The following is a 117,161-nucleotide window of genomic DNA, read 5'->3' on the forward strand; positions in this document are numbered from 1 at the left end:
TTAATAATTGAATATTGGCAAAAATTACATTTTCATAGTTTGTCAGAGTTAATTTTTAGTTCCAATAGTAGCAATTAACTTCTGCAGAAGAAATGTTAACTTGTGAAAAATAAAAGTCAGTGTTCATAATGGTCATGTGGCTATTAATTAACTTAAAAAATTTGATGATTCTCTTTGAATAACCTGGTTTCATTAGACTTTCTCTTCCTTAACAGAGGGCATAAGGGATGAAAGAAGAGTTAAAAATTTTCCAGTGCTAAAATCTTTTGTTTACCATGGAGAATGATAGTTATTTTTTCTTAAATTACAAAACACTGAGGATTCAACTTTACTTTTCATGAAATAAGAACACTCAGCTAAGGGAAGGTTATATTTTAGCTATTTTTTTCATGGGATATACTATAAATGACATAACAATGAATTCAGGAAATGTAAATTAAAACATCAAATAAATACATATATTTATTAAATCAGCTATGCTAAAATATTAGCATAAAAATAGTCTGGTATATGCTAAGCAAAAGATGTCACATTTGACCAAAAAGGAGGGAATTTACATCACAACCATTTAAACATGTGACTTGTGTTTTACAAGATTTTAAAGTTAGAAATGATTGTACCAAGTCACAAATATTGATTGAGTTATACATTTTAACATATGAATTAGGCTAAAATAATAACATTAAAAACTGAAAAAAATCAAATTTATATGAAGAAATATGCAAAAGGAACCACAACATTTTAATTTTACTTCTGGTCTATGCTCTACAAACTTTTCTTGATTCTTGGCCATGAAGTGTATCAGTATAAATTAAACCTGTTTTCAGGTGGGCCAATAGTATGAATTAAGTTCTAGCTATCTCAGAGAATGTTATAGGTTCAACAACTAAGCAGTTGTTGAAGATGATTAGATCAGTTTGGAGAACTGTGGGTCTGGATGAATCAGAGGAAGTGATAACTAGAAGCTGTTATTTAACACTGGAATTGTAGGAGATTTTTCAATGACCAAAGTCCTATGGCCTAGATCTCTTTTGGTGTGGAAAGCCCATTTACTTACTACCAAAAGGAATAAGTACATTTTTTCTTGAACAAAAATTCACAATAGAGTGATAGTATCCCATTTCATCCTCCAGGTTAGCCAGATTTGCAATAATTCAGCAGATTACTGACAATAAGAATAAAAAGTAGGGGAGAAAATTCAGTGAACTCAAGTGGGGAAATGGAGAAATTACTAAAAGACATATAGGTTGAAATAAGGCAAGGAGAAGATATGATGTTTTGGGGAAGAGGGAAATATTCATAGAAAGAGAAGCTTTCAAAGTGTTTGGTATACTCATCAAGAAATTATTAAGTGTCTACTATGTTCCAGACATACTGTAGACACATAGAAGGGTAAAAAATAGTCCTAACTTTCAAGGGGTTCATAATCTGATGGAGGAGAACACATGAAACAACTATATGGAAACAAAATAGAGGGAGGATAAATTAGTGATGACCACAAAAGGAAGACACTACCAGTAAGGGGTATGGGAGAGTTTTTGTAGAATTCAGGATTTTATATGTTTAGAAGAATTGCATATTTTGATTCATAGTAGATTGCTTGTTGTTTAGGGGAGGAAGGAAGGAAGAGGGAAGGGAGAAAAATTTGGAACACAAAATTTTGCAAAGGTGAATGTTGAAAACTATCTTTGCATGTATTTGGAAAAATAAAAAGCTATTATTAAAAAAAAAAGTTGGGATTTTAGCTGGCATGTAAAGGAAGCCAAGAGATGGAGATGATGAGGAAGAGGATTCTAGGCAGAAAGGATAAAAATCTCTTCTGATCTGACATTGGTGAAAATTGTAGGAATGAATGAAAGTATATCCTGTGTTTGGCCATGAAAAAGACACCCAGACCACTTGAGTAAATTAAGTTTCTCAAGGAACTCCAGTGCTCTATAACCCAGACTAGACAGAAAATGGGTCTGCCTCCATAGGATTCACTGTTCCAAAAATTTTTGAAAAAGTTGGGCTCTAGGTGGCACAGTGGATAGAGAACCAGTCCTGAACTCAAGAGGACCTGAGTTCAAATCTGACCTCAGACACTTAACACTTCCTAGCTGTGTGACCCTGAGCAAGTCACTTAACCCCAATTGCCTCAGCAAAAAAAAAAAAAAAAAAAAAAAGTTGGGGGCTGGAAAGGGAAGAAATTGAGGTAGAATTTGTTTCAATATTGTAGTTATGGAGAAAAAGGACTAAGGAAAATAGAGTTTTGGCACTTGTGATCCCTCATGTAATTTTAAGATGGAAAATGGGGAAGCTTCCACAGTGATACTTCAGGAAAAGAAGATCATAGGATTTTTGCAGCTGAGGGCCTCCAGATGCTAAGAGGGCCTTAAAAGACCATGACCACAGACAGCGCTGTCCTTTATCTTCAGAAGCCTTTCTTACTCCTGTCTAATTTCAAGCACATAATTTATGTATGAAAGGAGGATAGGAAAGGCAGATAAAAACAGAATTGTGAAAATACAAAGGAAAAAAAAGGGTGGGGATGAGGAATAAGAAAAAGCCTCAATTAGGAATTATGTCTATACATCAGGCCTATCCTCTTCCTTCATTTTAAAGATAAAACTGTATAATTTCTCTTTTATTACATTTCTTGTATGGAAGCTATTTTTTCAGTCGTGACCTCAATATCATGTAGACAAATGAAGGTGACTATAATGCTAAAATAATATTAAAATGCCTTAAAATAAGTGTTACTAACGTAGTTCTTAATCTTTATTTGTGGGTCTGGATCTCTTTGACACCCTGGTGAAGCTTTCTGAGAATTATGTTTTTTAATTCCCAAAATAAAAATAAATAGGATGGAATAATTGAAACCAATTAGTGAAATACAGTTCCCAAAATATTATTATCACCTCCAAACCAATCAGGTTCAAGGACCTCAAGTTAAGAATTTCTGTGCTAAAGAAATGATTGGCAAATTATTCATATTAAAGTCATGAAGATTAGAGGAATGATCTCTATATTATTTAAAATAGCTGATAAATCAAGATAGATTTTAAAATGTTTTGCATTTAGCCTCAAGTAAATCATTAATTATTTTGTAAGCTTACTCAGAAATAAGGTCTTAGTGAAAACATGCTTTAAGGGAAATGAACTCAAGTCTAACAAAGTCCTATAGTCAATTACTCTTGTTTTTCAGCGAGTCCCAGATTTCTAAGGTTAGAAGGTTCATTATTTCTAAGGAAATAGACATTATAGCTCATCATCATCAAAAATGGCAACGTATTGAAGATTTGCTTTGTTCAAGGTTGTGTTAGGCCCTGAGGATGTAAATAAACAGTAGAGATGCTAATGCTTTTAGCTTGTGGAGAGCAGAGTGTCCTTAGAGTACTAAATGTAATGCTGGAGAAACTGAGGCAAGGTAGAGTTTAGAGAATATTTAATAATTTATTAAATGGGAGAGATTTACTGGGACCAAATGAATCCATGGTTTGGTCCCAGGGCTGAATGAGACTATCATCTCCAAGAATCCAGCAAATGAGCATTCTCAATGATCTATATACACATAGCTCAGACTCTGGGGGTAAACTGAGGAGGGATTGGAGTCAAGGTGCTGAGAGCAGGAATGGAACTCTGACAATATGGTTCTGACAGGGTGAGGGGAAGTATGGGGGGTGGGGGTGGGGAGGAATCCTGGAGATGGGGAGAGGCATCTTGATAAAATTGTATCTGACATTCCGGTAGCTTGGGATGGGGAGAGACATTCTGATATTCTAAAACGTAAGATCTTTTATCCTTATCAAATATTCTGATAAAGAGGGAGGGGAGGTTTTGCAGGACTGAGCTTTGAGCTGAAGCAGAGAAACTGAGTCAGGACTGGGTCAGGATAATTATGGAAACTGAGAACTGTTCCAAAACATTAAACTTTCCTTTCTTTTCTACCAACTGCTCCAGCTAGTTGGTAGAAACTGGATTCTCCATTCCCCATCTTTACTGTTCTACGATCCCACTAAAGCTAGAGTTGGGGGCAGAGGTAGAACAGGGACTTTTTTCACTAAGGAAGGGGATAGGGAAAGTTACAGTATAGCTAGGGAGTACAGTAGAAAGAGAGAGTTTCCTTATCTGTAAAATGAGCTGGAGAAGGAAGTGGCAAACCATACTAATATCTTTGCCAAGAAAACCCCAAATGAAGTCATGATGAATCAGCCAAAACTAAAAACAACTGAGCCACGAAGCGAAAATAATATAGGAGACTTTCTGTCAAAAAAGAGACCTTAAGTAGTCACATTTAGGGAAAAAAAAATGATTCATCACTCATAAAATCAGCCTTCATTCCCAAGAGTTTTAGGGGTCATGATGGGCCTCCAGAGAGAGTTATAAAGTCCCTTGGGATTGATGGGGTTCTAGTGGTAGAGAATTGATGTGAGAATCCCCTCTGGTCTTGGTGCAGGTCCAATGTGAAAGAATTCATGAACCCAAAATCTGAATAGCAAAAGGAAATTTTATTTTTCACTAAAAAGCTCTCTCTTAGCTGGCAAATCTCTTAATGAGGAAATTTGCAAAGAGTGTGTGAATAGCAACCTATTTTATGACCAAATCTTGGCTGGGGGGCTGGGGTTTGAGCTGATTATCAGACCAAGATCTCTTCAGAATCTGGATTTTCTGAAGAGGATCAGCACCCCCAAAAGATCAATGGAGGGTGATCTTCTTCTTCTTTTTTTTTTTTTTTTTTTAATAACTTTTTATTGATAGAATGCATGCCAGGATAATTTTTTACAGCATTATCCCTTGCATTCATTTCTGTTCCGATTTTTCCCCTCCCTCCCTCCACCCCTTCCCCCAGATGGCAAGCAGTCCTTTACATGTTGAATGGGTTACAGTATATCCTAGATACAATATATGTGTGCTGAACCGAACAGTTTTCTTGTTGCATAGGGAGAATTGAATTCAGAAGGTATAACTAACCCGGGAAGAAAAACAAAAATGCAAGCAGTTTATATTCATTTCCCAGTGTTCTTTCTCTGGGTGGAGCTGCTTCTGTCCATCTTTGATCAATTAAGGCTCTCTTTATCAAAGAGGTCCACTTCCATCAGAATACATCCTCAAACAGTATCACTGTTGAGGTATATAATGATCTCCTGGTTCTGCTCATTTCACTCAGCATCAGTTCATGTAAGTCTTACCAGTCCTCTCTGTATTCATCCTGCTGGTCATTCTTTACAGAACAATAATATTCCATAACATTCATATACCACAATTTACTCAACCATTCTCCAATTGATGGACATCCTTTCATTTTCCAGTTTCTAGCCACTACAAACAGGACTGCCACAAACATTTTGGCACATACGGGTCCCTTTCCTTTCTTTAGTATCTCTTTGGGGTATAAGCCCAGTAGAAACACGGCTGGATCAAAGGGTATGCACAGTTTGATAACTTTTTGAGCATAGTTCCAAATTGCTCTCCAGAATGGCTAGATGTGTTCACAATTCCACCAACAATGTATCAGTGTCCCTGTATTCCCATAGCCCCTCCAACATTCCCCATTATCTTTCCCTGTCATTCTAGCCAATCTGACAGGTGTGTAGTGGTATCTCAGAGTTGTCTTAATTTGCATTTCTCTGATCAATAGTGATTTGGAACACTCTTTCATATGAGTGGTAATAGTTTCAATTTCATCATCTGAAAATTGTCTGTTCATATCCTTTGACCATTTATCAATTGGAGAATGGTTTGATTTCTTATAGATTAGAGTCAATTCTCTATATATTTTGGAAATGAGGCCTTTATCAGAACCTTTGATTGTAAAAATGTTTTCCCAGTTTATTGTTTCCCTTCTGATATTGTTTGCATTTGTTTTGTTTGTACAAAAACTTTTCAATTTGATATAATCAAAATTTTCTATGTTGTGGTCAATAGTGATCTTTAGTTCTTCTTTGGTCATAAATTCCTCCCTCTTCCACAGGTCTTCGAGGTAAACTATCCTATGCTCTTCCAATTTATTTATAATCTCATTCTTTATGCCTAGGTCATGAACCCATTTTGAATAGAGGGTGATCTTCAATTGAATGAAGCTACTTATCTTAGAAAAGATTTATCTGGAAAGTATACTTCTTTCCAAACTTTTTGGAATCTGAGACCCCAATCTCCCTTCTTTTATAGATCAAAGGGGACACAGTTTCAGAGTTCATCCTCATCAGGGTGATGTCCTAAGTGTGGCCATGTTCCCTAGGAAACAAGTAAAAAACTTTGAGGTAAGAAATGGGCATGGTAGTTGCCATTGATAAGAAATCAGACTCCTATAAATATTAACATGCTGAGACAAAATCTGTTAGGCCCTGGTTAATTATAACTGTAGACCAGGACACCAAAACCTTCCTCTCTCCATAGGAATTGCCTTCTCCTTCCAAGTAGGAAAATGCTTTCTAATGGACTGTCTTAGAGTGTATAAGAACCTGACCTAAGGGAGTGACCATATGAGTGGAAAGAAGGGGGGAAATGCAAGATATGCATTAGAGGTAAACTTTATAAGATTTGGTAACTAATCTGAAGTGATGATAATAGACATAAGAAGAAATTGAGTGACTAGAAGAAGGATCCAGTCCTCAATAATGTAATGGCAGAGAAACTAAGGCGAGAGTTTTTAATGTTTTATTTGGATTTCTAAGCGGGAGAGATTGTGCTGGGGGCATGTTGCCCCCAGAGCTGATGTCCAAAGCATCCAGCATCACATTCGATGTGATCACATTCAATGACATATATATGATAGTAGACAAAGGCGAGTGGAGTCCAAATTCTGGTGAGCGGGACTCTCCAGGCAGGACTATCAATCCGGGTCTGAGAGGTTGGGGTTAGGACCATAAATTCTAATAACTTGGGAATTAAGGAGGTGTCCAAATAGAGCCAGGAAGTCTGGACTTAGAGGATACCAATTAGGTATCTGAGATAGGACATCTGGAGTTTTATCTTTTGGAATGCCAGATCTCCATAGCCCTAATTATCTCAGTTCTAATGAGCAGAACAGGGGGTTTGCAACCAGGGAAACTGAGGAAGAACAATTCAGGGAAACTAAGGCAGAACAATTTAGGGAAACTGATGCAGAACAATTTAGGCAAACTGAGGCAGGACTATTAGGGAAACTGAATCAGGACAATAAAAGGGAACTGTGGCAGAACAGTAAAAATAAGGAAAATTATAGTAGGAATCAGCTTAAGGAGAGGATAACTTGCTTTAAAAAGCACACAAAATTTGGCTTGCATATCAAAAAGCTAGTTGGATATGTTCGACAGACATTTGGTAAGATGGGACTGGAGTTCAGGAGAGATAAGAGTTAAATATATAGATTTACTAGTTATAGAGATGAAAGCTGAATCCATTGGAGCTGATATGATCTCTAAGAGATAAAGTGTAAAGAGATGAGCTCCCAGAGTATAACTATAAAAAGAAGGTGGATAAGGATGATGATCCACAAACCACAATTGAGAAGATAGGACAAGACTAGAAATGAGAGAATGTATACAAAGCAACATCATTAAGGAGAAAATATCTGGGAGGATGAAATGGTCAAGAGTAGCAATGCTGCAGAGCAGTCAAGAAGTATTCAACTAAGTTATTGATTCAGAGATCACGGGTAACTTTTTAGAAAGCAGATTTATTTGAGTTGTGATTTATTTGAAATTCCAAGGGGAATCTCAAACTGGGAATCAGCCAAAGGGTTGAGACATAATTGGCATGAGAAATGGAGGCAATAAGTACAGTTGTGTTTTTTTTAATTTATTCTAGCAACTTGGCAATGAAAGAAGAGATATGAATTAAGTATATGGCAAAGTTGAGTAAAACTTTTTAAGAATGGGGAAGATTTAGGCATTTACATAGGTAACAGGAAAAAAGCTAGTGGATCTTTACCTGGAGTTTAAATCTAGAGATTGAAGAATCTAGAGAATGGGCAAGCTTCAAGAAGAGATGGAAAAAGAAAAGATCAAAAACATTAATAGAAAGAATGGCTTTGGCAAGTAAAAGAGCCACTTTTCCATAGACTGGAGAGGATGAAGGATGATGATAAAGGGATTTGAGATGTAAAATTGAAATGTAAAATGGATGGCATGGTCTTCTGCTGAAAGGGAGATGCAAGAAAAATGTAGGTTACTGATCTAAAATTATATTATAAAGCAGCAGTCACCAAAACCATTTGATATTGGCTAAGAAATAGATTAGTTGATCAGTGGAAAAGGTTAGGTTCACAAGACAGAATAGTCCTATAGCAATCTAGTGTTTGACAAACCCAAAGATCCTAACTTTTGGGATAAGAATTCATTATTTGATAAAAACTGCTGGGATAACTGGAAATTAGTATGGCAGAAACTAGGCATGGACCCACACTTAACATCATATACCAAGATAAGATCAAAATGGCTCCATGACCTAGGCATAAAAAACGAGATTATAAAAAAATTAGAGGAACATAGGATAGTTTATCTCTCAGACCTGTGGAGGAGAAAGAAATTTGTGACCAAAGATGAACTAGAGACCATTACTGATCACAAAATTGAAAATTTTGATTACATCACATTAAAAAGCCTTTGTACAAACAAAACTAATGCAAACAAGATTAGAAGGGAAGCAACAAACTGGGAAAACATCTTCACAGTTAAAGTTTCTGAAAAAGGCCTCATTTACAAAATATATAGAGAACTGACTCAAATTTATAAGAAATCAAGCCATTCTCCAATTGATAAATGGTCAAAGGATATGAACAGACAATTTTCAGATGATGAAATTGAAACTATTACCACTCATATGAAAGAGTGTTCCAAATCATTATTGATCAGAGAAATTCAAATTAAGACAACTCTGAGATACCACTACACACCTGTCAGGGCTAAGATGACAGGAAAAAATAATGATGAATGTTGGAGGGGATGCGGGAAAACTGGGACACTGATGCATTGTTAGTGGAGTTGTGAACGAATCCAACCATTCTGGAGAGCAATCTGGAATTATGCCCAAAAAGTTATCAAATTGTGCATACCCTTTGATCCAGCAGTGTTACTTCTGGGCTTATATCCCAAAGAAATACTAAAGAAGGGAAAGGGACCTGTATGTGCCAAAATGTTTGTAGCAGCCCTGTTTGTAGTGGCTAGAAACTGGAAATTGAATGGATGCCCATCAACTGGAGAATGGCTGGGTAAATTGTGGTATATGAATGTTATGGAATATTATTGTTCTGTAAGAAATGACCAGCAGGATGAATACAGAGAGGACTGGCGAGACTTACATGAACTGATGCTAAGTGAAATGAGCAGAACCAGGAGATCATTATACACTTCAACAACGATATTGTATGAGGATGTATTCTGATGGAAGTGGATTTCTTTGACACCTAACTGAGTTTCAATTGATAAATGATGGACAGAAGCAGCTACACCCAAAGAAAGAACACTGGGAAACGAATGTGAACTATCTGCATTTTTGTTTTTCTTCCCGGGTTATTTATACCTTCTGAATCCAATTCTCCATGTGCAACAAGAGAACTGTTCAGTTCTGCAAACATATATTGTATTTAGGATATACTGTAACATATCTAACATATATAGGATTGCTTGCCATGTAGGGGAGGGGGTGGAGGGAGGGAGGGGAAAAATCGGAAAAGAAATGAGTGCAAGGGATAATGTTGTAAAAAAATTACCCTGGCATGGATTCTGTCAAAGTTATTATAAAATAAAATAAAATATTAAAAAAAAAGAAATAATGTAGGTTACTTGAGAGAAGAGAAGGTTTGAAGTGGAATAGAGTCAAAAAGGAGGTTTGGGGTGCCTATAACCTAGGTGAGGGAGGCTCAGGTTTTATGGTCAACACTAAATTAATTACTGATTCTAATAAATATGTCCCTAAACCCTATTATTTCTAATCTTGAGAAAATAAAAAGATAGCGAGAATCTGATATACAAAAGTCTTTGGACCATTCAGAGGATCATGTTTTAAGAAATTTTCTGGATTTGCCCAGTATACATAATAAAGGGACCACCCTCCACTAACAGAATTACAGGAAATTAAAACTAAGATTAAAACTATTACTTAGATCATTAGCTGTGAATGACTTTGCTAATCTCAACAATACAATGATTCAAGACTAGGAAAAATGTTATCCATACTTAGAAAAAGAACTGATTATGTCTGAATACAGATTGAAGCCTACTTTTAAAAGAAAAACTTTATTTTTCTAAGCACTTTTTTGGGGAGGGAAATCTATGTTTTCTTTCCCAACATGACTTTTAGAGAAATATTCCGCATTACTTCACATGTAATACAGGGGAAGGGGAAGGAGGAAGGACAGAATATATAGAACTCAAAGTTTTAAACAAAATGTTAAAAAATTGTTTTTCCTGTAACTGGGAAAAATAAAGTATTATAAAATTATTATTTAATACACTGAGAGTACTATAGTTTTGATTATATACTTTGTGAATAATTTTCATTATTCAATTACACAGGAACCTAGAAGCATAGATATAGAAGTATGCTGGCAAATATTTAACACCCAGCTCACCAGGGTCAAAAAATGCACACATTATATAGTTTTGAGTTTAATCTACATTATTTTTATTATTTATGTTTTATTATCATTTATCTATATTATCATTTTTCTATTACTTTTTTTGGTCTACACAACTCACAAAAGAGTAAAAACAAACCATAAATTATAATATTTGTTGATTTTCAAGGTGTAAATGTTCACACTGAAATGTGATAATCTTGCAGCCTGTCAAAGCTGGCTCCAACACTCTCCTATCTAGATTTGGAAGAGACAGTGGAGAGACTGTATAAATTGTATAAAGTCAGTCCAACACCTTTTATCTTTTCAAATGAGGAAAGTAAGCTAGAAAAGTTAAATGACTTGCTCAAGATGAGAGAGACAGTCATAGACAGATCTAGGATTCAAACTATTAGCCCTCTTTCTACTATATAGCACACTGCATCCCCCAAAACAACATTTAAAACTCAATCCTACAGGACTAAATTTATGGCTTTTGCATGCATAATTAGAATTCTAGTTACATGTATAGCCCTTAAATAAGGACTATATTTTTTTAGGATAATAGTTTCTAACAATATAAGATCTATATGTAATGTAGGCCTTTCCTACCTTTACATAGTAAGGTTTTTATGTTATGGGGCATAACAAAACCCAGATATTTCCTTTCCAAATATAACAAAATTTCAGATTATTGCTTAAACTTTGAAATATTAGCACAAACACGTAATTGTGGAAATATGTATAGAAGAATTGCACATGTTTAGCATAGATTATTTGATGTCTAGGGAAAGGGGTGAGGGCAAAGGAGGGAGAAAAAATTTGGAACATAAGGTTTTGCAAGAGTGAATGTTGATGCAACCCATTCAACATGTAAAGGACTGCTTGCCATCTGGGGGAAGGGTTGGAGGGAGGGAGGGGAAAAATCGGAACAGAAGTGAATGCAAGGGATAATGCTGTAAAAAATTACCCTGGCATGCGTTCTATCAATAAAAAGTTATTTTAAAAAATTAAAAAAATAAATAAACAAATTTTTTAAAAAAAGAGTGAATGTTGAAAACTATCATTGCATATTTTGAAAACCAAAGTTATTTTTTAAAAGAAATATTAGCACAATTTTGTAAATTTATATACTCTAATCTTGTCAAATATCTGCATGTGTGATTTGGGTCAAGATAAAAATCTTTATCCAGTGATCTAATCCTTGTGTTTATTTTGTCTGTTTTAAAAGAAATCTATGGTTTTTATCAGTATGGAAAATTCTATACAGGTCAATAATAAGTTCTGTCATTTATAGTTTCAGAGAATTACCCTGGAGAACTGAAATGTTAAATGACTTTGCATGTATCACACAGTGAGGTCGTGTAAGAGGCACTATTTTCAGCCCTCATATCACTAAATCCAAAGACGGCACATTGTCTGCTATGGCTTGCTGCTTCATTCACTTAATTGCAGAAAAATGTCACTTGTCTCCCCTAGGGTTTTTATTATACCTGTTAAAGGACTATTGTATGAGTCAAAAGAAAAATGCACATGTTATTCTGCTCATAGAAAAATCTGATTTTGTTTACCTAAGCAGGCAGCAAATCAATAGCTGTATACTAAGAAAATGCTTTTCAGATTGGTGTAGAGTAGACAACAAACAGAAATGGGAGGATCAATAAGCTTTTCACTGCTTCAGGGCCCAGTATTTTGTTACTCAATTCAAATAACAATATATCATTATCTTAGTCATCTAAAATAAGATCATTAAAAGCATATGTGTCCTCAAGCAACTCTTTGGTCTGTGAAAGGACCAAGTTAATGACCTCTGAAGTCTCTTCTAGTCTGAATTCTATGATTTTATAATGATGCTGATTATTATCATTATCAGGACTTATAAAGACTCATTGAAACTGCTTCTTCAACCTAATTACTATAATTATCTACTATTACCTAAGCTCCTAATAGTGGAGTAGAAAGAATACTCATTGGCTCTGGATTCAAAAAACCTGGATTCAAATCTTGTTGGTCATGGTATTTCTAGGACTTCAAACAAGTCCCTTAACCTTCCTGAACCTCTTCTATCTATAAAATCTATAAAAATTTAATATATAAAATGACAGTTGAAATTCTCTCTTGGTCTTTATTAGTGAGTCTAGTATTCCACATTGCTAGAAATCATTTCATCAAATATCTATAAAGCCTATCCCTAGGACCTAGTCATTGAAACTGGAGTACAAGGATGTCTCAGTATCAATTAAATAATAAGCTTCCCATCCCCCAACACTTCTAAAGAAATGTTTACTGTGAAAATATAGCAAGAAATAGAAATATTTCCCCATCATTACCACCTTCTTTGGGGACACAAGTCCTTAGGGAGGAGAGTTCAAATTTAAAACAATTTTTACAAAATGTTTACTCCACCAAATTCTCTTTCAAGGGTGACATAACATCAGATGAGTCTACATCTCAGGAACCATGGAGCCAAGTCAAGCATATAGCTTTGTATTTCAATTCTCATCATCTGATTTCCAATAAAACGTTTTTGTGGATGACAGATCCTAAACTTCTAGTGGCTAGGTCTCTTGAACTTTAAAATATCACAAGGTCATATTGATGAGGTTCAGGGTTGTGTCCCCAAATGATGAGTTTCGGCGCAGGGCAGGGAGTTGTGGGAACCCCTTTGGTCAGTGCAGAGGTTCTTTGAAAGGAATTTACTAACCCAAAAATCTAGACTGACAAAAAGAAGTTTATTATTGGCATTGGGAAGTCAGCCTTTGCTATGCATGAATAGAAAAACTGAATTCCTTGGTGGCAAGGTCCTGATAGAGGGATATAAAGTTTCTAGCAGAGAAATCCCAACAGAGAGGTAAATAAGGTCTTGTAAGGGAAATAGGTGAGAAAGATAAAGAGGGAGTAACACTGAAAGAGAATATCATTTCAGCGGGCAGAGGGTTGCAGCTATGCCAAGAGGGAGAGAGAGGTTCCTTGGCATGGCATGTTAGGTCCTCTGCAAGGAGATGGGTTGAAGGAAACTTGTTTTATGAGCAGCTCTTGGTAGGGGCTGGGAACAGTTTGAGCTGGAATCAGCACAGAAATATTGGAACTGAATGAGTGTCTCTGGGCTAATCTCCAACTCAATAGAGTTAGACAGAAATCTCCAGCTCAGGCTAAGTAGGAGTAATCCTGGACTCAACCAGTCCCACCCAGATAACAGAATGAAACCACTTTATCTTGATTCTCTGGGGTGGGTCTCTCAGGGGAAAGCTTAGCATTCCCCCCAAAGTCAGAGAGAAAGAAAGTTTTGGGGCTCCCCTCATCAATATCCATCTCCAACCCACTTTACCTAAAACAGGAAAGCAGAGATATAAAAGCAATAACCAACCATGCATTAGTAAAACCTGGTAGGAATATAAAAGTTTTTTCCATGAGGACACAACCAGATATAACTGATGACCTCTTAACAAGAGTGTTAAACTCATATTCCATACACTGTGCTGATCATGCTTACTATTTCTAGGACCCCAGACAAGTCCCTTAACCTTCCTGGACCTCTTCTATCTATAAAATCTATAAAAATTTAATATATAAAATGACAGAGTTGAACTCATATTCCATACATGCAAAATATGGAAAAATCCTTTCCCTCAAAGAATTCACATCCTATTGAGAGAAACAATAAGTATATAGACAGATAAATAGAATAAAGATAAATGAACATATTTTTGTAATAGTTTAATGTCTGTGAAAGAGGGTACTATTTGTTAGTTAGGAAAATTAGGGAAGGCTTTAAGTAGAAGGTAATTCTAAGGGAGTCATTAAATATGTTTTAAGAGGAAAATATTGAGTTCTGTTTGGGACATGTTGAATTTGAGAAGCCTATGGAACATTGAGTTGAATATGTCCTATAGGAAGCTGGTGAAGTGGGACTGAAGTTCAGTAAGAACAATTTTGGCTTAGCATCTTGTGATGACCGCGTATTTAAAATCAGCTGGAGTCCGGAATTCAGGTTAAGGGAAAAATCTTCAATCTTTATTGAAGTGAAGAGGTGAAGAAGGATTGCAATAGCAATATGGGCAGACAGGAAGCCAGCTAGCAGTCTCTCTTTCCGCTTCCTTTTCCACTCCCCTGCCTCCACCCACCAAAATCGTCATTTCCTATACAACACATCAGGACTTGCACAAAGAGTGGGCGGGGGCCATTCTTTCTCCAAGCTTATATATTAATAGAGGATGGTCCAATTACTATTTAGCCTCACATGCTTGGGACCTCAGTGCATCAACTCGAGCCTCAGCCCATTATAGCATCTGATAGAGGTAAAAATTAAACCTACCAAAAGAGAGAGTAAAGCAAGTGAAGGGAGTCCAGTACAGTCTTGTGATATATTCAAGTAATAGATGTGATGATGATTTTGTTTTTTTTTAAAATTTTATTTTATTTAATAATAACTTTGTATTATTACAAATACCCCTCCCTCCACCCCCTCCCCCCAAGATGGCAAGCAGTCCTATATATGTTAAATATGTTGCAGTATATCCTAGATATAATACATATTTGCAGAACCAAACAGTTCTCCTGTTGCACAGGGAGAATTGGATTCAGAAGGTAAAAATAACTCAGGAAGAAAATCAAAAATGCAAATAGTTCACATTCGTTTCCCAGTGTTCTTTCTTTGGGTGTAGCTGTTTCTGTCGATGTGATGATGATTTTGAAGAATTTTTGTTATTATTATTATATTATATAATATATATATTATGTTATTATTATAAAGATTATGTTAAGGGCTTTTGAGATGAAAAGGAGAAAAGAGAGGACCCATGGCAAATGGCCTTTATTTTCAAATTAAAATAAGGGACATTTTCCTCAGTTGAGGTAAGTAGAAAATTGGAAATGTGGGAGGCTTGAGAAGAGATGGTTTGGAATAACTTCTGTGAGAAATAGGATAGCAATCAATTAGGGAAATAATGTATTGCCTTGCTTTAATGAGAACACAATTGAGATAATATAAATTTTTAATGTATCTAGTCAACCTGATTATGACTTCCCCTAATTCTGTTCTCTAGCACATGAGACAGACTGTAAGAGACAGACAGTGGGAATAATTTAGAATTTGAATTTGGTTTAGAGAGAGGACTAGGAATTAAAAGAATAGAAGCCAAAGAGTAAAAGATTCATTAAATTGGTTAACTATAAGATAAATATTGGGAAAGGAGTTAAAATGAAATTAGAATAAAGGTAATAGATTGAGAAAGTATTTGGTATAAGGGAATCCGAGATCATGATGAGAACAAAGAATAAGCTTAACAGGAATGAACTATAGGGAGAGAGAATGATATCCCCACCATCAACACCCAAAGCCGGTATTCTTTTTAAACTACTTTCCTGCACATCAAAAATTTTTTCTTTTTAATTTACAAAATTCAATTTATATACTATCTCAGTATTAAATTTTTTTGTAAAAAATAAAACTTATTACATAATATTTATGTTACTAGATGGTTAATAGCTGTACTTATGATAAATAATGAAACCTAATATGTGACTATCCCTAAATGTGGCTGAGGCAGACTAGAGATGACTCAATGCAGATGACTTTTTCTAGGACTTTGCCTCTGAAAGGGAGGGAATAATAAAGGATGATAGCTTGAGGATGTGATAGAATCAAGTAAGAGATTTTTAAGGATGAAGATAAATCTGCTCATGCTTATAAACAGAAGTGAAGAAGCCAATGGATAAAAAGAAGTTGAAAATTAAGGAGAAAAAAAGGACATGATCCTTGAAGAGATAAGCTCCCGGAGGAGATAGAAGAGATAGGATAAAGAATACAATAGAAAGCCTGAAACCTAAGGAAAGGGACCACCTTTTCTAAATAAATGTGATATTGAGGTGATTTAAAATTTACAATCTTATTTTTTATTTTTTAATTTTTTTTAATTTTTATTTAATAATTACTTTATATTGACACTCGTTTCTGTTCCGATTTTTTTTCCCCTCCCTCCCTCCACCCCCTCCCCTAGATGGCAAGCAGTCCTTTATATGTTGGATATGTTGCAGTATATCCTAGATACAATATATGTTTGCAGAACCGAACAGTTCTCTTGTTGCATAGGGAGAATTGGATTCAGAAGGTATAAATAACCCGGGAAGAAAAACAAAAATGCAGATAGTTCACATTCGTTTCCCAGTGTTCTTTCTTTGGGTGTAGCTGCTTTTGTCCGTCATTTATCAATTGAAACTCAGGTCTCTTTGTCAAAGAAATCCACTTCCATCAAAATATGTCCTCATACAATATCGTTGTCGAAGTGTATAATGATCTCCTGGTTCTGCTCATTTCACTTAGCATCAGTTCATGTAAGTCTCGCCAGTCCTCTCTATATTCATCCTGCTGGTCATTTCTTACAGAACAATAATATTCCATAACATTCATATACCACAATTTACCCAGCCATTCTCCAATTGATGGGCATCCATTCATTTTCCAATTTCTGGCCACTACAAACAGGGCTGCTACAAACATTTTGGCACATACAGGTCCCTTTCCCTTCTTTAGTATTTCTTCGGGATATAAGCCCAATAGAAACACTGCTGGATCAAAGGGTATGCACAGTTTGATATTTTTTGGGGCATAATTACAGATACAATCTTATTTTTTAAAGGATTTTCACATTAGAAATAAGGCCCCAAAGAAAAAAACATTCAAAGAAGCATGGTCAAGATAAAAGTATTAAAACAGGATAGGGCTGGACCTATGATTTCACTGGCATAGGGAATTTCTTGGATAAGTAAATTTTTCCTCTACAAATTCAGGTCAGCATCTTCTCTGCACTTATAAGTGCAGTCTTATAATATTGCCTAGAATATGGAGAGTTTAAGTGATTTACTGAGGGTTGTTTTTCAGTAGTTTCAGTCATGTCTGTCTCTTCATGACCCCATTTGAGGTTTTCTTAGCACTGGACTGATTTTCCATTTCCTTTTCATTTCCTTCTTACAGATGAGGAAACTGAAGCAAACAGAGTTAGGTAATGTGCCCACAGTCACACAGCTAGTAAGTGTCTGAGACCAGATTTGATCTCTGGAAGATGAATCTTCCTGACTTTAGGCTTGCCACTCTATCCACTGTATTATCTTGCTGCCCCTATTTGGGGTTACTCATTCAGTATTTGTCAGAGGCAAGAATTGAACCTGCAATCTTCATAGCTGGGCCTTTTCTATAGTCTCTCTATTTTTTAAAAATCTCTAGCCAGTTCTATCCAGACCTGCAATAAGGCCATTGTTTTTAATCATACTTAGCCAAATTTTCTATCTTTCTGTGTACAATAGGTCATTCAAAATCTCATGCCCTTTTCAAGGTACAAATACAGCCACTCAGCATCTAGAAGGGATACATACTTACATCTCATTGTTTTTGAAACCTGCCCTTTTACATTGTGCCAATTGGACCATTCAAAGTCTAGAACTTCACCAGGCTTTTTGAGGGACTCAGCTGATCAGCTGTCCCCTAAACACCAATTCCCATCCTTACCTGACACCCTCATTAGCAATAATGAATATTTAAAATAAGAAGTTATCATACTATGTCACCCCTCACCTTTACAGCTAAATATCTTAGAAAAAGCTTCTTGAGTCCTTGGTTTCCACTTCATTGCCACTCACTAGAATGACTTTTGGAGTTGGATAATTCTCAACCTCTTTTAATATGGTTTCCAACCTTTAACACTCCATTGGCATGGCTCTCTCCCAAGTTACCAAGAATCTTGATTGCTAACTTTCTCAGTTTTAATCATTTACCTTTCTTTAACTTTTCCACAATTTCTAACAACCCTTCCTCCTGAACACTGCCTTTCTCTCCTCTTTCCTGAAGCTATTTCTGACTCTCCTCCTATCTCTCTAATCATGTCTTCTTTGCTGGAGACATCATCATCCGTATCTAACTTTCTATTTATGCGTGTCTCATGAGACTCTGTCCTGTGTTCTCTCTTCACATTTTCTCTGTTGGTATTATCATTAGTACCCATGAATTCAGTTATTACTTCTTTGTGAATATCAGATCTGTGTATGCATATACAGGCACATATATGTATAAATATGTATGTGTGTGTGTGTGTGTGTGTGTGTATATGTTTGTGTATGTATATACAGAGACATACTCACCCACAATATCTTTCTTGAGGCTCAGTTATGTATCCCTACCTGAATGCCCTGTAGGCATCTCAAACTATAATCAAGACAGAACTTGTAATTTTCCTCTAAAAATGGGTTCCTCTAAACCCATTTATTTTCTCCTCCAGATTTCTCTATTTTAGATCTATTGAATTGTTGCTTTACAAAGCACAAGAAGATAGTCAGAAGGAATTCAAAAGAAAATAACTCACAAGACTGTTATATTTCAGATGGCCATCGTTGATGGTGCTTCTCTGGAAAATATATTAATCAAGTGGTTTCAGAATACCAAAATTCAAAAGGCTGAATGTAAGAGCCATCAGGGGTACCAAAGAAGTAAAAATGGTTAAATCAATCAACACAAAGGACAGCTCACTCCACAGCTAACGCTCCTGCAAAGGCAGCATTTAAACAAAAATTTGTGAAGCTTCTGATAATGCCTATATGCATTGGTGGAAAACTCAAAATTACCTACAAGTTAGATGATCAAATTAGATTTCAAGTAATCCTAAAAAAGGAAGAGAGAATTACTATCCTTCTGGTCATCTATGTAAACAATTGACATCATCCTATTATTATTCATCAGTTTTCAAATCTTGCAGATTCTTGCTTCAAATTTCTATCTACACATTGTGCTTGGAATAATGCCTAGGACCTAGTTGGTGCTTAATAAATGCTTATTGGACTGACCAGTATCTCTCAGAACCACCAACTTGTTTAAGTTCCTTAGCACACACTCCTCTAATAGTTACAAGCTCTTACTAGAACACCTAGTTGCTTGTTTCTCCTTTCTCCATCCTTCCTATAGTGACCTAAGTAAATTTCCCTATCTAGGTCTTTATTGCATTTCATATCTCAGGCCTTTACTTTGTTTCTAATAATAGTAGTTCATTTCTAGATATTTTGTTTATCCAGAACTTTAAGATCTACAAAGCACTTTACCTGATCTCATTTGAGTCTTACAGCAACCTTATGGAGTGGATGTTATCTCCATTTGAAAATAAGACAAATTAAGTTGATAGAAATTGAGTGACATGTCTAATATCACAAAGTTGGTAATATCTGAAGTGTGAGTAAAACCAAAGCTTTTCTTTTCTATTCAGCTTCTTCCAAAGTAATTTTTCTATGTTTTCATCAATTTGCTAGATCAGGATTTTTTTTCCGTCCTAAATTTATACGTGTATGATGTATTTAGTGCAATGCTATGTACTATAGCTCCAAATAAAGCATATTCTATTCATCTTCTAGTTTTCATTTTGACTAATTTGATAGACATGGGTTTATTTGTTTTTTCATTCTAAATTTAAATGTGTACTGTGTATTACAAGTTTTCATAGTTTATTCTACCAACTTAAGTTTTCTGTTTTGAGAGAGATGGGTTCACTTTGACTGAATTGATATTTATGACCAGTAGGTCAAAAATATTTATTTGATGCCCGCTGTATATATTCTACTTGCTTACCAATCTTGGTTACGAATCTAGATGATTTTATGTTAACCACAACTCTATATCCAGATCTTTTCAATTTTAGACATATGGAAGGCTGAAGGAGGGACTGAGAAGGAAGAAAGAACATTTGAATTCCTCACTTTAAGAAGTATTTGGCTTAGCTAGATGCTCCAATGGGGTAAAAAACTGGGAGCATGTGAAGAAACTCCTATCATCAATGCAAATTAGGTTTGCAACTGTAGTATTAGCTGTCTGGGTCACTGAAAAGTTAATTTGTTCTACGTCATATAATCACTACATTTCTTTTTAAAAATTTAAAAAGAAAAGAAGTATTTGGCTTAATCCTAGTGATTGTGTGTAGAGGAACATCCAGATTTCAGTCTCTTGTTTGACCTACAAGGTCTCCAAAATAACAATATTGTTGCTACTAATCCACTATGCAAATTACAGCCTAAATCTGTGTAATTTGTGTGTAAAAACCCAAGTTTATCTGTCCTAATAGTTCTTTTTTCAGGTTAGAGAATAACTTCATCCTTTTAGCAAATCTCCACCTCATCTAAGAGCTTGTGTCAAGGTTATAGAAAATGTCATTTTTTGAGATGAAAAACTAGAATAACTCTTATTGCTTCTATTCTAACTACACCTTTCCCTGTGAATATTGATGCCATCTCCTTACAACTGAAGGCAAGCAGATGAGAGGTGTTTACTAAACTGGAATTTTCCACAAAGGTTAGTAGGTCAAAATATAATTGCCAAGTTGGAAGGGGTGAAAGAGGAGAACTTACAAATACTGATTGTATAACTGTTAAGTTGGCTTTTAATTAAGATCTTGAAAAAAAATCCATCAAAATATTATCTCTGTCTTTCAAAACTTTTCCATTATGTGTTCCACTAATTTTTTAGTTAAAATCAAATGCCTTAGTAACAACAAGATTATGTGATGATCAGCTGTGGTGGACTTGGCTTTTTTCAACAAGGAGGAGATTCAAGGCAATTCCAATAGATTTATGATAGAAAGAGCCATCTACATCCAGAGAGAGGATATGGAGACTGAATGTAGATCACAGCATAGTGTTTTTATCTTTTGTTGTTGTTGTTTGTTTGCTTGGTTTTTTTCTCATTTTCCTCCCTTTTGGTCTAATTTTTCTTACACAGCATGATAAATGTAGAAATATGTTTAGGAGAATTGCACATATTTAACCTTTATTGGATTACTTGCTGTCTAGGAAAGGAGGGAGAGAGAAGGAGGGAGAAAAATTTGGAAGACAAGGTGCAAGAGTGAATGCTGAAAACTACCTTTGCATGTATTTTGAAAAATAAAAAGCTATTATTATTTTTTAAATACCTGTTTTAATTTTTCTGATTGTGGGTTTGTTTATAACTAGGCAAATTTTGGGGAATTCATTACTAAGAACTTCATTTATTAAAAAAAAATAGATATCACAACTGCTAAACCTTGGGATTAAGTGAAAATGTCTGACTGAAATGAGCATTTTCCTGAATTTGTGGTTGGGGGATGAGGACTGAGATAAGCACATCCATGGAAGTATTATTCCTCATACAGCAAAGAAGAAGTGAGAGGGAATTTGGTAAATTCATATGCCTTACCTAATAGCAAACTATCTTAACCCTCAAATAGCAAGCTGAACCCAAGGAAATATTTCAGTAGAGTTTTTTTGTTTGCTATGTATATCAACTGGGACCATGAGTTGAAAATGATAAGGATGAAGAATTCTGGTCAACAAAATGAAACATTTTTTTTTAGAATAGTGTTTGGGAAGAAAAACTCATCTCTTTTTCCCAAACAGATTTTTAGTAAATAACTGATAGGGTCTGCATTTGTAACTGTATTAGCTATCGTGATGTGGGTTAATTATTAAACCTTTTAGTTGATGGCTCATTTGTTGAGCTGATGTCCTAATCCTGGGTCATAGAAAGTTTAAGACTGCTTTACTGTGGTAGGTTATTTTCCCTTTGCCTTGAGGTTTCCACTCTGACATCCATCTGACAGGATGTTAGTGGCTTTGTTTTCTACCTTGTCCTTGGTCACTATTATTCATGCTCAGCTCTGTCAACCAGGTAAGCTTCCCTGAATCTTGAAAATAAGATAACAGCTTTCTCGATGATAAAAATATTTATCTTGATGATCTATCGCAAGAGATTTTCACATATATTATAGCATAAGCTATACATATAGTATAAGAATCCTAAGCAAAATTTTAAACTGGTAGCTTAAAAATAATATAAAAAATTTTCCATTGAAAATCTGTAGCGTAGTGTTGCATTCCAGAAATGTTGCTGTTTTCTTTTTGATTCGGGTGTATTTGATTCAAATCTGTGATTTTCACTGTTTGAAAATTTTGTTATAATCTCTTGTTTTTCTTTTTGGCAGATGCAAAAAATGCTTTTAAAGTGAGACTTAGTCTCAAAACTGCTCTGGGAGATAAAGCAGTAAGTTGAACATTTTATTATATTCTATCTTTCAGTTATGTCATAACATAGTATCTTCAGTAATAATCCTTACATGGAGATATTTTATGTGATCATTACAAATTCTAATAAATTATTCATGAGAAATTATTTTACAACAATTTTAAATTAGGATAATAGTAGTAAATAGTAAATAGTTTGACATAGTGGAAAGAATATGTGGAATCCAAAGATTTACCTTCAAATTCTGACTTTGTAAGCTACTGTTTCAATAACTTTGAAAAAGTCATTTCAACTTTCTGGACCTCAGTTTCCATAGCTGTAAAACAAGCAGGGGAAGGGTTGAACAAGAAACATCTCTAAAGTCCTTCTAGCATTAAATTTGTAAAACTGTATTCTATGTTATTTATTCAGCACACAATGATTTAATACAAATTCTTTGATGTAAGTAATACATTTCAGAATTCATGTATGTATATTTATAAGCTCTAGCTAGTTGAAATATTTTCTACCTTAAGAAAAATTTACTATAAAGTATTGTAGAAAATCCGAACTTTGTTCAAAGATTATTAATTGTGTATATTGTATGTGCCTAATAATGTGTTGGCCACATTTTGTATGTTCTCAGATAGGAGATAAGCAAATATTTTAAAGTTTTTTACTATGCACCAGTCACTATGCTAATTGTCAATGTTACAAAAACAAATAGAAAACAGTTCTTGCCTTCTTCATTCCTGTCCTCAAAGAATTTATAGTGTAATTGAAAAAAACAAAAATAATATTCAATAAAATAGCATTCAATTCTGGATTAAATTTTTTGGTACTTAATTGTAAGGGTATAGTTGTTCAGATAATAGGGAGACCAGTTTTAAAAGTAAATAGAAAAGACTTCTTGTAAGACATATCATTTGATCCTAGCCATTTTTAATGGCTAGGATTCTAGAGGCAGAATAGATGAAGTATAGTTTTCAAGGCAGGATGAGTAGTACAAGCAAATACAAAGAGGCACACAGAAATTTGCCCATACAGGGTATCTCAGAGTCTTAGTGCAGTTTTAAGCTTTAATAACGTAAAGTTTTAATAGACTTTGAAATATGTGGAGAGATCCCTGATTTACTGTAATAAAAAGTGATATATAGTAGTAGAAAGTGAAAGTGGATAGATAAAGTGGGGCCTTGAAAACATGCATCAAAGGGGTTTGGGTTTGATATGTTATGTAACAGAAAAACAATGTGTTTTCAAATAAATGTTTTAGGAAAATTAGTATGACAGTCATATGTTGAATAGATTAGAAATAGAAGTTGTAAGCAATGACACTACATAGCATGTCAGTCTAACTATCCAGGAATAAGATGATATGGATCCAGAATAGGTATTTTGAACCTGGATAGATCCAGGATAGATCCATGAATAGATTTCAGGGGATTTTTGAACTTGCATGGGGAAAAATCAGTTTTTTTTTTCATCACCTTGAAACTGAAATTTAGCATTTCCTTGAATTATTGAAAAATGTTATTCCGGGATAGGATCCATGAACTTCACTAGAGTGCCAAATAAGTCTCCAACAAACACAAAAAGTTAAAACCCTTAGTCTACAATGAGTGGTAACATTATTAATTAAATATAGAGGGACAAATCTGCAAATTTTAAAAACAAAAATTAGCAAAATTTGTGAAATTGAGATATACAGAATGAGTACAGAAAATAATCAAAGATGTCAATGGTTTATGACAGCCAATAGGCAGTTTTTGGAAGAAATCAAAGCTATACAGTCATGAGAAAATGCTCTAAATTACTATTGATTAGAGAAATGCAAATTAAAACAGCTCTGGAAAGGCTGATTTTTAAAATGAAAAATTTACTTTAAAATATATGGGAAAGGGAATCAGAGGTTTAGGAAATTCAGATGGACAACAAAAGTTTTTAGTTGCACACGAGAAAAGTAAAACGCTATTTCATTTCATTGGTATCTGAATCAAATATTTTTAAAAGATTTTCTTAACTTAAATCATTTGTGATTATTTTCTTTGCTTCCATTTTATTAAAAAAAAAAGTATAGGATTTATTTTCATTGATTCCTAGAATCATTTTCAGTTCAAAATTAGAAGGGGCTTCAGAAGTCGTTCAATCCAACTCATCCCTACATTTTTTTTTTTAATCATTGTTCAATTAATCATTGAGTATACTTAAATCACCTAAACAGAAAGAAGAAATAGATACACTCAGAGAATACAAACCTGGCCCAGAGGCAGGTAAAAATAATGATAAAGGAATTCCTTTATTTAGACATTTACTGGAACTCTCTTTGCCCAAAGCAGTGTAGATAGTATCATTTTGACTTACCTTAATAATAATTTCATCTTTCAAAAAGTGGTGGAGCCAAGAAAGAGAAATTCTACTTTGAGTCTAATTTTCCCTAGCAACTAATTGGAGAGGAAATGGTAATAAAGGTGAAATGGATAGTCCCTCCTAGAATTTGTGATAAAAGAAAAGCTAGTTGGGAATAAACTATCATCCATAGATTCAAAGGCTTCAAAGGAAAAAATAAGATTCCTGTGGACTAGAATTCTGTAGGGGAAGTCAATCCGGTTGAAAAAAAGCTCTCAATAATATAATTCTGAAGAAACAAAATGAACCAGTTTTGAAAGGAAGGAAAACTGGTATGTCTGAAGAGACTGATGTGAAGTTTTGGTTGAGGAAATGTTTCCTCCTCTTTCATATCCTCCTGCCATGTCATTGAAGTTACTGGACTAGTAGGATATATTGTATTCATTAGGGAGAAGACACTGATATAGATACAAAAAGTCATTCACCTGAGAGAATAAACAGCATAAGAGTATAACCCCTTACAACAGAAAAAGAAATCTAAAAGTGGACTCAGAAAGGAGTATGACCTAGGAGTCTAGAGGAGCCACCTTATCAGCATCTGTTTCTACCAACTATCTCAAAATAGTTTAATGGGATTTGGTCATTGCTCATGCTATAGCTTCTTGGAGCCATGTGGGTGAGAGTTAGGTGGATCAGGTGGACATCAAAAATGGAAAGCAGTTTGTAAAAGGCTTGGCAGCTTTCAATGATGAAGTTAGTGACAGGTTTGGGGTTCAGGGAACCAAATGAAGAGATTTGGCTCCCCTAAGTCCCCTTGGGATTCAGTGCATGGGTAGGGAGTTTTGGGAACCCCCCTTCTAGCGGCACAGAGGTCCTTCATAAAGGAATTTAAGAACCCAAAAAGCTAGACTGATAAAAAGAAGTTTATTATTGGCATTGGGAAGTCAGCCTTTGCTATGAATGAATAGAAAGGCTGAATTCCTGAGCGGAGGAGTCCTGGCAGAGAAGTAAAGTTTCTAGAAGAGAAATTCTGACAGAGAGATATAAAGTCTCGTTAAGGAAATAGGTGAGGATAAAGATAGGGTAACACTGAAAAAGAATATTCCAACGAGCAGAGTTTGCTATGCCAGACACAGCATATTAGCTCCTCTGCAAGGAGAGGGTTTAAGATTGGCTCTTATATAATAGAAGCTTTTGGCTACAAGCTGAGGGCAGTTCTTGATAAGGCTAGGTACAGCCTGAGCTGAATTTGAATAGAATTGAATGAGTCTCTTTAATTCGGTAGGAAGCTTAATCAGTGGTGAGTGTTATCAATGAGGGTGGTGCCCGTCTCTCAGGATCTTTTACAGAGACCAGGATTCAAGGAAAATCTGTCCTTCAAGGAGTTTTAGAGAGTTTTGGGACTCTTTTCATAATGACATTGAGAAGAAAATTCAGATGGTAAAATGATGAGGAGAGGAAGAAGGTTTGTGAAAATAAGAAAAAAACAACAGAAGAAAATAATTTTCTGTATACAACTTCCTTTGGCCTTAGGAGTTACTTTATAATCAATGATAATTGCCTTAGGATTGTCTTGATATAATGCTAATGTTGAATTATTTATTAAAATTAAAAAGCATTAAATCAGTTGCAATGTTAGGAGAAGGGAAGAAAGACAGACAAATTATTTTTATTTATTTATTTGTATTTAACTCCAGAATTCCTTTCTCTTGCATAGTCTTATCTTTCTCCCTTCTTCCACCTCCAAGAAAATCAAAACAAAGAAAAACAAAGACTGAGAAATGTTTTCAGATTATACTTTCCTAACTTCTCTGGAAGTTTTGGTTATTGCCAACTCTTTGTCATAATTCTCTTACTCTATTCTCAAAAAAGTTGTTCCCTGACATTGTGCAATCAATGAAAAATAATTGTTCAATTTTTTCCTTCTAACACGAATAACCAATATTCCTTCCCAATTTTCAGTTGTATTAAAACAGAAAATCTGATATTCATGGTAGCACATGCATAAAAGCAATGTCTGTAGTTATATATGTGAAGTACATAGTAAACCTAACCATAACTTTAAAAGATTCTGAGTTATCTTAGGCTTTCAGTTTACAAAACAAACCTCAAAAATTTGTTTTGAGGGAAGAAGCAATCAGCAATAGGAAGCAACATCCTATGGACCAGTGTTTTAAGAGTGTGAGGGAAGGCACAACCAAATACAAGAAAGAATATCCTTATGTGCAGTGCCTTCTGGATAAAAATCCTCATAAATATTTAACAATTAGCTGGGGGAGGGGAGGCAACACATGTTTTACAAAACACTTTTAAGTTTAATGGTTATTGACATTTACTCCATCACTTTTTAAAATCTTGCCAATCAACAAAACAAAATAACACAACAAAGCCTGATTTGTATTATTTGCTGATTTCTGAAGAGTAAAGCTTCTGAAAATTTAACAATCTCCATTTCCAATAGATCCTGGCCTAGCTCTCAATGAGTGTTATTGTTTAGTTGAAAGGAAAAGGAAGGGGGGGGGGGGGAGGGAGGGAGAGGAATCTAGGATTGTCAAAGCTAGATTAACAAATATTGTATCCTTGAGAATACAATGGGAGTGTTATGCACATAAATTGGGTGGTTTTGGGGGGGAGTACAAATTATAAAGACAGGTATGAGAAGTGATGATTCTTACATAAACTTAGGGAAGTTAATCTCTTAGTTTCAGTGTTGTCTTCTTTAAAAGGAAAGGGCTGAATTAGATTGATCTTCAAAGTCCCTTCAAGCTCTAAAGCCTAAATCTTAGTGTTGTTTTTTTTTTCATTGTTATTGTTTTTGTTTTGCTGAGGCAATTGGGGTTAAGTGACTTGCCCAGGGTCACACAGCAAGAGAATGTTAAGTGTCTGAGACCAGATTTGTACACAGATCCTCCTGACTTCCGGGCTGGTGCTTATCTTTCCTCTTTTTAACCAAAAAATACTGTCTAGACTCATTGCTTTCAATTTATCTCCCTTTATCACTCATTCACCGAATTCACTCCCCAACTCTATGCAATCTGGTTTTTCAACTTCATCATCCAATTAAAGCTGTTCTCACCAAAGTAAACAATGATCCCTTTGTCAAAATTATGGCTTTTTTCTCAATCCACATCCTTCTTGACCTGTTGCCATCATTTGACACTGTTGACTAACCTGTCTCCTCCTCCTCCTCTCTCATCGCTTTGGGTTTTCATAGTACTACTCTGCCTTGGTTCTCCTCTGACTTATCAGAATATTTCTCAAGCATCTTATCAGGACCATTATGTTTATTCTGCCCCCTACTTTAGAATGGAGCAGTTAGGTGGGACAATGAATAGAAGACTTCAGGAAGACCTGAGTTCAAATCCAGACTCAGATACAAGTTATGTCACCCTAGACCAGTCATTTAACCATGTTTGTCTCGGTTTCCTCATTTGTAAAATGAACTGGAGAAGAAAATCATAAATTACCCCAATGTCTTTGCCAAGAAAATTCCAAAGGAGGTCATGAAGAATCAGACACAACTGAACAAAAAAATTTTAGGGTATGTGTGGTGTTCTCTTCTTTTTTATAATATATGATGGTTCTCTGTGAGAGCAGATTTCTTGGGGAGGTTTCTGGAGGCAGCCTTAGTATCAGTTCCCAGTAATAATCACTTCAAACACAGCTAGGTGTTAAAGTAGTTCTTTATTGTTTCTTCCAAAATAGCCCAGTTAGCTTTCTTTGGTTCTGAGAGCTCTTGTTGCTAGCTGCAGCCTCTCTCTGAATCTTGGTTCTGCCGAATTGCAGATTAGCTTTTCAGTCTCCCGAACTGAACTCTCAGTATCAATCTTCAGAAGTGACTTCTGGCTCTAGCTCAACTCTGACTCGTGGCTTCTTCTGAACTAACTCTGACTAATGAGTAATCTGTGTAAAAGGTTGACTCCGCCTCTGAGAGTAGGATTATGGGAGGTGTGAATTCACAAAGTTACAAAACTAACTTTGTGTATCTCCCATACTTGTGAACACTTGTGAATCTTCCAAACTTGTGAACTACTGTGTGTGAGCTAATGTGTGAACTCTCAAAGGTGCAAACCCAACCACACAAGCATTGCTTCTATCAGTTCCATTGAGTTATCACCTTGTTTCAAGTTCTGGCTCATAACATCTCCCTGTAGGATCAGAGCAATCATACTGAACCATGCTAAATTAGGCAACAGACTTACCACTTTGTAAGAATTCTAACAGTATGTATCAAGGGTATGTACTAAAATTTTTTTTCTTTTTTGGTGATCTCTTCAATTTCCATCAATTCAGTTATTATTTCTGTGAAGATGACTCAAATCTCTATTTTGTCTCTCTCCTGAGTTTCATATCTGCATTGATACTTGCCCAATTGATGTTTTAGCTTGATATCCTTTAAGCACCTCAGATTCAACATACACAAAACAGAGGTCATTATCTTTCCCCTGACAATATGTACAGACTTCCTCAGCATTCATGTCACAAAAACCAAGAACTAATTCTCTTTCTTCCTATCACAAACACCTAGGGCCCAGCTTCCACTCACAGATTACCTGCATCAAGAGCTCTCTTATTACCCTGAAGTTAATGTATCACTGCGGTGGCCAGCTGGGAACCTCTACTTTAGGCCACAGTAACCTGTTCATCTCCCCAGAGTCCAACAAGAGGTCAAATTCTGGGAGAACATATGAAATAGGCAGATTTTATAGATCTTGAAAAGTAATAGTCTATATCCAGGCAAACTAGTTCAGACAGGAAGTAGAACAAACCAGTAGTTCAAATTTAGGCAGACAGAGAAGTAGACATAGCCCAGTAAATGCTGATCCCAGGGCAAAAGTAGCTTACTTCATGCAATATTTTATATTGTTAGCTAAGTGTGACTGACTTCCAGCTCACAATTATTGATTAAATACAAAAGAAACATAGAGGCCTACAGGTGAATTCTGTTCTTGACTGAGGCAGAGACAGAACTGATAAATCATGATGCTAGAAGGCAGATTGATCAGGTTGTCACAGTGAGAGGAATTAAAAGATAAAAGTGTAGATTACTAATTTGAGGAGTGTTTCAGTACAAGGAAGCAAAGATTATGATAGTAGCTAGAGGATGGTAAAGTTTCAAGATCAAGCCTTTCCCCCAAACCCAATATAGGGGAGCCCAGTGCATATTTAGAGAGTAAGGAGCTAGGGGAAGAGATATTGAAGATGAAAGACAGTAGTACAGACTTAAGAACAAATTACTTCATGAAAAAAGCTCGGGCTCACTGTATTGGGGAAAAAACAAAACAAAAAACTCTACATTTGGAGTCAGAGATATTATGAGTTGAATTTTTGTTTTGCTCTTTATTGTTTGTATGACTTAGTCAAGTCACTTTTATTTTCTAGTCCTCCATTTCTTCAATTATCAAATGAATAAGTTGATTAAATGAGGTCCCTATCAGCTCTAAATCTATGGTTTCAGGATGTTTGCCATCACTTTGCCGGCTTTATTTTTCAGTATGACCCATGTGGAGCACATTTATTTTTCTTCTCTGATGATATGCTTGTCATTTAGAATGTCAATAGCTGCCATTAAGTGAATGGTACTTCATTGAGGGTTGTATGAAGAAGGCAGCTTTACATAGAAACCATTCAGAGAACAGTTATAGAATTCACTTATTCAATAAAATGATAGTTCTAGACAAAGGATATTAAACAACATTTCTCAAAAAAAATTACAAAGTTAATAGCCAAAAGAACACTCAAAATCATTGAAAATTTAAAAAAAAACTACTATCAAAACAACTGAGGTTTTACAGCATAGCCTCAAAATTGGCCAAGATTATAAAAGATAGGAATATCTTTTGAATAGGAAGGTTTGGGGGAAGATAGACAAACTTATGGGACTTTGGTAGAATGTGAATCAATATAACCATTTTGGAATGCAATTTGGGATTATGCAGGTAAAGGGACTAAAATGTCCATATATCCAACTATTTATGATAGCATTTTTTTTTTTTTTTTTTTTGTGGAAGCAGTTTGGAAACAAAGATGCCTATTGATTGTAGAAGTCTAAACTCTTATTAAAGCCAGAGATTATGGTTTGGGAATACAAATGTAAGCAGAAAGATAATTCTTACCCTCAAGGAATTTACATTTTAATGGCAGAAAACAGCACATAAAAGGAATGTGGGTAATGGGAATTTGGTGAAAGATGTCTAGACCAACAGGAATGCAACCTTGAGAGAAATGAAGGGAAATGACTAAACTAATGGTACATTAATACAGTGGAATATTATTGTGCTATATGAAAAAAAGAATATAATATACAGAGAAGCGTGAATATATTTAGAGTGAAGTAAGCAGAGCCAAGAAAACAATATATCCGTGACTATAGCAATGTAGTTGGAAAGACCAACAATTACTAAATAATCCAAAGTTAATTTTGTAAAATTACAAAAAACAAGCATAGTCCTAGAGAAGAGATATGAGCAAACATCTCTCCTTGATTCCTTTTCAGGGACCTCCCATCTCTGGAGCATCACACATTTTCAGACTTTTTTCAATGAAATGATCAATTTTGCTGAATGCTTCCTTTTTCTTTAAACAATTATTCTTTATTATATGAGATGGTTTTTCTGGGAAAGATACAGAGGGAAATTTAGATGAAGTAAAAACAAAAGATATCAAGTGAATTTATTTTTAAAATAGTTCAGTTATGTTTTTGCTACCAAAAAAATAACTATTAAGATAACAAACCATAATTTTTCATTCTTAGATATTTTTAAAAGAAAGATAAAATGTAAAGGAATACTTCAAAAGCTGAAGTTCAATTTTAGGTTATTAATACTTAAGGAAAAGTTATTTCAGCCTTAATAATTTCATATTGCACTTTTGGTATACATTATCTACAGTTTAGATACAGTGGTTGGCACCTTGCTTTCTCAGTTTCAAGGATCATTGATAATAGTTCTCATTTATCTAGTTATTTTCCTCCCAAGAACTCTTTGAAGTTGTATAAATATTATCCCAATTTTACAATTAAAGGAACAGGTTCAAGGAGCATAAATGTGTTGGTCAAAGTTATACATAAAGTAGCTGAGCAAGAACTTATAGAACATAGTAAAGATTTAGCACTGTGCAAGACTTTAGAAAGTCTTCTGGTTCAATCCTTTCATTTTACAGATCAGAAAACCAAGATAGATGAAATGGTTTAGTCAAGATTACACAAAAAATAAGAGATCTTGCTGAGAAGGGAAACCAGGCCTCCTGAAACTAAATCCCATGTGTTGTTCATTTTTTCCATGTCACTTGAGCTTTCCCTTTTCTGATTTCAAGGTTTTTACCAAGTATTTATTTTATTTTATTTTTTGCCCTTATTTCTTCTATCAAGTGCAAGATAAAGACAACTTTCATTTACCCTGAATCTTTGCCTAATGTCTAAAGCCCGTCAGAGTTTATGCACAGTTTATTGCCTGTTCCTTATGGCTTCAGAGGAGCTTTGGTGTTAAAAAGCGTTACAGGCGGCTTTTATTCAGTCTTTTATTTGCCTACTGGCAATATAGATCTTTCAATGTGGTTCATGGTTCCCCTAAGGAAAGGTCTTATCTGCCTTCCTAATTTCTAAGATTTCACTTTGAGCATTTATAGTCTTTTTCTCATGGCAAAAAGAGAATAGAGAAAAACAAGGAAAATTATAACCATGCTGTGTGCGGGCTATAAGCGCATTACTATTTTTTTTTCCCAATCAGGAGATGGTTTCCTTAGCAACCATCCTTTCTAACTCACTCTACTCCATCCTCCCACCCGCTTTTATGTAAAAATAAATTTGTAGAGACTTACTTAATACTATTTTTTTTATTATCCTGCAATGTTTTAATGGGATCATATTTAAAATCAGTTTTCAAAGGGACTAATTTTTTTTAATTTTCCCAGAATCTACATTTAAAATTATATTTCAATGAGATGTTCATAGGTTAAAAATAGAACTATTCTGTGATTTCTTCATAAATGGTATCTTGTGTCCAGTTGGAGGAGTGAATTTTAGTACAGAGTCAGAGAATTTTTCTTTATCTTCAGGGATATTCAAGAATAGCTTGTGTGGAGGAGGGGATTGCAAATAGGTGTGGGAGTTTATGCCAGATGGCCCCATCTTCTGCAAACAAGAGAAAATAAAAAAGCATTTATTAACTGTCTTTTGTGCACATGAAATAGGTAATATTGGGAATACAAAGAGATATAATATTATTCTTGATTAAGTCCTCACAAAAATAGTTGAGTAAAAGTAAAGTTCAGCTCCTCCTTATCATCTCAAAACTGTAGAAATGCACTAAATAGAATTTTAAAAAGCAATAAGAACTAAAAGAAGGGAAAATAAAAATCATGACAAGGAAATCTCTACAGAAAAACAAAGAGGCTGCACTAATGAGCCAGCAAAGACAATCCTATAATACAAACAAAAAAATGTTATATGGGGGAAAAAAAAAAGCCAAGTGAACTCTTTAGAATAAGGGAATAATTCTTCAGTGACTACCACTAAGATTCCAGGAAAGATCATTTTAAAAAATATATTGCAAACTTAAACTGACCTAATAAAAAAGGTCCAAAGTGTCAAGATTTTTATTACAAACTTTTTTTTTCTCTACTGATGACATGAAGCTAAAGTGTCTGAAGTTCACATCTAGCTTAAGATGCTTACTGGCTATTTATTACTATACTAGCTATACTATTACTAGCAACTTACTTAAGTTCTGCCTCACTTTCCTCACCTCCTTCCCAGAGTTGTTGTGAGGATCAAATGAGATAATATTTCTAAAAAGTGTTTAGAGCAGTGTATTGCACATAGTAGGTGGATACTATATAAATGCTAGCTATCATTATTAATATCACTATTATATTTGGAGTCAACATAATAGTATCCAATGAAAAAGTAGAAATGGCACTGAAAAAAAAAAAAACAAGATGAGAATTGTAGCCTAATTAGGTTAAGCTTACATAGAGAAGATTCTGAACTGGAGTATTGGAGATGGATTGATTTCTCAATATTCCAAAGAAGAAGAAAATATTATAGTCTTAGAAGAAATTTCTGAGCTTATGATTACTCCCTAAAAAAACCCAATAAAATATCAATAATTATATACCCACATATCTGCTTTCCCATATCTATAAAATCTTTCTTATAGATTAATTTTAAAAAACCTTAATTTTTAAAAATTGTCAAATATTTTTTCCCTCTCTACTTCCTCTATTCACATACACATTGGGGAAAACAAAGCAAAACAAAACAATAGAAGCCTTGTATTGAATAAGCACAGTGAAGCAAAACAAATTCTCACATTGGCCACATCCCAAAAAGTGTGTCTCTCATTCTGCCTATTTGTCTACCACCTTTCTGTCATAAGTGGGCATCAGCATTTGTCAATAATCTCCTGCAATTATAGTTGATCATTTTATTGATTTAGGGTTCTGAAACTTTTCTGAATTGTACATTTATTACAGTATTGATGTGTGATACAAATTTCTTTCCATAAACTTCTATAAGGATCTGCACACTGAGAGTTTTCTTGAAAGTTTGGAATGGAATTGGCAGGCTTTTGTAAATGCTATTCTATAGCAGAGTTTATCTTTATAAAGACACAATTGATTGAAAGGTATAGCGAATCCAAGTTCCCTCTGTGCTTATTGTATGTTGACTATTAAAAGAACAACATATTTGATTCAGTAGAGTAAAATGCCTCCTAAAATGTCTCCAATAGTTTTTTCAAGACAGAATTATGCAAAATTGCTTGAAAAATGTAAAAATAATGATAACTTTGTTCAATTACTCTCTGATTATTACAGTAAGTATTCACAAAGTAGAGAGACACATATATTCTTGCAAAACATGGTGTCACTGTCCCTAAGGATACCCAGAACAGAGTACAAATGGAAGATGGATTATTTATAGACAGTGGATGAAGTCCTCTGGATTCTTCTATTTACATATGATCTGCTACTAATTGCATCAAGTCTCAAAACACTTCAGTCTCCTAAATAAGAATAATAATCACTAAAAAATATTTCCGTCTAACTCTATAAAGCAAAGGCCAAATGTATAAAGAGCACCTATCACACAGACTTATGCTATACTATTGAATGGACAAACTGTAGGAATAATCTGTCAGAATTTTTATTTTGGAAAGACTGCACATGGAAATGAGCTGACTATTTTGGGAAGCCTTTCTGGACATCTAACTTGTGACTATTTTAATTTATTTCATATTACCTGGTTTGTGGCAGTTATGGACAGGGTGTGCTAGCAAATGTTTAACAATCAACTCTCCCCCCCAAAAAGAAAGGACATACACTTATGTTTAATTTCAATCATCCTTCTCTTTATCACTTTCTTAAATCTAGAAAATCAACAAAGCGATAAATTAAGCCTTGATTAATAGTGGATGTCATTTTTCTTTTTTTTTTTTTTTTTTAAGATTTTAGATACTTTTATTTTGTTCATTTTGTTGAGAGTAAATAGCATTTTTATTAAATAAGTTTCAATTTGGAAGAACGTTGACAGTACATAAAAAATCAAACATAAATAAACTTAATTGCAATTAAGTTTATAATTAAGCTTTAAAAATTTTTAAACAAAAATTTGCAATGTTTGGCTCAAATCTAAATAAATATATTCTTAAATATGACATTATATAGTTCTTTCTGCATTTTGAATTAAAACAAGAACAAAGTGAAAATGTTCACTCACAAAGATGTGGTAGAAAAATTCAGGAGCTCTTTGCCGAAACAATGGACTTTTTTTTTTTTTTTTTTTTTTGTATTTAGCAAAAAAAAAAAAAAAAAAAAAAAAGCATAAGCCTATTATTTAAAAAATTATTATTATAGCTTTTTATTGACAAAACATATACATGGGTAATTTTTCAACATTGACCCTTGCAAGCACTTCTTTTCCAACTTTTTCCTTCTTTCTCTCCACCCTCTTCCCTAGATGGCAGGCAGTTCCATACATGTTAAACATGTTAAAGTATATCTTAAATACAATATATGTATATATATTTATACAGTTGTCTTGTTGCACAAGAAAAATTGAATTTAGAAAGAAGGTAAAAATAATCTGGGAAGAAAAATAAAAATGCAAGCAAACAACAACAAAAAGAGTGCAAATGCTATACACTCATTTCCTGTAAATGTTCTTTAGTTTGGTTTTCTGGAGGTCTTAGATCAGGCTTCGTTTCAGTTCGGTAAATACCACAAGAACAGTCAGGTGTTAAAGTCCAAATCCTTTATTATCTCTTTCAAAGTCTTGTCTCCTTTCCAGGGGTCTGGTTACCTTTCTTAACAGCCTTCTGGAGTCTTGGTTTCAGTGGAGAAAATAAAGGAGGAGAGCCTGCCACCAGGATGGTGTGAGATGGGATGAATGAATATTCAAGGGCTTGAGCTCCTGCCTCCAGTTTGCTTGTCTTCTCGAGCTCTCTGAATCTAGCTGAGGCTCCCAGCTTATATGCTCCACATACATTGGTATAAACCAATCATTATATCACTAGGAAACCATTATTTGTTGTAAGATTAAATCAATCATACTGAATTTAGAGAACTATTAAGCACCATGCTAAACTAGATAACCATTGTCTCATCAATTCCACTGAGTTACTACCTTGTAAGAATCCTTGTTTAAATTCAGAATTCTAGCCCATAACAATTTCCCAGTGTTCTTATGCTGGGTGTAGCTGGTTCTGTTCATCACTGATCTATTGGAAATGATTTGGGTCCTTTCATTGCCGAAGATAGCCACTTCCATCAGAATTGATCCTCATATAGTATTGTTGTTGAAATGTATACTGATCTCCTGGTTCTGCTCATTTCACTTAGCATCAGTTCATGTAAGTCTCTCCAAGTCTCTCTGATTTCAATGGATATTATTTTCCAAGATATAAATGATTTGAGAATGGCTGAATAAATTGTGGTATATGAATATTATGGAATATTATTGTTCTATAAGAAATGACCAGCAGAATGATCTCAGAAAGGCTTACATGAACTGATGCTGAGTAAAAAGAGCAGGACCAGGAGATCATTATATACTTCAACAATAATACTATATGATGATCAATTCTGATGGACGTGGCCATCTCCAGCAATGAGATGAACCAAATCAGTTCCAATAGAGCAGTAATAAATTGAACCAGCTACACCCAGCAAAAGAACTTTGGGAGATGATTATGAATCACTACATAGAATTCCCAATCCCTCTATTTTTGTCCACCTTCATTTTTGATTTCCTTCACAGGCTAATTGTACACTATTTCAAAGTCCAATTCTTTTTGTACAGCAAAATAACTGTTAGGACATGTATACATATATTGGATTTAACTTATACTTTAACATATTTAACATGGATTGGTCAACCTGCTATCTGGGGGAAGGGGTGGGGGGAAGGAGAGGAAAAGTTGGAACAAAAGGTTTTGCAATTGTCAATACTGAAAAATTACCCAGGCATATATCTTGTAAATAAAAAGCTATAATAAAAGAAAAGATATAAATGATTCCTTTGAAAATTTAGCAATTAGCTTTCCCAAGATGGTTTAAACTGGCTCATATATACACCTGACCATGACTGAGACTCTGATATACATAAGTATATATTTTAGGTTTTTTCATTTTTAAGTACCATTCTTCCTCTATGCATATATATAAACTATTTAATACAATGCTAAAAAAAGAATGTATATACACATACATATATATATATATACACACAGAGAGAATTACATATGTATGCTATATATATATATATATATATATATATATATACTATATTATATGCTATATAATGTGCATATATATACTATATAATATGCTATATAACACATATGCATGTGGATACACATACATGGCAGCATGGTATAGTGCATATTGATAGTATGATGCTCTATGACTGAAATATTATATTCTCCAAAAAATTAAAGTTGAATACAACCAAAAAAACAATAAAGTACAAAGTAAAAATAAATGAGCTGGAAAGTATTATTAACCAAAAATTGCATAAGAGAATTGATGTATCATACATCACCATAAAGATATGTGACTAGAAATGAAAGTATAGAGATTATGGAACAACTAATGGACAGCCCACAGTCACCCTCCTATATAGAGCTTGTTTTGTGTATATTTCTTTGCATGATGTCCCCACCCTTCACTAGATTGAGGACAGGAGCTGTCTTTTTCCTCTTTTTGTATTTCTAGTACTTAAATACAGTAGATGGCACATAGTAGAATGCTTAATAAAAGTTTATTGATGGATGCCAGGAGATCTAAAAGAAGGATGCAAATATGTTGGGGAGGGGTCATGATTTGTGGAAGATTTGTGATATGGATAAGACAAGAATAAAAATAAATATGTATGAATGGTTGCAGACAACACCAACAGAAAGAATAGCCATGCTGAAGAGAACACAGATCTATCTACATAGAAATCAGGAATGATAAACAGGAGGAATTCAAAGAAACATAAAAATGTATATAAAACAGTATATAAAAAGCAGTATGAAGGTATTAGAGTCAAAAGAATGATCTACCAAGCAACTTCACAAGGTAAATAAAGTCATCAGAAAAATCCAACAATGACAACAAAAGATACTATTTCTGCTTCAAGGAGTTTACCATCTAATTAGGAAGAAATCACAAAACTACATGAAATTTTTAAAAGTGGTATCCAAATTCCCAAATGCTCGGTGATATTTCATAAGAGATTGATGGAAAGGAGCATAAAAAGTACTAAGATATATTAAATAAAAGTACTAATAGACATATTAAAATTACATTATTTTTAAAAATTGTTTCAATAAAGCAAAAACATTGTCTTAAGAACTCTTCTGCAATAAATGATTTTGCATTCATAAATCTAAATTTTATTAAAATTCATTAAAAAACATAACAGAGAAAAGTTCATTCAAAGACAATCTGAAGTAAAGCTGTAATGGTATGAAATCAAATTGTGAAACCTTTCAAAGACCAGATTAAAGAGTTCAACTTTGTTTTGTAGACACTAAGGAGAATCTTTCATAGTGTTGAGAAGGAAAGTGACTTGGTAAAAGTAGTGATATAGGACAATTAACATTTTCATTAAAAAGAGGAATACCTGTGATAATGAAATCATGAATCTTTTGAAGAACTAAAATATAAATAAATGAATCATAACAATAGAATCTTCATTAAATTCATGATAATTAAAGCTACTGGATTGTATCTTTGCAAAATGGTGAAGTGGAAAAGTACCCCAGATGGGACCAGGAGAAACATAATCTTGAAACTCTGTAGTTAGAAGTTTGTTACTAGCTCTTCATGTCCTAGTGTAGGTGGTATTTTTACACCCCCAGATGTGCTGCCCTAAAAAACCTAAGACCTTTGCAACTTTATAAACATAAAAAAATACTGTCTTATTGCCGTCTGGGAATGGTACTCTTAGTGTGATAATCTTTGCCTTTTGTCTAGAATAGAAATTCCTTTTATTATGACAAATGTATCAAAAAACATTTTGATATCTCTCTCTTCTTTCTATAAATATATGGCCCTGAGACCACTCATTACTCCCCTATTCTAGTGGGGTTCAGTCGCTAGCTAGCAGTAACCGCTCTTAAATTTTCATTATTTTGGCTGTCCTGTATTTTCTCTCACATGGGCACTTCAATGGTATTGTTTTTAAAAACTTTAAAGGATTTAGAACAATTTGTGTTGGATTTTTGTGTGTGACTAGCTTACCTGCAAAATTATGTCAAAGAATCTTTGAACATTAGTCTGACAGTATTTTGACAAACTATATGTGTCAAATATTATGTAAAACCAAACAATATTCTGTCCTATTCCTTCTTTATCACTCTTCCAAGTGTTCAAGACACAGGAGTTGCAAATTTTCAGTATGGTACAGAGATATCTTTATTTCCCTGAAGAAGCAGTTTATTGATTTTTTTAAAGTTTATCTTAAATTTTTATTTCTTCAAAGATTATATACTAGAGTGTCACTTTTTGGTGCTCCTTGCTTTGAATCTTCATGAACTTTGGAAATAAGGAATTCCTAAAAGTCATAATGTTGTTTTGATATGGTAGAAGATTCCTATCCTAATCCAAATTTTTTCCCTTGGAAGAGTTCTAAACACCTAGACAACATTGCATTCATACTGGTTCATTGTCAGAGAGGATCTTTTAAAATGACAAGTTTTATCTTTTACTCTAGAAATGGATAGTCTTTTTTTCCCTCCAAATTTGACCCTATTAAAAAAATTCAGTCAAGGACCACATAGCAAAAAAAGTAATTTTTCATTTAATTTCTAAATACAAAGAAATATGAAATATTTCAACCCATTTTTAAAATTATGAAATTGCCAAATTAATAAATCCAACAGATTTTTTTAAGTTTTGTTTATATACAATTAAATTTTAAAAGAGAGAAAATAAAAAAGGAAAAGCCAAAATTAATAGGAAATCAATCAATCAATATTTATTAAGAATTACATGACAGACACTATGTTGAGCACTGGGAATATTAAAAAAAAAAAAAAAAAAAAGCAAGAGACAGTCTTCGCCCTTAAAGAGCTTACAATTTAATGAGTGAGGCAAAATGCAAACAAATATATAAAAAATAAGGTACATACAAGATAGATAAGAAGTAATTAACATAGAGAAGCCTTCTTGTAGATGGTGGGATTTTAACTGAGACCTAAAGGAAATCGGGGGGATCAGAAGTCAGAACAGAAGATGGAGAACATTTAGGCATAAGGAACAGCCAGAAAATGATCATAAACAAGTGATAGAGCATCTTGTTTATGGAACAGTCAGGAAAGCATAACTGAATCAAAAAGTAAGTGTCCAGGAGTAAGAAGACTGAAAGGTAGAAGGGGGATGGATTATGAAGGGTTTTGTTTGAATGCCAAGCAGAGCGTTTTGTGTTTGCTCCTGGAGACAATAGAGAGTCCCTGGAATTTATTGAGTAGGGTGGTGGGAAGAAAGAAAAGAATAGACAAATCTAAAGAGAGATGATAGAGACTCTCTCACTCTGTGTTGCTGTCTCTCTCTCTCTCTCTCTCTCTCTTTCTCTCTCACACACACACACACACACACACACACACACACACACACATACACACACACGATACACAGTGATCAAAGAAAAATAGAAAAGATGGTAACAAAAATCAGAAATTCAGAGAAAAACATGTACTCAAAACCAGATGGCTATATAGTAAGAGACAAAGAGACAGAGACAGAAACAGAGAGAAGCAGAGACAGACAGACCAACAGAGAGTTTGACTTTGAAAGAGTAAGATCTATGTTCAAATTTAGCCTCTAAATGCAAAATGTATGACCACAGATAAGTAACTTTTTTTGTTTCAGTTTTCTCAGCTTTTAAGTGAGAATAATAAAAATATCTAATTTAAATGTTTCTTGTGAAAATCCAGTGGATTAATATATATATATATATATATATATATATATAAAGCATTTTGTAGACCTGACTTGCAAATCACTAAATAAATTTCAACTATTGTTATTAGTTTTTCTTTCTTTTTTATTTTATTTTATTTTTTTAATTTTTAAATAACTTTTTATTGACAGAACCCATGCCAGAGTAATTTTTTACAACATTATCCCTTGCACTCACTTCTGTTCTGATTTTTCCCCTCTCTCCCTCCACTCCCTCCCTCAGATGGCAAGCAGTCCTTTACATGTTAAATAGGTTACAGTATAGCCTAGATACAATATATGTGTGCAGGACCAAACAGTTCTCTTGCACAGGGAGAATTGGATTCAGGAGGTATAAATAACCCGGGAAGAAAAAACAAAAATGCAAGCAGTTTATATTCATTTCCCAGTATTCTTTCTTTGGGGGTAACTGCTTCTGTCCATCTTTGATCACTTGAAACTGAATTAGATCTCTTTATCGAAGAGATCCACTTCCATCAGAATACATCCTCATACAGTATTGTTGTTGAGGTATATAATGATCTCCCAGTTCTGCTCATTTTACTTAGCATCAGTTCATGTAAGTCTCGCTAGTCCTCTCTGTATTCATTCTGCTGGTCATTTCTTACAGAACAATAATATTCCTGTTATTAGTTTTTCAATCTAGAAGCCTTAAAATCTTGGAGTAATATGAGAATATAACTCTAGAATTTGCCTTTCATTGTCACTACCACCCATATAGTCTAGACTCTTATCTTTTCAATCCTATTTTACTGTTATGACTTTCTACCTGGTCTCCCTGTCTTCTCTCTTTACCACTTTACCACTGCCAGATTAATCTTCCTAAAATCTTGCTTTTATCACCTCATTTTTCTGCATAAATAATTTAATGGCTATTGCCCTACAGAGAAAGTACAAACTCATTATCTTGTCTTTCATGGATCTTCATAATCTAGTTTCATGCTACTAATCCAATTTGATGTGCCATTCTTACTCTATATACACATTTTGCTTTAGTCATCAAGTCTTTTAAATATCATCCCACTTATTTGTCTTGCTTCCATGCTTGCTCCTGCATACTACACTCAATATGGAAAACCATCCTTGTTCACAACCATATTGTGAAATAACTGAGAAAATTATAATAAACTAACATTAATTAATTATGTAGCAGGACAGCTAGAGTGCAAGACCTAAAGTCAGGAGGCCTCATCTTTATGAGTTCAAATCTGGCCTCAGACATTTAATAGCTGTGTGACTTTGGCTTCCCTCAGTTTCCTCATTCATAAAATGAGTTTAAGAATGGCACATCACTGTAGTATCTTTGCAAAGAAAACCCTAAATGGGAGCACAAAGAATTGAACACTATTGAAATGACTGAAAAAAAAATATGTAACATTTCCTCTGGAGTATAATTTATCTTCTTACTCTGTAGAACTAAAATCTCTCTGAGGGCTGTGATCCTCAGGTTTAAGAGTGTAACTGTACAAAATCACCTTTCTAAAACTGTAGTTCATCAGCCCCAGATGGTTTGCTTTGCACTAAAATTAGCCAATATGTCTCAACAAGGGCATTTATTAAGATGGTGTAGTAAGAACAATCGCGTAAAATATTCTTCCTCCCCCCAAATTTGTGGTATGTGTTCCCACAAATGTACACACTGTTGTAGAGTGAATTCAGACTTAGATTATAATAGTAGTGAAGCACACATGGAGGGGAAAAAATGTAAAACAAGGCATGTTCCATAGTGTCTTTAAGGCATAAGGCAGTGACTAGAATGCTGGACTGGAGTCAGGAAGACCTGAGTTCAAATCTGGCCTCAGATACTTCACACTTCCTAGCTGTGTGACCTTGGACAAGTCACTTAATCCCAATTGCCTCAGCCAAAAAAAAAAAAAAAATTAAAATTGGATTGGACTTTCTCAGGGATGGGAATGATAAATGTGTTGGGATAGTAAAATTGGCAGGAATGAGCTTCCTATTTCTAGAGGTTTTCAGATGTTATATATAGGATTTATAATTTGAATGGCAATCTCTAAGGTTCTTTCAAGCACTAAGATAACCTCTATAATTGTATAAAGGAATCATCAGATGATGACAACATTTCATATTTGTGGGGAAGGGCCAGATTTTATTCTATTTTGATGTTCAATAGAAACATTACTAATTTTTTGCTGCTTTGCATTTTACTATTTCATTCACTTGGCACTATTTTTAAAAAGAACTATAATAGTGGTTTCACCACTTTCAACCATTTATTTGCCTACTTCTACTGAATGTCACACAGATGAAAGTGAAAACAAATATAGAGTCAAATTACAAGGCAAATATAAAGTCAAAACAGGTTCTTAATAATAGTATTCTGCTCTTTAGGAATATTTTTGCATCTAAAAGAATGGTTTCACTGCAAAATAATTGGATTCCTATTCATTCTGTTCTGCCATTTCTCTTTTTCTTAAATTGACATTTTTTTCTGTTTTATTTGTTTTACAGTATGTCTGGGATGAAAATGAAGAATACTTATTCAAGGCAATGATGGCATTTTCTTTACGAACATTTTCCAACAGAGAAACAATAGAGTAAGCAAATAGTTGAAATTTCAAAAATGTTTATTGGCAGTTTTATTACAGATAGTGCCATATTTCACAGCTCACTACTTTAAAAATTGTTTAGTGCTATGCCAATAAAATTATGGAAGGATAATAAACAAACAAACAAATAAATAAAGCTTGGTAAAATAACAAAATTTATTTGGAAAAACAAAATAACTGGAATGTTAATAGAAATGATTTTTTAAAAAGTTAGGATGAAGGAGGGGATAGCATTTCCAGACCTTATGCTTTAGTATAAAGCCACAGTCATCAAAACCATCTGTATTTGTTAAAACAAAAACAAAAACAAAACAGAGGTATAGATCAGTGGAACAGACTAGATAAGAGAGATTGAAAAACACTAGAACTCAAGTTAGTTACCTAGGGAAAATTTCCCTGATAAAAATTACTGGGAAAACTGGAAAGCAATCTGGCAGAAATTAGGCTTAGACAAACAATATATATCGCATTCTATAAAACATTTCAAATGGATATGTGAACTTAATATTTTTAAAAATATATTTATTGTTTACTTTTCAACATTCTATTCTTTTTTTTAAATTTTCAGTTCCATATGCCCAAAGTGTTTTAAAACTGTGCATACCCTTTGATCTAGCAGTGTCTCTACTGGGTATGTATCCCACAGAAGTCATAAAAAAGGGGAAAAGACCCACATGTGCAAAAATGTTTATAGCAGCCCTTTTTATAGTGACAAGGAATTGGAAACTGATGTGGATACCCATCGGTTGGGGAATGGCTGAATAAATTATGACATATGAAGGTAAAGCAATATTATTGTTCTATAAGAAATAATGAATAGGCTGATTTCAGAAAAGCCTGGAAAAACTTACATGAACTAATACTAAGTGAAGTGAGTAGAACCAAGTGAACATTGTACACAGAAACAACAAGATTTTGTGATGATCAACTGTGATGGATTTGGTTCCTTTCAACAATGAGATGATTCAAGGTAATTCTAATAGGTTATGATGGTAAGAGCTATCCACATCTAGAGAGAGAACTTTGGAGATTGAATATGGATCAAAGCATAGTATTTTTACCTTTGTTGCTATTGTTGTTCGTTTGTTTGCTTGTGTTTTTTTTTCTCATGGTTTTTTTGTGTTTTTTTTTCCTTTTTGATCTGATTTTTCTGGGCATGATGAATATGGAAATATGTTTAGAAGAATAGCATTTGTTTAACCTATATTTGATTGCTTGCTCTTTAGGGGAGAGAGAAAGAGGAGAGGAAGAGAAAGAAATCTGAAACACAAGGTTTTGCAAAGGTGAATGCTGAAAACTATCTTTGCATGTATTTGGAAAAATTAAAAGCTATTATTAAAAAAATGAATTTGTAGTTCCAGACTCTCTCCCTTTCTCCTCCCATGATCACTAAGAATATGATATTAACTATGCATGTTAAATCATGCAAAATTTGTTTCCATATTAGGCATATCACTCAAAAAATAAAAACAAAAAACTTTCAAAAAATTAAGCAAGAAAATTATATTTCAATTTCTTTCAGAGTTCTTTAGTTCTTAGTTAGTTTAATTCTTAGTTTTTCATCATGAGTTCTCTGAAATTGTCTTGGATTACTATGTTGATCAGAGTAGCCAATGCTTTCACAGTTGATTATCATTATAACATTTCTGCCCAATTTTTTCCCATTTCTCCTCACTTCATTTGGTTTCAGTTCATATAGCCTTTGTCATGTTTTTGATTTTGCTGAAGCTATCCCTCTTGTCTTTTCTTATAACACAATAGTACTCCATCATAATCATGTGTTATAACTTGTTCAGTCATTCCCCAATTGATAAACATCCCTCAATCGCCAATTCTTTACTATCACAAAAAGAGATACTATATTTTTGTACACATATAAATCCTTTTCCTTTTCTTTAATCTCTTTGAGGTACAAACCTAATAATGGAATTGCTAGATATAAAGCTATAGTGTTTTACAGCTTTTGGGGCACAATGGCATACTGTTTTCTAGAAGGGTTGGACACCATAAATGTACTGATTTTTTTCCTCATCCCTCTTCAGCATTTGTCAATTCAGATAAGCATGAGGCGGTACTACAGAATTTTAAAATTTGCCTTTCTCTAATCAATAGTAATTTAGAGTATCTTTTCATGTAACTATAGATAGCTTTAATTTCTTCTGAAAACTGCTTGTTCATATCTTTGACCACTTATCAATTGGGGAATGGTTCTTGTTTTTATAAATTTTAATCAATTCTCTGTATTTGAAAAATGCAGCCTTTATCAGAGAAACTGTAAAATGTTTTGATATCACTTCATTGCCTATATTATCTTTTAATAAAATGTAGATTCCCAGTTATCTTTCTAAGGTCTAATTTTGCTTTGAGATCATGATTACCACCTCTGCCCTCTTTATTTTAGCTAAAGCATAATAGAAAAGCTCTAGCCTTTCATTTCAACTCTATGTGTGTATTTCTGTTCCAAGTATATCTCTTGTACACTACATATTGTTAAACTCTGGTTTCCAATCCATTCTGTTATCCACTTCCATTCTATGAGTTAGCTTACTCTATTCATTTTCTCAGTTATGATCACTAACTGTGCATTTCCCTCCATCCTATCTATTTTTCTCTGTTTATTCTTCTCTCTCTCTCTCTCTCTCTCTCTCTCTCTCTCTCTTTTCTTTTTTATCCTGTCCCTCCTCATAAATGTTTTTCTTCTGACTATTACCTCTCCCCTGTCTTCTCTCTCTATATATATATATTCTTCTTTCTTTGAACTAATTCCAGTGAGAATGAGGTTCAAGTATTGTCTGCCACTTCCATTTTCTATCTCACTATAAAAGATCTTCCTTGTGTGCCTCTTTTATGTTCTATCTCTCCTTTTCCCCTTCTTACAGTGTATAATTCTTTTTCACTTTCTTTTCTTGAAGATCATTCTAACATAACTAACTCATACTCATGCCCTTTATCTAGGCAGACTTTTTCTAATTGTGTTTATAATGGGAATTACATGTATCATCTTTCCTTACAGGTAAACAATTTAACTCCATTGAGTCCCTTATGATTATCTTTCTTTCATGATTCCCTTTGTATGCTTCTTTTGAGTTCTTCTGTTTAAATGTCAAATTTTCTATTTTCTTCAAGAATGCTTGGAAGTTCTCTATTTCAATTAACTATCCATTTTTTTAAACCTGAAGAATTATGATCCTTTTTGCTGAATAGATCATTCTTATTTATGATCCTCATTTTTTGCCTCCTGAATATCATACTCTAAGCCCTCTACTTTCTTAATATGGAAGCCACTAAACCTTGAGTAATCCTGACTGTAGTTTCCCAATATTTTATTTTTTTTTCTTTATTGACTACTTGCAATATTTTCTACTTGATCTGGGAATCTAAAATTTGATTATAATATTCCTGATAGTTTTTATCTTGAGATCTTTTTCAGGGAGTGATCAGTAGATTCTTTCAATTTTGATTTTACTCTTTGTATATAAGTTATTGGGACAGTTTTCTTCTATAATTTCTTGAAATGTGATTTATATGCTTTTTTATCATGGCTTTCAGTAGTCCAGTAATTCTTAAATTATCTCTCCTCAATCTATTCTAATTTTTAAGTATTTTTTTTTTCAGTGAGCTTTTGTTCCTCTTTTTCCATTTGGCCAATTTTGCTTTTAAAGAAGTTTTTTTAAGTGAGCCTTTCCATTTAGTCTATTGGGCTTTTAACAGAGTTTTTCAATATGTTTTTTGGTGCTTTTTAAATCAAGCCATTAATTCTCTTTTCATAATTTTCATGTGTTAATCTCATTTTCCCCCCTGAATTTTCTTCTACCATTCTTGTATCTTTCTTTAAGCTTTCTAGGAATTCTTGCAGCCTGGGATCCAATTAGTACTTTTCTTTAAGTATTTGTTTGTAGCTATTTTCACATTGCTGTCTTCTTATAAGTCTATGTCTTGATCTTCCATGTCACTGAATAGCTTTTTGTGGTTCAGCTTTTTTTGTCGTTATTTGCTTGTTCTCTCTCTCTCTCTCTCTCTCTCTCTCTCTCTCTCTCTCGTTCTCTCTCTCTCTCTCTCTTTCTCTCTCTCTTCTTTTCTCTCTCTCTTCTTCTCTCTCTCTCTCTCTCTCTCTCTCTCTCTCTCTCTCTCTCTCTCTCTCTCTCTCTCTCTTTCTCTCACCTATTCTTGAGTTTTAACTTCATGTTAAAGTTGGGTCGTGCTTACTTGGAGTGGGTAGGGAGGCAGTATGAAAAGCTTCCAGCTTTTTCATTCTGCTATTTTCAGAGCTAGTTCTGGGGGGTCTGCAAGTGTTTAGTTCTTTTAAGGTGGTGTGATCCAGAGAGGTGTGATCATTGCTTACCTGCTCTAAACTCTTGTCTTACCCAGAAAAAGCTTCTCCTCCCCTGAAGTCACAAGTACTAGTGTTCCTTTTGACTCTAGAATTAATCAAGGCTCTTGCTCCCTTGTGAAAAAACGTAAGTGCTCCACTGTGACCCAGAATTGTTTATGGACAATACTGTTGTTAATCAGCTCCAGCTGGACCTAGGACCAACAGAGGGTCCCTATGATCTCTTTCTGATCAGTTGTCCAGTGCTCTGTCTCTATGCTGAGAGCTCCTGAATCTGCTGCTACTGCTGTCACACTCCAACCCACTTCTTTTACTCCTGCAGTGCTCCCAGTCTGTGCTCAGTTTTAATTTTTTATTATTACAGTATTAATGGTCTTTCCTAAGCACCTTCTAACTTATCTTAAGCTGGGAAAAATGTCTTCCTCTGACCTTCGGTTATCTCTATCTCTCCAAAATTTGGTTTGAGGCATTATTTTGAAGGAGGAATGTTTGGAGAGCTCATTTGTGAAGATTTATAAGATAAATAAAGTGGTTTACAATGTGAAAAACTCGCAGGAAAAACATTTATCACATGTGAAATAGCTCAGTCTAAATCAAATATGACTAAGCAAGGCAGAATTATATATGATTAAACAAGATGGAGGAGGGAGACAGAAACAAGGATGGGGCCTAGGTAGTAAGAGAAGGGCTAGGGAGGAGCTTGAGGGAGAACAAACTGGCTTGCACATCTGTGTGACCATGACCTGGTACATGGTTAATTCTAAACATGTGGTAATCAAGACTGTCTCAGCCCTAACTGTGGAATAATGACAATGGAAACAGGATGAGTGAATTAAAGTTCTCACTGATTAAAGTTCTGTTCCATATCAATCTGGTTCTGTCTGTAGTCTACCAGCTCATTCACTAATAGTTTACTCTTAAAAACTAGCTGTGTTTAGAATTAACCAATTAACTGACATTTTCAAATAATTGATTATTTTTTCTCAAGTGTCTTATCTGAAGAAAATAGGCCATATTATCATCAGTATGTTAGTGGCCTTCTTATGCCATAAAGTTATATTATTCCCTCCACTAAAAGTGAGTATGTTTATGTGTATAAAGAAAAACGGATATTTTCTTCTTCCTTCTTATATTTTCTTCATTATTTGCTTCATCATCTTCATCAAAGCAAAACAATTATTTTTCTTTTTTTAATTAAAGCTTTTTATTTTTGAAACACATGTTTACATAAATTTCAACATTCACCTTTGCAAAATCGTGTGTTCCAAATTTTTTTCTTCCTCCCTTCCCCCCCACAATTCACATGATGGCAAATAATTCAATATATGCCAAACACATGCAATTCTTCTATGTATATTTCCACAATTATAATGCTGCACAAGAAAAATCAGATCAAAAAAGAAAAAAATGAGAAAGAAAACAAAATGCAAGCAAACAACAAGAAAAAAAGTGAAAAAAATCTTCACTCGGTCCCCACAGTCCTTTCTCTGGGTACAGATAGCTCTTTCCATCAAAAGACTATTGGAACTAGCCTGAATCACCTTGCTGTTGAAAAGAGCCATGTACATCAGAATTGCTCATCATATAATCTTATTGTTTCTGTGTACAATGTCCTTGTGGATCTATTCACTTCACTTAGCATCAGTTCATGTAAGTCTCTCCAGGTCTTTCTGAAATCATCCTGCTGATTGTTTCTTATAGAACAATAATATTCCATAACATTCATGTACCATTGTAATGTTCTCAGTTGTTTTTCTGGAGATCTTGGGAACAGCTTTCATTTCAGTAGAATAATTACCACAAGAATAGCCAGGTGTTAAAGTCCAAATCCTTTATTATCTCCTTCACAATCTAGTTTCCTTGCCTGGGGCCCGGGCTAGCTTTCTTAAAGGACTTCTGGAATCTTGGTTTCAGGAGAGAAGTGCAGGAGGCCAGGCCAGCCACCAGGAGGCTAATGAAGATGAAATGAATGAATCTCTCTCTTCTTGGCTCCGAGAGCTTGAACTCCCACTTCCAGTCTGCTTGTCTTCTCTGGCTCTGAGTCCCAGTTTATATGCTCTACACTGAGTATAAACCAATCATTATATCATCAGGAAACCATTATTTGTTGTAAGATTAAATCAGTCATACTGAATTTAGAGAACTATTAATCACCATGTTAAACTAGATAATCATTGTCTCATCAATTCCACTGACTTAACACCTTGTAAGAATCCTTGTTTCAGAGTTCTGGCCTATAACATATCTAAACTTATTCAGCTATTCTCCAACTGATGAGCATCACTCAAAAACAATTACTTTTCAATTATCAGCAGTCTGTATGATTACCCTGAACAAAAAATTTATCAGACTATTTTGATTATACTGAAGACCACGTTGAGATTCTGTCTTTACATAGCTTTATTTTTAAATATTACATTTGCACAGAGAAACAGGATTTTATAGCATCTTCTAATCTTAAAGTTAAATCAAATGTGCTTACCCAAACTTTCTGAGATACAGGATTATTTGAGTCTAGATAACTGTCACAAGAGCAATGCCTTCTAGGATCCCTGCTATTATATAGATTAAGCTAATTTTTTCCAAGATTCCAAGAGCCAGGTATTCTGAGATAGCTTTTTAATATTTAATTGGTCCCGAGGTTGAGGCTGAAATCATTGACATAGTTTCCTATGGACTAAGTAAAAAGCCAGTCAATGCATGAGGAATTAAGGAGCGCCTCCTACCAGCTTCTGACAAATGCAACAGCATGATCCATACAGATTCAGGGAAGCTGTACCCAGCTGAATCAATGCTGTATCCATGCTGAATATCCTTTCCATGCTATGGTTAAGTAAAATTTTTTGCTTAACTGTGAGATGGTCCTCAATTGTCTCACTTCATTTCAGATCTACATATGACCAGTCTGAGTGTGGATTATTCAAAAATATAGTAGTTCTTCTGATCAAATCTTACTAGTATTCTTGTTATAAATCTTTCTCTAATACTGTGGTTTCTAAGAATATGACTTGAAAAAAATCTCTTTAGTTTTTTGAGAACTCATTTATTCAATAAATCTCAATCTAATTAACCATAACCTTACTACTTTTTCATTTTTTAATCAACTAGTGTTTTCAGTAGAACTGATAGGGAATAATTTTGAGTAGCATTTTATGGCCCTAATGGAAACCTTTTGACAGGCAGTCTGTGATAATATAATATGGTGCTTAAAGCGGGGCTATTTAATTAGGTTGCTTGCCACACTCAAAGAAATGATCCTATTTCACTGAACAAATTTTTTAAATGTCATAGTGCAAAGATTGTAAAGCTTCCTAGATTTAAAGAATAAATTTCATTTAGTTAGTTGTGGAGATAAAAAAAAAGAAATTTCATTGTACTGATGTAAAGATATTGCTATTTTATAACATAATTATACCAAATTAAATTCTTTGAAAAACAGGAAATTTAATAGATAATACATCATCATAATTAACATGACTAAATCTTTAAGGACTCACTATTTGTCTGGGACTCTGAGACATGTGCATAATATAAAAAAAACTTCTAAGAAGGACTGATGGTTTTTGTCTTCTGTTCATATGCTAAATCTCATGTTTTAATGTCTTTCTGCATCAACTGAACTTTCTTATATAGAAGACTTGTGAAAAATCATAGCTATTCAGCTTTTTTAAAAGGAAAATTGGTGATTGTTCATTGTCTCAGAGATAAAATACAAGTTCCTTTGACATTTAAATCCCTTTATATTCTGACTAGTCAATGTTCTGAGTTGTTACTCTTTGCACTATAAGTTCCAGTCAAATTTGCCTAGTTGCTAGTCCCTATAAAGAATATTCCATTTTTGGTTTCTATGCCTTTTTAAAAGTTATTCCCCACACCCACAATATACCTCTTTCTTACCTCTTAGAGTCTCTAGTTTGTACAGCCTCCTCAGAAGCCCTATTTTGATTCCTTCCATTGCTAGTCTTTCTGTCTTTTAATTATCTTAATTTACTACATATTTTGTATTTACTTATCTGTGTACATGTTGTCCATCACATCTCTTCCTCAAATAGAGTATATATTTCTTGAAGGTAGATACCTTTGTTTTTGTTTTGGTAACTCAGTACTAAGCCTGACAAGTATCTTATAAGCATTTAATAATGCTAAAATGGTCTATTATATACCCATATGTGTGTATGCACTCGTGAAAAGTAAAATATATTTGTAAAGTTTTGTTTCTACAGTTGAAAAACTCCAAATAAATTTTGACCAATTAGAATACTGAGTCATATTTAAATAGATGCCATGATTAGAAAAGACCGTCTTAAGTAAACAGGAATCTTTGTGAGGGATAGTAGGAGGATAAGGTTCTGTTTCCACAGATGCTATAACTTGACTACAAGAATAAGGAATTGGCAAGAAAATGCTAAGAAAAATAATATCAAAAAGGAAAAAAATAAGAAAAGAAAAAGCAAAGCAAAGAACAAAAAAGGTGAAAATACTATACCCTGTGGTCTAAACTGTCTTGGCCAGCAGTAATTCAAAAACCACAAGACGTGACAGACATTAAAACCTCCCTTCCCTCCATTCAAATTTTGGTCACAATGTTCTTGTGACCGCACGTGCTTAATTAGCCTCATTAATAGGAATTCTTCAGGAGGAGTTAGGCTTCATTAACATAAGATGAGCTGCATGGTCTATTGGGGGAAGGGGCATATTAAGGAACTTTTGTAGTGAAAGTATAATGAAATATTAGACATCTGAAGGATCTCCTCCAATGGAAACTCTAAGAAGGAGGAGGAGGAGGAAAATTTGTACAGCATATAATTGCTGGCTCTGGTATCAAATTGTGTGTGAGCTCATCTGAAGTTTCAGACCTGTTTCCTACAGGAATGTATCAAAAGTTTACATTGCTTTACTTATCCTGAATCTGTCCATTCACTGTGCCTTTGAGGGAATCAAAATATTGTTTCTTACACACATATATCTATTTCTAGATCTATAAACTTAAATGTATATACATGCAAAATGCAAATACATACATGTATATAAATATTACAAACATGCATATATTTTATAAAATTTATATATTAATAATTATACATGTGCATAATAATGAGATCAACCACCAGACCTAAGACTGTATGTAGATCATTCCAATTAATTCCAGTTATATCATTGCAACTTAGATTTGAGACTTGTTTCAAATTTGTTCTTTGGTAATAACTTTAATGAAGGTTGTATTTTTAAATAGATACCAAGGAAACATGAGACCTTGCTGATCATCTAATCCAACTTCCTTATTTTAAAAATGAAAAAATAAGACTAGAAAGGTTAATGACTCATCCAACATCCCACAGTTAGTTAATGACACAATTGGGAATATATAGTCATTAATATTTTAAAAACTGAAAATTTAATTATCATTAATAGAACTGCTGTCTCTATACACAAGTCCAGAATTGTGTCTGATTCTTTCAGATAATTAAATGCTACTTCCTATGTGGTATCTTGTACTTCATTCAATGTCTAAAAGCTCTAAGTAATCCTCTGGAGTTTATTATAGACTTATTCACAAATTCCTGAATATCTAATTATAGTTATATACACATACACATATAGATAGACACACAGATGTAATATATATATACATACATATATATGTATATGTATATACATGAGTATACAACATGTACACATATGTACACATATATATTCATGTACATATACATATATGTCATGTGTGTGTACAATTTCCTCCAGGGTTCAGCATCCTCAAAAGACCTGTCTTGGTTTCTCAGTTTCTAGTCTTTCTCTTCTTTATTTATCTTAATTTCCCACATATTTTGTATTTACTTATTTGTATACATGTTGTTTATTATACACACAGACATACAGATATACACACACATACATACACATAGATTGTTGTTGTTCAGTCATTTCAGTTGTGTCCAACTCTTCATGACCCCATATGGGGTTTTCTTGGTAAAGATACTAGAACAGTTTGCTATTTCCTTTTCCAACTCATTTTATAGATGAGGAAACTGAGGCAAACATGCTTAAGTGGTTTGCCCAGAGTCACACAGCCAGTTAATGTCTGAAGCAGATTTGAACTCAGGAAGATGAATCTTCCTGACTCCAAACTGGGCATTTTCTCTACTAGGCTACCTAGCTGTCTAGATAGATAGATTGCATTAAGTGTATATATGCATATGTATATAAAAACATATGTACATAAATATATATATACACATGTATATGTATCTGTGTATGTGTATATACCTATTACTATGGCATTAAGAGTTGTTTTACTCATTCATTTTGAGGAATCTGGGCCTTCTACAATGACATGAACTGGGGAAGAGTGGAATGCAACCCTCACCTGTACTTTATATTTCCTCCATTGTATTCTTCTCTGAATGTTTGTTCTCAATCTTCTCTAATACATCACTTAAATCTTATACCCCTCATCTTGTACATCTTATCTCTTTCACTGACCTCATTAGCTCCCAAGAGTTCAATTATCATCTCTAGCAGAGAGCTCTCTATATATCTGTAATCCTTAATACGTAAGGTTGTTGAGAATATATTAAAGTACTTTGTAAGTCTTAAAATGCCATAATTTATCAGGTATTTCTTTTATTACATCTAGACTTCACCTTTCTCCTGAACATAGTCCTTCTTCATCAGTTATCAGTGAGATAGTTCAATCAGGCAGTGCCCAGTGTGAGGATTAAAATTATCCCACCTACGATAAGAGAGACTGAGTCAGAGATCTGATACAATGGCACTTTATTAAAGGGTTCATGATCTCCTCTAATGAAGTGGACCTCAGATCTTCCTCACTTCCCCTTAAGGTTATGCTTTTATAAAGTTATAGTTATAACTATATATAGTTATATAATATATATTATATATAGTTATAGTTATAAATATAAAACAGTGATTTCATTGGTTACCATATATTAATACATAGATTAAAATATGAGTATCAGCAGGATCACAACTTGGGTGAAACTATCACAGTCAAGTGACCTAAGTAATCATAAAATTGTTAGTGGTCATAATATGGCTACCTGCTCCTATTGTCAGAAATATGCTACAAAGATAAAAAGAACTCAGGATTATATGAAGCTAGTTGGTTTATTTATAGTTCTTGTAGAAACAACATTTATTTCCTATCCTGAAATGCAAGGTCCCTTCTTTGTTGCTCCAATTGGCTGAGATGATGAAATTAAAGATTTCCTTGATCCATCCACAGCATGTTCCTCCTTGACATGTTCCCCCTCATTCATCATAAACCCATGTTTAAAAATTGCAGAAAACTTCTTCTTTGGGGAGAAGAAATTAATATTAATTAACTCATTAAGCATGTGCACTCAGTTTTTGCAGTTACCTTTTACTCACTTCTTGTTTTGGGGTGATTTTTACCAGTTTATCAGTTCAGCAGTATCTAGAAACTAGAAAACAAGCAATATCTTGTTTTATACAACTAACTCGATCAGCTGATGTGATCTTTCTCTAAAGCATTGCCCCTGTATGAAATGCAGCTCTATAGGTTGCTCACAATATTGGACAAATAATTAGTCTGGAGGTACAAAAATATTTTGTGGGAGTTTCCATCTCTGTTGCACTGGGCTTGGTCCCAAAGACAAGGCAAAACAAGAATGAAGAGCCTTTAGTTAATTTCCTGTAGTTAAGCTAGTGAACTTAGAATCTGCAGCTCACAGGTATGGGGTCTTATATATAAGAACTTTCTATCAATTCCATCAAACTGATTAATACTGATTGAAATAAAATAGGGGTCCAAATGATTTCTCTCACCAGAATCAATTCAAATACAATATGTCCAAAATAGAACTCATTATCTTCTTTCAAAAATCCTTCCAGTTCCACAATGAACACCATCCTTTTAAATTACCCAGGTTCAAAACTTTACAGTTGATTTTTCATATTTGCTCACCCTCCCATCATCACGCAGTTGTTTAGTCTGGTTCATTCTCTTGTATTTCTCCTCTTCCCTCTGTTTATACAGCCACTACCCCAATTTAGATCCTTGTGACTTTTCACCTGAACTATAATATTTGCTTCCCAACTGACCTTCTTGCTTCTAATCTTTTCCATCTCCAATCCATCCTCAAACACAAAAGAAAAATTGATATGTCAAAAGTATAAGTCTGACCATGTTGTTTCTTTACTCAAGAATCTTCAATGATTCTTTAGTATGTTTCGATGTAAAATACAAACTGAAGAAATATCAGATCCACAAAGGACTCAGGTGAGGAAACATTTCACAACTTGTTTCTATTCTGTGCCTCCCTTTCTGTCTTTGAGTGATCAATTTACATTCTTCAGAGATTGTGCTAATCCATGACTAATAGCCACATAAGAAAAGATTTGCATTGAAAAAATAAGAGTTTGTTTAAGAAACCCAGCCTTTTCTCCTCCTCCTATTTTCTTCCTAGTCATGAATTCACACACGACATTTCTCACAGCCACAAAGGATGCCATTTATTAATGTGAAACAGCTCATGGGCTAATCAAATATAATTATGCAATGTTAAATCATATATGATTAAGCAAAGTGCTTCTGGTGACATGGCTTTTTAAATTTAGAGCGAAGAATGGGGAGGGAAGTAAGGAGAAATTAGGGAGAAGTTAGGGAGGAGTTAGGGAGAGGTCAAGGAGAAGTCTAATGGAGAACAAACTCCCAAGCATGTTGTGTTCACAAAATAATTGCATGATGCATAATGAGATGATTGAGTCTGTCTTAAATATGCTAACAAAACAGTCCCATGAAATTGATAATGGGGACAGAATGAACTCTTTTGGAGTTCACATCACAAACCATTCAATTTGGCTTTCAAAAAAAATTTTTGGAGGTAATAGGAGTTAATTTACTTGCTTTAAGCTACACAGCTAGAATGTATCTGAAGTCATATTTGGGTTCTCCTGACTCCACGGTCAGTGTTCAATCTACCGCATCACTGTACCGCCTAGCTATCCCTCTTTGGCTTTTAAAAAACTTTTGTTATGGTTCCAACCTACTTTCCCAGTCTTATTGTGTTTTATTTTCTCTTCTGCATTCTCAGTCCCACTACTACTAATTATTCTCTATATATGATCTTCCATCTTTCACCACCGTGTCTTTGCACAACTGATCTGCCATTAATGAAATACTTTGCTTTTTCATTCTTCCCTTATAGAATCCTTAGCTTCCTTCAAAGCACAGCTTAAAGTCCATCTCCTCTAGAGCTCTATATCTGTTAGTGTTCTCCCCTTACTATCTTCATCTATTTTATGTAAAGTTAATTGTTGTATAAGTCATTTCCCTCCTTGTTATTCACTTGTGTTCTACTACTTTATGATCCCATTTGGGATTTTCTTGGCAGATCCTGTTTGCCATTTCCTTGAGAAAACTGGAGCAAACAAGATTAAGTGACTGGCCCAGAATCATACTAGTTAGAAGAAGTCTGAGAATGGATCTTGCTTTATCAACAGTCATACTAGTTAGTAGAAAAGTCTTGAAGCTGGATTTGAACTCAGAAAGATTCATCTTCCAGTGCTCAGTCCTAACTGCTCTCCAGTAGATTATAAACACCTAGCACAATGGTTGGGTACATTACAAATGCTCAATAAATTCTTTTGAATTTCATTGAATACAGATTGTATTCATCCATTATGGTGGTCCAATATAGTTCTCCATAAATAAAGAGGTTGTCCATCCAACCTTCTGGGGTCCAATGCATGGAAACCAGTAAAGCTGAGCCATCTACTGTTTATTTCTCTCTCCTTCCAGTAAATGGCCCATATTCCACACCACATTCCTATGTTTTGTTTTGTTTTTCTTGACATATTTTACATTATTTCTTCTTCACAATATCTTATTTACTAGCTGCAGCAGACTACTCATTTCTACTGTGTTTCCCCTTCTCTTTTTGAATGATCAACTTAAATTCTTCAGAGATAGTGCTAATCCATAACAAACAGCTACATAAAAAATATTTGTGTCAAAAAAATGAGTTTGTTTCAGAAACCCAGCCTATTCTCTTCCCATGAATTGCAGGCACAGCTGTTTGTCCCTTTCAACTGTCTGTCCAAAAAGAGGTCTTTCTTCTAGCTGCAACAGAAACAATACACATTCTTCAGTTGCTTGTTTTTTCCAGGGTAAATAGCTTCCTTCCTTCCTCCCTCCTTTTCTCCCCTCCCTGTCCCTGTCCCTCTTCTTCTCCTTGTCTCTTTCCCTCTTCCTCTCTTCCTTTTCTCTGTCCCTGTCCATGTCTCTCTCCCTCTCCCTCTCCCTTTTTCTCTTTCTGTGTGTATGTTTCTCCATATGCTATTGTTTGCATATGACATTTTGCTGATCTCATTAAGTTCCTTAATAATGAATAAATATTGGATTATTATCTTAGAGGGGAAAATGGCTATGCTGCTTTAAAAAAAATTTTTTTAAATCTAGGTGCTCTTAAAATAAAACTTTGGTGAACCATAATGTTTTGGTGTTATGATTAGTTGCGTTTTCTGATTAACTGACATTGAAAGCCATTGTTGAAAACTTCTAATACATGTTGATAGCCTTTCCAGCTTTAATTATTATAGTTACTGAACATAATTAAATCCTGTATGTTTGAGAACATACTGATTCACCTTCAGGTTAATTCAAATAAAGCAATGAGATAATACATTTGTGTGATAAAAACACTACGATTTCTTCTTAAAATATGCATATATTTGTATGGACTGGCACATATACAGAGTATGTTCTTAGCTCATTCAACTTCCTCATGTGCAGGTTCTAGGGAGCCTGATTCCAGGAGAGTGGTAAGGACATGGAAGGGATGATATTTCACAAGTCAAGTACATTGATGCACTTTGTGAATGCATAGCCCTTCATTTCACACACACACACACGTAACATGCACATGTATTCTCGCATGCACACTGACATGCACACATATGAATAAGCACATGGACAGCAAACATAGGTACAGTAATCACAGAGAAAAAGAGTCATGTCAATAAGTAAGAAAAATTATACTGATACTGGAGATAAATTTTGAGACTTTTTCATTGCAAAATCAAATACTACTGCTTATAAAATTATATCCACCAAAAGACAAAGAAATACAGAGCCTGTTGTTATTGAGTTCTGACTCTGTGACCTCATTCTGGGGTTTTCTTGGCAGACATTCTGAAGTGGTTTGCCAATTCTTTCTCCAACTCATGAGGAACTGTGGAAAACAGGGTTCCCAGTGACTTTTTCCCCAGAGTCATACAACTAGGAAATGTCTGAGGCCAGCTTTGAACTTAAAAAGATGAGCCTTCTTAATTCTCAGCTCAGTGCTTGACCCACTATACCACCTAACTGGGTAAAGGCTACAAAGGATGTTAAGCTATTCTTGTTTACCATTCCACTAAAAAAGATTTTCTTAAATAATTAATGACTGCTTAGTAGGGAAATCTAGTTGACTTTTTCCCCAAGATTTATTCTTCTGATCTCTGTTGTTTTTGATAATCTGGACTATTTCTTTCTCTTTTTGTTAATTTTTCCCCCCTCATGAACAAAAGTTTATTTATTTTTTCTTTTCACCCATCCCCACCCTAATTGGAAAATTAAGAAGATGAAAAATCCTTCTAATAGGCAATTCCCACATTGGTCATGTTTAAAAATTATACATCTCATTCTGCATTCTAAGTCTTATGATTTCTCTATCAGGAAATTTGTAATATGCTTTTTCATCATTTCTCTGGAATCATGATTGGTGATTATGTTAATCAGAGTTCTTAAAGGTTGGATTTTTTTTTTTTTTTGGTAATGTTGTTCTTATATAAATGGTTCTCTCTATTCTGCCCTCTTCATTTTGCAGTAGTTCATTTGAATCGTCCTAAGTTTCACCAAAATTGTCACTTTCATAAGTTCTTATGGCACAATACTATTCTGTTATATTCTTATATCATGATATATAGCCATTCCTCAACTGATTGTCATTTGTTACTGTAAAAAAAAAAGTAGTAGTTACAAATAGTTTTATAAAAAAGAACTTTTACAAATATTTTTGTAAATGGAGGTCCTTTTTCTCTTTCTTTGATCTTTTTAGGATCTAGACAATAGTGGCATTTAAACTAATTTATTATTACTATTATTATTTTAAAATATTTATTATTTTTCTATTTTATTTGTTTACTATTTTATTATTATTATTTAAAAATATTTTTTGTAATGGCACTGCTGTCAAATGGCATGTAAATTATATAATTTATTAACTTCTTGGGTAGAATTCCAAATTTCTTTCCAGAATGGCTAAAACAATTGACTTCTCTGCCAAAAGTACATCAATGCACCAGTTTTCCTGAAGTCCCTCCAAAATTTGTCATATTTTTTTGGCCAGCTCTAACAATCTGACAAATATGAGGCAGAACTTCAGAGTTGTTTTAATTTTTAGTTTTCTATTAGTGATTTAGAATATGTTTTTATAGTGATAGCTTATATTTGTTCCTTAGAAAAGTGCTCATTAGAACTGCACATGTTTAAACCTATATAGGATTACTTGCTATCTAAGGGAAGGTGGGGAGAGAAGGAAGGAAGGAGAAAAATTTGGGACAAGGTTTTTCAAGGGTGAATGTTGAAAACTATCTTTGCATTATTTTGAAAAATAAAAAAAACTTATTATTTCTTAAAAAGGAAAACTGCTCATTCACATCATTTGACCCTTTATTAATCATGGAATGATTCATTTTTATCAATTTGAATTAATTCCTTCTATATCTTGGAAATAAAATCCTTTGTAGGCAAAACTACTACAAAGATTCTCCTCCCCCATTACTTTCTAATTTTGGCTTTGTTTGCACACATTTTAAATTTTACATAATTAAAATTATCTATTTTAGCTAGTGATCTTCTCTGTCACTTGTTTGGTTACGTACTTTGACCCAGCCATAGACCTTAACCCATTTGTATTTATGTTATGTTGTTTGCATGTAACTGTCTAGTGGTAAAAATTTGTGACTGAAGAGGAGTACTGGAAGGGATTCTTTGGTTCTTACCTTCTTGGGAGTGAAACCACTTTTGGTGTCTGTCACCAGAATATTATTAACTTATTCTGCGTCCAGTTTGATTTTGGTATGTGTTTGTTTAATCTTTTACCCACTTTTAAGAAGTATAAGAATATAGATCAATAAAAATCTCTGGTTTAGCCCTGGCTGGTAAAATATTCAGCAATTAAAAATGGTTTCTGTATAGCTGAGTACAGCCTCTCTCTCTGCTGTCTTTGAGCAAATGAAATACATACAAATCAGTAATATATAGATAGATGGCTAATAATGCAAGATAAGCTTCGAGGTGAATAGAAGGAAGAAGGTTGAAGTAGGAGTATTATTCTAGTTTTGAGCAAACAGACAGTCCTATTATGACTCTTGAGTGGCCCTGAATTGTTCAGTTACCCAATCTTTTCCAATTTCCCTCCCCAGTTAGGGCAGCAGCAGTTGTGGAGGAATGGATGCAATCTTTCTCATTCATAAAAACAGCAAATCTCAAGTCTTTTAGCATTCTTTAGCTTGCACATTTTTTTCCTCTGGAAAGATTTCAACTTTCTTTCTTCATCTGGGACAAGAAAGGAGCATTTGTCATTTTCTGAGACAAACCCTCAATGTTCAGAATAAACTAATGATTTCTATAAAGTTCTACAAGTATACATTTTCAACTATATTCTGACTCCTTGAATAAAGGGGGCTACAAGTATTTTTCTTATTTTCCCATTTTAGGATATGGAATTATTAAGAATGAGATCTGTATTTTTGTTTTTTTTTTTTTTAATCTCAACTTGCATCCTCAGAGCCTAATGCAGTATGTTACATAGAAAAGGAGCTAATCCATATTTTTTGCCTTAATTTATTTACAGACAATAAAGACATAAATCTTTAAAAATAAAGCTTTACCATCAGTATATTTCTTTCCCTTAAAAATAAAGAATGGGGAGTGGTAAGAATCCCAGAAAACTGAAGATTCAAATGAGGTGGGCTAGTCATGTGAGATTTTTTAGACTATATATTGGGGGAAAATATGGTAACTATTTGTTCTTTATCATTTGTTGAGAAATTTAGGTGAGATATAAAGAAAAATTTCCTAACAAAGTTATTTATTTATTGGAATAAGTTATCAAAGGATACATTGCAGTGAAAGATCTAAATTTAGTTTAGTTCTACAAATTTCTCTGGTTTATCCACAGAATTTCTTAAAATACTAACTCCCCAAGAGTAACTCATGATTTTTAGTAAGAATGGTGAAAAAATTTCCTAATCCGAAATAATCCTTTCAGAGTTAAGAAGTTGAGTAGATTTCTTCCTCTGCCCAGTCATATGCTTGACCTTGTGTTACTAAGTCTTGTGATTGAAAGAACAGCCTTGTGTTGATCCATGATAAAGAGATTAGTAGCCTTGTACAACAGACATCTTAGTGTCCTCTGCTATTTTTGATTTCCAGAAATAATAGTTGGATTTTTTTTGTGGTTTGGATGAATATACTTCTTTGACTTCCTAGATATATAAAATGGCAGTAGAGCCAAATCTTAGAGTATTCTTCTTATACTAGATGATAAATTACATTTTCATATTTTGGGGATGAGTGGAATCGCCTAAGAAATTGATATTTCTTTAATGTTATTTGCCTATTAAAATAATCTCAACAACTTTTTTTTGAAGAATTATGTTTCATCTGATGAATGTTTAAAAATATAGTAGAAAATGTGAAAATTATTGATATAGATTCTCAATTTTTAGTTTTACTGAGGGTATGATATGTATATGTGCACATTTGTGTGCACATTTTCCACATGGAAAAGAAGCTTTTCCAGGATAATTAAATGCTTCCTTCTGTGTAGTTAAATTCCTCTTTCTGTGTGAATGTGTGTGTGTGTGTGTGTGTGTGGGTGTGTGGGTGTGTGTATGTTTTGTCATTCCTGATTCAGTATTCTTTGTTAGTTTTTTTACTTGCTATATATCCAGAATGGATTGATTTTCATTATTTTGGGAACAATGTCTCTGAGTCAGTGAAATATAAGCAATATGATTATTTCTAGGCCAGTAGAGATCCATGTGTTATAGATGGAAAAAAAAATAATTCCTGGTAGAAATGATATATTGATTTAATAGTTACGATATTTTGATTTACACAAGGCCAAAGGAGCTGAAATCTACTTCTACTCCACTTCCCCTTCTTTTTCCCCAAAGTAGCTAACTACACAAACCTAAAAAGTTTGTAATGAAGTAGGGAAATAGTGGCGATAGAACAAGACAAATAATTTTTCGGAGGTATTTTTTGTGTTTGTTTTTATGACTGGCTTTGAAATAGAGAAAACAATGAAATTAAAAAAAAAAAAAAACTTGCTATCCTGTACACAATACAGTGGTGTGAGAAGTTTCTCATTTATTGCAATGTATCAATAATTCAGTCTTAGCTATCTGAGGTTATGAGAATTTAGGTCTCTTGCTTACGTCAGAATAACTTACTTAAGTCTTCTTGATCCCAGGTCCAAAATTGTAAGTATTACACATAACCTTGGTCAATTATCTTTTAATACAAAAAAAGAAGGGACACTAGTAGCTTATGTCTCTTTTTACTTTTCAAAGGGCTTTCACATCCATTAGTTTATTATTAAGGTAACAAATCAAGTCAACATTGCAAAGTAATTCATTGCTTTATTTAAGGTTGTTCTTGAATGTTCATTTTACTTTGTCCAAACCAACTTATGCTACAATTCATTCTCTTCTCTCAAACCATTTATTTAAAATAAATAGCTGTCTTCTCCCTGTGCAACAAAAGAACTGTTCGATTCTGCAAACATATATTGTATCTAGGATATACTGCAACATATCTAACATATATAGGACTGCTTGCCATCTAGGGGAGGGGGTGGAGGGAGGGAGGGAAAAAATCGGAACAGAAATGAGTGCAAGGGATAATGTTGTAAAAAAAAATTACCCTGGCATGGATTCTGTCAATATAAAGTTATTATTAAATAAAATATTAATAAATAAATAAATAGATAAATAAATAAAATAAAATAAAATAAATAGCTGTCATAGTAATAATGGAAAGCTTAGAAATTAGGCTTATTTAGAGTAAACTGTGGTGTTAGTAACAACATTAAATAGACAGGAAAGAATTATGGAAACTTAGAAGATATATATATATATATATATATGTATATATATATATATATGCTAAACATGCAAAACAAAGTACATCATACATAAGACACACTTCTTAAAAACCAACTCAGAATAAAAAAGAAAAATGGCTTCTCTAGAGATTATATAATGCCCCCAAATGAGCAAAAGACTGATTGACATTAGTTATTAAAATAGGATGTTAGAATTTTAGAAATGAAAAGGAGCTCTGAGATCATGCAATCCAAACTTCTAGTATTCAGATATAGAAACCAAAGCCCAGGGAGAAATAATAATTTACAGAGTCCTAAGGAATATTACTGGCTATTGGCCTGATGGCTATTCCCAGACTTCTTTTACCACACTACATATCCAGATCTAAACAACTTCCTTCCAAAGTTCTACTTAATTTGAATAATTTCTATAGCTTTAGGATCATTTAAAGAATTGTTGTGTTTTTGTGTGTATGTAAAATATTCTTATTTTATTTGCAAAAGAAATAAATAACTTCTCTTCTTCAGTTAATGGTCTTATTAAGACATGCTGAATAAGTTGCAACTCATTGCAATTAATCTATAATATAAAGCAGTAACATAACTTTTAACATTTTAATCTTATTTTTATTGATGTCTTCAGTTTTTATATACTTTCATTTCTGAATCAGCCTGTTTTCTACCAATGAACTATCTTTGTAACAAAGACTTTTTTTGAGTTAAAAAAAAAAAGCAGTTTAGCAAAACCAAATAACACATTCACTATATATAACTATATATGCAATGTTTAACACCATAAAATTTCTATAAAATATGGAAATAAATACATTTGCTCAATTCTTCTTTAGGACTAAGGTTAACTATTATAATTATGCATTATTCATTTTGCTTTTTTGTTCTATGTGGTTGGAATAATTATATAATTTGCATCAAAAAATTAACCACTGAGGAAAGAAGGATGGCCTACTCACTCACTGTATCTTAGAGAGAGTAATTCTAAATTATAACCCTCTCTTCCAATTTGAGATCTCTGTCAAGACTGTCTTGGAAAATGTGGGAGAGAGGCCTGTGCCCTTCCCCCTACATTGATCACACTGCCAACTCAAATCAAGAACACATATGTCTTGCTTGCTCCTTCTATGCAGATCAAATAGCTATACAGAGGTGGATAAATCCTTCATTGAAGGAAAATTTATTAATTCAAGACATAATAAAATGATATAAACTATCTAAGGTAAGAAACTGATAGTAAACAAATACTATTAGACAAATGAAAAGAACTTTGAAGTGAGAGAAAAAGCTAGAGGCTGGGGATACTCTCTTCATGGTGTACTAAGTGGGTTTTTCCACCTGGTTTGGTGAAGAGTGTCTGATACAGACCCTTTTCATTATGGGACCAAAGGATCCACTGTCTTCTCAAATTTCCTGAGTCCTCCAGTGCTGAAACAGTAAATGTAGTCAATAATAAACATTCAGGAAAACTTAATACATGCTCCATAAGATATACTCCAGTATACTCTTGCTACAAATCCCAGATATTTTCTGCAATTTCTTAGGTGATATTTTAACTGAATCATCTAGGTAATTTCTTTTACTCTCCAATTCCTTTCACCTATATAGATATAGCCTTGTATTACATTGTAAGGCCTTTTCGGAATTTTCCTAAATCGAGCTAAACTCAACTAATTCTACCCATAGAGATCATTATGGAGCAATATCAGAGGAAATGGTTCTTGGAGGAAGAAAATTTAACATTCTATGTGATAATAAAACCAGATACTTTAGTTTTTAAGAAAAATAATTTTAAGAGGGCATAAAACTGAAATTAAACTAATAAGAGGACGTATTCTTTGTCATTAAAATAAAGAATAAATATATTGTGCTTGAATAATCTTCAGAGGAAGAAAAAGAATAGTGTTCTAGTTTTGGCTGTATATGGGGCATATAGTCTTATCCCTCCAGAGTGTTTGTCAATAATATTGCCTTCAAGTGAGGTACTATGTTTTAGTAGTGGGTGTCCTCTATGGTTTAGGTATCAGGAATAGCCAGAAGCTAATATTATTTGCCATATTTCCATTTTCCACTTTTGCAAACCATACATTGATTTCCTCCTTTCTCCTTTAAAATGAATAGAACCTTGGATTGCTTGCCATCTAGGGGAGGAGGTAGAAGGAAGAAGGTGAAAATCTGAAACACAAGGTTATGCAAAGGTCAATGTTGAAAAATCGTCAGTACATATGTTTTGAAAATAAAAAGCTTTAAAAAAAAGAAAAAAATGAATAGAATCATTTTCTTCTCCTCACTCATGGATCCCCAAAGCATGTGCATTTGTGATATTGAGAATCAGTATACTTTCTTATTTTATTTAAAGTCTTGTTTAAGAATTAAAATAATTTCCCTGTATATTCTTTTCCATCCCCTTCCCCCATACACCGACACCCACACTCCAGAGCTCTATTTTGTAATAAATATGAAAAAAGTCCATGCTAAGGACATAGTGGTGGATGTCTCAGGGGATTCTTTAGGTGTTACAATAGCAACGGCAGCCCATAAGTTCTCTCCTAGCTAGCTTTTCACAAATTTACAGATAGCTTTAATTAATTCATTGACCATCAAATTCTTGCAAAATGTGATTTTTCCACCAGATGGTGCTACACTCAAACCACCGGCCAATAAATTTTAGCATGCCTCCTTGTGTCTCCTTCTAAAGGGTTTAGTATGTCCACTCATCAGTGGGCGTTTAGCTTGAAAACTCTTAAACTAATCCTCACTCACTATCCAAGCTCTACTTACTTATACTTTCTATTAGAACCTGTTTGAAATTCAGTATTGACAAAAGTGAAATACCAATCCAAATTATTAGGAAATTTATAAATTATAGGAAAATTTCTAGAACTTATCCTTGACACCTGGAAAATTAAGTCTGATTAGTCCTCTATATTTTATATTATACAGGCAATTCATATTTTGTACATATCATTTATTTTGCACACACACACACACACACACACACACACACACACACACACGTCTTGGTTTGCTCATCAATTAAAAAAAAATAGAGTGGCCTCTAAGGTCCCTTCTAGTTCTAAATCTATGATTCCAGAATGAAAAAAGTGGTTAAGAGTTACATTGTGGAGCAAATTGGTTGTTTACCTCCCTCTGATCTTTAGCTGTTTTTACCCTCCTGGGGTACCCCCAGCATTATTCCAAATCCTTCTAGCATCTGCAGCTTTTGGAGGGATTACAGGAAAAGGTTGTGCTTGTAGGGGCTCTAAAGATAATAAATGAGGCCCCAAAGACTGTCATCAGAAAGTGCAAGAAGGGAAGAAGGTAGTACTCTTCATTTCATTGTTAATGAGACTTTTCTCAGGATACTAGTTCAATCTTTCTCTCCTCTGTTCTTTTTTGCAGCACTATTCTGGATCTCTGGAACCTATGGAAACCTGCTGTTTTTCAGTTATATGATAGGCAAAGAATTTCTGTTTCTCATTACAGTTTCTCTCTTATCTTCTTCCCGGCATCTGAATCAAATAGAAGAACGAAAGTTAGAAAGCAAACAGTGGAAGGTGTTTGTACATGCACATCTGCAACATCTCCCAATCTCTACTTCATTTAAGCTTTGAGTTTTCCCTCAAGCTGTCCTGTTTTCAATGTCTGCTTGACTCTCTTTCCCTTGGTGCAATTTTGTTCCCTCAGAAATGATATATGTTTCAGACTCCTGAAATGATTTCTTTTTTTTTCTTTTTCCTTTTTCTATTTCATTATAGCTTTTTATTTACAAGTATATGAGTGGGTAATTTTACAGCATTCACAATTGCCAAAACTTTTGTTCAAACTTTTCCCCTCCTTCCCCCATCCCCTCCCCCAGATGGCAGGTTGACCAATACATGTTAAATATGTTAAAGTATAAATTAAATACAATATAAGTATCCATGTCCTAACAGTTATTTTGCTGTACAAAAAGAATCAGACTTTGAAATAATATACTATTAGCCTGTGAAGGAAATCAAAAATGCAGGTGGGCAAAAATAGAGGGATTGGGAATTCTATGTAATGGTTCATAGTCATCTCCCAGAGTTCTTTTACTGGGTGTAGCTGGTTCAATTAATTACTGCTCTATTGGAACTAATTTGGTTCATCTCATTGCTGGAGATGGCCACGTCCATCAGAATTGATCATCGTATAGTATTGTTGTTGAAGTATATAATGATTTCCTGGTCCTGTTCATTTCACTCAGCATCAATTAATGTAAGTCTCTCCAAGCCTCTCTGTATTCATCCTGCTGGTCATTTCTTACAGAACAATAATATTCCATAACATTCATATACCACAGTTTATTCAACCATTCTCCAACTGATGGGCATCCACTCAGTTTCCAGTTTCTGGCAACTACAAAGAGGGCTGCCACAAACATTCGTGCACGTACAGGTCCCCTGAAACTATTTCTTGAAATAGTCAAGAAAACCTCACCAATATAAGTAACTGTCTGGTACTTGTGATATTCATTCTCCCCTCCACTTCTCTTCAGAGAAGAAGAAATGTTTCATCTTCTGTGCTTGAGAGAAAATAGTTTAGAATTACATTTTTTCTACTATAAGACTGTAAAGCATTTGTCTTCACAAGAAGCTTTATCATCTGGAAAACAAGGGCTTTGGACTGAATAATCTCTAAGATCTCTATCAGTTCTAACATTCTATCAATCAATAAGTAACACTATGTGCCAGGTACTGTGGTAAATACATACTAAGAAAGAAAAAAATAAAAGAGATCATAGTGTGATAGAAGAAATGGCATGCAAACAACTATGGACCAACAATGACATACAGGATATATTGGAGTTATCAACAGAGAAGAAGCATTAGCATTAAAGGAGATTCCTTTTCCTCTAATAGGCCTCTAATGGATAGAGTTCAAATAAGAGTTTTCTGAATTCAAATCTGACCTCACTAATTTACTAGCTGTGTGACCCTGGGCAAGTCATTTAATATTGTTTGCCTAAATTTTATCATCTGTAAAATGAGCTGAAGAAGGAAATGGCAAACCACTGCACTATTTTTGCCTAGAAAAAAATCCAAAAGGAATCACAAAGAATCAGACAGGACTGAAATGACTGAATGACCAAAAAATGGGACTCTGCAAGTTATTATTTCTCCCTGGGCCTTGACTTCCATGTCTGAATACTAGAAGTTTGGATCAGATGATCTCAGAGATCCTTTTCATCTCTAAAATTTTAATAACCTATTTAATAACTATTGTCAGTCATCTTTTGCTTGTTTTGAGGAAGGCCACATCTGGTGGGATTTTATATTGTGTCTACAGAAATCATTTTTCTTTTTATATTGAATTGTTTTTTTAAAAATGTGTGTTTGTATGATTTATTTTGTTTTGCATATTTAGCATATGTAGAGCATACTGTGTTGTTAGTAACAACATTAAATAGACAAGGAAGAATTATGGAAACTTAAAGTTATATAATGGAATTTAGAGTCAAAAGAGATCTTAAAAATTGCTGTGGGCAGATTTCAGACATCTGTGAATCTGATGGGAGAAGAGATTATCTATAATCTCAAATTTTTTTTTTTTTTTTTTTTGGCTGGGGCAATTGGGATTTAGTGAATTGACCAGGGTTATGTAGCTAGGAAGTATTAAGTGTCTGAGGTTGAATTTGAACTCAGATTCTCCTGACTTCTGGGCTGGTGCTCTATCTACATGTAATATTGATTTTAACATATTGAATGTTGTGCGCCTAAGATTCCTAGAATATAATCTATGTATTTTATTTTATGCATTTAAAAACATTGCTTGATCAATTCTGACAGACATGGCTCTTTTCAATTGTGAGGTTATTCATGCCAGTTCCAATGGTCTTATGATGAAGAGAGGTCTCTGCAGCCAGAGAGAGGACTGTGGGGACTGAGTATGGATCACAACATAGTATATTTTCCCCCTTTTTATTGATGTTTGCTTGCATTTTGTTTTCTTTCTCGGTTTTCTTTTTGATTTGATTTTTCATGTGCAGCAAGATAATTGTAGATGTATAGAAGAATTGCACATTTTAACATATGTTGGATTACTTGCCACATAGGGGAGAGAATAGGAGAATGGGAGGGAAAAAAATTTTGGAACACAAGGTTTTGCAAAGGTGAATGTTGAAAATTTTCTATGCATATGTTTTGAAAATTAAAGATTTTAATTTAAAAAAAAAGGTAAATTTTAAAACAAACAAACAAAAATAACATTATTCTTAGGAGGGGGTCATAGGCTCCAGCAGAAGGGTTCCATGACATAAAAAAAGATTAAGAACTTCTGATCTAGACCTGTCCCTTCATTTATAGATGAGGACCACAGAGGTTACATAATGGAAATTGGGAGTAAGTATCAGAGCTGGGATCAAAATTCCTTGAATTCTGACTCCCAGATCTAATGTTCTTACTACACCAATTTATTATCTGCTCGTCCATCCAACCCCAGATCCTTAGGGAATAGAGACCTATATTGAGGAAATGTGCGAGCATTTTTTTTTCTTTCAAAATTACACTCCAGGGTTTTTTGTCTAGCTGGGACTGCCATTTTGATAAAAATTGAACAATTGTGCTGCTTGTGTTGTTCCTAGAGGCTGACATATCAATGATGTATAATTATCATCCGAAATGACTACTGACATCTCCAGTTATTATTCTATGCTTTCTTGTCTCTGTATATCTTTTCATGTTCCCTTCCCCGTTGGTCAATAATTTTACCCATACAGGGTCTTAAGTTTTAAAAAAATATCTTGTGTGTATTGTCTCATCGAATGCCAACAGATTTATCAGGGAGACCTGGATTCAAATTTTGCTTAAGATACTAGCTACCTGAGCAAGTCCTTTAAAACCGGAAGATTTATGTTCTTGATTTCAAATCTGGCCTCATACACTTATTACCTACTCATACACTGTGTAACTCTGGACAAGTCCCTTTCCAGTATTTTTGCCAAGAAAACCTACAATGGAGTTACACAACTGAACTAAGTGAACAAAAAAGAACAGTACGAATTTACATAGACTAAGGCAAGTCAAAAGTACTGAGCTAACGTTCTAAGAGTTAGCTTAGGTTATCTGGCAAGTTTTTGGAAGATCTTTTTTCTTCTCTATTATTTATTTCAACGCTTCAAAAAGAAATCTGTGATTTTGTTGTTATGGAGATTCCTCCAGGAGAAATTGGAACCTCCTCATATCTTAGGTAAGGATTTGATGAGCTGAATAAAACTAAGAGATTTTCTGTCATACCTAAGAAACATATAAGTTTCATATTGGCTGGATGCTTAACAGCTATGACAATACAAATTCTTCTACTGGGCACAAGCCTGACTACAAGTGGCATGGCTATTGCCTGTTGACCAAGAGGTAATGAATTCTTTTTGTCCACATCTTCTCTTGGAGATAATCTCAAAAAGTGTATGTGTGTGTAGAAAGGAATAGGGGGTTTAAGACCTACATTGCTTAAAGGTTCTCACACCAATGATATCACAAGTATTTTAGAATAGTGAATTGTTTTGAAGCCTTCCTGACAATTGATCTTATCATTTTCCCTTCATTGTGTCCTATGAACTTCCAAATCTTTCCATATTAGAATGTGAGCTCTTTGAAACCAGAGACTGTACTTGTTCTTGCTAATTTTTTTTTGGGGGGGGGGTTTGGAGGATTCCTATTGTACCTAAATGAATTTTCATTCATTATAATTATTGGAGACTGGTAATAGCAGCATAAGATATGCTCCCTAAAGCCATAAACAACTGTCTTAATAATAGTGCATTTTCTCTCTTTTTCCTCCAACATTTGCAGAATTTCCAACATCTTGCTTTGCAATGTTACAAAACGAGTGTCATTCTGGTTTGTAGTTACAGACCCTTCTACAAATCAGACACTTCCTGCAGATGAGGTGCAGGCAGCCATAAGGTAATTGTCACTCCATTTTATTTTCTTCGAAACCTATTTTTCTTTGGTGAACAAACATGTTACTTTATCTAAAATTTATTTATATATATATATATATATATATATATATATATATATATATATATATATATGCCAAATAAGTCTATTCTGTTCTTTTCCTCCCTTATATAAGTGGGAGGAGATCAAGAATTGCATCCTATTAGAACCAGCTACACCCAGAGAAAGAACACTGGGAAATGAGTAGGACCACAATATAACATTTCCATTCTTTCTGTTACTGTTTGCTTGCATTTTTGTTTTTTTCTTCCCAGGTTATTTTTACCTTCTTTCTAAATCTGATCTTTCCTGTGCAACAAGATAACTGTATAAAAATGTATACATGTATTGTATTTAACATATACTTTAACATATTTAACATGTATTGGACTAACTACCACCTAGGGGAGGGAGTGGGGGGAAGGAGGGGAAAAGTTGGAACAGAAGGTTTTGCAAGGGTCAGTGTTGAAAAATTACCCATGCATATATCTTGTAAATAAAAAGCTATGATAAAAAAATTTTTTAAAAAGAATTGTATCCTATTAGCTGTAACTGTTAGACATGACCTTACTCTTCCCACCCCCACCCCCATTTTAAGGCATGATAAAGTCTATTAAGAAACAGTACTTTTGATTTTCTACAATAAATAAATAAATAAATAGATAGATAAATGATTCTCACACTAAAAAAAACAAAACAACAATGGTTCTTAGCAACCATGCAGAGTTAAATCACATACATTTTAAGGGATAACAGACTAATAGCTAAAGAAATAAGAAGTCAGGTTATAGAACAAAGAACTTCTGTAAAGCACATGTTATAATTGTAATTGTTGTTATTTGTCCTTCATTTTCAAAGAGGACAAATGCCATCATAGGTGCCATCTTTGACATGTGTATAAACTGGATTTAAGTGAAGCAGAATTGTACAAAGTTGTTAGCCTCACTCTATCTTTCTAAGTCAAGGTAGTACTATTCATGCATGACCGAGTATGAAGTGATTTTTTTTCTTAAGCTATGAATTTATTAATGTATGGTCCTACCATTGGGATTCCTCCCTTCCTCGCCCCTTCCCCCCCAAATTGGCAGCTATTTGAAACAATAAGTAGGTAAGTATCACGATGCATAGAGTGTAGTCAGGAAGATCTGAGTTCAAATTTGACCTCATAAACTTACTAGCAGTATGGCCCTGGGCAAGCCACATGACTTAATTTGCCTTGCTTTCCTCATTTATAAAATGACCTGTAGAAAAAAATGGCAAACTACTGCAGTAGCTTTCCCAAGAAAATCTAAAAGAGGTCATAGAGAATTGTATATAACTGAAAAACAATGGAAAATTAGAGTTTTCTTTTGCTCTCTCATCATGACGTTTAATAAACAGTATTTACTTCATATTTACATATTTAATGTTTTAACAATTTTTTCTGGGCCTCCAATTTCTGACATCCATCTTCATATAGAATTTTTACTCCATAGTGTGTAGTATATGCTGTGATATAGCAAAATATTCACTTTTTGAATTAAAATTTAATGAAAATGTTTAGTATAACTGTGGCTGGGTCATCTGGCTAGTGAAGCCAACTTAGGATTTCACATTTCAGGGTTATTGGTTTCAATCACAAAGCAATAAGTGCAATGGGAAAGATAAGAAGATGATGATAGCTTAGTAAGATAGCCTGGGCTGGATATTATAGAATCAAGAACTAAGCCTAAGAAAGCCTCTACCTGTTCAAAATTAGTGAAGTAAACATATGGAACAAGGACTAGGGGCTGAGGCTACATAGGATCAAAGATATAAAATTAGAAAGCCCCTTAAGTCATCAAGCCAAGCTCATTACTTTATAGGTGAGAATAATGAGGTCCAGAGAGATTAAGTAACTCTCCTATATTTCATTAGGCAGTAAGCAAAAGAGCAGGGACTTGAACTCAGGAACTCTTGTCTTCAAATGCTGCACCATTTCCATTTTAGCACATTAATACATCAAAATTCTCAGGGACCTACTAAAGATGTATACTCTTTTAATAAAAATGATAACTAAGATTTATTTAGCAGTTATGATGGGCTAGACACTTAGGGTTTCTGGGCAAAGATACTAGAACGGTTTGCCATTCTCTTTTCCAGATCATCTTACAGATGAGGAAACTAAGACAAAGAGGATTAAGGGTCTCGCCCAGGATATACAGTTAATTCAGAACTCAGAAAGATCTGAACTCAGAAAGAGGAATCTTACTGATTCCAGACCAGGCACTCTTTTCTACTGTGCCATCTACCTGCCCTTTTATTATAATAATTCATATCTTAAGAAGATATTATATTAGGGCTTCCTGTAGCTCCCCTCCCCTCACTTCTTCCCATTACCAATCAGCCAATAGATCAATTGAGCGTTTAGTAAAGACATATACTCAAATGACAGAGTAACAAAACATCCTCATCCCCGGGATTCACTCTCCACAAGTACACATAGCATCCATGGGATAAATGGAAAAAATTTCAAATGCTATAGTTATGAGACATAAATTTAAGACATGTATGATCTCCTGAGATTATAATTCTTGGTGCTAGAAGGTCTAGAAGTTCCTTCTCTCTTTGTAGAGTTTTTACTCAGTTCTCTTGAATATAGCATCACTGCTGAATTTCTGGGTCTGTCTTTCTCCCTAATGTGATTTTCTTCTGTGATGCCTGGGATCACACTTTGAAGGTGTTTCCTCCTTTAGTGCCTGTCTCTATCTATTCATGGCTGTCTGGAATATGTGTTTATGCTCAATGCTGGGTGCATTATCTTCTACTGGTCTACTAATCTACTAAGCTTCCCTTCAAAGCTATGCAGTCAATGTTGGAGGATGAAAGGATCAGTCATCTAACAATAAGTTAGTCAACAAGTATTTATTAAGTACTTACGGTGGGTCAGGCACAGGATTAATTACTGGAAATATAAATATAAGCAAAAAAAAATAAGTAAAGATAATCTCTTCCCTCAAGGAGCTTATACTCTAAGGGGGAAGCTAACACAAAATGAAACTGAAAGAGGAGGAGAGAGAGGAAAAGGAGAAGAAAGAGAATATCTATTTGGTACCAGGACATAATAGAGAATTTCAAAAGAATGAATTCTTGTAGGAAGTGATAAAAGTGGTATACTGTCCTGTGTTTTGTTCATGTAGGTTATGTGTGCCCATATGGGTTTTGCCTAGATGTGTCTTGTAAGGTTGTAAGTATAATAGAACCTTTAGAGTCTCCTTCTCTTACCCTTCTCCAAAGGAGTCTGATTCTTGCCAGGAAGGAAGTAGGAGCTTGGGGTCTAAGGCTGGCCACTTAGCTCTCCTTAGAGAAAGAAGCAGGACTGACTAGAATAAGATTTATCTCCTTTAAATATTATAATTCATTAAAGCAATAGTAGGCAAATTCTAGCTAAAGAGGCAGAACCAGCCCACCTCCTGTATTTATAGGACTTCCAACTTAGGAAAGGTTGTTTTTAAAAATATATTTTAAAATATTGGCCATAATTTGCTGGTCCCTAGTTGAGAGGAAATAATTTTTAGATTCAAAGGGAAGAAAAGAGAAATTACTTAGTTTTTCCCACTCCATTCCCCAGGCACTATCTCTCCTTGGAAGCCCAAACGATGTAGGGTCTCTTCCACTCTAAAATTTTTGAAATTTGTCCAAGGCTTAAGCTATTTAAAATCTCCACTAGTGTAGCTAATTTATTTGCATAGCTAATCCTGTTGTTTCCTTTTTGACTCCATCAGAGAAGTAATTCTACTTCATGAAGGGATCACATTAATACTTCATCATGTGCATTATATATTTCCATCAACTGAACTAGAGGGGAGAGGTCGCATACCCTCTCTATTACATGAAAATAACAAAAATCCAAATCATTTGTACTGACTTCTAGCAGGATTCATTTTCAAGTATCTTGTAGTCAAATAAATTGAATAAATGTAACTAGGAAAACCAATCTACCACTCCATTAGTTTGTTGTTTCACAACAAATTGTAACAGATCTATAAAGACTAAGTTTTGTGAGAAATTAAAGCAATCTGAATGATGTACTACTAATTTTTTTTTTTAATCGGCTGCTTTTGAGCAAAAAAGAAACAAATATTTGGACCTAATTTATGAAACTCTGAAAGGTTCATTAGTTCAACCTCTTAATTTTGTTGCTGGAAACACAAGTTTATACAGGTTATTAAAAATATAGTTATTTCTTTGAAGTCAGGAACTGATTTTTGTAATTTTTTCCCTATCCCCAACATTTGTTATTGTTCAGTTGCTTTGGTTTTCTGTTTCCTTCTCCAGCTCATTTTACAGATGAGGAAACTGAGGCAAACAAGGTTAAGTGACTAACCAAGATCACACAGCTAGTCTATGAGGCCATATTTAAACTCAGGAAGATGACTTTTCCCTACTCCAGGCCTGGTACCCTATCCCCTGCACCATCTAGGTATTACACTTACCACTTACAAAATGTTTAATAAATGTTTTTTGATTATTGATTGTTGATTGAATTCTAGGATACAGCTGTATCCATTCTCATCATTCTTCATTTTCCTTCTTTCCTCTCCTCCCACTCCCTATCCTTCTCATTCTATTTTAAAATTTTCATGAGTATAAAACATGAATCTCAGAACTGTATCTCACTGAAGTCATGTTTTTTTTTTTTTTTTTTTTTTTTTTTTTTTTTTTCTGGATTCAACTAATTATGTTAAGTTGGAGGTGCCTATTGTCACATTAAGGATGATCTATCAGCTATCTTGATTTCAATTTGTTGCCTTTTTTCCACACTACTTTGTTAACAAAAACTAAATGTTTAATTTAGCCCAATAGAATACAGAGAAGAAAAGACTTTAAGCAAAAGCAGTTTATTCACTATCTCAGGAAAGATGGGAAATAGCATTTTAAAGACAGAGACTATTTAAATTTAAGTTTGATGTTTGTTTTGGAAAGGATCCTACAAACTCACATAAAGAGTTCCACAGAATGGAAATTTTTGAATAGTTTAGTTTTCATCTTTGCTTAAGTGAGCTTCACTGTTGGCTTGGAAATATCAGTTTCCCCCACCCTAATCCAGAGTCACCCATATTTGAATATGAATATAGAAACTTAGAATGTTTTAGAATAACAAAGTGGAAATTATTTAAAATTATCCAGTGTTTTTGATTATTTGCATGATGACATCTCTATATTAAATAGTAATTTAGAGCTGATTTAGAATGGCTTCTCATGTAAGAGTGTTCTCCCAAATCAGGAGTCTTTTCAATCAGATTCTACTTGTAGGCAGATGGGTCAGATACTTTTGTGATTAGGTTTAAAGGATGTATGTCCTATTCTCTCAAAAGCCACCTGCATTCAACTTGCTGAAACTTTTTTAAAAATTCATTTTTCTGGCTTGAGTCCAATGGGATTGTTGAAGTTTTAAGATGTATGTAAGCCCAGGAAAAATAATACCTAAACATTGATGCCATTTTAACCTCAAATACCTAAACATTGATGCCATTTTAACCTCAAGGAGAATGAGATGACTAGATTGTTGCTGGTCAGCAGCCTACAGAATTTGTGATAAAGCAAAGTGGAAGGATGACTATCAAAAATATAGAGTATAGAGACAGGAGGCATAATTTTTTTGAGGACTGGTCCTGCTGCCAATTCAGAATGCTACTCTAGAAGGCCAAGTAATTTAAGTTGCCCTAGAGACATTTTAGCAATTTCAAAATATGAACATAACTTGAAAATTCATTTCATACAACAGAGGGCAGCAGCACCAAGGTCAGTTGCCCTACTGGCTTCTAGAAGTCCTAAAACCCAGCCAAGAAACATAGAGTATGACAGGAATTCAGCAAACATTTGGAGGGAGAGAAAAACATTATTTATACTGTGTAGTTCTCCTTATGAAGTTATTTATAATCATACCTGCTTTTAATTTTTATTGTTGTTTTTGCCCCTTTAGGATGAACAGAAACAGGATCAACCATGCTTTCTTTTTGAATGACCAGACGTTGGAATTCCTAGAAATTCCTGCCACTCTCGGTCCCCCCACTGAGCCATCAACCCCTGTCTGGATAATTACATTTGGCGTGGTATTTTGCCTTGTCATAATTGGAATCGTATTACTGGTTATGTCAGGGATCCGTCAACGGAGAAGGTAAGAAACTTAGTGAATTGCCAACTGTTTTTAAACAAAGTGAGTTGAGATAATTAAGAGGTGGATAATTTTGTTTTGCTCTATTCATGTAATTTTAAAAATATGTGCGTATTTTCCAAGGTGGAGGTAGCCTGGCTAAACCTATAGAAAAATGATGATACTGAAATCATTACAATACAGTTCCTAGTTACATATAAAAATGCAAAAGTCATTTTAAAAAGTCTCTGATCTTACTTCATGTCCTAGTTATGAGAACACTGGGGTGTCCTGGAAGAACTGATACCTCTGATGTGAGTCCTTTTCAGGTCTGCTCATTTATTTTTGGTGTCTACCTTCACTCAACTCTCCCCTGTGATTTCAAGAAGCTGTAGCACACACAGCAGTCACACCCTGGTAAAACTGTCTCAATACACAGGCAAAATGAGGTGCAAGGCAACTGGGCTCAAACCCATTGGGAGAGGGATGTCTGCCTAACCATATGAAGACTTCTCCTGATAGAATGAGAAAATGAGAACAATTTGTTCTAAAAGCCATAAAGGAAGCTGATGTTGGTCAGACATTGAAGATGCCAAAGTCATTCACTGCATTCCAGGATATCATAAGTCATCTTGACTTTAGTCTTGACATTGAACTTTGATGACTCAGCAAAAGAAAATGAGGTTGACTATTTTGCCACAACATCAGCTGTGACTCCATTGATCCTCTTTGAAAATGAAGTATGAATAACAACAATCTACATAATGTTCCTAATAATTTTTAAAGGACAGAGAGGCATTATAACTTACAATGTTATTATATAAATAAGGACATTGCCAAATATGAGAGTAAGAGAGAGGAGTATACACTACAGAGAGTAGGAGTGAGAAAATTTTATATTAGTGGAGTTGAAGTGGGAAAATTATACAGTGGGAGTGGAAAAGGGGAGAAACACAGAGATATCTTTTTCATCTGACCCTTTATGTGAGTTTATAAGATCTAACCAGGCTCAGAGTTTCTGCACTGGAAAAAGAGGAAATGGAAGATCCCTAATAATCTGGTCTATTGCTAATTGTGTGGAAAGAGTCAGGACAGTGGTCTGAAATGGCCAGATTGTAAAATAGAGATTCTTATATATACAAAGTCTTCAGTGTCCTCATCTCAACTCGAATGTCTACCCTAGACCCTAGAAATGTTGTTCTAGGACTACTGCCATCATGCTGTTCCCTTGCCACCAAAAGCTTATTGTCTACTCTCTCTCTCTCTCTCTCTCTCTCTCTCTCTCTCTCTCTCTCTCTCTCTCTCTCTCTCTGTTTCTTCCCCTTCCCTCCCCCTTCCCCCCCTCCTCGGAAGTTACCTATCCTATAGGGCCCATTGTTGATATGATACTTGTGGACTGGCTGTCAGTCAGAAGACTCCAAATAGCCTGTTATGTGGATATTACTATCCACATCCATCAACTTTTAAAACAGAAGTTCTTAATCTTTTTCAGTCTCAGAATTATATTTTAAATGCATAAAGTATATAAAATTATACTGAAACAAATTATATTGAGATAGTTACATAAATAATATATGTATATACGTGTGTATGTGTGTGTGTGTGAGAGAGAGAGAGAGAGAGAGAGAGAGAGAGAAGAGAGAGAGAGAGAGAGAGAGACATGGGAACTTAAATTCTGGGGAGAGGAAAGAATATGAGCTGATAACCTATAAGTTCAATAATGCTGTTTGAAATGGACCTAGTCTAATTGTTTCTAGATGAGAAAATATTCACTGGACAGCATGAATCTAAGTGTGTGACTTGCAAGACTACTTGCAAGCTTTTAAGGTTATTTTTTGTTTTGCTCCACAGATTATGACTTTATAACACTGACTGTGGGGTTGTATAACAGCTGGCAACTGATGATTGGTAGGATTTAAGTCTGTTTATATGCTATAGCATATGCCCCCCTGAGTTCCATTTTCTGCTTGAATGTTGGTGCTGTTGTCAGCAATTCAAACCTTGGACTATTGACAAAGGAGGAGAGCCATAATCACACCGGAGTATGTAGGGTCATTGACTTCTTTGGGGACTTGCAGATGCTGACTATATATATCCATCTTACCCTATCCCACCTCAGTTCCTTAGATGTTTATGTGCCCCAAAATTATTTCTGGGCTCTTACTGGTACATAATTTCCACAAATGGGGCCCTAGAGAATGGAATCTTAGGAAGTAAGATTAAACATTGCCATCAAATTTATTTTTAAATTGAAAATGTTCTCTTCCAAAGCCCATATCTGGTATTCAGCACATTTGGAAAGTAGATGGCTGAATGCACCATAGAGCATAGAATACAGATTGTAAAACATTAGAGTTATAAAAAATCTTTGAGACTATTTTACCCAATCATTTCAGTTTACAGATAATGAAAATGAGGATCAGAGAGAAAACACCTTGCCCAATATCACACAGCACATCAGTGATAAGACTAGAACTAAGACTAGAAACAATCTCATGATATATCAATTACTTTCAAATACTCTTTAGTACTCATCTATATGATGCATATTATAAGGAAATATCTGTATTTTTTAGCAAATGTTGAGCTTTTTATTACTTTCTCAGTTGATAAATTTCAAAAAATGAAATTGATGTGACTTCTGGTTCTAGAATAAAATTTCAAAATTACAGCATGGAAATAGATTGATTGGTGTTTGTAATGACTGTGATATGTAATAAAAGTGGCATAGTGTAGAAATTTATTTTTATTTTAATTAATTTATCTAAAACTCAATACAAAATTTAAAAAAGGCGAAAAAAGACAGACAAAGAAAAAAAAAAAGACAAAACAGAACAAAACATTGTTTTGTGTCCAGCAAAATATTTAACAATAAATTTCCATTTCAGGAAAGGTATATAATAATAGAAGACATTATACTCATAACTGCCCATCTTTTCTTTGCTTCCTTGAAGGTTATTTTGTTCTCTGCTGTGCATTTTTTACTTTATTTTTTTTTCTCTTTTCATTCCCCCTTCACCTTCTCCAGAAGGCTAGCTCCACTTAAGCATGGATATATTTATATGCATACACCCACACACACAGATATATATTCATATCTATACTTCCTCACACATATACATATATCTATATACACACATATATACATCTATATTCTTACATACACACATAAACATTCGCATTTACACATATGTAGACATGCATCTAAAACAATGTCAATATAGCTGAGATATAATGTAGATTTCTCTCAATTGAATCTTGAAGTTTGACTTTGAGATCAATAATTATTAGCCCTACTTTTTTTTTCTAAGTTCTACTCTTGATCCTTGCTATTGTGTTTGTTTATATCTCTTATTTTCTACTCCTGCTAACTTTTCTATTTTACTTCTACTCCTTGATTTGCCTTGCTATAATTTAACTTCCCCCCATCTATCAATTCCTCCCTTATCTTCTCTTACCCATTCTTTCCCTCCCTGGGAAGTTTATTTTATTCCCATTAATCTACAAACCTTATCCAAGCCCCATTAATCTACTCTTCCATATTTCTCTCCTTTATCTCTTTATAAGATTATAGAGTGCTACACCTTTTGTGGTATATAGTTAGTATTGCTTATTTAACCCATTCCCAATATGAGGTTTCCAGAATTACCAGCCCTCCCCTCCTTTCCCACCTATAACTCTGTATCAAATATATCTATATATCTCTCTATAAAGAGATATATAGCCAATAATCATATTTCTACTAAAAGCTTTTATGGAATAGTTTGACCTTAGCATATATTTCAGGAATCTAAGGTCTCTCTATGTCATGTAGTGGCATCAGAGTTGGACTTTATTAAAGGTTCAAATAACATTTTTTGGTCCTTACCTAAGATTTCTCATGGTCTTAGAAAGATGTCAGGACATTGATTGGCAAGTGATTTGTCAGTAGTCAATAGTTTTATGTATATATGTTAGAAACATGCCTTGAAGAACCCATTTTTTTCTGACTTCAAAAGTAACCTTATGTCTATCTACCTTCAGCCACTCAAATGGGAGGTCTGTAATTTCACAGATGTAGATATTCCCTTCAACAATGCAGTTCACAGCCTTTTAGTGCCTGAATATAAGTGTTATTCTTGTTCATGATCTCCTATAATAAGCTAATCAAGAAAATCCTTCCTCAATTTTGCTTGATATCTCAAGGATTCCAATGGAGCACATTAGCTATTAACTGGTGAGCCTCATCCTCAAGACATAACCAGCCCATCTTCTTTTCCTATCATGCCTTATTTATGATCTTCTTGACTTCAGTTCTTCTGTGTTGCTTCAAATAATATTACTTTTTTAAAAATGTTGACTAACTGTACTACACTGATGCTAACCCATATTACATTCAATAAACCTTTAACCTTGCATTACATAATAATCCTCTGATGTATTATTCTCTCTAAAATGTAAAGTTCTCTGTTAAGGTTTTCTTGGGGTCTCTGGCTGCAGCCTTTCTTTCAGTTCAGAGTAATCACCACATGAATTCAGAATAATCACCACACGAATTCAGCCAGGAATTAAAGTCCAAATCCTTCAATTGTCTCTTTCCAAGTCCTGTCTCCTTTCCTGGGGCCCGGTTAGCTTTCTTGGAGGCCAATTTATCTCCTTGGTTCCGAGAGCTTGAGTTCCTGCCTGCTTTCTCTGGCTTCTGAATCTCCCTGAATCCAAAAGTTAATGCTTCAGCCTCCAGCTACCACAAAGGTGGATGATGGAATGAATCTGTCTCAGCCTCCAAGAGCTTCTAGTGCACTTGTCTTCCTGAATCTCTAAATCTCCCTGGCTGAGGCTTCTATCTTATATGCTACATATTGAGTACAAACTCATCATTATATCACTAGGAAACCATTATTTGTTGTGGGATTAACTCAATGCTAAACTAGATTTAACCATTGTCTCCTCAATTCCACTTAGTACCTTGTTTCAAGTTCTGGCCCATAACATCTCCTTGTAGGATTAAATCAATCATACTGAACCATGCTAAATTAGATAACTATTGTCTCTAAGAATTCCACTGACTTGGTACCTTATAAGAATCCTTTGTTTCAAGTTCAGAGTTCTGGCCCATGACACTCTGACTTCACTTATTTTTGTCCAGTTAAGACTCACCACAGTGTACCACTTATTAATCAAGATATTAACCAACCAACATTTATTATGTTATATTACTAGGTGCCAAGCATTATGCTAAGTGGTACAATGGCTAGAATGCTGGATCTTGAGAGGGGAAAAACCTAACTTCAAATGACTCTAGATAATAGCTGTGTGACTCTGGACAAATCAAGTAATCCTGTTTGCCTCAGTTTCCTTATCTGAAAAATAAGCTGGAGAAGGAAATAGCAAACTATTTTAGTATCTTTGTCAAGAAAACTCCAAATGGGGTCAATGATCCGACAAGAACAACAAACAACAATAGTATAACAGTCCTTGCTCTCAAGGAACTTACATTCTGTTGGAGAAAACAACATATATATAAACTTAGTATATGTATACATTGTGGGTGAATCCTATAAAGTGGTCATATGCATTTCATTCATACCATTTGATGTTATAATTAGGCAAAATATGGTCATTAATTTCAGCCCAATGGAGAAATAGAGTGTGAATTCAAATATTGCAACTACTTCACCTGATTTTTTTATTCATATTAATTGAGTTCCAGCAATATGTAAATATATATCTAATATATGCCAAATGAATATAAAGTAATTTGGCTTAAAAATGAATAAGGTCCAGATTTATGGGTAATTTAATTACGAGATTTGCTATTAATTCTTGTATGTAGTTTAATATGTTACTATCTGGAAATCTTTGAAAATGTTATCTGAAATTTTTTTTAAAAATCAATTCTTTTAATTTCTATCAATTTCTAGTTGTTTTTGATTCCCAGATAGTTGTATGGACACAAACCTTTCCTCCTCAGAGCATACCCTGCCAGAAGATAATAATTATATTTGTAGTGTTGTTGTCTGTTGCCAAGGAGAAGCAAATGTAGTTTCACAAACTGGCATTACAAAATTGCCAAAGGCTCAAATACAAAAAGCAGATGGGAACTCTCCTGTTCAAACATAAAATTTTTCAATAATTAACAAATGTAGTAAGAACAATCATGATTAAAACCCTGGAGATAAATTGATTTACTATTGTTTTAGTCATATGTACTTCATAGTTTCTGTCAAGGAATATTTTTTTCAAATGATATTTCATTAATCTGTGATCTCATCCCTGAGGGCATTTCCCCCGCTACCTTTGCAAATCAGAATCCATTTGTACTTTCCCAGTGAACTTTTGTCCAGGTTTCTTTGGATCCTTTGGGTCCATGATTAAAAATGGGATCCAAAAATTTTTCTCTTTAACTTTCTAAGGAGACTATGTCAATTACTTTTCATCTCTCTCCTCTAAGTGGCAAGGTGAAAGCAAAAAAAAAAAAAAAAAAAAAAGAGACAAGAAAAGAAAAAAGGGATCACATTCAAAACACACTAACACAAGAAGCAAAAAGATAAATAAAGCTTAAATAGTCTAATTTATGTAGTAGATAACATTGGAAATGGGCTGGTTAAGTATAGAACCTAAGAGTCATAGGAGTAGAAGCAATCTATCTATAATTCATGTAGTCCCATAGCCAGGCAGGAGAGCACCTGAGAAGTCATGTAAATCAGATAAAACTTCAGTGGGAGAAATATCAAGTTATTCCTTGAACCTCACCTAATCCTTCATATAACAAAGTAGATTTTTCTTTTACATTCATATATCCCTCCCTTTCTTAAATGCAATTCTAAATTATTTTCTTATTTCCTTTCATTTTGCTTTCCACACATATCATTTTCCAATACTTTCATCATTGTCATTGTTCTCCTTTAGACTCTCCATTTTCTCTACTTTCATCTTAAATATTGAACCCTTAAATGAAAATACCATTCCTATGCTATGATAATATATTCACAAAATATAGATAAATGTTAAGTGATCAGACTGCATGGAAGAAATGATCTACTGGTCAGTTTGGGATCACCCAGAAAACTAATCGTAATAATTAAAAGAAACATTCTTTCCCTGAAATAACCAGTATTTTGGATCCTTCCAAATTTCCCAGGAATCAAGTACTTTTTGGATATCTCTCCATATATAGTGAATACATTTAGAGATCACATAGTTCTCTATAATCTCTGACATAATAAATAACTCTGCCTCAAGATTTCAAGTAACATTAAAAAAATTTTTCTTTTAAATATTTCCTCCTAATTACATGTAAAAACAATTTTAACACTTAAAAAAAAGTTTTGTGTTCCAAATTCTGTCTTTCCCTCTATCATGTCCTTCTCCTTGAGACAGTAAGCAATCTGATATAGGCTACACATACATATACAATCATGTGTATGAGTATATGTGTAATATATTTCTATATTAGTCATTTGGTGGGAGAAAAAAATCTCTAACCAAGAAATAAAAAAACAAAAGGAAAACATTTAAATAAATCTTGAACAAAAAAAAGATCTTAAATATATATTCTGGAATTTGTTGCGTAACCAAATCCTGGTCCCATTCCTCTTGGATTATTTTTCTGGAGGAATCAATAGAGTTCCTTCCAGAGATCTTTATCAGTACTTCCCATTGAGTAGAACAGTACTTCCCACTTAGTGAACCCTAGCCTAATCTCTCTGGGGGAATATTACCTTTAAATGACTCAATAACCTTATCTCTCCAGAAGTTAGGGAAGGCAATCATCAGGTCTACACAAAAGATATTCTGTTCAATTTCTTAGTTATTATTCAATCCATTAAGCTAATGAAAGAGCTTCCTCCCTCCTCCCCCCTCCCTTCTTTTTGCCTGGACCCAACCTTCCAAGGGTTTTCCTAATCATTTTGGAAAGAACTCTGGAAGAAAGAATATTTCTTAATATTTTAAAATGTTCTAAAAAGGAGGTTTTAAATGTTTTCATAATACAAAGTAGGAACTTATCTCTACCTGTAAGAACTTGCATTCAAATAGGGGACACAACAAGAGTATTAATAAGTATATATAGTGTAAATATAGAATCACCCTTATGAAGTGATTGGTCCCCTTCAGCAATGAAAGATGAACAAAAACAGTAATAAAGAGAATACAAACAAAAACTGATAAATACAAAAAATTGGGGTGGGAGGGAGGCACTAATAGCTGAGGGGACACCAGAAAAAGCTTAATGCAAATAGTAATTCTTTTTTTTTTTTGAACACTATGTGTAGTATTTATTTTTCATTATATAGGCTTTCTTTTTTTTATTATAGCTTTTTATTTACAAGTTATATGCATGGGTAATTTTACAGCATTGACAATTGCCAAACCTTTTGTTCCAATTTTTCCCCTCCTTCCCCCATCCTCTCCCCCAAATGGCAGGTTGACCAATGCATGTTAAATAGTTAAAGTATAAATTAAATACAATATAAGTATACATGTCCAAACAATTATTTTGCTGTACAAAAAGAATCGGACTTTGAAATAGTGTACTACTATTAGCTTGTGAAGGAAATCAAAAATGCAGGCAGACAAAAATAGAGGGATTGGGAATTCTATGGAATGGTTCATAGTCATCTCCCAGATTTCTTTCGCTGAGTGTAGCTGGTTCAATTCACAAATAGTAATTCTTGAGCAGAGTCTTGAAGGAAGAGAGGAATTCTATAATAAATGCAATATTTTGTCATACATTCTTTAATTTTTCAACATGAAACCATATTTTTAGAATGTGGGATTTTATGCATGCTATTGACAAAATCTACTTGTTTTCCTACAAGTTTTCACTCATGTAAATTCCCAGATTTTTGTAGTTTTTAAATCTTTATCTCCATAACTTAGAAAAAAATAATTAATATTTGTCACCTTGATTGTTGCTTCTGGTAAGCATTTGAGGTCTCTGGTCCTTCCCTTTAAGAACTCCCAGGCAGAACTTGGGTCTACCTTCTGGCTCAAAAATCATGATAATCCCAAGTAACTTTCCAGGTTGAGAGAAATTGCTTATCTCTCTGAAACACAAATATTAGGGTACCAGGCAATTATATCTGTTAGGGCAGTATATCAATTTTTAGAGTTCACCATTCTCTCGATGAGGGACAAGACTTCTTAAAAAAAAATTCCTCCTTCCCATCAATTCCTTGGTATGTATATGTTTCACATTCCAATCAAGATGCTGAGATATTATAAATTCACCTTTATTTCTTGTGACAATGTTCTCAAATAAGTTTGAGCAAAATGTAAGTTTCACCTGGAAAATTACTTTTTAATTGTTCAGTATCCTAGTTTTTATATTGTCCTGCCCATGACAGACATTTTTTTTCCTACATAGTAATGATTAGGCACCTGTTAACTTTTTTTTTCACTGGTCATTTAACTTCAAGAAGTCTATGGCACACTTTAAAAGAATCAGCAACAACCTCTCCAAGTGTCAGATACTCTCTTGTTTTCTGAAGGTTAATTAAGTTATTTTCAGTAGTAGTTTTCATGATCTTATTTTTTCATTTTTTTGACTTCTCTTTGTGCTTTAGTACAACTGATACTGTTTTATTGTGGGTTTTCATGATCCTTGAGAGATTTTACCTCCCCAATCTATTAGCCATTGCAATACAGCTAACATTCATTGAAGTATGCTCTGAAGAGCTTTCACACATTTTTCTGGAGTAATATCCATTCTTAAAAATCATAGAATTAAAAACATAAGAAAAGAGAGCAATGAAACATTTGTATGACTAGAAATACAGAACTAATGAATAACTAACTAAAGGTAGAGAAACTAATTCAACTTGGTTTCATGTTGTCAAAGTCAAATATTTTGAGTCATCTTGGTGTTAACAGGAAATACACACATACACACACACACAACCATTTCTATTGCAATGACAAAATAAAGCCACATGAAAATTCTTTCTTGTCCCAGAATTTGGGGACAAATTTTGGGGACAAATACAAAATGTGTAATTCGTATACCGCTCTAGAAGAGGGAAACTAATTAACACTCGATTTTATTTTTAGAAAGGAAAAATACTCTTAAGGAAAACAATCATATTGACTCCAGAGATGTAATTGAGTTTTATTATTTTTATTGAAAGCAATGCATAGTCAGTGAATGAGTCAGTTTATGATAGTTTGTGCTATGAGATATGTCAGAGGACTATCTTACTCTGAAATAAACTTTGAGCTTCTTATCATTTTAAAAAGCCTTACGTTTGGTGCATTTTGTGGTAGACAGCAATTTCTTAGACTTTGAACAACTGTATCTAAAAGTAAAAAAACAAAACAACAATGTAGGTATAATTACTGCTGACATTGCTTTAGTTGGATCAATAGTTTCAGTAATTTTCTTCAGTGCCTTTTTTTTTGATGATGATGATAAGATTATTTTTATTTAAAGATGAGCAGTTTATTATTATCTCATCTTGTACTTAGTCATTTTCCATTTCTTTCCTTAGGAGTCTTTCCCTTTTTTTGTGAGGGGCAGGAGTAAGAAAGCAGAATATAAAGAGATATTTTTAATATCTTGAAATATATATTAAATTTCATACATATAAGTTCTTCCACCCAGAGACCATTTAATCCAGTCTTCTCATTTTACTGATGAGGAAACAGACTATGAAAGATAAAGTGACTTGCTCAGTGTTACACAGATAATAAATGACAGAACTGACATCCAATTTGATTCCAAATCCAGGGTACCTTACAGAAGAGGTCTAGATTTAGTGCCAAAAAAACAAAACAAACAAAACAAACAAAACAAAAAACCTGATTCTGAATGTAACAAAATAGAAAAAAAAAACTGATTGGAATTAAGTGACATGGATTCAAATCCTTCCTTTATCATTAATGACCTATATGATTTTAAACAAATCACTGTCTCTCAGACAGAATCTGTTTTCTTAATGTAAAATTATAGAATTGGACTAAATGATCTATAAGATTCCTCCTATCATGTTATTGACTCTATTATTTACTATCTCTGTACAACCTTCCCAAATGTCAATTTCCTTATCTGTAAAATATATTTTTGTTATTATTGTTGAATTGCTTCAGTCATATCCAACTCTTCACAATTCCTTCTTGGTGTTTTCTTGGCAAAGATACTGGAATGGTTTGACATTTCCTTCTCCAACTCATTATACAGATGAGGAGACTAAGGCAAACAGGGTTAAGTTACTTGCCCATGGTCATACAAACTAATAGATATCTGAAGCTGGATTTGAACTCATGTCTTTCTGACCTCAAAAGGTTTCTGTGAGAATCAAATGAGATAACATAAAGGAGGTCTTAAGGTTTCAAAGCACTATTATATAAAATGTCAGTTATTAGATACTTAAATCATGATCATAATCCATGATGATCCAATAATTTCCTTTAAATTTTCTTATTTTTATTAAGGTCATCACTATTCTCAGTCATCTACATCACCTTTGCATCATTTCTGTTCTTGTTCCCTCATTTTCCAAATCTATTTATTTGTCAATCCTACCATAGAATCTCCATCATCATGTTTCCTTCTCGCCACTCATATAGGACAGCATCACTATGAACAACTACAGATAGTAGTATTTTCTTCCTATATAATCCTTCTTCCACAAACTTCCAAATAATAGCCATAAAGCTCTTTTTGACTATTATCACCATCATCACCATATCACTAATACTGTTATTATTATACTACCACCACTACCATCACTACATCATCATTACTAACACTACTTCTACTACTGTAACTACTACTACTATCTCCACCACACCACTGCTAATATCACTACTATTCCTATCAGTACTACTAGTACCAGCACCATTACTACTACTAATAACTACTATTACCATTACTAATTTTTCCCAGAGATTGATGCTTCATCTTACACTTTGAACATTTACAGCCATGTTTAATAATGCAGGGGCTCAATCCGTACCTCTTAGTATCCTCATCTTTGTCAGGGCATAGCTTTTTCAAAGCCTTTTCTACCCCCTTTCCCCAAGTGTTAATCTTTTTTCCCTCATTTTTTCTTATGCCATAGGAACTCGTGACTATGTTACATCTCCAAGCTCAATGGAGCAAGAATTATTTCATTTGTGTCTTTGTATCTCTAGAAGTCTTGTAAATAGGTGCTTAAAAACTATTTGATGCTAAACTTAATTGAATCATGAAGAGATAAGGTACCTTTGTGAAAGAGATTTCATATTAATATATTTAGGATAGGTTTGATTGTTTTAAAATTTATTATCAAGGCAAAAGGAGTGTCTATTGTTCTAAGGCCAAAATTAAATCATTCCAGCAGAATAGACATAAGATTCTCTCCTTTTTTTTCTATTAAATTTATCATAACTATAAGCTATAGGTATTTTCTTTAGAAAGTTTTCTGTCACCTGTAAAACTAAAGATAACAAAAGAGAGTGTAGTTTCTTTTCATTATACTCTACTGGAAATGATGAGGATGATAATTCTCTAATGTCCTTTATTTTTTTAATTCCCAGGTAACATAATAGCAGTATAGCTCTTGAAAATATTCCAATTCACTTCAACTCAAACAATTCGACTAGATTCAGTACAATGAATAGAGTTCTGGACCTAGAACCAGAAACACAAGCTTAAATTTGGCCTCAGACATTTAATAACTGTGTGATTCTGACCAAGTCAATTGCTATCTGCCTCAGTTTCCTCATTGATAAAATGGGGATAATAATAGTACCTATTTCTTATGGTAATTGTGAGGATAAAATGAGATAATATTTGTAAAGCCTTTTGAAAACCTTAAAGCATTATATAAATTCTAGCTACTGTTGATATTATTATTATTTCATACACACACACACATACACACACACACACACACACACACACACACACACATCCTTACTGGGAAGTGAATATAATATATTCCAACTCATAGTCTGACTTGTTTTGCCTTGCCTGAGTTCCTTTCTTTATGATATGACAAGGATACATTTCCTGGCAATGCTCCATTCTTGAACTATATTTAACTATTTAATTAGCAAGTATTTATTGACCACCTACTGTATACTTAATAATACTTTTCCAGAAAAACTTTTCAGGAAGAACAAGAGAATCATTGTATTGTTTACAACCCATTCACATAGATACTTGTTAGTGACTGAATTTACATATAAATTGTCAACTCAAAAGTCTGTTTTGCTTCTAATAAAGCACAAACTCCCTTCTGAAAGGAAGAAAGGATCTCAAGTTGTATATACCTTCTCCATTCCCCCTGTTATCATTACAAGGACTAGGGAGGAATTTTTAGTAAAATTCATTTGAATGAATAAATGATCACATATTTACCTGCACTAGTAATTACAATTTGATTAATCTGAAAAAATGTCAATTCAGGTATTTGAGAATTTCCTGGTTATACACATAGTAGCATTGAGGTAGTGTAGGGAATAGAATATGAGATGTGGAATCAGAAAGACCTAAATTCAAATCAGCTATTTCAGCTATAAGATCCTGGGCATGTCACTTTTCCTCTGTTTGTTTCAGTTTCAAATAGTCTAATAAAAGCACCTACTGCTCAGAGTTTGGTGATCAACTGAGATAATCTGAGCAACATGCTTTACAAACCAAAAAAGTGCTATATAAATGCCAGCTAACTAGCTATACACATTTGAAGGTTTAATTATGTACCTTCATGAATAATGATGCTCTACCTGATTACTGTCTCTATGGTTCACTTTTTAAATTAATTCAGCAGCTTCAATTAACACAGATAAGAATGGGGGAAGGGAGAAGGAGAAGATTCTGTTAGTCAGTGAACTATACAAAATAGCAGATACTAGCACAATCTGTGACCAAGTAAATAAATGGAAGTGCTGTAAAACTCTAGCCTGGCTGCACCAAATTGCTCCCTTTATTCATTAAATTGATGTTTTTTTATTGAGTCAAATTAAGGAGTGATAATGATTATACACAGTTTAAAGTGTGCCCTAGAGATTACCTAATCCAACCCACTTATGAATTAGAAAACTATTGATTCAAAAACGTGAAATGACTTTTCACAAGATTGCAAGATTAGTTTGTAGTAGACCCAGGAAGAGAATTCTAATTTCCTGTACTTGGACTCTATAAATATAATTAGATTGAATGATGTTAGAAAAGGCTGTCTCAGAATTATTATAAATTTTTAACTTGTGAACACAGGTATATACAAATAGCTAATCTAAGATGCATTGGAGATGGAGAGAATCCTTAAGAATATGACATATACTACCCCATCACCACCACTACCACTAGAACAGCTAAATGATACTATAGTACACCAAGAGTTGAGCCTGGATTCAGGGAGATTCATTTTCCTGAGTTCAAATTTTGCATCAGATATGAACTATCTGTGTGATCCTGAGCAAGTCACTTAACCCTATTTGCCTCAGTTGCCTCATCTATAAAATAAGCTGAAGAAGGGAATGGCAACCACTTCAGTATCTTTGCCAAGAAAACTCCAAAATGTGATCACAAATTGTTCGACACAATTGAAAATGACTGAACGATGAAATGTAATGTTATTCCATGGGTATTAGGAATATCAAAACAAAACTTTGAAACAATGATGCTTTCAAAGATCTTATATGGGAGCAGTAAAAGGGGTAGAAGATATACTCCATTACTCCAATCATTTCATTATTCCTTTGATATTGGTATTTCAACCAATAATGCATATCATAATCTATCTAGATCCCTGCCCATCCTGTGAAAATATTATCTATGTCTTTTCATAGGGAAAGTTGCTAGGGCCTTCTCTTAGCTCTTTTGACATCACAAGGACACTAACGGACCATAGGTTAATCTTTGCTAGGCAATAAGATGAAATCTCACTGGTCTCTTGCATAGTGTCTATTCATTACTATATTAATATAATAAAGAGATAAAGTAGCTCCACTTAATTTTGATTTTATTAATGATCTGTTCTACTAATGCCAAAATTTCATCATTTCACAGGTTAATGGAAAATATTAAGTCAAGCTTAATGTGAATTTCATCTCAGTCTTTTCATGTACTTTTAGGAAAAGCAAAGAATCAAGAGAAACAGGTGATGTTGAAGACAAAAATGAAACAATGGTGACAATAGAAAATGGTATTCCCTGTGATACTCTGGATTTCAAGGAAGGATGTGTTAACAGAGCCTTGGTAGCAGATGATGAAAAACTCACACCACTATGAGAAGCATTTACCTATTGCCCTAAAGAAACTCGATTTTGCTGCTGACCACCTAAACATATCAAGGAATGAGAAGGTTTTGGGGGTTTTTTGGTGTTTTTTTTTTGATTATGCTTCTTCTTTTGTAAGAAATTTGGATGACCAGAACAAGTGAAGAAGAAATTGACTCTGAAAGTAGTTGATAAGGGCAAGATATTAAGTAACCTATTATAAGATATATTGCTGAGAATGCAAACTTTAAGAATATATACAATATATTTAGTTATTGATTTTAAAATGTCTATTATTTGCTTATTTTCCCTCCTTTTTTTAGAAGGGCAGGACAGGGATGTGCTGATACATTTAACAACCGCTCTTTTTAAAAATGAACATATGACATACTTTTTAAGCTTAATCTGCATTATTAACACTATCTTCATTACTTTCTTAAGCTTATACTATTGAGGGAAAAAAAAATCAGGAACAATAAATAAAGTCTTGATTTATAGCATTTGCTGATTTCCATGTACAAATATTCTTTGTGAAAATGCAATCATCAGACTTCAGCACATCCCTGCTATTGCTACTTACTATTTGGGTAATTGGGTGAGTCCCTCATTGGATCTTCTTTTCCTTATTTATAAGGTGAAAGAGTTAGATGAGATGACATCAAGAAACCTGTTCAACTGTAAAACTGTGCTTTTATTATTTTATTTCTTTAAATGTTTAGCTGGCTTAAGGAGAATTTTAGTTTGTGCGATAAAAGTAGAGAATACTAGAAGACTTGTCATAAGTGAAAACTGATTTCACTGCGTAAAACAGTATGCTTTTGGTTTAAGTGATCATTTTGTGCTTATATGTACTGCAATTAGGTAAATGAGGGGGAGTTAGAAGCTTTTCTCTTATATGGGCTTGATAAAAATGAGTGTGGATGAGATAGAGAGGGGAATTTGATCCTGCTAGCATGCAAATACTTCCTAATATACTTTCTGAATATGACGTTCAAGTCATGATAATATTTCTACTATTTGACTACTTATTGCAATTTGTATGTTTATAATATAGACATACCCCATTCAATAAAAAATGTTAAAAGCTGCATTTCTTTGCTTATGTGAGTCCAGAGCTAGATGTCTTCTTCATCCTAAAAGGTGAGCTATTAGATTCCCACATCCAAATATCCTTGTCCTCAACCACAAGTCCAAGTCACAAATTCAACTTCTTTGGAAACCTAATGATTTCTAAACTATCTTTTCTTGATAAACAGGTAATTTCTTTAGTATTCATTTTTTGGAGGGTGGGGAGGTAATTGGCTTAGATTTGAACAGAGTTCCTCCTACTTCAGGGCTGATACTCTATCCACTGCACCATCACTTCATTCTTACAATCATTATTACTAAATATTTAAGCATTGGTGTGATTAAGTGGTCCATGGCACAGAGAACATTTTGAGTCAAGAAGATTTGAATTTGAATATAAGAAGCTATTCAGTACCCCATTATCACCAAACTATTGTATTTCCTACCCTTACTACCATCATTCACTTGAGGAAAACATGTCTCAGGCCTGTAGATTAACTATAGTAGAAGTGATACCTGTGTTAATCCATGTCCTTATTTGCTATGGTTCACTTATGGGATCTGATGGAAAGGAAGAATACTAATTTTCAGGGAGTCTAGCCACAACTTATTATTAACACAAAGGATAAAATGAGATTACCTACAGCTCATGACTAGCCTTTGATCAAAAAAAATTTGTACTATCAGCATTTAGGATTTTCTTTAAAAGATCTTTCTTTTGAGATAGTTTAGGATAGTTATTACGACAGTGAGAAAATAAATGCCAACAAATCAGACAACTGTAATTATTGGAAATGGGGAGGGAAAGTCTGACTTTTGTTACTTCCTAGAGTACTCAAGGGGCAGATGTAATAAATACCAGAGAGTTAGGTGAACTATAATGCTGCCTAGCCTCTGAAGTGTAGAAATGTCCTAGGGATCTCCTGAACTGCTTGTACTATATGTGACCTTGCCCTGGTCAATCATTCTCTCATGATATCATGAAAATGCAACCCTGCCCAGCTCTATTCTCACCCTTCCTTTACACCTTACTCAACCCAGTTTAGAAATTCTGTTTATATTGGGGTATAGTTTAGAAATAAGGAAGGAAAAGGCAAACCACTTCAGTACCTTTGCCAAGAAAACCTCAAGTAAGATCACAACGACTTGATTGAAACAACAACAACTGCATAATTTGGAAGAGAGTCAGTATGACTTAGTAAATAGAGGGGTACTCTAGGAGTCAAAACGACCCAGATTCTGGACACATACTGGACATATCCCTTAACCTTTCATTTTATCAGCAACTCTAAGACTATCAATTGTAGGACAGTTGAGGATCTGCATCAATAGAAGTTTCCTCAAGACAATTCTTAATATTGATGCGTTCATAGATTTAATTCCCCCTTTTTCTGCTCACCATCCCCAAATATTAGTTCTAATTTTAGCATCTCATCTTTACTGAGAAAAGAGTTTTCTTGAATGAAATATTTGAGAATTTACTTTCTTGGCTCTTAAAATAGTCTTTCTTTTTTAAAAAAAATAATAATAGTTTGTTATTTTTCAAAATACATGCAAAGATACTTTTCAACATTCACCCTTGCAAAACCTTGTGTTCAAAATTTTTCTCTATTCTTCTCCTTCCCACTCCCCTAGACAGCAAGCAACCCAATATAGATTAAACATGTGCAATTCTTCTAAACATATTTTCATATTCATCATGCTGCACAAGAAAAATCAAATCAAAAAGGAAAAACAAACACAAGAAAGAAAAAAGCAAACGAACAACAATAAAAATAGGTGAGAATACTATGTTGTGATCCATATTCAGTCTCCATAGTTCTCTCTGGATGTCCATCACAAGTCTTTTGGTATTGCCTTGAATTATCTCCTTTTTGAAAAGAGCCATTTCCATCAGAATTTATCATTGTATAATCTTGCTGTTTCTATATATAATATTCTCTTGGTTCTACTCACTTCACTTAGTATCAGTTCATCTAAGTCTCTCCAGGACTTTCTGAAATCATCCTGCTGATCATTTCTTATAGAACAATAATATTCCATTATCTTCATATATCATAACTTATTCAGCCATTCCCCAACTGGTAGATATCCTCTCATTTTCCAGTTCTTTGCTTCTATAAAAAGAGCTACTATAAACATTTTTGCACATATGGTTCCTTTTCCCTCTGTAATGATCTCTGAGAAAAGAATATAGAATTCTGGGAATATAGAAACAGTTATGAGACTGGACAAAAAGTGCCCTGGAACTCTCTTTACCTCCAACTGGGCATTTGCATGATCCTGTCAGATTCTCTGTGATACCCATTACAAAATCTCTTATGTCAGGAGTTTGTTAATTAGCTCCACCCTCTTAGGTTGTAAGAGTTCAGTTTCCCAAGGCCTGCTGTGCTTAATATGTTCAGTAGCTTTAGAACAAAATGTTCTAACTACTATCTTATAAAGTTGCAAATGCCCCCTACCTTAAGGTGTCTTTCTGTCCTCCCCCTGATTATCATTAAAGAAGTTCAAAGGAAGAAGTCTCAAGTGAACTTTCATAGCTCATATCTATTTAAAAGTGTGAACATTATGCTTTCATTAATAATTTTTAGGGAACATTTAACTAACATTTTTTTCCTTTCCCTTGCTTGTCTTAAAAATTAAGTAGCTTTTCTGTTATGCAGTCAGTAATATTTAATTCTTTATATATTCATTATTCAAAATGGTTGGCAGGCTGCAGGCATGCTGCCAGGAACTCCTAAGATTTTAAAGTAAATTAGGCTATATACCAGTAAGCTATTAAGTATAACTACATAAAGATCATTCTCAATTATAGAACATAAAAGGTGCTCAAATTCCCTAATTTCTTGGATCACAGGATCCCTGATGAGACTTTGGAGATCATCTCCTCCAATATGTCAAAAGATTGTTTCTTAGTAATTATGCAATGGAAGTGGGAGTAATAACAGTAATGGGAGTCTGTTTGGTTATCTTCACTGAGATACCAAAATACATTAAGTTGTCCCACTGGGAGATTAATAAGACAAAGAAGCAACAATTGAAAGCCAAATGAGACAAAATGAAAGCTGAGAAATGGCAGTTTATCAATTATTTCAAAGGACAAAAAATGCAGCTTTCCTCAAAAGTAAATTTAGTGAATTGAGGTATTATATATAATAGTATCTCTTTTTTTTTTAATTTTTAAGAAAAAGTTTATTACAATGTACAATAGATTTACTTAATCTTGGCTGAAAGGTGGCAACAGATGTTGAAGTAGGAAATGCAGATGTCACAAAACAAGAAAGAAACCAGGAATCACCATCTTATCTACACAGGAACTTCTATTTTTTGCCAGATTTCTTAATCCCACCACTGGCAAGTGGTCCCTTCCCAGCAGCTTTTGCTTTTAATTCTTCCAGTTTTTTCTGTTCTTCTTTTTGTTTTTGTTTGAAAGCTATATCTTCCTCATCCATTTCCTTGGTTTGCTTCTTGGGCTGCTTCAGAGGCTTCTTCTTACCACCCTCGCTACCGGACATCGTGCCTGCTACTCAGCTTCCCCGAGCACCTCTCTATAATAGTATCTCTAAGAATTAGCCAAAGTTCCCCTAAAAGGAACTCAGAATATACTCCTTAAAAAAAAAAAAAAAAAAAAAAAAGGATCCAAAGCTCATTAAATGCTAAGATCAGCAGTGGGACATGGAAAGTCATTCAAAGCTTAAACAGCATAACAAAATAAACTTTTCTACTTGGTCTTTAATATCATTTCTTTCTGATTACTCCAGAATCTTATCCCTTTAATTTCCCTTTTCATTGTCATCCTCTCCATCTTCTAAACTTTCTCTTTTGCATTCAAATATGTCCATGTCTACCCAGTTCTTGGACAGCCACTTATTTGCCCAAGATTTCTGGCCTTGGAAACTTACTAGCTATGTGATTCTGGACAAATCACTTAACCCTGTTTGCCTCAGTTTCCTCATCTATAAAAATGAGCTGGAGAAGGAAATGGCAACCACTTTAGTATATTTGCCCAAAAAAAATCCCATATGCGACAACAAAACAATAAACATAATCTTCAAAAAAAAAAAAAAAAGAAAAGAAAAGAAAAGCTTCCTTAACTCTGCCATTCTCTTAATCTATTATCTTATTAACTTTTCATAGCGAAATTACTAAAAAGAGATGCTGACACATGCTTCCATTTTCTCCCTTTTCATTCTTTTTTCATCCCTTTGCCATCTGTTGTCCATCTTCACTCCTCAACAGGAATGCTTTCCTCAACGTAGAGACAATTAATGAGGCACAACCTCTTGATGCTCTCTCTAGGATTACAAGTTGTAGAAAAGAGTCATACCTATTTTGGTAAAGAGAATTTCCTTACAGTAATAAGATAAAAAGAGTTCCTTATACCAGTGAAATCATAAGTCATGTCTTCATCTCAGCCTTCTCTTTTTCTCCAAGGTTAACAAAAACCTCTTAATTATTCAGTTCTGTGATCTCCTATTAGTCCTCATTCAACTTAACTTCCCCCAAAATTTCAATATTATTTATATATAGTGTGTTTAATTTGTATTTCTTGGACTCCTTTTTCTCCCTTGGATTCCATGATATTGCTTATTCCCATTCCCCCACGTTGTTTGATTGCTCTTCCCATCTCCTTTCCTTAATCATCATTTATCTTCATTTTATAGATATGAGTATCTTCCAAGGTTCTTGGCCTAGGCTTTCTTCCATCTTTGCTCTCTCTCTCTCTCTCTCTGTGTCTTCTCTCTTTCTCTCTGTTTTTCTCTCTCTATCTCTCTCTGTCTCGCTCTCTGTCTCTCTCTCTTCCTCTATTAATAACAGATTTTTATTTTTCCAAATACATGCAAATATAGTTTTCAACATTCACCTTTGCAAAACTTTGTGTTCTAATTTTTTTCCCTCCCTCCCTTCCCTCCTCTTTCCTTTAGATAGCAAGCAATCCAATATAATTTAAACATGTGCAATTCTTCTAAATATATTTCCACATAAAATATATTTGTCATGCCTCATGAAAAATCAAGATCAAAAGGGGAAAAAAATGAGAAAAAAAAAAGCATACAAATAATGTGAGAATTCTATGCTTTAATCCACATTCCGTCCCCATCGTCCTCTTTCTGGATGCAGGTGCCTTTCTCCATCACAATTCTATTGGAATTGTCTTGAACTACCTCCTTGTTGAAAAGAGATAAGTTGCTATGTACAATGTGGTTCTACTCACTTCACTTAGCATCAGCTCATATAAGTCTCTCCAGACCTTTCTGAAATGTTCCTACTCATTTCTTATAGAACATAGTTTTGCATAACTATACAATATACATATTTATATACAATATACTTATTCAGCCATTCTCCAACTGATGAGCATCCACTCAGTGTCAAGTTTCTCGCCACTACAAAAAGAGCAGCCACAAACATTTTGTACATGCGGATCCTTTTCCCTTTTTATGATCTCTTTGGGATACAGACTCGGTAGAGAGACTACAGGATACTCTTTCTTATGAAAAGTTCATTAATTTCCATTAGTTCATTTATCATCTCTATGCAGGCCAAATTCAGTCCTAATTTCTCTCCTCATTTCCAGCCTGACATCAACAACTGATGCTGGACATTTCTATTCGATGTTTTCTTCATCATGTCAAATTAAACACATCCAAATCAGAACTCATTATTTCCCCCACATATCTCCTTCAAACTTCCTCATTTCTAGTAACCCAATTTTGCAATCTTGTAGTAATTCTTGATTTTTCTATCTCACTTCATGCCATTTCCTAGTGAGTTACCAAGTCTTGTTAATTGTACTTCTGGACCATATGTTCCATCCATCCCTCTCATTCACATAGTCACTACCTTCTAGTATCTCCCACCATAACTGTGGATATCACCATTAGAAGAGCATAGTCAATGGTCCTTCCTGATTTCATATTTGCTTGATATTAATGGACAGAGGGCAGTTACAAAATTTCTTCTTCTTGTGGCCACTCAAGATTTCTTGTAACAGTAGAATACAGTAAAACAAAAGTTATCTCTCCTTCCTTGATATTTATAGACTTCTCAGTAACAACATCAAATTTCTTTAGGGGAGTAGAACATAAAGTAATAGCTTTCACAGGCAAACATCAGCAATTAGCCTCTTTCCTGGAGCCTTCCCAGTTTTATATCTGACCTAATAGTTATAATCAGGAGATTTCCACAGAGTCAAATTAAGCCAATAAGTATTTATTAAGTACCTACTATGGTTAGACATTGTGCTAAGTGCTGGGTATATAAAGTAAGACAAAAACATTCAAAGAGCTCACAACCCTACGGGGAAGACGGCATGAAAACAATATAAACAAGACATATAGAAGAAAAAATAGAGATAAATTCAGAGAAAAGGCATGAGATAAGCATGATTTTTAAAAATGTACTTGTCAGTCTACTTTTAGAGCATGGCTGGAGATCACCTAGGCTAAAGAAGGAACAACCAAAAGAACAATATACTCAATGCTTAGCACACTGTAAGTGAAGACAAAACAAAAGGCAAAAACAATTCAGGTCAAAAGCAATGGCATGTGGGAACCCAAATATTACATTTAAATAGATGATAAATAACAAAGATTTTAAAGTAATAGGTATTATCAGTCACAGATACTCCATTGGGCAGTTTTGCTTAACTATTTATGGGAAATGTACTTTGTTGGGATGTTTATTGTGTATTTCTATTATATCTAAATGAAATTTAACAACAACAACAACAACAAAAATGTACTTGTCACATGGAAAAAGCAAGAATTAACCTATGGTAAGACCACATGGTCATTATTGTCCTTGTCACATCGAGAGCTAAGAGAAGGTCCCTAGTATCTTTCCCTATGAAAAGACAGACAATATTTTCATAGGATGGACAGGGCTAGATAGGTCATTAAACACATTTTTGGATGAAATGCCAGTATCAACGGGATAATAAAATGATTGGAATATTGGAGGAGCATTCCCTTCCTCGTGCTCTCATATAAGATCTTTGAAGGTGACACTGTTTCAAAGTTTTGTTCTTATATTCCCAATGTCTTTTACATGTTGTTATTGTTCAGTCATTTTTCAGTCCTGCCCAACTCTTTGTGACCTCAATTGGAGTTTTCTTGGCAAAGAAAATGGTTTGCCATTTCCTTCTCCAACTTATTTTACAGATGAGGAAACTAAGGCAAACAGGGTTAGTGATTTGTTTAATGTCACACAGCTAATAAGTGTCTAGGGTTGGATTTGAAGTAAAGTCTTCTTGACTCTTAGAATGCACTGTATCCACTGTATCACCTAGGCGTCCCTGCCTTACAGATAGAAAATAATAAATGTTTGTTGAATTGAACTGAAATATTACCTGTGTCTTCAGAGCTGTGACTTGCTTGCTTGTGAACCACTTCCTCAAACAGGATTAGATATCTGTTACCTTTGGGGTAACAAAATTACAAGGAGCTAGACGGTGCTATGGATAGAGAGCACCAGTCCCAGATTAGGAGGATCTTGAGTTCTAATTCAGCCTCACACACTTAACACTTACTGTCTCTTATTTGTATATAAAAAAGATTGAACACATTCATGGGGACTCATGATGTATGATATGTATGTCTATTTAATTTGGGGAAGCAAGCATTACAACTTCTGAACTTTCTCCATGTGCTTTCTATAGGTTTTTACCCATCATTGCTTGCTTGAATAAACTGCTCCACTGAACTAATTGTTGTTATTTTACTTATAATAATAATTCACATTTATATAGTAACCTAGGGTTTATAAAATGGATTCTTCACAGCTACCTCATAAGATACTTTAGGTATTACTATTTTTCAATCAAATAAACTAAGACTCAGAGAGTCATAAATGATTTGTCCAATATGGTACAACTGGTAAATGTAGGAATCTAATTTTGAATACAAGTATTCTGGCTCCAACTCTAAGGCATGCAAAACCATGCAAAGATTCCTTTATATTTACAAAATGTATCAATAAAATTGCAATATTATGCTTTGCTCAATTGATTAAAGAAAAAAAAAAAAAACCACTAGCTGTGTGACCCTGGGCAAGTTACTTAATCCCAATTACCTCATCAAAAAACAAAAACAAAAAAGAAAATTGCCATCACCGAAGTTGCAGCTTATCCAAAGAGGTAGACTACAACTTGGATCCCAAGTGAATTAAATATTCTCCAGAACAGGATTAGAATAATTTTGGTTAGGGAAATATTCCCATCTATTATAGATCATCACTGACACATTAAGTGAAAGCCCACTAATCTGAACTAGCAATTGAACTTCTGGGTAACTCAATTTATCCTAAACAAAACTTATTTATTTATAGAAGGCAGCATGGCATAAATCAAAGAGTATGGGACCTGATGTCAGGATTTTTTAAATTTGAGTCTTGGCTCTGCAACTTATCACTTGTGTGATCTCAGCCAAATGTTCCTCAGGATCTCAGTTTACTCATTTGTAAAAATAAGGGGAATTGGACAAGTGGACCTCTAAAATCACATCTAGCTTAATTCTATGATTATTAGATTTAATCCAATAAAAGCATAGTATTTTCACTGTCTTTGTTATTTTTTTGTTTGCTTGTTTTTTATCTGATTTTTGTTGCACAGCAGGACAAATGTGGCAATATGTTTAGAAGAATTGCACATGTTTTACATATTTGGACTGCTTAATGTCTAGGGGAGAAGGTAAGGAGGTAGGGAGGGAAAATTTTGGCACAAGGTTTTGCAAAGAAGAATGTTAAAAACTATCTTTGCATTATTAAAAAAAACTTTTTTTTTAAAAAAAGATTTACTCCAAGATATTCATTTCATATCAAAAACAATAAACAATTCATGAGATGATACTGTGGATAGAGGGTTGGACTTGGAATCAGAAAGACAAATTCAAATTCTGGTTTAAACACTTACTAGTTGTGTGACCTTGGACAAGTTATTTCTCAGCCTCAGTTTCCTCATCTGCAAAACAGAGAGAATAATAATAGCTGCCTCACAAGGTTGTAATGAGAGTTAAATGAATAGGCAAAGCACTTTGCAAACTTAAAGGGCTATATAAAAATGAGCTATTAAGTACTATTTATTATACTAGCCATTACATGAGGGAAACTTATGAGTCCTTCTCTTTAGTCTTTTTTACATTCAAAAGATTTGTGATGACAAGAACTACGGTAAAGGTTTGCTCCTTTCAGAGCCCTAGTTCAGAAAATTTACTATCCTGAAAGATATAGGCTACAACTTTGATAGGTGATCGTAAAAAATAGTCTAGAATATGCATCTTGTGACTACCATTTTGAAATGGAACTGGGCTTTTGCTAAGTATTTTGTGTCATGGGGATTATGGAAAGACAGTTAATCAGCAACCATACCCTCTTCCCTGTTCTGAAGCAGCAAGGATAGTTTAACAGTAAAACAGGAGAGAAGCCATTTCTATGTGATATTTACTGCAAGTAAAATGCTATAAAGAAAACTGAAGTAGACCTCTCAGTCTAGATAGTATAACCTTAATAAAAACTCCTTGATGAAACACACACACACACACACACACACACACACACACACACACACACACAGAGTAACATCTGAAGACTTAGTCAACATGTACTAATTTAGGTGGGGTATGTAATATAATCTAATCTTTCACAATCAGAATATAGCCTCAAATTATTTTTTCTTTTTTTCTTTATCTGAAATTACATTTTTAAAAAAGCAAACATTATAATTGAAAGGAAGGGGTACAATTGATAAATGGTCAAAGAATACAAACAGGCAGTTTACAGATGAAGAAATTAAAGCAATCTATAATGATATAAAAATGCTCTAAATCACTATTGATTAGGGAAATGCAAATTAAAACAACTCTAGAGGTACCAAATCATACATATTAGATTGGCTCAGATGACAGGAAAATATAATGATAAATGTTGAAGGGAATTGGGAAAACTGGGCACTAATGTACTGATGGTAGAGTTGTGAATTGATCCAACCATTCTGGAGGGTAATTTGGAACTATGCCCAAAAGACTATAAACAGTACATACCTTTTGATTCAGCTGTCTCACTACTTTCTCTTGGTTCCCCGCTTTTTTCCCTCATTTTTCTTTTACACATGACTAATATGGAAATGTTTAATGTGATTGTACATGTATAGTCTATATCACATTGTTTGCTCTCTTAGGGAGAAGGGAGGTAAAAGAAGGAAAGAGAAAAATTTGGAACTTAAAAATCATCCAGAAATGAATGTTGAAAACTATTTTTAGAAAAAGATTAGAAAAATACTATAATTAATTAGAAAATTACTAGAAAAAAATACTATAAGTGGAAAAAATATGCACTGGAGCCCATGGATGAAAATTATAAAAAAAAAAAAAAAAAGCAAATCAATCAAATTCTTTTTAGAACAGTCCCTTTGTACCAATTGTATAGAGATCTTTTATGTTTTCCTCATAAAGTCAACAAGTTTCAATGCATGTACATTAACAGATTAGACCTGTCAAAACCCAGGTAATATATATACTATTAGCAACATCTTGCTGATAAGGAGTATGAGATGGTAGAGAAGACATGTAATGGGCACATCAAGTGGCACAACAGGGATTCAGACTCAGAATCCCAATGTTTATTTAATTAATTATAAATTATATAAACATGTAAATATAAAAATTAACTAATTAAGTTAATTCCATAATTAAAAGTTATTATGTGTTTCTGGAACATAGCTCTCTAGCTATGAATTAGTCTGACCATTCTGAGGGGAAATGAAATAAATGAAAATGGCTAAACTAAATGAAACAAATGAAAATGACTTGAAGCAATTAGGCAGTGCATTGGATAGAATACTAACAAAAACAACAATAAGGAAACTAAACTTCTTATCTTCCCTCCTAAACCGTTTCCTCTTCTTAACTTTCATATTAATGTTGAGGACATCACCATTCTCCCATTTCCTCATGATCATGACCTTAATTTCATCTTTTATTCCTTACTCACAATCACCTGTTGTCAAGTCTTGTTCGTTCTTCTAGAATACCTCTTACATTTGTTTTCTTCTTTCCACTCAGATAATGGCCACCCTGATACAGGATCTCCTTACTTTATGTCAAGAACAATAGCATAGCCCACTGGTTGGTCTCCCAAATGTCAACATTTTCAAACTCTATTTAGCTATCAAAAAAAATCTTTCTAAAGTGAATATCAGACTCTGCCACTCCTCTACATTATACCCTAAATCTCCCTACCATTTCTAGAGTCAAAGATACAATCCTTTGATTGTATTTGTGTTTTGAATCCCTTAACAGCTTGGTTTCTTCCAACTTTTCCAGGCTTCTTACAATGTATTCCCTTTAATGTACCCCAATTGGGTATTGCCAGAATAAATCATAGCAAATGAATATAATGGAATATTATTATGTAGTAAGAAATAATGAGTATAAGGAATTCAGAGAAACATGGGAAGGGTTTGTATGAATAAATACAGAATTATGTAAACACAATCTGGAATACAATATATTCACAATGACTACAGTCATGAAAAGTATTATTTGTACTCTAGCTTAGTTATTTCTGATATCCTATCTCCAGACTTCATGTTTCAAATGAGAGATCTTCAAAATACTTAGCACAGTGAGTTGAATAAAATAGGCACTTATCCATTTCTTTCCATCCTCCTCTTTCATTGGCTGACCTTCATACCAGGGATGCTTTCCTTATTCATTTCTTTCTCCTCTTTGGCTTCCTTCAAAACTAAACTTAAATTTCTGGAAGAGGCCTTTCTCAGACCCTTCCATTGCTAATGTTTTCCCTTTAAGATTACCTCTCATTTTTATGTCTTTTATGTATATAGTTTGTATATTATTCTTCCTCCTCACCCCATTGTGGGGAGACAAAATGGGTATCCATTCACAGGATATTGCCTGAATGAATTATAGCATATGACTACAGTGGCATGTTATTATGCAGTAAGAAATAATGAGTATGAGGGATTCAGAGAAACATGGGAAGCATTGTATGAATTAATGTAGAGTTAAGTAAATAGAACCTGGAATACAATATATTCACAGTAACTGCTGTAGTATAATTGAAAAGTGAAGCCAAAGACAGCATAATTATTATAACTGATCTTTAAATAGAAGGAAGATGAAAAATGGACTTCTCATTTTATTTGAGAGTTGAAAAACTATGGATGTGTCACTTTTTGTATGTATTATCAGTCATAGTCTGTGTGTTGGTTAGATGGTTTTTATTGGTCACAAGAAGGCTCCATGAGACAAGATCAAGGGGAGGGGCATTTCAGAAATGATGGTGATATAAAAACAAAACGTATCAATAAAACTTTTTTAAGGGTAAAAAAGAGCAAACATTATGATGTTAATCCATAGAGTTTACTCAGCAAAATGCTGTTAATGTTCTTTATCTCTTATTTTCCTTCCTGGAAAAGGGGTAGAAATTATGACAACAAGCATATAAAGTGAACATTGTGGAAATTTGACTTCAGTCATATAAAACAAAGATTTGAAAACATTTATTTATCAAAAAAATTCATTGAGCACCTACTATATGTCAGAAACACATAAATATGCAGAAGATAGTATTCTTATTTATCTCCAGAAAAGTTCCATTCTTCTTTTCTGAACCAGATTGATTTTAATACCAAGAATATTATTCCTTTTTTATGGGAATTTCATGTTTGCTCCAGCTACTAGTTCCTGGATCAATCTATAGATTATTTTCAACTCATTGACTGAAATGAAGTTTAAGGGAAGCTATGGGAAGAGGATTAGGTTCTCACTACCCAATATTTTCATCTTCCATCTTGTTGAAATGGCAATGATGGCTAAACTGGGATCAAGATGATAAGTCTCTTGCATTGATGTTACAAACATAAAAATGGTATTACACTCATTTCATTCAGTTTGGCTAGGGATGAGTCAGGCACATGCAGTGAAATGATAGTCAATCTTTGTGCTACTTGGTCAACCATACAAATTTAACACAACTGGAGGCAGATCCTCAGATACACTGGTTGGACAAGAGTCACATAGGATGCACAGAAGTTGATGAGCCATTCTCTCTATTGTTTAAGGGGGTACCCTCTTTGAGGAGATCACAGAGACATTGACATCTCAATAAGTTATACAAGTTCTTTGGGCTCTTAGATCTTATTTTTTCAATTCTATGTGTGTGTGTGTGTGTGTTGTGTAATTTTTTTTTTTTTTTTTTTTTTGCTGAGGCAATTGAGGTTAAGTGACTTGTGTCTGAGGTCAAATTTGAACTCAGGCCCTCCTGACTTCATTGAGGAATGGTGGTATCAGAGCCTAGAAAAATTAGAAGTGAGGGTCTGAGTGAAGCAGCTAGGATTGGAGATGGAAATTTTTAATTAGCTTCTACTCAAATTGGAAGAAGACGTAAGGAAAATGACAGAATTGGGCATATTCCCCAAATACTTTGCAATGTTATAGAGGCCAAGGTGGGTTGTTGACAATAATTTTATTCCTTTGAAAGTAAAAACAGGTTACCCCAGACAATCATATGATCATGGCTGACTTGCCACTGGTGTATGGGTATTTTTTATTTGAAACTTCACATAATCTTTTAGCTATAATCACAGTTGGCTCTCCTGAATCTTAGAGACTCAATCTAATTGTCATTTTGCATTTGGCTTGCAGCCAACTTTTAATGAGTAATTAAGGTACTAGAATTCTCTCTGAATGAGTTCTGTTCCAAAAGCTTGATTATAAGGGATTGTCTGGAATTTGGAACATATTTCCTCCCCAAATAGTGATATATATGTGTGTGTGTGTGTGTGTGTGTGTGTGTGTGTGTGTGTGTGTGTGTATAGTGTTTAAATTATTAGGCCAAACTATAAAAGTCAATTTAGCTCATGAAATGGTTGAAATACTGTACATTTCTTGATGAAAATGGTAGAATTGGGATTCTTTAAAGGGACTCTTGATTAGTTAAAGGCAATAATTAAAAAAAAATAAGTAAGAAATAACAATTTTTATTTTCCATTAGTTCTGATCACTAAAATCAGGTTTTAATTAAAAAAATTAAAGGAGACTCTCCTAGTGATACTACATAACTGTGTCATGAAACACTACAATTTTAGAAGAATTAAAGAGACAAAGAACAAAAGGGAATTTTGCAATGAGCATAAATAAGTTGTCGTGATACACTTGCCTATCAGAGATGATATAAAATTAATTATTGAGGACATTTAGGACCAGAAAATGATGTAGGTCAATCATGTATCGAGAATGTGAGAAAACAGGGAAAAAGCCCAAATGTATAGTTGAGAAAAGAATAAAAATATAGTCTACAGCTCATTAGGTAGAGTAACTCTGAAAGATTTATGGGGAAATATAAACATGAACATCATAAGATTGGATTTACAAGTAGTATAATTTGCATTCATTCCCTGATGAAACCATGAGTACAGTTATCTCTTCCACATTATAAATATTCTGTTTGACATAAAAAATTAAATAGGAATTTTGGGGGAGTTTTGCAGAAGTTGTAGATGACACTTGAAAACCAACAAAAAAAGTTTAGAAACTCAGAAATGCATAAATGCATGAATATTATTATAAAATATCAACATATTTTATCTTTTAATACTAGAATAATTCAGATTTCTTCTCTAGTATGAAGGATGAGCCAAAAAAATTTATGTGGATTTCCAGATTGCAGGGCTGCTATATCCCAGTGCTTTCAAAGGTTTTAGAGGCTGAGATAGCTTTTTTATCTTAGTAGATAAAGTAGAAAGATAAAAGGGTTTTGAACTTTCTAGAATATAATATAAAACTTAAAGACTTGGTGGCTCATATTTATATGCATAATAATTAAAAATATGGAGCAGGAAATGAAAAGCAATCAAAAGAATGAACAAACTTAGCCTTAGATATAATGCATTAAAAAAATTTAGCTTGCTTATTTTGGAGAGAAATTTTCTCATCATTGAATTTCAGCCAAGGAGATTTTAGCAGATAACAACTGGATAACCAGATACAGTCAGCAGAGATAATGATAGACATCACCACAACAAGGTATTTTGTAGAGAACAGTATGATCATGTTATCAGAGAACATCCACAGGTCTGTGGCCACCAGAAATGGGAGTTCTCCTAAATTTTTGACTTCTACACATGTACCCAGACATTCAGGTTCCTTTATGTAACTCCTTTATGCATGTTTTCTGGTCATAATGTGCCTCCTAGTATATAAACACTATAGGTATAGTAACCTCTTGGAGACTACACATCTTTTGTTTTGCACTATTCTGTAATCTGACAGGATGATAAAGGCTGATGAACAAAATATCAGTTTTGATTCATGATGTAGGTTTTGAGTGGACACAATGCTTAAAATCTGGATCGTTTTCTAGGGTTCCAAGTGTGTACATGTGAAGTGTTACCCCAGATATTGCTCTCTCTCTCTCTCTACACACACACACATACACACACACACACACACACACACACACACATATACACAAACATACATACACCTGTGTGTGTGATGCTTTATTTTCCCCATTTACATGTAAAATCAATTTTTAATATTTGGTTTTAAAAATTTTTAGTTCCAAATTTTCTTTCTCCCTCTTGTCTTCCCCTCCTCACTGAGAAGATATTCAATTTGATATAGATTATATATATGCAGTCATGCAAAATATAATTCCATAGTAATCATGTTGAAAAAAAAACCATAAACTAACACCAACTAAATAAGTCAAGAAAGAGATTCTTCAGTTCTAATCTCAAAGAGAAATAAAGCTTTTCTTATTCTTGGTATATGTAAATCACTAATCCTACTATGTTTATTGTTATTCATAATTACTCTGACTGTGTTTAACTAAGAAGGAGAATGTAGAGAGAAGGAAGGGAAGAGATTTTCTTAAAGCAATTAGAAAACAGAAGGAAGAGAATTAAAAATTATACATATATATAATTGATTTTTTTTAAAAATCATACTATAGGTATTTTAACATATGGCAGCACAAGGCAATATTGGAATGAAGTAGGAGAAGGGAAATGCCCATATAGGATCATATATCATAATGAAAATGATTCCCAAAGGAATATGACTCATGATATAACTCATTCTGACCAGTTAAGTAGTTGGCCAGGTTTTATCAGGAAGGGATGAGGGAAAATGGAGCAAGAAAGCCCACAGCATCCTCTTCAGTCCATTCTCATGGTTTCTGCCTTTCTTTAGGCTTCCTCTGACTCAGCAATATAATAATGAGAGTGAGAGAGTATCTGGCAGATATAATGATGAAAAGCCTCTTAGGCACTATATGTACTCTAAAGTCTATGCATTTCAATTTTTGGCCTGAAGCTTTTCTGAACTTCTTCATAAGTGAAGGGCAATAAATGAGCTTGAATAGGAAAGATAGTATGTACAAATTTAAGCCTGAAGATATTATTTACCTAAAGAACTTCTGTGTTCCAAAAAGCATGTACCCACAGACAAGGAGGAATCTTTGTGTAGAGAAAATGCCCATTATAACCAAGACTCTGAAAGAAGATTTTTTTTTCTTCTAGTCTGATAATTGGTTTGTATTAAAGCTTTTGTTTTCTAATTGAGTTCTAAGAAGAGCTCTGTACTTTTAAGTTTTAAGACCAATGTGAGGAAGAAGTAGCACCTTGGCTAAGAACTCCAATTGAAACCAGAAACTGTAAGCTGGGAAAAGTTCCATCATTTCAAGTCCAGTGGACCCACATCCAACAGTGATAACAACCACCACCCAACAATTAGAGAACCATTGAACAGTGACTATACTGGATTAGCAGAGAATAATGGCCGTCAGAGATCATGTGACACAAAAGACTAGTGGAAAGCCAAAAGACAATGACAATTCCATAATAACGGAAGGTAAGTTGCCCCTCCATGATGGTATTCTGGTCAGAATATTATGTGTATTCATAAGAGCATATGTCCCAAATTTAGAAGAGAAATTCTTTATTGCTTCTTTTCTTTCCATTCCATTGCATCAAATATCTTTCCTTTGAATTAAAAAAAAAAAAAAGATAGTACTTTTTTCTGTCTTTGATTAAGTGCTACATAAGCAGGAGATCCCAGAAAGACATGGCAATGGCTTGCATACTGACAAATGTTCAGTAGAAAGCTTCCTTCGTGATGTACTTTGTCCTAAAGCTATACAGTCAAGACAGAGTGTAAGTGTCACGCAGATTAGCTTTCAAATTTAAACAGCCAGTGAAGTCATTGGACTAGTTTTGTATGGGTTTTGGAGGGCTTTTCAGAGTAAGAAAAGAGTACTACACACTGTCTATCAGATGATACTATCAGTCCAGAATAGCTTGGCTGTTGTTAAGAGTGTCTCCAATCAGGAAGAGAAAGGAGAAACAATATGCAATCAGCAATTTATATGTACAGTATTTCAGTGTGACCCCTAAATGGGACAGTTAGGTGGCAGTTTATTGAGTTGGGGGGTGGGATGATATAATTGGATCTACACTTTAGGAAAAAACTTTGATGGCTGAGTGGAGGATGGATTCAAATGTTGAGACTTGAGATTATTGCAATAGTCCAGGAGTCAGGGGATTATAGTCTATAACAGAGTTGTGACTGTATCAGAAAAAAAAAAAGGAACATGTTTGAAAGATGTCGCAAAGATGAAATTGAGAGCTTTGGTAACAGCTTGGCTAGAGAGGTGAGAGATATACTAAGGGGTCCTAAGTGTGCAAATATTTCACAGCTGGATCTCTCAAAGTTAAATTTTGTTATTAACATTTTCTCCATCATTTTTTTTGAGACTAGATAATCTACCAAATAGTAGATCAAACCCTGATTTGATTATTTGTTATTGTATTTTCCAATTTTCAAAGGGTAAATACTCACATTGAAAATTTAACAATTTAGCTCCAGCCAGGCAGCTTTATGGTATGATAGAGAGTGCTGGACCTGGAGTCAAGAAAACTAATCATCCTAACTTTAAATCTGGCCTCAGGAACTTACTAGCTGTGACCCTGGGGACAAGTCACTAAACCTTATTTACCTCAGTTAACTTATCTGTAAAGGTGAACTAGAGAAAGAAATAGCAATTCTAGTTATCTTTGCTGAGAAAACCCTAAAATGGGATCATGAAAAGTAGGACACAACTGAAACAGGGCATGTAAGTGGATAAAGCTTCTGGCCCAGAGTCAGAAAGTCCTGAGTTCAAATACAGTATCAGATACATACTGGTTATGTGACTCTGTTAGCCTTAGTTCCTCATCTAGGAAATGAACTGGAGAAGGAAATGGCAGGCCATTCCAGTATCTTTACCAAGAAAACCCCAAATTGGGGGGACAAAGAGTCAGATATGAATGAAATGACTGAACTGAACTCCAACACATCCCTGGATTTGGTTTTCTCCTCTGCTTACATCAAAATAAGCCATGTTGACAAAGCTGCTTTCACTGGCACATTAGCCTAAATGAAGCTGTCAGAAAGTATTCGCTCTCTCTCACACCCTGGGGAGACAGTAGTGAATAGATAGCAGACCTCAAAGCCAGGAAGATAGGTTCCACATCTACCCTCAGCCAAATACCTGTTGTGTGGCCACTTAGTTTTAGTGTTCTAGGGTACTCAGAGAACTTGCAGACTTGTACTGACAAGGAGGAGTAAGAGGAGAAAGAGAAGAAGAAAGAGATTCATGGTGATGATGATGATGATGATGATATCCTGGCCAGGATATAGTTGCTACTGATCTTATGATTCAAAAGCATCATCAAACAAACCCTCAGTACTCTATGACCCAAGCTCTGTGTAACATACAGTAAAACCCACCCCACAAGACATTCCCAGGATAACACACAGCATAGGGAGGCACAGAAATGCACAGGAGAGACATATTGCATCCGATTCTTGTCACCTTTCACCACAGGAAGCTTTAGAATAGGAGACTGACCAATAAATCTTTGAGGCTATGGCAATTTGCACAGCCACACTTCCTTAATACAGTCATACCCACTCAACCATCCTATTTGTGCCATCTTTGTTCTATATCTAAATCACTTCAAACCTAGTGGTTTCCCTTACTCTGACTCTGACCCATATGTTGCCTTTTCAAAACTACAATATCTTTGGGATCCATAAAACAATGCCTTTGATTTTATGGTCCCAGTTTTTAACCTGCTATTACCTAGTTCTCAATATGACACTAGAAAATACACTATAGCATCCAGTAAGTTTTATTACTAGATTTGTTCGATGAGTGTAAATAACTACAGTAACCCTGGGGATTTTGTTTTATGCTTTTTGTCCATATATACATAGCAACCTTCTCCATGTAAACCTAGACAACTTTCCCTATTGGAGGCAACCATAGATATTATGATTATGGATGACTTGTCTAATTCATGTGATAGGTCCTTTGTCAAGGCTCCAATAGGTTTGTTTTTGTTTTTGTTTTAGGCCAAAAGTTCAAAAGAATCAACTGTTCTCATTTTTTCTCGGGATGAATAGCCATGAAGAACAAATCTAAGGTATTGATTTTAGAGGTGCATTAGAATTCCTTTCAAGGGTTTGCATCTTTTTAAAGGGCTGCATAATATATACTTGAAATCGAGAAGGCATGTTTGAATCTTGCTTTTAATACTAATTATTGGGGATATGGTGGAGCCAGCTAAGACTGCTAGTGAAAGTAGATTGTTAAATTTTCAGTTGTGATCATTTATACTTTGAAAGTCAGCAAATGCTATAAAATTTGGCTTGATTTATTGTTTTGTTTGTCTAGACTTAAAAATCACAGTTGAGAAAATGGAAATTAAATTTAAAGTGTGTTTTTCAGAGAGCTGGTTGTTAAACATTTACTGTTTATGTGATCATAGGAAAAAAACAGTTGCTGTAGTTCTATATGTACAAAGAGTACAGAGTAAGTGTTTAATAAAAAGCTTGTTGATAACATTTTATTGCCAGTGTAATCCTGATTAAGTTATTTAATCCTTCAGAGCCTCATTTTCTTCAACTGTAAAATGAAGTAAGGAAAGGTTGCTATAGATGACCTCAAACATCCATCCATCTGTAACTGATTCTTTGATCAAACCTACTTCATTAGCCTGTTCAACTATTTTTTTTTTCCCTTGCAGCTGATATGCCAATGACATCTATGACGTTGTGGAACTGCTCTACACAGTTAGTAGAGATGAGAAATTCTCATAAATTAATAAAAGGCCAGTCCCTTTAGCCTGAGAGTCATTTGGCCTTTGTCTTTTGAGACCCCTTGTGACAAAACAAAGCCTGGGAATTCAGTGGTTTTCCATCAGTTTAAGCATTTTCTCAATTGCCTGGAAAAATCACATTCCCTAAGTCAAGTAAAAATTAGTAAATGTGCATTATGTACTCATTTTTTGCTTATTGTCAAATAGATTAGGATGTTATCCAGATAATCTAGTCCAAAGATGCTTAGGCATGTCTCTGATTATGTGTTGGAAAGCAGCCAGTGTATTGGTTAATTCCAAAAACATCCAGAGATTCTCAAAGCATCCATAGCAAGTTTTTTCCTGTTTTAGCTGAATTCCACAAAAACCAAGTTCAAAAGTCACTAGGATTAGCAAAACTAACCGAACAGTTTGACAAGTAGTATCTTTCTCACATGGTTGTCTAATTTGCCCTCCCCTTCCAATTTCTCATCTTCCATTCCCAAATCAAGTGCCACCTCCTCCAGGAAGCCTCACTTAGGCTTTAATTAGGGCACAACAATCTTTCTCTACTTCTGACTTAGAGGATGCTTTATACCTCATTTACACTTATCCTGTTCCATTTTTGTTGAGCAGAAAAAATGAAAATTTGCAGTCAGAAGATTCAGGTTTAATTTAACTTTGCTATCTGTCTGTATCTATATCTTTGGTCTGCAGTTTAATTGTATATAAAATAAAGGAGTTGGATTAAATGATCCCAGAAGTCATTTTCACCTCTACATCCTAAATGTTTAGAGTTCTTTGTGTATTTGTAATATTTCCTTATTATTCCACCGTTAGGGACCATGGTTTCTTTCAACTTCCTATCTCTACCAAGCTAGTATAGCCCTATGTACACAATAAGCATTTAATAAATGTTTTTTGAGCCAAAAAAAAGGTGGTAATTCTTAATAATTAGATCATTAATTTAAACTCTATAAATCAATATAAGTATTCCACTGAAGTTTTAATCAATGACTATTCACTGGGGAGACAGAACTGGGGGCAGAGAACAAAGAAAAAAAAAGAATAAGTGTATAATAAATTTGTCTGATTTAAAATGTGTTAAGTCAGAGAATGAAAGGAGTGCATGGATTACACTGGTCAGAGAAGATGTCATATCAAGTATAATGAGCTTGGCTTTGAAGTTAGGCAGATTTTGTATTTTAGGTGCAAACATGAAAAGTTTCAATCAACCAAAGTTATCTAAAGTCTAAAAACTATAAATTACTAAGAAAGAAGACATGATTTTAATTCTGAAAGGGCAAATTCAGAGTCGTGAGAAAGGGTTCCACCAATTAATCATTCAATGAGTGTTTACCAAATCTCTGATTTGTGCCAGAAAAATCTCTAAGGTCTTAAGTTGGACAATTAGGTGATAGAGTGGATAGAGTGCTGAGTCAAGAAGATTTGAATTCAAATTTGGTCTCATACATTTACTTGTATGAGCTTGGACAGTTTACTTAACTCCTGTTTGTTTCAGTTTCTTTACCTGTAAAATGGGGATAATAAAAGTACCTACTTCCTAGGGTTGTTATAAAAAATCAAAAGAAATAAGTTACAGTTATTGTTCTTATTTTGTGTGAGGCACATAGTAAGCATTGTATAAATGTTTGCTATTTTTATCACCATTATTATTATAAATTACAGGAAGGATATCAAAATGCTTTGGAAGAGAAAGTTCTTTACTCAGAGCTCCCTACATGGATAAAATCACAAATCCAGAGATGAGATAGAGAGAAAGATGAATGAATAGACAAATAAATAAATAAATAAGTGGATAAATAAATTAATGAATAAAAATAAGGGAAGGTGCTATGTTAGATGCTGGTAATACAGACAAAAACAAAACTGTCTTCAAGGAGCTTACATCCTTTTACAAAAAAAAATAATCATAGAAGATATATAGATACAAAGTAAATGCAAGAACATAATTTTGGGGGAGGCACTGGCTACAGGGGTGGAGTAGGGGTGATCAGGAAAGGCTTAGAAGAGAACATTGGAATCAAGCTGTAATGACGGAGAAAGTGAGCAAGACAGAAATTAGAGAACAATTTAGTAGTTTATTAAGTGGAGAGATTTTCTGGGACCAAAAGGATCCATAGTTGGTCCCAGGGCTGGACGACACTATCATCTCAAAGAATCCAGCACTAAGTATCAGAGAGCAAGCTTTTTTATAGGATAACAAGAACAATGACATAATGGGGGAGATACCTGGATGGGGATAACCTCATGGCGGGGAGGCACCTAGGATGATATAATGGAAAGTACTGGAGAGGCTCCTGATATTCT

The 117,161-nt window shown here is 34.0% G+C and overlaps 2 protein-coding genes across 2 annotated transcripts; one reads left to right on the forward strand and one right to left on the reverse strand.

Annotated features, from left to right (window-relative positions):
• Positions 1 to 22,100: 22,100 nt before the first annotated feature.
• Positions 22,101 to 94,712, forward strand: CLTRN (collectrin, amino acid transport regulator). The gene is made up of 6 exons (XM_051984465.1): positions 22,101 to 22,190; positions 22,504 to 22,562; positions 43,788 to 43,873; positions 72,178 to 72,291; positions 78,272 to 78,466; positions 93,479 to 94,712. Exons 1-6 carry the CDS (start codon positions 22,124 to 22,126, stop codon positions 93,633 to 93,635), a joined length of 678 nt encoding a protein of 225 aa, XP_051840425.1. The 5' UTR covers positions 22,101 to 22,123; the 3' UTR covers positions 93,636 to 94,712.
• A 3,143-nt stretch (positions 94,713 to 97,855) lies between these two features.
• On the reverse strand, positions 97,856 to 98,306 carry LOC127557841 (translation machinery-associated protein 7). The gene has a single exon (XM_051991127.1). It carries the CDS (start codon positions 98,203 to 98,205, stop codon positions 98,011 to 98,013), a length of 195 nt encoding a protein of 64 aa, XP_051847087.1. The 5' UTR covers positions 98,206 to 98,306; the 3' UTR covers positions 97,856 to 98,010.
• Between the last annotated feature and the right edge of the window lie 18,855 nt (positions 98,307 to 117,161).

This window comes from Antechinus flavipes, chromosome 3 (assembly GCF_016432865.1).
Source record: "Antechinus flavipes isolate AdamAnt ecotype Samford, QLD, Australia chromosome 3, AdamAnt_v2, whole genome shotgun sequence".
Classification (NCBI taxonomy): domain Eukaryota; kingdom Metazoa; phylum Chordata; class Mammalia; order Dasyuromorphia; family Dasyuridae; genus Antechinus; species Antechinus flavipes.

Bases quoted from the DNA above. Each gene is read 5' to 3' on its own strand.
- CLTRN (XM_051984465.1), top strand. From the start codon at position 22,124: ATGTTAGTGGCTTTGTTTTCTACCTTGTCCTTGGTCACTATTATTCAT. The intron at 22,191-22,503 runs GTAAGCTTCCCT...TCTTTTTGGCAG, and splicing joins TGCTCAGCTCTGTCAACCAG to ATGCAAAAAATGCTTTTAAA. The intron at 22,563-43,787 runs GTAAGTTGAACA...TTTGTTTTACAG, and splicing joins CTGCTCTGGGAGATAAAGCA to TATGTCTGGGATGAAAATGA.
- LOC127557841 (XM_051991127.1), bottom strand. From the start codon at position 98,205: ATGTCCGGTAGCGAGGGTGGTAAGAAGAAGCCTCTGAAGCAGCCCAAG.